Below are 122,827 nucleotides of genomic sequence, written 5' to 3'. Positions count from 1 at the left end.
ATATTCATATTTCCCATTCGATTTATTGAGACTCTTCCTTGTTGACAAAGTGAGGAATGATTTATATAGGTAAGGTGGTAATGCTTTAACATTCATAACTGTTGAAGTATGTGAAAATAATGAAGAAAAAATGACTTTATTAGGTGGTCTGTCATGAATATGACAGATCACCTATTATATTCGTCAGAATTTTCTTTATTTTTATTGCCAAAGCTAGTAACCACTTTATCTCAATATCGGGCATGTCAATTTCCTTGATTTTCATGTCATGTATGGCAATCATTATGGACATGCGAAACGAAACTTTTCAAGGTTATCAAATTATGATGACGTCATCTAGGCGCCATTTTGTGAAATTAAATGATTGATCATATCATCGCAACTAATCATCAAAAATCATCCATATTTGCATCATATCAAGTTCAGGTTAAGTCATCAGGACATGTCAACAGAGGTCATGCAAAGGTCACGACGCGCACGTACGCGCGCGTCAAAATTTGAAAATTCTCCAAATCAACCGTGGTCAAGTTTGGGTACGTTTCAGGCCATTTTGAGCATGTCAAGAATTTGCGCGCGCACAGGTATGCATGCGCGTTCTTGCTCCTACCATCGCTATGCCTCTTCGAGTCGTCATTTATTTTGTGTCTGTCCATCGTCCATGATCTTCTGATTAATTTGATACCTCATTAAGCCTCTTACGACCAATAATACCGGAATGCGCGTCCATTCAAATTTGCATTGCACGCGCGTGCAAACTCGCAAAATAAGTCATAAGTGGGCAAAAATATACCAATATAAAATTCACTGTAGCTCTTCAGGGAGTCCGTTGACCCCCAATTTTTCCTCACTCGTCGATATAGTCAATATCTCATCTGCATGGAAATTGCATAAATATCACAAAATTACGTAAAAAATAAAAATTGCACATTTTCGCAACATACGTCAACGTATTTATGCATATTTGACCTTATCTTCGTTATTAGTGGTCAGTATTAGTGGTCAGTTTTCTCTCAAATTTTGATATGATGTAGTCGAAAAAATTATCTACAAATAACGTGAGAATAATTTTCTCTTTTGACCACAGCATCAATGTGTTGTGACCTGTTCAAGTTTTTCCTAATTTTTTCTGGGCCTATTTTTTGAGAATTTTTTAAAGACAATATTTTATTAATCAATTTTACGGTCTTCCTATAAATTTCAAGCCAACTGGTTTTGCGGTTTTTCACGTAGGATATTTTTCGTAGTTTTTCCGGAACTTTTCAAGAGGTAATTTTAACATTGTAAAACATCGTTTATGTATTTTCTTAGTAAACGCTACAATATTGAAACGCTATTGTGTTGAAAAATTTCATTCCGGACATTTTGTGGAAATTTTCTGATTTTTTTTATTCGCTTTTCACTAAATATAACATATAACAAATTTTCAGTTACCTTCTGTGAAATTAAAAATTATGCAATTTACTTAAATACACATTTTCTGAAAATTTGCGGGAAAATTGCCTGTATTTGAATCTTTCACCTGACTTTTTTTGTAAAGTCATCAAGTAAGAATTTTCAAGTTAATGCTAAAGTCATATACAATTAATAAATGGATATTGAAAATGCTTGACGGAAAAAATACTGTGAAATGTTTAGGAATTTCAGAGATTTTGCAAACATTTCCCCCCCCCAAAAAAAAAAATCTACTTAATTCTTTCATCAGATACATCACTAATGAGTTTTTAAGTGAATGATGTTAAATTGTAGCATTGTGAAATTTCTCATTAAAAATAATTCAAATTTACCAGAAGTTTTGAACAATGTGAAAATTCTTTTTTGAAAGCTTAAAAGAAAAATTGTTGACAGAATAAAGAATTTTTAAAAAGATTTTGCATACAAAACATGAAACTGTAGATTAAAAATTAGCTGCTCTGAAATAGAAGGCTCCTTTCATAGCGCAATTTTGGAAAGCCAATTTTGGTAAATCGTATCAAATTTTTGAGGAGTTTTTAAGGAATTTTACGTGCTCCAAACTTCATGTCGTATTTACCGTATTGCATTATCATTGTAATCATGACGGTTGTCATCACCACATTAATAATCACATTTAGCAATGGTAAAAATTTATTCCTATAATGTCTATGATCAAGATTATCAATCATAGCTAAAAAAAAATCATTTCATACAACCAAGGGCGCCGGAAGCGGGGGGGGGGCAGGGGGGGCACTTGCCCCCCCAACGAAAATTTGGGGGGGCAAAACGAGATTTTGCCCCCCCCCCCAATGTGCCCCCCTAAAAGTAAAAAAATCATATTATTTAAGGACAAAAGTAAACGATGAAGGCACTTTCCTGCCTAAGAATTGTCATTTCCATTGTCAAAAATGAAAAATTTCGCCCCTGACGGGGCAATTACACATCATAGTAAGCCTATTATGTCTTTTGACGAATATGTCCCTCTGTGAAACATACCTTTGATAAGCGCCTTTTCCATCTTATTACAGTGTGATAACGTGTAACCTTTTAATGAATACATTTCAGACTAAAACCGAATGGCAAATTGAAAGTGGTTCACCAATGCTGTGTCGGCTAACAAACGCGCGGTCGCCCAGAAACGCTCAGACCGGGGTGGTGTTTCATCAATATTTTCGTCTGACAAATTGTCAGATCTGACAACTTTCGTCTCCTATATTCTAATTGGTTGAGAAGCATTGTTACCATAGCAACTGTCGGATAAAACAGGACTTGGCGGATAAAACGTCCGACAAGTCCTTTCATGAAATACTCCCGGACCCGATATCACCAACGCGCGTGAACGCTATAGTTACTCGAGCAACATTATATATATGGAATCGGAAAATAGCTGTAAAACCGAAAAGTTTAAAGAGTTATATGAGGCTTGAGTAGTTGCTTATTGGATAAATGAGAAGATGCTAGCTTGAGTCGGCGAATGGAGTACTCATCTATCTGATCCAATACAAAGGACTCTGGTGGAGACTTTGGTATGAACGTATATACAGGTTTATTATACAGGCCAGCTAGGCAGGTCAATCAACAGGCATGGTATCCATGTTGCGGGAGGTGTATGAAGTGCTTAGATATCCATACTGATATCGTAACATCCCCCTTCTTCTGATAAGATTGAGAATTTCAAATTTCAATGATATTGTTTTCAAACAATACTTTTGGTAGTCTGCAAATTTTGGTAATTTGGCTTGGTTATGATTTATCAGATATAATATAGAAATTGTTTGGTTTGTGAGAATAATACCAATTTGTGATAAACTGTATGCATCTTCAATTTTACATAACTTCAATCTTGTGCAAAACTGAAAATAATTTGGATAACCAGATTGATCCTGAAATCAATATTTCCAAACAATAAGTTTTGGTTATAGTGTCTTTTTGATAATTTCGTAAACACTATCTTGACATACCAAAAATAATGTACAATGTTTATACATGCATATAATAAACTTAAAACTACACTAATGTCTTCAGTGTTCTTCTTTCTTCTCTTTCTCTTCTTTGTTTGAGAGTTTAGAGTGTTCATAATGTTCAATCTTCAAACATGAATCTCTCTGGTTTGCGAATAGTGCGTCCAGACCTCGTGGTTTGTGAGTATGTCTGTTGAGATTGATTAGTATTAGAGTTGGACATTGGTGTTCGTTGGACGTTGTCTTCCTCCGGTTGAGTTTCTGTGGAGTGGTTTTCTTCGTCGAACCTCACACGCTTCGGAGTTGGGTTGGTGGATGGAATTTCCCTCAAGTGAGATCTATTTCTCCTCAAGATTCCTCCATTCGGCGTTGAAACTTCGTAGGATCGAGGTTCTTCACAGATTTTGGATACTTTGGCTGGTATCCAAGTGATGTCTCTTGGATGCAGAACTCTCACAGGCTGTCCTACATGCAGTGGTGGCAGATCAGAACTTGCATGTCGATCATGCACTTCCTTCATTTTGTCTTGCCTATTCAAGAGAAACTCGGTAGCAGCAGAATCTCTCGAAAGATAGTGACTTGGCAATGTGGTTCGGATGGGTCTTCCAAACAACATCTCTGCTGGTGATCTCAAGTTATTGTCAACTGGTGTTGCTCTCAGGTGCATCATGGCTAGTTGGCTGTCTTGGCTAGTTTGAGAACACTTTGTCAACAGATTCTTGATTGTACGAACCATTCTCTCAGCTAATCCGTTGGATCTTGGATAGTGCGGTGAAGAAGTGATGTGCTTGATATTCCACTTCTTGCACATGTCTTGGAATGGTTTCCCGACAAATTGTGGACCGTTGTCGGACACAATCTCTTCTGGTGGACCAAACAGACTGAAGATTCCCGTCATCTGTCTTGCTATAGCTGCACTGGATGTATCGGTTAGCTTAGCAATGATCGGATACTTGGAATAGTAATCAGTAACGAGTAGATACTCTTGTCTATTGAGCATGAACAAGTCACTTCCTAGTCTGGTCCATGGTGCTGGTGGTACATCATGGGGATGCAGTGGCTCTTTCTGCTGTCTTGCTTGGTGTTTCTGGCATGTTTCACACTGCTTTATCAACTGATCAATGTCCTTGTTGATGTTTGGCCAGAACACTGTCTCACGAGCAAGTCGTCTCGTGCTTTCGATTCCCATGTGTCCTAGATGAAGCTGTCTAAGGATGTCATTCCTTAGTGTCTTCGGTATGATGACTTGACTTCCCTTGAAGAGTACTCCGTGTGATACTCCAATTTCATCTCTGTAAGACCAAAATTGACGAAGGGATGTCGGCAATTCTTGGATGGTCTCAGGCCATCCCTGAGTGACTATTTGCCATAGTGATCTGAGAACAGGATCATTAGCTGTTTCTCTCTGAAGCTCTGTTCTCTTGTGTTGTCCGAAGTATATCAAGTCAATCTGGTGCGAATCTTCGGCTTCAGTGCAGATGGATTCCACTCTGACATCTAGCGGAACATCGCGTGCTTCCTTGGGATTAGGAAGTCGGCTCAAGGTATCGGAAAGAATCATGTCTTTTCCTGGTCGATACTTGACTTGAAATCGGTATCCTTGGACTTTGATAAGCAATCTCTGTAGACGTGGTGGTGCACTTCTAAGAGGTTTCTTCCATATCATTTCCAATGGTCTGTGATCTGTTATGACGGTGAATTCCTTCCCGAACAGATATGTATGGAAGCGGTTGATACCAAACACTAGGGCTAAGGTTTCCCTCTCTATGTTGGAATAGTTGGACTGTGCAGTGGAAAGACTTTTGGATGCAAATGCAACTGGTTTGCCTTGCTGGAGCAGGCATGCTCCTAGCCCTTTCATCGATGCATCTACCTCAAGAGTTGTCTCTTTCTTTGGGTCATAGAATTGTAGACATGCACCTGACGATACTGCACTTTTCAGGCTGTTCAAGGAATGTTCATGATCATCGTCCCAGATGAATGGTACTTCCTTGTGTAGAAGTTCTCGAAGTGGCGCTGACTTCTCTGAGAAGTTAGGAATGTATGCTGCTAGGTATGTGAATAATCCTAGGCATCTCTGAACATCTTCTTTGTCCTTGGGTGATGGCATTGAGGTGATAGCTTCTACCTTGCTCGGATCTGGGTAGATACCTGATCTAGTGTACTTGGAACCGAAGAAGTTGATGGCTTCCTTCTTGATAGTACATTTGGAGCTGTTGAAAACTAAGCCTTCTTGCTTTGCTGTCTCCATGAGTAGGTAGAGATTCCTATCGTGTTCCTCCTCCGTTCTTCCTACGATCGCTATGTCATCTGCGATGCATATGCAGCCTGGCACATTTTGGACAATCCTATCCATATGCTGCTGGAAGATATCCTGACTAGTACATAACCCAAATGGTAGTCTTTGGAAGCAGTACCTTCCAAATGGTGTACGGAATGTGGTGAGATCCTGGCACTCCTCTGCTAGGTGAACCGACCAGTAACCAGCCTTCGCGTCTAACTTAGAGAAGTACTGAGCTCCTGCAAAGACAGGTTGAACCTCTTCCAAGGTTGGTACCTTGTGCGGGCATCTCTTCAAGGCATCATTTAACCTCCTGGGGTCAAGACAAATCCTGATGGATCCATCTTTCTTCACAACAGTGGTCATGGAGCTGCACCAATCGGTGTGGTACTCAATTTTTCTGATGACTCCTTGCTGCTCCATTTTGTCCAGTTCCGCCTTGATTTTGTCTTTCAAGTGTACGCTGCACTTGCGGGGTGCGTCTATGGTAGGTTTAGCATCATCCTTGACATGAAGCATTGCCTTCCCTCGGAAACTACCAATAGCGTCAAACTGATTCGGATATGCTTGTTTGAGATCCCTTACACTTGTGATAGGTGTTTGTTTAGGTTTAGGATTGTTTGTAGGTGTTTCGTTGTGCATTGTGTGAATTGTGATAATTCCAAGGTCAGTGCAACCTAACAACCCTAGGATCGCTGGACCCTTGACATCTGCTACATAGAATGTATGTGTTGACCATTTTGTACTCTTGTATCTACACTTTATGTCTAGTGTACCCTTACATGGAATTTGTGTCTCTCCGTAAGCTATAAGTTTTATCGTTGTTTGTTTCACTACTGATTCCCACTTTGGACCGTATATTGCTTTGGCGGTACGTACTGTGATAGTGTTAGCACTTGCCCCCGAGTCCACTTTTAGGTAAAGCTTATGTTGACCTACTCTCTGTGGGCATATTATGTCAATATTAGCAAATGATACAGTACCTTCTGGATTTACAACTGTGTGTGGTCCATTAGTGTGTATGGTGTCGAATTGTGCTACGTTCAATGGACTATCTGTAGATTGATAATGATCATGATCTGTGGTAGTATCATGTGTTATGTCCACTTCGCTTATCGGTTTACTCTTTCGACTTTTCGACTTTGATCGTGATTTGTTTTGTCTTGTTTTCTGATCATCAGATACCGTGTCTGATCTTTGGTCATCTGATCTACGATTCTGTTTACGACTACGATCATTTTTCGATTTACGACAGAATTTGGCCCAATGGCCCTTGGTGCCACAGGCACGGCACTCATCGTCATACGCAGGGCACTGACGAGGTTTGTGGAAACGTCCGCAGTTACCACATGCTTTTCGTCCCTGGTTACGCTTGAACGAATCGATATTCTGTTTAGGGTCTAGTGTCTCAAGACATTGTCGGCTCGCAGCAACTGCCTCGTATTTACGACCTTCTACCAAAATTTGTTCGACCTTGTAACCTTTCGGTTGATCTAGCAATGACTTTTGGAATTCGAGACTTGGAGTTGACGCAATCACTAGCTCCATGATTCGCTCATTTAACTCAGCTTCCTCGAAATCGCAATTTTTGGCTTTGTCCCTACACCTGGTTACGAATTCATCGATCGTTTCATCCGGTTTCTGCCTGTACCGCATTAGCTCTAAGCGGTGTATGCGAAAATTGATATTGACCTTTAACTGTGCCTCTAATAGTCTCCATAGCTCTTGCGGTTTTTCTTTATCGGTCTCTGATAGCCCCGATGCATTGATTCGACGCAAGCCTTCATTGCCTACAGCAATCTTGATTTTTATAGCCATTTTTCTCTGATCAGTTATGTCTTGGTCTGCTAGAATCAGCTCCATTCTTTGTCTGAAAAGCTGGAACTCTTCGGGTAGGTCTGTTGCCTCCCAGTTCATTTCTGGATATTTTCCACTACTCATTGTGTATGTTCGCTGTACGTATTAGGTATTTAAATGAATGAGTGTAGATATTAATGTCTGATTATATCCACGTGTGAACGCTCCTTACAGTCACAGGTCGACTGGTGATGATACCTGTAACGCACTCACAGCCCTGTGTGAATGTCATTAGGTGTTTCATGCAGTGAAAATGCTGGTCACTCCCACTCACTTCTCACACTCCAGATTTACAATTAATATTAGGAAAATATTAATTCATTGTTCACACTCTAGTCCAGAAAATTAAGTAATTTAGGTTTTATCAACTTTTAGTGTATGTTGATCTTATGATGCAGACCTCTGTGCCAGTGATTGAACACAGTTATAACTTATTCAGGCTATATTTGATTGTTTACAGTTACCGTTAGCATCTCGCTCCTTCTCACAACACTGTGATTTGCTGTGACAGTGCATTGGGTATGCACAGTACGGTACATGAGCGATGCGATAGCCGGGGCTAGCGGGCACCCGTTGGGTTAGTAAGTAGGTTATGAAGCATGCGAATTTCGGTAAAAAGACATGCAGTTTACTTCCCAACAATACAGTATCTGGTTACTTGATCCTTGTCATTTCAAAAGCGATCACTGGTTTCAGCTGCCACCATGATCCAATACAAAGGACTCTGGTGGAGACTTTGGTATGAACGTATATACAGGTTTATTATACAGGCCAGCTAGGCAGGTCAATCAACAGGCATGGTATCCATGTTGCGGGAGGTGTATGGAGTGCTTACATATCCATACTGATATCGTAACACTATCAACTAATCAAGCCTCTTCAAGTCTTCGACCTTTTCTGGTTTACTGTCTTTATCAGGACTACGCTCATTTGAACAAAAATTACTCGACTATCAACTGTCCACTTCGTCCTATCAATTTCATTTCTTCCTCTATCCACTTTTTCGAAAATTCCACTTGGTGTTCCGACAACCATATTCGCTATTGGAATGTAATTGTTTTCTTCTAAATAATGTACATTATTAACTGCCGTAGTTTGTTAATTCATGATTATTTACTAATGAATATTTCCTGGAATTTGATATTCATCATTTCCTAGTTATGGTCACATTTTCCCCAGAAAATATGTAAAGAAAAAAGAAGATTTTGAAGGGGTCGTCCAAAAGTGCTTCCCAGCCATACAAAACATGCCAAAGGAAACACATAAATCGAGTAATGTTATAAATTTTCAGAAAAGTTTAAAATTGTTAGACAATAATTAAGCAGGTCATATTTATTTTTTCCTCCAGTTACAGAATATGAAACGTTTTGCCTATGCATGGATAATCAGGGACTGACTATCTCCAATGCTGAGTTCAGAAATGATTTGCATAAAGTGGGGATATAAGTGCTTATCGACGTCTGCCACGTCAGAACAGTATGACATTTTGAATTTGAAAAGACATTCATTAGAATGTATGTTGTTTCTGTTGTTACGCTTCTTCTGCTTACTACACTCCTTGAAACTTATGATAATTGTGCTCTCTCGCGTCGTCCGTGTATGTAAATGTACATAAATAATATTTCTGAAAGGATAATGCTGAAAAATTTCTGGTATTTTGAGTCAATATTAGCGTATTACGTAATTTAATTGATCAGACACAAAAACCACATTTTGCGCGTAGATTTTATAGGTTCTCATAAACTTTGAGTATAGTCTTTCGTAGTGAATTCTATGCCTAATTCTTAAGAAATTTATTTTTGAATTCTCTTAGAAACGCAACTTTTATACTCCATTTTTACACAAAGTACTTACAACCCCCTCTCCTGCACGATCGCTTCGGTATTGTGCCCCCTTCGGGATTTTGCCCCCCCAAAACTGAAAGTGTTCCGGCGCGCCTGCATACAACATCAGCCGACACTGAATGAAAAATCATGACAGACCACCTAATTCGTCCTCATGACGAATTAAAATCTAGTTTAGATTTAATTTGTATATCGTGAATTGAGGAAGTATGAAATCAGATCAGATTTTGGGGACTTTTGGTGGCGAAAAGAAGACTTCCTGGTATAACGCGTTTTCTAGGTTTCTCTTTCCTCTTAGCTATTCTTGGAGGAGGGAGCGCAGGGCCTTTTTCTTTTCCTCGTATTTTTCCCCCTCCCCTTTTCCATTTCAAAAAAAAAAATTCCAAGCCACTCCATTTCCTTTTTTGCAGGGAAGGGAGGGGGGTGGGTCGGATTAGTGCCTGCTGATCAAGCAAGATTCTTTGAACAGTGCCGTCACCAGCATTTTCCAAGGGGGAGAGGTTCTTGGGGGGGAAGAGACAAAAACTACAAATGAATATATCAGGCAGGGGTGGTGGTTTAAATTTGACAAGCCCCCCCCCCAAAAAAAAAAAAAAGAGGTTTCACCATCAAAACGATCATTTTGGTCAAGAGAAATTTGGCAAGCAAAAAAAAAAAAGAACTTGATGAAGAGGGGGGGGGGGTGCGCACCCACCGCACCCTCCCCCCCCCCCTCCTGTGACGGCCATGTTTTGCACCTGTACAATGTTTCTTCTTCCTTTTATATTCTCCATTCCTTTGTGATAAAAAGAGGAAATAAAGCTCGGCGATCATTCTTTATATCAAACTTATTAGATATTAAGAGGCGGTGCTTTTTAAATCTCCCCTTTCCTCCCAGCCCCCCCCCCTTCCTTTACTTTCTTTTGCTCTCTGGCTATCTGTATCTGTCCGTTGACGTACAATCACCAGCATCTGGGGGTCAAGCGCTAAACACAGTTAATTTTGGTAGTGTACGTGCTTTGGAGACAAGGGTGTTAATGTCCAAGCTTTCAAGTTTGAATACTCCTACGTCTTTAGAATTTCGGCTCCCCTCTTGCTCTCTCCTTCTCTCTCTCTCCATTTCTCTTTCCCTCTCTCCCTCCACTCTTCTTTATAAAGTTTAAGATTTAATGATGATTCATCGGATAAAGCAACGCCCCTCTGCCCCAGCAGTGCCAATACTGACCGGTAAGGGGCGATTCCACACTAGAACTTCAAAAATATCATAAATTTCAACATGCTTTCAATAAGTCATAAGTAGTGTAATATGTTACTATGATACCTAAATTTTATGAAAATTATGAGTTTTAACCAAAAGTGAAGACAGATATAGTTTTAATTGGGGGGAACAATGGAATTTTAAATTTTCAATAATTTTGCTAATTGAATAGTCAAGTACAAACACCGCCTGAAACAATTATTTGCAAAGCACGAGAAGATTAAAAATATTGCAGGTCAATAGAATAATATATCATTGAATATTCCAAATAATATCTACAACATTTTCATGATCCATAATAGGGGCAGCCCTGATTTTTCAGACCCTATTTTTGGCAATGTCCCGTACGACACATGACAATGCAAAAGTTTTTCCTACAATTTTATTTTTGATGATGCAATTTCATAAAATCAGTTTCTCTTTCTTTGACTCATGGGTGATCGATTTATCCCATAAGGATCTAATTACTGCCCTTCATTTTTCAATTATTGTCCTATTAAAAGTTGTCCCGTACGACACAGCGTGTGTCGTACGGGACATGTCCCGTACGACACACAATATAATAATGCATTTAATTGCAGGATTTGGATTCAGAAACCATAAATAGTAGGCATATTTAATTTCATTTAATTGATTTAACATAAAGTGAACTGAAAAAGTACTTTGTTTATCTCCATAGAACATGAAATAGGTGATTCTAAACATTTTAATTGATTTCATGTAGGCTTACAATTCGTTTGTGAATCCCTTTAGCTAAACTGGTGATTTTCACTGATCAGAGCAGGTTAATTTCTTTTCATTGAGCATGAAAAGAAAACCTTTATAATTATTTCAACCTAGCCTGGAAAATGACTTCCTCTTGCATGCTAATGTGGAATTATTATAAGATGTAAAAAAATACATATCAATCATCATGATCATCTATTTAGACTTCCCTTGATGATCACTATTTTTTATATACAGTATTGAAACTCTTTACTTTTTTCAAGTTGTAAAAAAAAATGTGGAAAATAAGACAAACCATATGGTTTCATGAAATGCAGATGGGTTTGAAAAAGTAGAACCGCATTTCTTTAGAAAAAAATATTTTGTGGAATTACAAGTGACAGTTGTGACATATATCATGTAGATATACATTTTATATAAAAAAATTATAACATTTTAGCCCCGTAATTTACACAAAGTTTCATTCATTCATTGTTTAAATAGTGTTTGGAAATCATTTGATTAATTCACTAAAATATAACTTCACACAAAACCTCAAGTTTTTCAGCTCGTACAAAATGCTGTGAACACTTGTACATTTCCCATCATGAAAAAATTATAACATATTGCTCCCGATTGTATATATTGAGGTTACTTAATTATATTGTCCTGAATGACTACTTATTAAAAGATTTTTCATAAAAAAGGAAGAATTTAGGGGCAATGCTCCTTCTGATTGATAAAAAGTTCATTTTTTTTTATTCAGGCTGCCCAGCACAACACGCAAGTGCCTGTACAACACACAAGTGTCCCGTACGACACAGAAGTGTCCTGTACGACACACAAGTGTCCCGTACGACACATTATTTTGTTTATGATATATTGACAGAAATATTCAGCTAATAGCGGTTTCTAACGTAATGAATGTCTTAGTTTGATAGGATTATCATTATCATCAGCCAAATAATGTGATTGAAGAAGTCAAAGAGACATAAAGTAAGAAAGTTTGGCTTCAATTTAGAGATGTCCCGTACGACACATTTTGAATGTCCCGTACGCCACAATGTTCTCGAAAATTATAATCTGCTTTATGTATTCATGAATGTTTATTTTGCTTTCTTTTATAGATGTGTTTGTTCTTGGGTAATTGAATGTCAATTTGAGTTCAGTTTCTATGAAATTTATCTGCTCAACTCACAGGCTTTTGAGTACAAACTTGAGGTTTCTAAAAAAGCCACTTTTTCTGCGTCCGTACGACACATTAATTTTTTTAAATCTGTATTATACAGGATGTGAATTCAAGTCATGTTAAGTATTGGTTTTTCTAACACTCTGGTAGTACTTGATGATCATCTATAGTTACTGGAATATTTTTATTTTTTTCTTGTAAAAAAACTGTCAAATGTTCTCTAAATGTCCCGTACGACACGTATGGAATCACCCTAAGCAATGCGATTGAAATAAATTGCGACCACGGACTAATCCAAAATTATATTGAAGTTTTCAATCTAATAGTTTTAGGATTCATTCACTGGCGGTTCCAGAAAGGTCGTGTCCCCCTTTTGAGCGGTACAATTTAAATTTGTAATCTAAAACTGTTATCAAAAGTGATAAGTGCTTCCTCCCCTTTAAAAGTAAAGACTTTTTTTTGCTTTTCAAATTTTTCCTCGGGAAAATGTGCCCCCCCCCCTTTTTGGAAAATCCTGGATCCGCACCTTGATTTATTCATATTCGATTGAAACTTTTGATATAATTTGGATTGGCTCCTGATCAATATCTAGTAGATCAATTTTAAATCTACGGAATTTAGAGAGTGGTGTAATGAGATGAGTTATGTTTACATATACTGCGCGTATGTACACCTCTTTGCATGCGGGGTAAGGCGCGGCACTGTCCGAAGAAGTTATCAAATAAAGGATTAGTCAACTTGTGTTATGGAACCTTAACATTTTGTCTTCATGTCATTATTTGTATGGGAATACAAATCACAACAAGTGGTACAAGAGAAAATGAATGAGGTTGGGGATCAAAGTCGGGCATCCAAAATTTCAATTCAGTTCAATAAAGACAACAAAGAAAGCGATTAGTAACCATTAATGACCCCACTGAATTTGCAGAGCTGAAAATGTGGAAATAAAATGCTTTTGTGATGTCCAGCTAGTCCATTTGAACCATTTCACGTTTTTACTATAATGTTTCATCTTCACATCACACTTGCAGTCACAAATGCAACGTAACCAATTGACACATTTGACAATAATTTAGTTTCGAAATTTACTTTGTATCAGTTTTTTTTATCAAATTTTGCAAAACTCCAAAGAATCAAACAAACAATTCATAAACATTGTATTTCAATGATGGGGGGGGGTGAAATATAGACTCTGGCCCATTTTTAATAGCTTTTCTTTCCTTTTCCTCGTTTTCCCCTCCTTTTTTCTACTCGAATAAGGCATTGAGAACGGTAGCCCCTTGTGTAGCATCGTACCTGTATATATTCTTATGTCTCTTGGTTTGAGTTGCAAGTACCAATAAATTTAAATCATTTGAATTCAATAATACCATTACTAATAAATAATTCATCAACAGACATTTATCTCACTGTACAATATTCATTCATCTCTTTTAATTTACAATTTATCACAATAATATGATGCATATAATACTCAAACATTCAAACATGTCAAATAAAAGGCAACTATACAATACTGAGATTGAACGTAAAATACTGTGTGCGTCAAAAGTACTGATTTGTATTCAAGAAGAGGCCAACACAACGAGTGTGGTGCCATGAGTTCTAACTAGAGTATAATAATAGAATCAGAAAATCAAGCATAATGATATGATTCGACTCAGTTATATTTGAAGGGGTTTTCTTCAATAAAAAAATGTGAGATTCATTATGCCATGATTGAATAAGTATGAAGATGATGAGCATTTTCAAGCAAAACAAAATAACATTGACCACAGAATGTGGTTTTTATGTTATGACCATCAATACTGTTCGGTGATCATTAGATAGTGCCTAGGGTAGGGGTAGGGGCTCATCACATTACTGTGTAATGCATGCGCGTCCACAAAAGCATCGAAAGTGGTCTATTTAAGCCTTTCAGCGTCGTCGATGTTTTTCTTCATTAAACTATATTTTTTCTCAACTTCAAGTGCCGTTTTTCAATGATTAGGATTAAGCATGCTATAATGACAAATTAGCTGTCTTTGATCTCTGGGGGTTTTCGGTGTAAGAATTTCTAAATGATACTTTGTGCAAAACGCCTTTTTGCATGATGGTTCCTTATTTTAAGTGTGTGCATGGTAGCACGACAGATGTGGTGAGTGACACCCTGGCCCCACCCAATAACCCATAGAAATGAGAGGGGGGGGGGGTGAGGAGACAAAAAACAGCTTTCATTATAGAGAAATTACTTTACCTAGTTAAAAAGTACATATACCGATAAGAGTAGACAAAAGTATAACAAACAATGAAGGAATAATTGCAGTCGCATCGCCTTCCGTTTCGGAGGTTGGACCGACAAGCTCATTCGGATTACATCCCAGCCATTGGACAGCGGTGTTAAGCGGATACCCGGTATCCACCTGGACGGTACCATCATTAAACCGGTAATAATTGGATCCTTTGAAGAAGTAGGTATATCCGTTGCTATATTGGAATGCCGCATCGACGCCATCACTGGGCAGGCCCCTCCAATGACTTAAAGGTTGAGGGTAGTAAGAACTAACTCCGTAACCCGGGTAGTACGCATAATATTGATCTCCTGTTCGAATAAAAGGTTATAAAAAAAATAATAAAAAACATGAATAGCTATTGTCACATCTTTTCACGCATTGATAGAAATCGATCCACATAGCTCATCCTTTTCAGAGGTCTCTGCACTTTAGGGCCTACATTAGATGCTTTATATCAGAAGCAGATGAGATACGCGCTTCAAGGAATAATGATTTTCTGCAAAATCAAAATTTACCACCAATGGCGAGTGCAGCAATATTTAGATTGATAATTGAATTTAAAAGACGTATGACTCATCGCTTGATATATTGTGTGAAAAAGGGAAACAAATCATTTTAATATAGGCCTATTCATGGTTGAAATATTATGATACCATTCATATTAATGCTTGCTATAAAGTGAACATGATCTCTTACCTTTAGTAAAGTATATTCTTCCATTGCGGCTCCATACAAAAGCAGCATCAACATCGTTGGGCAGACCTCCCCAGTCGGACATTGGTCTCGGATAAGTACCTGCCATTTGCCGGTCTCTAAACCGCCAATATTCACTTCCCTGTCAATTATAATGTGCAAAGAGAGCATTATGAGAAAGTGAAAAAGTGCCAGTGGTCGACGAAATGTGTGGTGGTGAGGTACCCGTTGCAGGGGCAAGAAATCAGGAAGAGGTGAAGGGTTTGGCCAGGGGATGGGGACAGCCTATACGAACGTTCGAAACATACCATGCATTTATTCACAGAATATTACTGATTTATTATTGATTTATACGGTCTTCTTTAAGGAAGGGTCGCCCTTTAAGTATTGTTCTGCCAATGGCCCCTGGAATGTACAGACAAAAACGTTGTAACACGTCCACAATTATTAAGTAAAGCCAACATGATATACAAAACGTGCAATATATAGATAGCAAAAAGAATAATGCAACTATAGTTTGTCCCGACTCACCTTGAAAAAATACGTGTATGGAGAATAAAATAATGCAGCATCAAGGTTACTTGGAAGACCCGGGAATTCATCTACGATCCTCATCGGATAACCGGCAGGAATTGTGTTACCGGTTCGGCGGAATACGTGTGTTTCTGATTGAAGAGAATATTGTCAAGAGTCAGGTAAGGGGAAAATATATTAAATATAAGGGCGGCGCTAAAGGTGGGAAAGGGGCGACTAACCCCAATTATTTTTCAGGAAGCGAAAAGGGAGAGAGAAGAGAAAAGAGAAGAGATAGAAAGAGAGACGAAAGATCAGAGAATCAAATAAGAAAGGTATAGGCCTATGGGTTGTGTTACTGTTACTCTATATAGGGGAAGGCGGGGTAAGTTGTGACAGTTTTTGCTTTTTGCATGTTAGAATTGATATGATTAATAATCTTGTCGAAATAAGTACCTTGCCTTGAAATTTAATTCTTCTGAAATATTTTCCACCTATATATAACTTTCTATCCCCACACTGAAAGTCATCGTGACCTTTGAAAAAAACGATGTCAAATGGCTCAACTTGCCCCATATATGGGGTAAGTTTGAGCCACCTTCTGGGGTAAGTTGAGCCACAAAAACTATGTACAAAATGTATGGGGAGAACCAGCATGTCAATTTTTTGTTTTAAGTCTTTTCACTTGCTAATTCTCTATAAATACTAACATCCTGTAAAAGGAAAAGAGCAGTCATGTTAATTTGCTCCTTTCAGCCTGCATTTAAATCGATTTTCATGGTTTGTTTGTTTTTTAAGATACATTACCATAGGAATTACCATGGCTCAACTTGCCCCATGCTGTTTGGCTCAACTTACCCCAGTCCGAACTTAGTGCGATAATTTTGTATCCACACATTTATTATGCATCCATCATATAAAAGACTATGACAACTTGAGAATGAAGATCCATACCTGGACTAATAATGTTGTTATCATGTCTTTATTATATTTAAAGAGGTGTGTGTTTATAAAGCACTTATCTATTTCACACTCTTTTTTACTTTTTTGGCTGAAATTCATATTTTTCCCTCTAAAAAACTACTTTTAATTTCAAAGTTGGAAACAATGTGGTGGGGTTAGGGGTTATGCTATGGGTCATCAATACATGACACCACCACAATGTGACTCATTCATTATTGGCCTGGGGCTGGTGGCTCAACTTGCCCCTATGCTCAACTTACCCCGCCTTCCCCTACCAATCTAATATCGTTGAGATCAAAAGTTAGACCCCCTTTAAACTACACTGGTGCCGCCCCTGCAAAAATGTCCCCATGACAAGAAAAAGTTTCTTCGCTCCCTAGCTCTTGAGTTTCTTCGAAATTTTTTAGCCTGCTATGTCCGGCCCTTCCCCCCTTCGCCCCTCTTCGAATAGGATAGTAAATATGCTGTGTGCGGTCATGGACTATATACCGAGAGAATGTAATCTGATGGACTGCCGCGCGCCCATCAACCTTTAGAGACCGGGCCTGTTAATTATTTTCTCACCATTTGCAAAGTAGGCACTGCCATCAGCTGTTTGCGTGGACAAAGTAACTCGAGGCATGCAGTTATCCAAGGGCGTAGAGGGCGTGTCTCTCTCCTCTGGTTTCCCGTTTCCTTCCCCTGAAAAAAATGGGGAAAGAGTATGAAAGATATGTTCTCTTGATGGAAACTTGTCATAATTAATAGTGGTAAATGTACACCTGTCTTCATTTCAATAAAGCCAGAGGGTCCCTTTTTGTTTCATTGAATAGTTACGAATACACTCAAATTTGTTCTTTAATTGCAACTGTCCGCGGTGATTCTGTATCCTCATCTTGTACTGCTCCCGGTCATGGAGTGGAGAAAGGGCTTACATTTGCGTTCAAGCTAGCCATGAACCAATGACAGCTATTGGTACTAATCTGTAAAGCAAACATCACGACGAGTCGTTCAAATGTATCATGGATCCTATTAGAAGGATCCATGGATGCATTGAGCGCTAATTATATCAAAGGCGGAATAAGTTCTGATCATAATTCTAAACTACTGATCATGAAAAATGATATAAGAGTATAGCAAATGTATACAGATATCTAATTTTCCAGAGGCTGCTTCCGCGTTTCATAGAAATTGAAAATTGATATAAATCGGCAGTTACTTAAGCACGATGGGCCTATACAGGCAAAACCGCTTAATTGAGGACCCCTAATATTGATTGGCCTATAATCTCTATCGCACTCGAGTCTAATTAAGACATTAGTCTTACCGTAGTGAGCTTGAATACCATTAATGTCATCGGAATGAAGCTGAAAGTTTGGTTGATATCCCCTATAGTATGGATACATAAGGGCATCCTCGACATCAGAGTGTCTGAGACCAAGACTATGACCAAACTCGTGAGCTGCCACTTGGAATAGATTGGTACCTGTCAGAGAGGACGAGAGGAGACAATGATATAAATTATAAATGAAGAAAATAAACAATGACAATGGTAGTTTCAATGACCCATGCAGTTTAGCTTACGAAATAAGTATGAAAAAATGATTACTTTCACTTTCATTGAATTTTCAATAATAAATCCCGGGGGCCACTTCCATTGACGAGTGCATGGATACCATGCGCGACCATCGGGTCTCGAAAAGCAACATAAGTATTTTCCATATTCTGAAAATGCACCCCTTAACAAGTATTGGCGTGTGAAACCCTACCCTTAACAAGTATTGGAAACATAGCTGTACCCTTGACAAATATTCCCTGAAATGAACCCCTAAACAAGTACAACGGTCTGTCACGGGTCCGTCGGTCATCGGTTTCACTTTTACACATAATTTAGTACGGCCCCACCTTCCACACGTTTCTCAAATCGGACTCTAAACACGTAGTGTTGGGGCCAAAAGGACATCCTTTATAAAACATTTAATTTTTTTATCATCCCCGCAAATTTGACCCTAAACACGTAACTTTCCTAGCGAAATAAATGCCATTTTTTCATTATTTTTGTGTCTTTGACACCCTATCACGTTAAGTACGCAACGTGCCCTATCTTGAAAAAATACATCCCTTTTACGTGTTTTTTTTTAATTTGTTTGGTCGCGCATGGTATCCACTCGTCAATATAAGTGCCCCGGGTGTTGAATAAAGATGTAGAATGAATTTAATCAATCAATACATGAACAATAATGAATTTGTGTCGCACAATATCCCAGTTAAATGGTAATAAATATACGGACTCAGAGCGTTAAGTCTTGGCTGGGTTCTTTCCGGGCTTCTTTTTCATTAAATTTTGCTTTGGTTAAGTTTGTTCGAGTTTGTGCATTATCAAATTGGATGACATGGGGCAAAGACTATAAATTGATAATCCGTTGGTCGGTCAATCAGTTAATCTACCAACCAACCAACCAACCAACCAACCAATATAGGAATAAATAGTCTAGGAGCCAGGGGGCTTTATTCAGAATTTTGGTGGGGAAGGTTTGACAAGCTTTTCCGGGGTAAAATTGTGCGCTGATTCCAAAAATGCCACTCTTATTGACCGTACTCACGCCATTTTGGTCATTTTGGCCAAATTTTGGCCAAAACTGACCATTTTGACCACTCTTTGGAAAATGGTCCCTTAACAGACTGCTTTTGTCGCCACATGCAATCAAAAGGGTCTATCTTAAGTAAAAATGCACACAGATTCTATATAAAGTGCTTTCATTTGCCAAATCACAATAGCAGTGGTCATTTTGGCCATAATTTGGCCAAAAATGAAAATTTTCATGATTTTTTGGCCGAAATGTGTTACAAATATTGATCAGAGCTGCGACTGGATGTTTTTAGAAATCCACATTTATTTTCAAAATGTGCGCTGGATCATAACCATCAACCTCATGTAATTTATTCCGTCAGTTTTGACCTATGAGGGTCATTTTGGGTACTTTAGACATAACTGACCATTCGCGCAATTTGCATTATTAACTGTTCAAATAGGCAGGAAATTGAGGTCTTCAGCATGTTTTTTCTTCTTCCCTTATAAAATGAGAATGCATTTAAATGTCCTTCATGTGTAAAATTTGATGCTGATTCCAAATATATCAGTCTAAATGACCCTATTTAACAGTTTAAGGTCATTTTGGCCACTTATGACCCTTAAAATGACCAATGACATCAGTTCAATTTATCCAAAAAATACTTTGAATGTTACTAGAATCGTTACAAGGGCATACTGTGACACCTAACATTGGTGTATTAATCCTTGAAATTGAACATCTCAAAAGTATTTTGACCTCATGCAATTTATTCCATCAGTTTTGACCCATGAGGGTTACTTGGCGTACTTTAGCCACAACTGACCATTCACGCAGTTTTGCATATAATAAACTGCACATAGACAGGAATTTCAGGTCTTCAGTGTGTTTTATCTTCTTCCCAATATAAAATGCAAATGCGTTCAAAAATCCATCTTGTGTAGAATTTTATGCAGATTCCAAATATATCAGTCTTATTGACCCTATTCAATAGCTTATGGTTATTTTGGCCTCTTTATGGCCCTTAAAATGACCAATGACATCAGATCATTTTACCCCCAAATACTTCGAACGTTACCAGAATCGTTACAAGGGTGTGTTGCGACACCTAACATTGGGGTGTGTTAATCCTTTAAATTGAACATCTCAAAATTATTTTGACCTCATTCCATCAGTTTTGACCTATGAGGGTCATTTTGGGTACTTTAGACATAACTGACCATTCGCACATAGGCAGGAATTTGAGGACTTCAGTGTGTTTTATCTTCTTCCCTTATAAAATGGGAATACATTTAAATGTCCATCTTGTATAGAATATTATGCTGATTCTAAATATATCAGTCTTAATGACCCTATTGAACACCTAATGGTCATTTTGGCCACTTATGGCCATAAAAATGACCAATAACATCAGTTCAATTTATCCAAAATACCTCAATGTTACCAGAATCGTTACCAGGATGTGCTGTGACATCGAACATTGGTGTAATAATCCTTTAAAATGAATATTTCAAAAGTATTTTGACCTCATGTAATTTATATCATTAGTTTTGACTTTTGACCATTTTGGGTAACTGACCATTCGTGCAATTTTGCATAATAACTGTGCAAATCGGCAGGAATTTGAGGTCTTCAGTGTGCTTTATCTTCCTCCTTTATAAAATGGGAATGATGCATATGTCGTTCTTGTGTAGAATTTCATGCTGATTCCCAATATGTCAGTCTTAATGACCCCATTTAACAGATTATGGTCATTTGGCCACTGTTTGGCCTCAAATGACCAATACCATCTGTTCAATACTTCAATTTATCCAAAAATACTTTGAATGTTATTATAATCGTTACAAGGGTGTGCTGTGACACCTAACACTGGTGTATTAATCTTTTAAATTGAGTGTCCCAAAAATATTGTTGACAACCTTGGTCATTTTGGCCAGATTGTCCCCTGCCCAATGTTATTAGCCTATAGTGAACATAGTGAGGAGACAATTCAGGATTGTGTTAATATTAGCATCAATTAGTGTTAAATTGGAAAAGTTTGAAAGCTTTGGGGTGAAAATCAATGCAATGATTCCATATAAATCAGTATTATTGGCCGAACTATTGGACTTTGTGGTAATTTTGATCACCTTTCGTCGATAATTTCTCGTGACCACACATTATTTGATTTAAAAAGAGCTCAAATGTTGCTTAATATCATTTTCAGCTTGAGCTACTACACCAATAATCAAGAGTTTAATGAATGTGATAAAAACCTTTACATCAAATACACATAAGGTTGTTTGACCATGCACTTTGGTCATTTTCATGACACATTAACCATTTTGTAATTCATGGAAACCAATTCAAGAATGATGTTAGATAAGACATATTACAAAAACTTTCTGCACCAGATTAATACAATGATTTAGAATATATCAGTCTTAATGACTACTTAGTGGTCATTTTGGTCCCTACAATTAGCAATGACAATTACATGTATCAAAAGTATTCCAATGTTCTTGCTCTATATTTTTGTAAGATTTGTTGTATCAATCATAATCAGTGACAAATTATTTAATTCAATATGATATTACTAATAGTACATAATCAAAATGTGACCACTTTGGCCACTTTGACCGTTTATCCAATGTGTGAATTTTGAAATAAACATGACTTAGCAGCAATTGTAGGTCTATGAACATGATGAAATGCGTAATCCCTTTTCATGGGAAATATTAAAGGCTCACCTTGAGTAAAAATTGTGCCAAATATCATGTGACTGTCTACTCTGGCCCCTTTGATCACTGTATGTTCCTAAATAGCCAGAATTATTTTCCTTCTTTAAAGTCAAATTGTACTGAGAATCATTACAAAGCAAAATAGGTCACAGTGAAGTTCACAAAGAGTTTTGACTATCATTCATTTTTACAATCTTTGTTTTTTTCTTGTACAGTGATTCACAAAGCTCACATTGGCATGATTGGTGAGCAGTAAACTTACCCTTAATTCTTTTTGAAGACGTACTGGGTAATAAAATACATTCTCTATATGAAATTATTTTCTGTGTCGAATTTTGGTCACTCTAACAATTTAGGGCGAGTTTTCCACTTTCAACTTTACCAATCATGCCAATGTGAGGTTTGTGAAACATTACACAAAATGGCAAAGGTAATAAAAATGCACCATGGTTAAATCTATTCGTGAAATCCACTTTGACCAATAGCTTTGTAATGACGCACCTTTGAGTTCAGGATTAGTGCCTTTCTCTAGAATATAGTTATCTGTATAATTTAAATAAAAAAGGAGGGAATGATGTTTTGGCTACTCAATGACCACACGATGACCAAATGGTGAGGTATTTGGCACAATTTTTTTTACTCAAGGTGAGCTTTTAATATTTCCAATCGAAAGGGATTGAACACATTTCCACAATTGCTCCTGTCATGTTTATTTACAAAAGTCATACATGCAATAGATAGTCAAAATGGCCAAATTGGTTTCAAAATTTTGATAATGTGCTGTTAGTCATATCATATTAAAATCAATAATTGATATAATACATCTTATTAACAATACTGAGCGACAACAACATTTGAATCCTCTTTGATACATGCAAATGTGATTGGTCATTGTCGGGACCAAAAGCGACCAAAATGACCACTAGCTCATAAATGGTCATTAAGACTAATATATTTGGAATCATTAATCTACATTAATCTAGAAAAGTGTCTTAGAATAACATGTAAATGATGGTGAAGTGTCTCATTCCTGAATTTACTGCCCCATATATGTGAGGTTTCCATAAACATTTACTGTGTGGTCATGGTGGCTAAAATCATGTAAATGACCACAGTGCCATGGTCAAACAACCTTATGTATGCACGATGTAAAGGATTTTATCACAATTATCGACACTCTTCACCGATTATTGGTAGCTCATGCTGATAATGATACTGACCAGCATTTGAGCCCTTTTTGACTCATCAAAGCATGCAAGGTCTCTCTCTTAGCTGATCTCTCCACTAATTGGAGATTCCTAGGGTCCATGGTCACTGGTCAATATTGAGGGAAACGTGGTCAAAATGACCACAGGGTCCAATAGTTATGGTCTGTTTGGAATAATTCCATTGACTTCCACCAAGAAGCTTTCAAACTTCCCCATTTAACAATAATTGATGCTAATATTAATGCAATCCAAAATTTCTCCTCACCATGTTCGATATCACCTGAATTAACATACACAATGAGCAGGGCTGGCCGGGGGGTCAAGGTGGCCAAAATGACCAAGGTAGTCAACTTTGGGGATGCTCAATTTTAAGGATTCATTCACCAGTGTTGGGTATTACAGCACACCCTTGTTAAGATTCTGGTAACATTCGAAGTATTTCTGGATAAATTGAACTGATGTTATTGGCCATTTTAAGGGCAATAACTGGCCAAAATAACCTAAAGCTGTTAAATAGGGTCATTAAGACTGATATATTTGGAATCAGCATCACATTTTACATAAGATGAACTTTTGAATGCATTTCCATTTTATATGGGAAGAAGATAAAACACGCTGAAGACCTAAAATTCCTGTCTATGAGCAGTTTATTATATGCAAAACTGCGTGAATGGTCAGTTTTGGCTAAAGTACGCCAAGTAACCCTCATAGGTCAAAACTAATGGAACAAATTGCATGGGGTCAAAATACTTTTGAGATGTTTAATTTCAAGGATTAATACACCAATGTTAGGTGTCACAGTATGCCCTTGTAACGATTCTGGTAACATTCAAAGTATTTTTGGATAAATTGAACTGATGTCATTGGTCATTTTAAGGGTCATAAGTGACCAAAATGACCTTAAACTGTTAAATAGGGTCATTTAGACTGATATATTTGGAATCAGCATCAAATTTTACACATGAAGGACATTTAAATGCATTCTCATTTTATAAGGGAAGAAGAAAAAACATGCTGAAGACCTCAATTTCCTGCCTATTTGAACAGTTAATAATGCAAATTGCGCGAATGGTCAGTTATGTCTAAAGTACCCAAAATGACCCTCATAGGTCAAAACTGATGGAATAAATTACATGAGGTTGATGGTTATGATCCAGCGCACATTTTGAAAATAAATGTGGATTTCTAAAAACATCCAGTCGTAGCTCTGATCAATATTTGTAACACATTTCGGCCAAAAAATCATGAAAATTTTCATTTTTGGCCAAATTATGGCCAAAATGACCACTGCTATTGTGATTTGGCAAATGAAAGCACTTTATCTGGAATCTGTGTGCATTTTTACTTAAGATAGACCCTTTTAATTGCATGTGGCTACAAAAGCAGTCTGTTCAGGGACCATTTTCCAAAGAGTGGTCAAAATGGTCAGTTTTGGCCAAAATTTGGCCAAAATGACCAAAATGGCGTGAGTACGGTCAATAAGAGTGGCATTTTTGGAATCAGCGCACAATTTTACCCCGGATAAGCTTGTCAAACCTTCCCCACCAAAAATTCTGAATAAAGCCCCCTGGCTCCTAGACTAAAATGAGTGCGTGGTTTATAGAGAACTTCTGGATATCTGTAGCGTCAATCAATCGATAACAAAACAATCAATCAATCAATCAATCAACCCATCAATCTATCAACCACTCAATCAATCAATCAATCAATCAATCAATCAATCAATCAATCAACCAATTAATATATTAAAGTAGCGCCTTGTTTTTCTGGATATTTGGAGCATGCAATGCAAGCAAACCAACGATTTTAACATAAGTAGGTATAACTTAATATATTCGAGTTACCAGAAAATGTGCCATCTGTGTAGGTCTCGTCTTCATCAAAATGAGCATCGCCTCCAATTGGGTTTAAAGATGGAAAGTAGGCGTGTGCGAGGACACCACTCGGCCCATCGAACCTACCATCAAACCCATCACCATGCTCACCAGCAGCAAAGAGGATCTTGATATCAGGTTCGCTCGAAGACACTTTCCGAAACGTAAGAGATGAGACATCACTCCAAGCCTATATAAAGACAGACAAATAATTCAACTCCGGATGATCTTGACTATACAACTACAGGTAGTTCTTGCTCCACTACGTAAGGATTTTTCAAGAACATGTACTGCAAATGTATTGAGAGAAAATCCCCATCACTAATGGACCAAGCTGTTCAGCTTAATTGGAGGTCGAAGGGGCCACAGAACGATTTTGAAAGTGGGGGGGGGGGGGGGAGGGGAGGGGCGGGGGGCTGACCATGAAAAAAATCACGATTGGTTTTGGAGAAAGTGGAGGGGGGGGGGCTGAAGCCCACCCAGCCCCCTGTTTCCACAGCCCCTGAGGTCTTTGTCGAAATTTGGTAAACTATATTTATTACTACTATTATTATTATTATTACAATATCTCACCGTGAAGGCTCGTTCCATGATGCTTTCGACCTGTGCTCGAGGTAAATCCTGGCTATCTCTGATGATGTTCCAAGTTAAATCAGTCCTATCCCATCTCGGCCCCAAGGCATATCGTTTTCTTCGCATCATGTCGGCGAACGATTCCATGTCTTTCATTCCACAGCGTGGGGTGTTCATAAGGTTCATCGAATCCTCGTCAAGGACACCTACAAACACGAGGTGGTAGCTCAGAGGTCAGTCTTACAGTCTTCCACAATGGAAGGTCATAGGTCCGAACCACGTACGGCTATGTCATACCACATATTTAATTCATTTACAAAACAAGACAAGTCATCTTGTATATAACATCGAGCATGTTGGATTAGAGGATAATAGGCGATAAAATTTCAATAAAATTGAAAGTATAATAAAAAAGTAATGATATTCTATTTCTTCTTACTTGATTTGATTTGATTTTATTGATTTCCGTTTTACAACATAAGAATGATAAATATAACATTACAAGGTCGAAAATACTGCAAAACATAAAAAAATATATACAACATAATCTTAGACTTAAGGAACACAATTTAACAAAAATTAAAAAAACCTAATATGACTTTCACATACGCAAAACACAATATTATGTAAACAAACATATGGCACCACGTAACACATTGTTTAATCCGCCTCATTACTTTAGTAGATGTAGAAGTAGTAGTAGTGGTGGTGGTGGTAGAAGTAATAGTAGTAGTAGTGGTAGTAGAAGTGGTAGTAGTAGTAGTAGAAGTAGAAGTAGTAGTAGTAGGAGTAGTAGTAGTAGTAGTAGTAGTGGTAGTAGTGGTGGTAGTGGTAGTAGTAATAGTAGCAGCAGTAGTAGTAGTAGTAGTAGAAGTAGTAGTAGTAGTAGTAGAAGTAGTAGAAGTAGTAGTAGTATAGTAGTAGTAGTAGTAGTAGTAGTAGTATAGTAGTTGTATAGGTGTGGTAGTAGTATTGGTGGTAGTAGTAGTAATGGTGGTAGAAGTGGTGGTACAGCAGTTGAAATATATAGTAGAGGTAGTAGCAGCAGTAGTCGTAAAGGTAGTAGTTGTAGTAGTAGTAGTAGTAGTAGTAGTAGTAGTAGTAGTAGTAGTAGTAGTAGTAGTAGTAGTAGTAGTAGTAGTACACTGTTAAAAAACCCGTGATTTTACAGAAAATAAACAGAAGATTTTGCAGAAAGCAATAACAGAATCATTCTGTAAATTCATAAAACAGGAATTTTTCTGCAATTTAACATAACAGGTCTGTTAAAAAAAGGGGAAAAGGGTGTTTTATTCAAGGAAATTTGTAAGATTCCATACACCAAATACCAAATTCCTGTGAGATTACGCAATTCAATAAGATTACAGATGATCTCGAGACTCTGCTGCAGGAACTTCTTTTATTTTAAGGATAAATTTTCTAACAGTGTAGTAGTACTACTACTACTACTACTATACTGGTAGTAGTAATAGTAGTAGTAGTAGTAGTAGTAGAAGTACTACAGTAGTACTAATAGCAGCAGCAGCAGAAGCAGTTGTAGTAGAATTATGAGTAGTAGTATATGTAGTAATAGTAGTCGTATAAGCAGCAGTACTACTACTACTTTTACTACTACTACTACTACTACTACTACTACTAGTACTACTACTATTATACTATAGTAGTAGTAGTTGTGGTAAACTTATATGTACTATTTATAACCTGTGAGTAATAACATTTCTTATGAATTTTCAAATTGAAACATTCTACAAATCCTACCTGTCATCGTCATATTTCCCATCTTCTGGAAATATATAATAGACTTAGTCTTGGTTTCTTCGTCTTTTGGCATTCCATTTACCATATCATCTCGCGTGATATAACCATACTTCTCCATGAATTCCTGTATAAAGAAAAAAAAACAGTGACGTATAGCGATGAGGAACTTTATAGGGAAAGTTGTTCCCGGTCCACCACTCCCTTCACAAAATTGAATTGTTTTATATACTTCCTCACGTCAATATTGGTCTTGTAGATAAATGATTTTTTTTCTGGTTTTTGATACTTTGGTAAATAATTACAACTTGAACGGCTCTGCTCATTTCGTTTGCTCGCACTATTTTTTTTTTCATTTCATTCCATTTATTTCCATACTCAACCTGACACAAATATAATTCAAGCAACATACTTTTAAATCTCCTATATCCATGGATATATTCAAATATGATTTCAGAGGAGAGAAATAAGGTCGGAGTGCATAAAATCACTATAAGCACTTAAAAAACACTTTAAACCAGGATATATCCAATCATAATTTTTTTTATGAATGCGTGTGTTCCAAATATAAGCACACTTATGAGATAACCTGTTTCCCATTAACATGCCATCTCGTTTTGATTGACTCTACTTCAGACAGACCAAGAATGATTGAAGAGAAACTACTTAAGGCTTTCCATAATAGTTAAAGGGGAATCCGGCCTTGGTCACAAAATTTTGTGTTGGAAAAGAAAAAAAAAACAGAATGGTGAAAGTTTGAAAGAAATCGGACAAGCAATAAGAAAGTTATAATCTCTTTACAATTAAGATCACTTTAAGACTATATGTAGATTTCAAATTGGCAACTGGGTAAGTAAATTTTGACAAGGAGCAAGGACAACTTTGCCGCAAAATTGCTTTCTAAAGGCGCCTTTCGGTTTAACAAATAACTCAACATCATATCAATTCAATGTAACATATTATAAAGTAAAGCAGAATACGTTAGACAATTATAGAGTGAATCAACAAGTTAAACTTAAGTTAAACCACGGTATAGCATATCCCCTCCTTCCCCCTTCTCATCATTTTATTATGAATTGAATTGACGCGTTTGATATGTTAATAATAATATCTCTTGTTTTATGTTTGCTTATGCATATCTATTCTGTATTCAATTTATGTTACCCTGTATTACGTTCGTTTAGAACTGATAACCTTGGCCCATTATTGTAATTGATTCCCTTTATTAATGAATAAAATGTGGTTTATAAAAAAAATCATGGAATCATATCAAATCATATTAAATTAAGTTATTCAGTGTAAAATAAATAGAATCAATAACGAACAAACAAAACAAAAACAATTGAGTTAGGATTTTTTGGGGAGAAAACATCAATCATGCGGCTTTTGCGATCGAAGAAATGGGAGCTCTCTGGCATATGTTGGCCCTTTTTTCTCCGGTTTGCTTTCAAAGAAGCTAGAGCCAGAGGCCCATCTGCATGCCCCGGTTCAGTCACACGGGCGAATCCGACGCTGGACCGATCATTCATTGTAACCTCGGGGGCCACTTCCATTCAGCGAGTGGATACCATGCGCGACCATGGGGTCTCGAAAAGCACCCTAAACACGTAATTTCCATATTCTGAAAATGTACCCCTTAACAAGTATTGGCGTGTGAAACCCTACCCTTAACAAGTATTGGAAACAAAACGATACTCCTGGCAAATATTGAACCCCTAAACAAGTACAGAAATGTTTTATTGTTACGGGTCCTTCGGTCGTTGGCTCTACCTTATTTGGTTTAGTACGACCCCACTTTCTACACCTCGCGCAAATCGGACTCTAAACATTTGTTTTGGGGCAAAAAGGACATCCTTTATAAAACATTTTAATTTTGTTTTATCATCCCCGCAAATTCGACCCTAAAGACGTAATCTTCCTCGCGAAATAGATACCCCTTTTTCATTATTTTTGTGTTTTTGACACTCTTATCACGTTACGTACGTAACGTGCCCTATCCTGAAAAAGTGTTTTTTTTTGGTCGCGCATGGTATCCACTCGTCAATGTAAGTGGCCCCCCGGGGTTGTAACCAATGACATGCCATCGGTCGGTTTGATCATAGGTGTGACTGTATGATAACACATCGTGCTTTGAGTGCGTTATGTCTGTAATCACGGACACAATTTTGTCAGTAATTTTCCTTGACGCACTTTCTTCCCTAACTTTCTTCCCTTTTTAATTGTCAAATTAGGTCAGTAGCTCACTGTTCCTGCGTCTGTATTACGTAACTTTGTGGGTTCCTCTGCCACAATCCGATCGGAACCGAAACCCCAGATTGTGACGATGACAATGCGTGTTCACATCCGGGGTACCTGTGACAATCAAATAAAGATATCTGAGTCCATCGAAAATGTTCCGAATGGACTATTTTCCAGGGCTGTTATAATTTTCAAGCTTTGCTTTTGTGACGACCCTTGCAACCATCCTATTTATTGTGTACCCGGAAAATGCAATTTAAATTGTTTATTCTTATAAGATATATTTGATGATTTGTATAAGAAATTATTGTTCAGTATCTTGATGTCAAATTTTAGATATGTATAAATTATGTTATTGTCCAGATTTTTGTTATGAAAAAAAATGAAATGAAATGAAATTGACATGATGGGTTCCATGGGTTGCTCTACCAATGACTTTATTCACACACTGAACTAAACGGCGGCTTGGCTTTTCTCACCAATAAATGCAGACTATTCAGGAAGGACAAGATCCAACCCATTAACTGAGCTGATTTGAATAACAGGAATAAATCTAACAATCATTATTATTGCGAAAAGTTTCATCCAATTTGAATGCTGAATTAGAAACGTTTCACTAATATTATATTCACATTATAGGATATGCGTAGTTATAATGCACGATTAATGTACGGAATGAGTACACTCTCATTATTAGGATACTTCAATTATTGAAGATTTGGCAAGAAAGACGATGTTGATTGAATTAGAATTGGTTATTAATGATATATCCCAAAGGTATCAAACCACATTTTTCATAAAGATAAAGGAGAAAACATGATTGTTTTGATATGAAATTACTATAATGAAAAGAGTGAGTGGGTAACATCACTAGTCCCTTATACTGTACTCCACATAGCAAGGACTCGATCAAACTTCAATGACACAGTAAAAACGATGTTTAAGAATTCATAAATAGGGATGCCACTTGGAATTGATCAGAGGGCCTGAAAATCACCTATTATACAATATTTTGTGCAAAAAAGTACTAAAACTACGGCCTGAAAATAAATGGCCAAAGCCTGAATTCAGGCTTTTGCCTGAAAACTGGCATCCCAGCATAATTCATACAACGCTATTTGCTATGTGAACTATACAAAAGTTGTTTGAGAGTTTGAAATATTATAGATTAAACTTTGTTTTTTAAGATTTGAAACACTTGTTAAACAACTTCATAGCGAGTATACAATTTAGAAAAAGCGTTTTTAATGTGCATATAGCTTAAATAATCACAAATACAAATTTCATACAATATTAATATTTTTGTTAAAGTAAATACTGGATCTACTGGATTTATTTTAGTGGTATGGAAGTGTCAATATCTTAAGCATTGGTTTTTACTAAAGTAAATGATTGCAAGTAATTGTTATTTCTATGCATTTTGCCCATTGACGGATAGGGTGTACTTTCCTAATTACTTACGAGATGCGCGAAGCGCTTTGAAACATAATCACAAGGGAGAAAATATAGCTGTCTGGAAGTTAAAAAAAGATGTACATTTCATAACCTAAGCGTCAATATATGCTACATGTATATCAGTATATAGCTTTATAGTATCTTGGACTAGATTACGTTAACATTTACGACGAACATGACAGACGAAATAGATTTATCATAACGAGCCAATAAAATCGACAAATTATTTAAATTTTTAAAGCCTTAAATTCCAGATTAATGCTCATAAGAATAACATTCGATCTTCAACTAAACTTGATTTGGCGTTGAAAAAAATTCTCAACATGAAAAAGAAACTAACTTCATGACGTTGTATTCAATTATATAAAACATCCTACTAATAAATACTTTGACTATATGATTTTGCATTTCAAAGTAATTTGGAAATCTGTGTTTTGTAATTGGAATTCAAAACCGATCATTGACATTAAGTTCTGAATCGACCGGCAGGTCAATATTCTATCGCAGACCACCTGCTGGGAAACAGAATAATTACAATACTTGTATCAAATACCATGCGACCAGATATTGACAAATTTGCACTTTAGTATCTCTACGAATATTCTGGTAAACCTATTTTCGTTTTCCTCATCTCTCAAATGAATAAAAAACAAACAAATAAATAATTAAGTTAACAAATAAATGAATAAAAAACATAAGTACACCCGTATTTAAAAAAATGTGACCAATTGGGTCCCTCTACACTTTAGTAACTGAATGAATTGGTTTTCTACAAATGTATATTTCCTTCTATTATGCCTACTGAAATGAAAATAAATGAATAAGTAAATCAACAAATACAATTTGCACGTGTGAATTTTCTAACTGCACGAATCGTGGGCAGAAACTGAATTTGCTAAACGAAAGACGGGCCGAGCAAAGGGATAGACCAACAAAAGCATTTATTATACAGACATATTTGATAAAATAAGAACACATTTTTTTTCAAAATTATTCAAATCGCGTGTGACATACCCAAATCTGTTGCTGCGTTTCAATTCTTGGTGCTGCCACAGAGAAGGTGGCTGCCAGATAGCAACCGAGTAATATAACACACAATCTCCGCATCTTTCCTTCTCCTTTTCTCCTATTCTGTACAATCAAACTCCTAACAATTAATAGCTTTTTATTAAACAGTCTTCGGTTTATATGGAATCCCTTGATACCTTTCCGACACGCTTTATTCCAGATAAACTTTGTTATTTGTTATATTATTGATTAAAGAATACCATTTATGGAGTATAGGATGCTGATTGGGGCGTTACTTATATTTTTTTGCACACAGCACCCTTTATTTTGTTTTGTTTTATCCACCATGGTACGTATTCATGTTAATCATATATTTTGCACGCAGCACCTTATCATTTTATTCGTCATGTCCGTGAAGTGACTGTCCAGTGCGGTCCAATGATGCACTGGCTACCCGGATGTAATATACCACATTCACGATGACATTGCATTAATCATTTCTATTACTGTAATCATCTTTTTCTTGAAACATTCACCGAAGTAGTGTACACGTATTTCAGTTTTCCTCAAGAACATGTAAACAAAATTAATAAAGCATTTGAGGAAATACATTTTGTATCGATTTTGTTTTGAAATTCAATATTATTTTCGTCTCCCGGTTTCGTCTAAACTCTCGATCATTCTCTGATGGTGATCATGATCGGCTAATGGGGCGTTACTTTGACGACAACGTTGTAGATTATTTTGAATGATTTCAATTTAATCTGTTTTGCTTTCAGTCTATCAGACTTTGACTCTAATAAATTGTCATTATCTGTATTACCATGCCCTGGTGTAGTATGAAAGGTCATTTCCTCCTTTCGTAGAATGATATGACCCGCACCCGGAAGGAGTATATGTGATCAAATGTGACACTCAGACCCGTCGGAATGAAATTGAGAGTTGAGTGGTATATGATTTGAAATTCTTTGAAATGAGTTATATCCCAGTACAAAAACGAATCGCGAGTTGAAATTTGTAATTACATACAGCTGAAAACGGGAAATCTTTACATTATCAATATTATATCCAAGGCATATCCCGTTTAAAAGAAAAGAATAATGCGAGCTCAAAGCGCGAGGCAAAGTATTTTTTGTGTACATATTGAAAAGGAAACAATTTAACTACTGTTTTATGAGCATGATACTTATCTCACCAATTTATTTATTGATGTGAACGAAAAAAGCAAGCTTTTTTTTTTGGGGGGGGGGGTGCTGACCTTAAAAATTGTCAATGCAGATCGAAGGATACGTAGGCCTATATATCTCTCTAAATGAATAGAAATGGTGCGAAATGCGAGCTGAAGTTTGGAATATACACTCTAAAAAATAATTCAGCTCTTAAAGAGCGAGTATAGTGACTGCACTTCGGAGTGCTGATTTTTCTCGTTCAAATTTGAACTAGACAAATCAGCACTCCGAAGTGCAGTCACTATACACGCTCTTTAAGAGCTGAATTAGCACTTCATTTTTTAGAGTGTATTGATGGGATTTTTTTTAATCATGAACTTAGAAAACATATCTCCGGAACATGATTTATGTATACAAATAATGCAAGCGCTAAGCGCTTGCTGTAATATGTGATAATTTTATTGACCTGATAACGGTACAATTTTTTTCTTATAAGCACATCTTGTAATTGTGATGATGAAACATAATATCTCGGTAACATATTTGATAAATATTGAGATCGCATTGCATGCACGATACAGTTTGGTTAATTCACTGGAATAAAGCACTTTTATTGTAAGCATAAATTCAGCTAGGATACCATTTGGTATTGCAGAGAGGGCAGGGGTTACTGTTATTTCGATTTCCTTAAAATGAATTAATTCATCACATTCAACTGTCAACCTTGGTACCTTAACCGGGTACCTTAAACAAATAATACAGAATACAATTTGGTATATAAGTATAATGGAGGGGTGGATCAAATTTCGACCTCTTCAAACAAGTTGTAAACCGTTTTCATGCGAGGGAGTGTAGAGACCGAGCACGAAACTCTTCCACTTGAACCCGTGGGTATATCGCATTTCCAACCCGCCATTGGGTAGAGATGTGAATGGATATTGTGCAGTGGCCCTCAATACAGGATATTTCTGTTGTGTGCGAGCGAGTGTACCGATCAAGCAAGACAATTTTCAAATTTCAACGTTACGTCCCTTTTGTTAACCGTATCCATGAATATTAATGAGATACTCCGCGTGGATGACGTAATAAAAAGAACAAGAAGAGTGTATAGGACTATGCATAGATCAACACAGAGAGAGTATAAGTGGTGTCGGCCTTTAAAATAGACGAGGAGGGTGCATGTGATCGAAAAATATAGCAGATAAGATATAAAGAGGAAGAAGGAAATAAGAACAAATTAAAAACGAAGAAAATGAGAAGAGAGGGTGAAATGAGGAAACGGAAGGAGCGAGAAAAAAAGAAGTCGACCTGTTTTGGCTGATTTGATTGATTTTTTAGTTTGACTATTTTTCGAGAAGATTCTATATTTTCAGCAAATATGGATCAGCATACTATTCGGTATTTACCATAAAATGTCAGTTATATTACGAAGTACCTGCATGATCGAGAATTTGGGTCATTTTCTCCTTTTCCCAATCCTGAAATTTTATAAGTCATTATTTTACGTTAGAATGTACTTTCAATGGAAATCCATATCGGATTGATTTCTATAAGTGTAATTCCAATGGGGTTTGGATGGGGGGGGGGCAGGGTAGACCGAAAAAATCATTCGGTCAGGGATATGCTCAGCTGGGTTTTTTTTCGGTCAGGGGTATCTTTTATTTTTCTTCCTGTCGGGAATATTATTTTTTGAGACAGGGTTATGTTTTATTTTTTTTTCGGTCAGGGATTTTTTCATTTATTTGTTTTCGGTCAGGGATATGCTCCCCTCCGAGTTCGTCTGGCTTGAAAAAAAAAAACAGAAAATGTAAAAACAAAAACCTGCTCCGAAACAGCGATTTTTTTATTTTTTTTAGTATAGGGGCGGTGGAGTCAGCCCTCTAAAAGTGATTCGATAACCTTTTGCCTTTATTAGAAATACATGGTTTGTTGTAACTAAGTAACAGGGCTCAGCAAAACAAGGCTTCCATCATGTTTTTGATGGTTCAAAGTTCTAAGTATTATTGAAACGGGCACCTGAAAACTTTTGAAATTTAACATTGAATTCTCGATTGATTTTATGCAGGATATATATGTCGCAGATGTTAGGGGATCTTTGAACGCTTGACAATTATAATATGTTCATAGCCTTGCATTGTGTCTCGGCTAGATTCCATCGATAATTGCCGAGAAGATGAAGGAACGCACGGCGAACTACATGAAAACCTCACAGATACTCCACGAAGTATATACTACCGTGATACAACTTTCAGGGCCATTAAAAAAGAAGAGGAATTAAATCGGCTGGAAAGTTCACCTACATAAAGCAATATTATAACAGCTGTGCTGGTGTTGTGACATTGAAATATATTATAAGGACAATACTGCACCTTACCTCATAACTAAGTTATTAAACTGTAACATTACATGGTAAACTTTGCCATCATCATTTGACGATCGTCAGGGCCCTGGGTCAGGGGTACAGATCCACTATACGATCGTCAGGGGTAGATCCACTAGACGATCGCCAGGGGTAGATCCACCAGGCGATCGTCAGGGGTAGATCCACCAGGCGATCGTCAGGGGTAGATCCACCAGACGATCGTCAGGGGTAGATCGATCCATCAGACGATCATCATGGGTAGATCCATCAGACGATCGTCAGGGGTAGATCCACCAGACGATCGGCAGGGGTAGATCCACCAGACGATCGGCAGGGGTAGATCCACCAGACGATCGGCAGGGATAGATCCACCGGACGATCGTCAGGGGTAGATCCACCAGGCGATCGGCAGGGGTAGATCCACCAGACGATTGTCATGTATAGATCCACCAGACGATGGTCAGGGGTAGATCCACCAGACGATCGGCAGGGGTAGATCCACCAGACAATCGTCAGGGGTAGATCCACCAGACGATCGTCAGGGGTAGATCCACCAGGCGATTGTCAGGGGTAGATCCATCAGGCGATTTGTCCTGGGTAGATCCACTAGACGATCGGCAGGGGTAGATCCACCAGACGATCGTCAGCGGTATATCTCTACCAGACGATTGTCAGGGGATCCACCAGACGATCGTCAGCTCCGCTCATGGAGGCCGATCCTATGGAATTCACTTCCACAGAGTTTGAAGTCAAAATCAGTGACCAGTGAACTTGAAATTCCCTTTCCCAAAGCATGTCTCCCAATCAGAGGCGTCGATCCTGGGGGGGGGGGGCGATCGCCCCACCAATGAAAATATTGGGGGATACAAACATATCGTTTTGCCCCCCCCCCCCCATAATTCCGGATGTGCAAAAAAAAAATAAAATTGTAATGTTCATCAAGCGAGATTGAGATACACAAATCGTTATTTCAAATCGTGCTCAAAAAGTCTGCTTCTCAGATTGGAATATAAAAATTTTCAGCTCGCGCTTCGCGCTCGCATCATCTCTGTAGCAAAAACCCATACTTTTCATGATTAAATAGGTGAACAGAATGTCACGTTTTCAGTTCTAAACCTCAAAAGAACTCCCGCTTCGAATTACAATAATCTTTTGTTGGATATATAGTGCGTATAAAAAAAACGGGACAGTTTTGAAAAGTCTATAAAAAAATTGTTTCAAAATATTATATCTATATTTTGATGTTAATAGATGCTCTTAGATCTTATCTTTCAATTACCATTTAAAAAAATAATTTTTGTTCATGCTTGAGCGAACAGGGGACGTTTTTGTCGGGGGTTAAAAAAAAACAGACTTTCTCTTAATCTTTTCATTATCTTTGCCATAATTTTCGAATTATGCTGTCAAATTTCATTTAAAAATTGATTTATTTACCTGAATTATTTTGTTTTTCATTTAAACTTCTTTTACCTTTGAATTCCCTTCATAAGTAAGATAAGAAGACTTTTGTCAACCCAAGTAAGAAGATTTACATTTTTAATTGGGAGAATTGTAATTATTCAAATCTTTTTAATATGTGAAACACATTATGATATGGTAACTTTAAAAGACATGAATCCATTTTCAAGGGGTTATTGAATCCTTCACCAAGTTTAATTATGTTCTTGATAGGACAAACAGGAAAGAAATCATGTCTTTCAATGGCAACGGTGTATTGAGTCAATTTCGAAGGAGCAAGATATGGCAGATCGGGTAAAATGTATTAAACAGTTGTAAAGCGAGCAAGCAAAAATTTCCACTTTTTTATTAAAATATCAAATTTTGTGATTTTGACATAATATTCAGAAAAGGATATCATATTTCGTTTTCTATGTTTTCTGTTATTTTTATTTCCACTTTTTATTCTTGGTCATGATTTTGTTTTAATTGGTGGGGGGAGGGCACCTCGAGCCCCCACCAATCAGTATGCCACTGTTCTTGCCTAAAGAAGGAATATTCAAAGCTAAAAGAGAACATCTTAAAAAGGAACAAAAACAGAAATATTGAAACAAATAAGTAGATTTGGAAATGAATTTTGACCGGATAATTCGAAAATTAGGGCAAAGATAATGAAAAGGTTAAGAGGAAGACTGCTGATTAGCAAGAAGTCTGACCATCATATTTATCATTTTATGCCATTTTGGCGCAAGCGTCCTTTTTAACCCCAGACAAAAACATTCCATGTTCGCTCAAGCATGAACGAAATTAAATTATTTTAATGGCATTTGAAGGATAAGACTTTAGAGCACCTATTGATACCAAAATAGAGAGATCATAATTTGAAACCAAAATTTTATAGACTTTTCAAGTCTGTCCCGTTTTTTTTTGACACGCATGCACTGTATATCTTTTTTTTAAATAAAAAACGTCCATTAAACGCTTCGCCCTCGCATGTTTTGTTATATGGCATTTGAAGGATAAGACTTTAGAGCACCTACTGATACCAAAATATAGAGATCATAATTTGAAACCAAAATTTTATAGACTTTTCAAATCTGTCCCGTTTTTTTTGACACGCACTGTATATCTTTCTTTTTTTTAAATCAAAAACGTCCATTAAACGCTTCGCCCTCGCATGTTTTGTTTTATATATATATATATATGTATATATATATATATATATATATATATATATATATACATATACATATACGTGGGTGTTTTGTACGAAGCTTCGGAACCATGACATGATTTTGCCCCCCCCCCCCAATCTGAAAAATGCATCGACGCCCCTGCTCCCAATATCTAATTCGGGGCCGGGGGGGGTGGCACTTACAATGACGAGTGGATACCATGTGCGACCTCCCCCCAAAACACATAAAAAGGATTTTTTTTTCAAGATAGGGCACGTACTTACGTATCGTAATAAGGGTGTCAAAAATGCTAATATAATGGAAAAGTGGTATCTGTTTTCGCTAAGGAAGCTACGTGTTTAAGGTCAAATTTGCGAGGGTATAAAAATTAGACTAAAATGTTTTATAAAGGATGTACTTTTAACCCCAAGAGTCAACACTACGTGTTCAGAGTGGGAGGTGGGGCTGTACTTATCCGCAACGATGTAAACCGACGACCGTGACATTAGCAACTTAAATATCGCTGTACTTGTTTAGGGGTTAAATTTAGGGAATACTTTTCAAAAGTATCGTTTATGGTTTCACACGCCAATACTTGTTAAGGAGTGCATTTCAGAATCTGGAAAATACGTATTTATGGTTCTTTGGGAGATCCTATATGGTCGCGCATGGTATCCACTTGCTCCTCAATGGAAGTGGCCCCCGGCACTGGGAACTCATGCGCCGGGGGAAGATACATTGGCGCCTTATCTAATATGGGTGGCGCTGATTAGAGATTGGGAGATTATGTGCCCTCTATGTTAGCCTTAGTCCAATCTGGACTCGAATCGTGAATTAAATGCCAAAATCGGCTAATATGAGTATTATCGGAGAAAATTGCGTACCGAATACCTCATTTTTTTTTCGCTCATTACACCACAGGCAAAAAATGATAATAGGAAGGAAGATACTGCATTTATGCTGGCGCAGATCTGGCGACTAGGGGCTTGCCCCTCGAGCCCTCCTCCCCCCAGAAACGTATGGGTCAGGGAGGGGGAAAGAAAGGGGGAGGGGGAGATAAAGGAGAAATAATAGACAGACCAGCGCGCCCGAGCACAGGGGATCGATCTTGATGATCTTGACTCCCAACAGCCCAACAGGCAACAATAATGCGATCGCCTGCCGAATCAGTGCCCCAGATGACTCTGCGTGCTCTTATTTCTTTTAATCACATATCTGTGAATATAACATTTACAGACCATCGGTTTTAAATAAGCTTATTTTATCAAGGCCGCTGCCTACAGGTACAGCTCAGCGCCCCTAGTATAATAGCTGTATGTATGGGGCATGAAAAGTCTTTCAATTGAGGATTAGGCCTATATGATATAACTTACTTGAATGAACTTTGCTTGAGCGCCGGCAGACAACCAATCATCTTGCATGCAGTTTGCATTATAGTTGCTCCTTGATTTTTATCAACTCCTTTAACGCGTTGAACATTTCTACAACTCCATCGATCGCCACTGAGAGGAATATCATCTTAATCTGGACTCCTTTTTTGTATTTGAATGAAGTTGGAAAAGTAAGTTTGGAGAGGTAAGTAATAATACGAGGCTCATTCTCTTGTTGATCCCTCTGACTGCTTTGGAGCAGTGTTGTAGTGCCTTGATGCTCGGCCTTGGCCTTAAGGCGCCTTAAGGCCTATTTTTTCAAAGCCTTGGCCTTGAACATTCAAGCCTTGGCCTTGAGGATTTTGAGCCTTGAAATTTCAAGGCATTTTCAAGGCATTTTCAAGGCATTTTGTATTTTGTACTTTCATTATTTGTTTTATATAAGTAATTATAAATGTTTCAATAGTTCTGTATATCTAATGACACTAAATACTACACCAGTCAGCAGTAGCAGCAGCAGCAGCAGTACTTAGCAGTGCCATCAATTGCAATTATCATCACATAAATATGTAACAAAGAAAAGTAATGAAAATTAATATAATTTATTGGTAATATGATGTAATCATGACTAATAAGGATAATGACAATATCAATAATAATGATAATAATTATGATTAGGATTATAGTCAGTGGCGTAACTACAGGGGGGGGGGCATGTGCCTCCCCCCAATCGGCTGACTAAAAAAAAGAGAAAAAGAGGGAGAAAGGAAAAGAAACGTAGTGGGAAAGAAGACATTATTGTTCATTATAATGTTATAATTATGTTATGTAACATTACATAAGAAACATTTTTTTTCATATAAATGAAACATAATTTACTCAAGGCTTATGTCTTCATTGTTCCTGGTGCTCCCGTTGTCTGTTTACCGAGATATATAATCCTGTTATACTAAAACCTCCCGTTTTCAAGTCAATATACACCAAACTACCAAATACATTTCCTCGCACTTCGAGTTATTGTTTTACATGTACAATAGTATGCTTCTTTTTCATGAATACTTAAAGTGATTGTCCCATTTTAAGGTCTTAATATAAAACATTTCCTGTCCGTGCTTACGTTCGCAGTAGTGGATTGGTGAAATATGTCTGCTCTCCATCAATTCCTAGAATGAGTCCTTAAAATGTCCCTTTTTCTGTTTTCTGATCTGAATATCAAAAATTTTCAGCTCGCGCTTCGCGCTCGCATCATTTGGTTAGTGAACTACGTAAGGTCTTCTTCAATTCCTACAAACAAGCCTTAAAATGCCCCTCTTCAGGTCTGAATTTCCAAAATTTTCAGCTCGCGCTTCGCGCTCGCAAGATTTGATTAGTGAGATGGGTATGTTGATCATGATTACAAGTGCTTTATGTGCATGTTTAGATGTAATTCTAACAAAATCAGCAAGCGCTTATTGGCACTCGTATTAGATGACTATGGTGAGGTGTGTATAATCTTAATAGACTCCTAAAATAAAGTCCTTAAAATCTTCCTGTTTGGGGTCAATATTTACAAGAAATTCAGTTCGCGCTCGCATTATTTAGCGAGACAGGTACGTATCATGATTACAAAAGATAGATTGTAATGTCCCTTTTTAGTTTTGAATATCAAAAATTTTAAGCTCGCGCTTCGCGCTCGCATTATTTGAATAGTGAAATACATATCCGTTTATTGGCACTGTCCTTAAAATATCTCTATTAGGTCAGTATACCTGGCAACTGGGCACGCTCACTAGGCGATTCCAAATTTTTGCTGGTGCCCTTCAATGCCGTGACCCACGGTACGCCACTATAGGCCTATAGTGATTTTCATTTTTCAAATTTCATTTCTTATTATCTCGCAAGGATGCCCTTTTAACAGTGATTAGCACCATAATTGACCCAAAATCGAGTTTTACAACTTCAAAATGATTTTTTTTTCAAAACCGCTTGCTCGCTACGCTTTCTATAGCGGAAAATTAAAGCCTAAATCAAAATATCTGTCTTATCAATTAGAAATCACTTAAAAAAGCTTTGCTGAATTTCCACAAAACACACAACTTCTTCACACAGTTGATAATCTCATTTTGAAAATATATGTTTGCACCAAAATTCTCATTTGGACTTATACTGTAAGTGCATTTTTGGCTTTGACCCCCCCCCCAAAAAAAAAATAAATACATTCTGCCTCCCCTGTCCCAGGGAGAGGAGAAAGACATATGTTGAGAATGGGAATGCCAGGATCAGATCACCTTGGTAATAATAATTATTGCAATGTGAATCGCCTAGAAAAATAATTAAATGCACAAAGGTAACTATATATTTAATTTAATATTATGTCTAAATCTAAATGATCTATCATGAAATTTTCGTTTTCAATGTACAGGGGTAAAAAATTTTGCTCGCTCACACCTTTTATACATTTGGTCCTGTGTGTCATGTCTGCCGCCTAAGCATTGTTGTCTAATTGTTCCATATATTGTACAATTGAAATGCCTTGGCCTTGAGGTTTTCAGGCCTTGGCCTTGGGTTTCCATGCCTTGGCCTCAGCCTTGGGTATTGAAGCCTTGGCCTTGGTTATTAAAGCCTTAGCCTTGGCCTTGGCCTTGGAGGTTTGAGCCTTGACTACAACACTGGGACCACCCCTTTAATATCGTCTAAGCTGTACATGCAGGGTTAGGGTTGCAATAGAGTTTAGTATATTTTAGGTTTAGGGTAGGGTTTAAGAGGTAAAGTTATATTAATTTCGGGGTTTAAGTTTTTCATTCGATTAGCATGTGGAATTTAGAGCGGAGCAATTGTCGTCGGAGCAAATATCGAATAGAACCGGTATATAGACATGGCAGTCCTCTTATGTTTGAAACATATATGGCCTTAGTCAGTGGCGTAACTACTGGGGGGGGGCATGGGAGGCACGTCCCCCCCCCATCGGCTGGCAGCAAAACGGAGAAAAGGGAGAAAAGAGCATAAAAGGAAGAGAAACGTAGTGGTTCAAGAAGAAATTATTTTTCGTTATAATGTTATATTATTATGTTATATATAAGAAACATTATTTCGTCTTCATTGTTCCTGCACTGCTGTAAAAACTGTGGTGTTAAAACTGACACCAATTTGTGTTAATAGAGGACCACACCCTGATGTGTTAAAATTACACCCTTAAGATTGAACATAACACCAAATAGTGTAAATGTAACAACCAAACGTGTTGTAACAACACCTATAGGTGTAAAACTAACACCATCAATTTAACACCGGTGTAAAATATCTGGTGTGGTCCTCTATGTACAGCGGTTAACACCGCAGTTTTTGCTGTGTGGTGCTTGCATTGACTGTTCAACGAGATACATAATCCTGTTGTACTCAAACGTCCCAGTTTCCTCACACTTTGAGTTATTCTGTAAAGGACAAATCCACCCCAACATAATAAAAATAGATCCAACAAGCTTAACAATGAAAATTTCTCATCAAAGTCGGACTAAGAATAAGAAAATCATGACATTTCAAAGTTTTCTTTAATTTCAAAATACAGTTATATGTACATCGATCCTGGTGGGTGTGCAAATGAGGAGACTGATGACGTAAGTCATCCACTCACTATTTCTTTTGTATTTTATTGTATGAAATATGGAACATTCTATTTTTCTCCTCATTGTCAAGTGAAACAACGATTAATTACTCCCTGAACATATGGAATAAGCATTGTTTACTACTATATATGATCCAGTCAAGTTGGTCCTTATTGTCAAATCTACTATAAAATGAAATATTGTATGATTCAAATTAAAAAACAAAAGAAATAGTGAGCGAGGGACATCATCGAGTCTCTCATTGGGGTTGTGCATATCACTGTTTTGTGAAAAATAAGCAAAACTATAAAATACCGTAACTATCTTATATTACTTCCGTAGTAAAATAAGAAAGTTATGGCATTTTATATTTAATCGGATTTTGATGAAATTTTCTGTGTTTTGCTAATTGGATTTTCTCTATCTATTCAAGTCAACATTTTTTTTAAATGGGGCGATCACTTTAAAGGTCAAGTAAGGGCCTATAGCGAATATAGGCGGGTAAAGTTTTGACATTTTTATAACAGAAATCAGATTTCAGTGTGATTGATTCTGACATAGGCCTACTCAGAAAATGATATTACATCTTCTTTTTTGTCTTTCCTTTTCTCTTTTTTTTCTTAGTCATGATTTTTTTTTTGGGGGGGGCCCCCAAGCCCCCATCTGTACGCAACTGCTATTTACTACTCAACTTTTATCCAGGGGTGGGGAGAAAAATCATTTTGCCTCGCCCGTCAAAAAAAGCTCTGCGGGCTCTGTTGACCTGTGAAGACACACAATTACTTACAGCTCAGCTAGTGCCCCCGGTCTGAGAAATTATAGCTGCCAGGCATGCAACAGTCGTTCAAGGATTGGAGGCATTAATCCGGGGGGGCCACTTACATTGACGAGTGGATACCATGCGCGACCCAAAAAACACGTAAAAAGGATGTCTTTTTCACGATAGGGCACGTTACGTACGTAACGTGATAAGGGTGTCAAAAACACAAAAATAATGAAAAAAGGGTATCTATTTCGCTAGGAAAATTACGTTTTTAGGGTCGAATTTGCGGGGATGATAAAACAAAATTAAAATGTTTTATAAAGGATGTCCTTTTTGCCCCAACACTTCGTTTTTAGAGTCCGATTTGCGCGAGGTGTAGAAGGTGGAGTCGTACTAAACCAAATAAGGTAAAGCCGACGACCGAAGGACCCGTAACAATAAAACATTCCTGTACTTGTTTAGGGGTTCATTTCAGGGAATATTTGCCAAGAGTATCGTTTTGTTTCCAATACTTGTTAAGGGTAGCGTTTCACACGCCAATACTTGTTAAGGGGTGCATTTTCAGAATATGGAAATTACGTGTTTAGGGTGCTTTTCGAGACCCCATGGTCGCGCATGGTATCCACTCGTGAATGGAAGTGGCCCCCCCCGGGGCCTTAATTTGGCTTTAGGCCTTTTTAAATTTGAACGTCTTTTGTATCAAATTTGATATACGGTATGTAGCGTAGAGGGCAGCAACACACGCTAATTTGTACCGACTTACTTAATAGTAAGTCTAAGCCAAGGTTGATTCAATATCTAAAGCTCAGTCGCCATTTGAATCACTCATGTTGGACTCCTTTTTTATTTGAATGAAGTTGTAAAAGAGTAAATTTGTAGAGGTATGTAATTTCAAAACGATTCTCGAGAATACATGCGCCTCTCTCAGGACGTGTAGTCTGCTAGCTGCAATTCCGCTGCCCCTGCGCTATCTTGCGCTGCTGCAGTGCAGCTCCGTGCCGGTGGGCCCGGCGGGCAGCAACCGGTTGTTGAGAGAAGCAGCAGAGGCGGACTTTCGGCTTGTCCTTGGAAGTTGGGTTCCAACCATTGAGTTAAATAGCAACTTCCATGACGTATGCTCTGGCCACAATTGCTACGCTGTAATTCCACACTCTAATCCGTCGGTTGACCAACTTTGGCTTTAAGTTTAACCCAGGCCAGGGAGCTCTGGCCCCGGGCTCTGGCCAGAGCTGGGGGCCTGTCATGCCTGTTGGCTGTTGCACGACGAGATGAGCGATACCGTAGGAACGTCCTAGGACCATTCTTCCGAGATAGGAAGATTGGCGACAAATCAGCGAAAACCGTTTCACGAAGGGAATCTCGTCTTCCAAGTCCGCGACATCGTTTGATATCGATAGTATCGGAAGAATAATTAGTCTTCATCGTCACCTGAACCTTTTATTTCGGAATGACGACTTTTCATAAAATCATTTATTTCAATAAACATGATAAAAGGAGATCAAATGATGTTTTATTTATTACTGATTGTAGAATTGATGTATGGAGCTTACTTTATGAGGTAAAAAAGAGAAAAACTTTGAAGATTCACAAACATAACTGAATAAAATCGAAATTTTCATTATTTCCCTTATAAGTTTAGAACACGGTGTCCTTTTAGAGACACCTTTCAGTATTTCAACGAAAGAGACCCTTGTCCGATATAAAAATTGATTTAACTAAGTAATTTCGACATTTTATTAGTTCAATGTTCTGTATTTTTATAGAATACTTATACTTTTGATAATTTTGCAAATTATGCGTTAATATGTTATTTGTTGAGGTAAAAATAGGGTTTGAATGGAGTAAATAAAATCAACGTGTCTGATTGTATGAGACTAAAAAGGAAAATATGAGAGGCTGCGTGTGAAAAGTCTAATTTATTTATTTTATTAGTCAGATATAACGCAAGAAACACAAATGTGAGTGTTTAATAAACATACCTCAGTTGCATGACGAGTAACCGAAGACAAGGAAAATATGAACATTGCTGCAAACATGTCCAAGTGAATAAAGTAGTGCTTTGCAATAATAATTAAAACGTGAAAAACTTGTGCAATCCACAATGGAAAAATATATTATTTAAATAAATAATGCTAAAAATTACAACTATAAAATGTTGGTCATATTTAAAGTTGATCACTTAATTTAAAGAAGTTTATATAAGAATATAAGGTTTAAGAATATAAAAATATATATGTTCAACATTTCAAAGTAAAGAGACTACCGTGATTGCTTTAACATAACATAGGAGCCAAAAGGCGCCTACCCTGCGATTTAAAATACGCCTCTTGTTATGGACTTTCCATAATATTTTCTTTGATGAACTTATCTTCATTTGACATGTTTGTGATGGATTCATAAGATATAGGCCTAATTTGTATCTATTCAATTATATATTTTGTTACTGCAGATTTTTGTTTTGTTTCACTGTTTCACATCTCAAGTTTTACCAAATCCAAGAATTAATTTTCATTGATTAAAATTAACTCCTTTTTTGGGGGCGCTTGTCCAATTTTTTACCTGTGTCCATCCAAAATTTCAGGTGGACACCCCCTACATTTTTTGGCTTCCGCCGCCAATGTCTACGGGACATCGGTCTGGTAAGAAACCTTTATTTTTCAACTTATGTGCCTTTTTTTAAAACCTTCCTACGCATTAGGTGTAGGAAGGTGTAGAGAGAAATAAAATCATGACCAATTTATACATGATTTTAAAAAAAGATGGATTTCCTAGGGGAATCCATCTTTATTTACTTGGTTCTCTTATGGCTGTCTGGACAGGGATTCAAGACTCCAATGATGAAGAATTATATGTATATGTAGCATATAGTTTAATATAGTTTTATTCAATAAGTTCAGTACCAGATTAATACCATGTAATGATATATGTAAATATAATGTTTATTACAATGTAGCACAATACTTAGTTTAATTTAGAATGATATTTTATTTTTTAATAAAAACCATATTAATAATTTGATATCTTATGTAATAGATAATTCATTTCTTAAGTGCATAGAGATTACCAATATTATGCACTATATAAGTACAATATTATTATTATTATGTCAATTTTTTTTAAAAAGACATCATCATAGAGTCCTCAAGAGTAGGAGGCAGGACTCGCCCGTGTTATTAATATTAGGCAGAGGATAGCATACTGTCCAAAATGGGGTCGCAATAGCACCCCAAATCAAATGAAAGGGGAAAAACTAAATTATGCACTTACCTCGATTATGAATGGATGAAGGTCTATCGTGACACAGAATCCAGAGTGACATCGAGGCACAAACTGGACTGTCAATAAAGGAAAAGTTTTGTCCTGTTCCTCCTCCTTTCAAAATTGAAAACAAAGTGGCCGATTGATACCGAGAATGAATGCAAAATGGAGGTTTTCCCTTTTTTTAGGGTCCAGTTTATGCCTCGATGTCAGGATTCTGTGTCACAATTTGAAACTAGATTATAAATAATTATTATAATTAGCCCTGGAGAATCTTCATTCGTTGCAATGTTAAAGCTTATCTAATAATATCGCAATTCAGGTACTGTAATATCAAGTTGTGAAAAGTATCCGCTGAAAATCATAGATTATTTTTTTGCCTGTTTTTTGACCTGCAATTGATTGATATTCACTAGAAGAATAATATCGTGAATTAAAACTATTTTTTTTTTCATTCTTTACCACATCTTGAGTTCTGCAGCAGCTGAGTTTCTTGAGTTTCCTCCCTGATGCTCTTTGCAAATTTATATTAGTCTTGAGAATAAGTTTTTTTTAGTTTTAGTTTTCAGCAATAACTATGATAAAGAATAATGTGAATAATAAAGAGATTGATTGAAGAGGCCTTCTTTTTAAGGGCTTTTTATATTTAAGTGAATTTATATGTGGAATAAAATAATAAAGAGGTTTTTGTGATGCAATTTTCTTGCCAATTTTTGGGCTATATTGATTGTTTTCTTTAAAATTTTCAATACCTGATGCATTGAAAATGGGGTCACAATGGTACCAGGATATTGTGATTGGTGGGGGGGGGGGGGGGGGGGGGATACACAACCTTCATGTAAAGATGACATATCTGATTTATATGGGTATTGTAGAGCTAAATGGCCTAGGCATATTTTATTAATTTTCGTCATTTTCCTTCCTTTTTATGAATTTGTCCCCTTCTCCTTTTCTTTTTCTTTCTTCCACTTTGTGAAAAATCACAGGGGTATGTTCCCCCTACCCCTTATAAGCACCCCTTCTGTAACTAAAGCCGGGTAAAAATAATAATGACAGTGCCCACTCAAAGAATGTCTTTCGGAACTGAAGTGGCTACCCTAGATAACTGTTATTATTATTTGTAAGTAGTATTTATCCCCCCCCTTTCCTCACTGTATTTTCATGATAGGGAGGGGGAGGGGTAGGGAAAGGGTTCTGCCCCCAATTCTGAGGAGTCAAACCTCAATTTTTTTTAGACTGTCACTGTAATTTGTAAAGCATTATACAGGGGCTTCAGCCCCCCATCCACTTTTTCCAAAACCATGTACAAAAACGTAAAAAATTACCACAGAATTGTGTGATTTTTTGCATGGCCAGGCCCCCCCCCACTTAGAAAACCGTTCAGCGGCCCGTGTTATAATGATGTAATTATGACCTACTGCTAGTCATTTTAACAAAAACCATTGTTTTTATTTCTTTTTGCAGGATATTGGAGGAACACTATGACAAACAGGGAGATGAACAACAACCGCAAACTTTTAATAGTAGGCCTTGCCTGTGTTGATATTGTCAATGTTGCTGCCGGTTATCCAACAGAAGACACAGATCAAAGGTACTTCACCCACCCCCCCAAAAAAAAAAACATGTGCATACATTGGTATCAATAGTGCATGAAGCAATTTCATTTATTTGATGCAAGATAAAAGAGCTAACATGGAATCCTTGAGTGTGATTGGCTGTTGATTAGTGTTACCACTGTAGTTACCATGATATAGTAACTTTTATGCCCTGGCCGCTAGTCATTTTGCCTGTTAGCGAAAATAAATGCAGCCAGTCACGTGATTGATATCCATATTACTATTTTATAATTGTTATATTGTTTTTCATAGATTACTAGACCAGCAGGTGAATCGAGGAGGAAATGCTACCAACACATCTGTCGTTCTATCACAGCTTGGCTCTCACGTTGAATGGCTAGGCACGCTCGCTTCTGATAAACTGGCCGAGTAAGTCTCCTGACTAATTATGTATCATCCATTTGCAGAGCTGCCAACCATAATGGCAGGGCTTGATATTAGCAGTGGCCCGGGGCAACCAAAATGAGAGTCGGGCCACCAAAATTCTTTAAAAGCCTGCAATCTGTGGCCCAGTTACCAAAGTTTTGATAAATTGCAATGTTTTTTGTTTTAATGCCACCAAATTTGCTTTTCGGGCCATCAAGAATATGAAATTGATGATTTTGGTGGACCAATCAGGCCACCAAGATAAAAAGTTAGTGCAGAGCCTTGCATTATGTATTTGCTATCAAATGTTTTCTTTGTAAGATATTTTGTAACAAAAACTATGTCACTATTACATAACATTTACCAAAATTTAGGTGATGGGATGAATTTGACTTCAGGCAGCCAGACCAATTGTAAAGTTATTTGTGGGTCAATATTTCAAAATACAGTTTTGAGGATCGCTGAATACAATTTCTTATTGCTAGAGGTTGGCAGGTACCTTTTAAGGGGTCGTGTAGGGAAATTCCCTTTTTCATCAGAAATTCCTCTCTTTTTTTTGCCAATATGATTCCTTTTTTTTAAGGGGGGGGGGCGGGGTTGCACAAGGTTGGCAGCTTGATTTTCATTTGGTATCCTAAGGTAACAAAGGAAATCTGTCGCTTTCTTTAATTATTTTTTTAGGGCTGTAAATTGGTCTAAAACATGTGAAATTATTTGATGTAAGCTTTATTGATGCTCAAATGCCTGAGGATTGTCCGGATGCTTTTATATAAGCAGGCAATTTTTAAGATCAGAAAATTAATGGGGGAGCAAACTAACCAACAATGTGTGCTGTCTCTCATTGACTTTGTGTTATAAAAGGTTAATCTTTAAAAAAAAAATGAAAACTCGTTTTCAGAGACAAATTTGACAATCATTAATATGTGATTACTATAAAATTGATATTCATGGTAGAATCTCCTCTTTAATATGAGACCAACATCTATATAGTTCATGCATGACAGATTACAAACATTAAGTATTGTGGTATGTCAGAAATGATTTGTACCGAAACTCATGGGTGAATCTGAATCCACTCTCATTTCAGGGATCAGTGGGACAAACTTTACAAAGAATACAAAAGAAATGTTTGTGAGCCAATCTTATTTTACTTTTCTGCGCAACCTGATTTTGACATTAAAATTTCATACTCGCCATATTAGGTATCAAAATATAGAAATATGATGATGTAAAATAAATGATAAAATATAAATAATATAGTGACAAAGAAAGGCACTATGATCACAATTGTTGATTAAGTGCCTACTATTTATTATAGGAACATCATGATTTGACACTGCTGCCAAGAGGGTGATTGTTTACATTATCGTCAACACGTGAACCGCCACAAGCTGGCGCTATAACACTTCACATACAAGAGTCGTAAATACAAATACTGGCATGACCTCTTCTTTCCTTTCCTTCCCACCATTCTTGAAATATAAGAAGGAATGTACCAACATATGATTATCATCACAGCCATCAGAAATGAAATATAAATCTAATGCACAATAAACAGTATAGTAAAAACATAAAGTCACAAACCCTATAAAGATAAACAACCTATACAATATACAATAGGCATGAGTGCGATGGTGCAAGATTTCACACGAGGTGAAAGAAAGATGCTCTATTCAACGAGGCATTAGCCAAGTTGAATAGAGTGTTTCTTTCTTTCAACGAATGTGAAATCTTGCACCATTGCATGAATGAGAATATTTGCTTAACGTGTTGTACAACGCTTCGGAGTATAGCGAAAATATGAAGAAAAAAAAGAGTTTTTCCCTGCAGTAATCTATGAATAGAGAGCAAAAATATTGAAAGCAAAATCCCACAAGCGCACATGATCTTGGGCAGCATTGCGCATTTAGCCAGCAGACTAGTCTTATACGTGCATTGCACCTTCATTTTTACTGAATTAAATTGTATTGTGACGTCACCTACTAAAGCCGTTCAATGGTACATTTTAGACGGTACATTTTGGATGGTACGTCTTTTGTGCAACGGTGCGAATGTTTGACATTAAGCCTCCCATTTGCTCGCGTACAACAAGCTAAGTAGGCGTTGTACAGTAGGCACTTGTAAACAGCCTGTATTCAAACCAAAAATCAAACCAAAGTTTAAGTTAAACCCTAACACATTAACATGTAAAACTATGTGATCTTTCCTCTTCATTACATCTACGAATTGATGCTGTTTAAAAAAGCTTACAATGTACTCTAACGATACATAAAAATATATAAATAGCTCACAATTGTGTCATTTTCTAAAGCATACATGCTTACAAATATACTTGTCGTCAAAGGTGATTTGATGTGTACTTCTGATCTATTATCAAAACATAATTTGTTTAAATGCTTATTTGTCCTCATATTCTATTATTACATGTAGATGGAGAAGAAAAAAAAATTCTTTAAAAATCCTTATAAAACATAAGGTACATAAAAGTACTATCTCTGAACTCCAACTGACATACAAACACCACGAATCAACATCATAAGGTGTGTCGTAAAAAGGACTAAAAAACAAATAATTTCCAGTACTTACAAACAAAAAAATATCCACCCATAACGCACTAAATGCAAATCTGCAAACACACAAACAAAACACTTCAGAAGGCATTAAGAGCCATACAACATCTGTACCATAAAAAAATGTGAAAAGATAAATGAAATATCCTTATGTAGATACATGTGTGGTAAGCTTTAGAATACCTACTGTAAACAAAAGCAATGAGTCTATTAAGCATAACATAAAATAATTGTGTGAGCCAAACATACAAGATAATCGTTTAGCAATAATAAAAATAAATCACCCACATACATCTATTATTAAATGAGAGCAACCCTGAAAAATGAGGAGTCAACCATGAAATATAAATGAAACACACATGTATAGCAGGCTGAAGTTGCAATTAAGGAATAAAAGGAATGCATATTACCTATAAACTAACAATACAACAGCTGAGCTGCCAACCTCCATTGACCTAAACCCGGGGGGGGGGGGGGGGGGGGGCACTCGACCAAAAAAGTGGTAGGGGTGTGCTGCGGGCGAGGCAAAAAAATGGGGGCCTTGGTGCGGGCTTACTGTAAAAAGGAGGGTCCTCGGAACGGGCTTCGGAACTACAAATGTTAGTTTGTGAAAACGGGGGTCCTTGGAACGGATCTCCAGCGTGTGAGTGCGTATATGCATCCCTATGGAACGGGCAATAGTGCATGACGCAGCTAGCGCGGCCTCCGCCGGGTGCGCTCGCGCTGAGGCGATGGTCGAAAAGTGCTCTACGGCCGCTGTTCACCAAAATTGCAGCTCATTATATAGCAGATCATTGCGATCGGAACGGCGTAACGAAAAATGCGAAGCTTTGGAGTGGATTTCTTTCTTGTTTTTTTCTCGATAAGAAGAAAATGCCATGCCTTGGAGCGGCTTTCTTTGTTCTTTTTCTCAACAAAAATGCTATGCCTTGGAACGGAAATTTGAGTGTGAATGTGGGGGTCCCCTCCGCAGCAAATACCCACTATGCATTAGATACTGAGTGCCCCCCCCCCCCCGGACCTAAAGCATACTTGATCCATAATTGAAATCATATTGTAAAGGAAGAAATTTATTCCAAGTACGAAAATGGATAAAGTACACATATGAATCACACCAATCAAATTTAACAAAAATATATTGCGCAATAAAAATTATATGTTGTCACTTTTGATGATGAAAAACATAGCAAATATCGTTAAAACAGATCAGTTGGCAGCTTTGTAACAGTAACATACACAAATAATAGTTTCAGGATTGCTCTGTTAACCTGCAACAAAAGTTAAAGTAATGTGTAATCACCTAAATCAACACTACATCTGTAAACTCACTGGAAACTTGAAATGCACTAACAAAAAAACATAAACATACCCAATTAAAGACCATACAAGCATGGACAACATACAGTGCGTCCCAGAATAAACGAAACCGAGATTTAGCGATCATTTATCATAACTTAATCATAAATAGAATAGACAAATGACCTACCAATTTAAAGCTTAGAATCTCCTCTTTCATCTGATATTACTTAGGTTATTTCTTATTCACGCATGAGTGAGCAAAAACAATTTGAAGAAAGGATACCAAAAACTTATTTGGCGGGGGTTATCTGGGTTTCAAAAAGAAAACCACATTTATGAAAAGTTCAATATCTGCTCTTTAATTTGGTACCAAAATTACAAAAAATGGTCAAGAAATAAAAAAGTTCTGTTCATTTGAAATAAGGCTTGTATTTCCATAATTTCATGAGATAAACGTGTTTTCACCGGTTTCCCACAGAAGCTTTCGCATGGTGAACAAAAGATTTAATGCATGGCTGATCGTCAACAAAACAGAGTGTCGAGAGAGTTTGAAAGCCATCCTGGAGAACCTCTTCATTTTATGAAATTATTGAAATTCAAGCCTTATTTCAAATGACCAGAACTTTGTTATTTCGTGACCATTTTCTGAAATTTAGGTATCAAATTAAAGAGGAGATATTGAACTTTTCAAAAATGTGGTTTTCTTTTTGAAACCCAGATACCCCCCGCCAAATGAGTTTTTGATATCCTTTCTTCAAATTGCATTTGCTCACTCATGCGTGAATGAGAAATATTCTAAGTAATATCAGATGAAAGAGGAGATTCTAAGCTTTAAATTGGTAGGTCATTTGCCTATTTTATTTATGATTAAGTAATGATAAATGATCGCTAAATCTCGGTTTCGTTTTTTCTGGGACGCACTGTATAATAAGCAACATCATGTAATCTGCAAAAACAGGAAATGAAATATAGGGATTGCAAAATATCATTTCTAGGTGAACACACAAGCTTAGTAAAATATAATAAACACCAAATATAAAGTAAAAACACCCCCAGCAAGGGCCAAAACTATCCATCCACAGAAAAAAATCAAATAAGATAGTATACAATATGCACACCTGCAAACCTAAGTTGCATGTCACCAAGGAAATAGTAGAGGAAACTAACCATACAAAAATATAAAATTCAAGAAAAAAAAATCAGTACTACTGTCCATCATACAGCCGCTACAAATAAACAAATGCATGGAAACAACCCTGTAGAGGAAACTGAACTAGCCATGACCTCCTTTTGAGAAACAAAGATGTACATTAAAAAGAACGCTATTCTGTATAAATTAAGGGAGTAAAAAGTGTCTGAGCAAGGCCAAAAGTAATAGGTAGAGGCGAACCGAGTTAACACTTGAAAAGGTATTGTTGAGAACTTGAGAGAGCAAGCAGGGTATCCATCATCATTAGGGCTATCAACAAGAGGTGTAGTCATGTCTGAATGGCGCCATAGGTGATACCACATCATCGTGATGGAGGGGCGGCACAGGCGAATCCAAGTAACGTAAGAAATGACGTTGAAGGCAAAATACATACCGTACCTATCCGATGAGAGGCTACTGTGCAGGGACTGGGCTCTCTCGTCACCATGGTGAAAAGTGCGCTTCTTGGTGGTGGTAGAGACACCAGTGGGAGCCAACAGAACATCTGGAGGGCGGCCAGGAGGGATGTCGATCTCTTCGAAGCAGGGATGTGAACAAGGGGCCACACTAGTCCTCTAGACAAATGGGGGAGACGTTCCGCCCATCTGGGCCCGTCTGGAGATGTATCTAACCGTGGCTGGATATCTACCAAGAGCTTCTCGGGAGGAATCCTTTTGGGAAGTGTGGATGGGACCCACGGGAACAGCAGGATCAGAGACGCCACTTATGACATTAAGGGTTAGGTCAGCAATAGATGAAAGGAAAGATGGCTCTACCACCAAAAGAGGGGGTCCAGGGCCGTTATCACATACAGGACTGTGTGGACTGTATCAGACCCAGCGATCACATCGGAGTCGGACAGGGTCATGACTTGGTATCCACAAAAAATGCCAGTTGTCGGGGTAGATGTCTGGGTTGGTGGCAAGTCCTCAGGTGGGTTATCTTCACTATTACAGATGTCAACTTGCCGCGGATGGATGGAGAGTTCAGCATTAGACTCAAGTAGGGGCTGCGGTACGAAATCACCAGAAAGCTGAGGACTCATTGTGGAGTTACCGCTGTCCGTGAGATGAGGGACGCTTCCCAAGTCTTTGGAAGCAGAAGACTGTTCCAGTCCATGTGTGGAAGGACTTGGCGTAGATGGTACAACCTGATGTTTCACTTCTGCGGCAATATTGAGCGATACAACGTCGCACTCCTGTAGCGGAGGAGTCTCGCCAGCGGCATGCGAAGCCAAACTCTGAACAGACATTGTTGGACCATAGTCGATAGGTGGTCCATCACTGAAACAAATTTGATGCCGGGCAGGTCATACAATTGCATCATGCATATCTATAAAAGGGGTGCCGGCCTGCACTTCAACTTCAAGAGACTCTCTACAACGTACCCTACAAACAGAAACTGCTGATCAAAATGTGTAAGTGCAAGGGAAACTTCTCCTACAAATCCTACACCAGAATTGTCAGCTAGTGTGTGGGAACCTGTAAAACTAGCACCTAGTGCCATTATTAAAGGTCAAGTCCAGCTCAGAAAAATGTTGATTTGAATCAATAGAGAAAAATCAGACAAGCACAATGCCGAAGATTTCATCAAAATCGGATGTAAAATAAGAAAGTTATGACATTTCAAAGTTTCGCTTATTATTAACAAAATAGTTATATGAACGAGCCAGTTACATCCAAATGAGAGAGTGGATGATGTAACTCACTCACTATTTCTTTTGTTTTTTATTGTTTGAATTATACAATATTTCAATTTTTTACGAATTTGATGATTAGGACCTCCATGCCTGAAGCACAAAATGTTAAAATAATGGAATTCCACGTGTTCAGGGAGGAATGAAACTTCATTTCACATGACAATGACGAGAAAATCAAAATATTTCATATTTCAAACAATAAAAAACAAAAGAAATAGTGAGTGAGTGAGTGACATCATCGACTCTCTAAGTTGGATGTAACTGGCTCGTTCATATAAACTGTTCTGTGAAATGAAGCGAAACTTTAAAATGTCATAACTTTCTTATTTTACATCCGATTTTGATGAAATTTTCAGTGTTATGCTTGTTGAATTTTTCTCTTTTTATTCAAATCAAGTTTTTGTTGGGGTGGACTTATCCTTTAAGAAAGTACTACAAAGATGGACAACCGGTCACAATGGAATAATGTCTAAGCATTTACTGAACCATACTCACGCAATGCAAGCTGCCGGCTGGAAGGGGCATATGCATCGACTTCAATAACAGCAAACTATAAAACCTAGGCCGCAAGTGGGCAGCATACAATATAACGCCATCGGGCAACCACTTTTTCTTTTTCCTTCTTTTGTTTGTACAGTGCGTCCCAGAAAAAACAAAACTGAGATTTATCGATGATTTTTCAAAACTTAATCACAAATACAATAGACAAGTGACCTACCATTGTAAATCTTAGAATCCCCTCTTTCATCTCAAATTACTTAAATTATTTTTCATTCATGCATGAGTAAGCAAAAACAATTTAAAGAGGGGATAAAGTCACTTGGTGGGCTGTATCTGGGTTTCAAAAAGAAAACAAAATTTTTGAAAAGTTCAATATCTGCTCTTTAATTTGATACCTAAATTACAGAAAATGGCGAAGAAATAACAATGTTCTGGTTATTTGAAATAAAGCTTGAATTTCAATAATTTCATAAAATGAAGAGGTTTTACAGGCTAGCGTTCCGAGTCACTCGACACTCCTTTTTGTTGATGATCAGCCGTGCATTAAGTCTTTTGTTAACCGTGCGATAGTTTCTGTGGGAAACTGGTGAAAACACATTTATTTAATGAAATTATGGAAATAAAAGCATGGTTTCGAGGGAACAGAACTTTTTTACTTCTTGACCATTTTCTGTGATTAAGATATTAAATAAAAGCAGATATTGAACTTTTTAGGTATGTGATTTTCTTTTTGAAATTCAGATACCCCCCGCCAAATGAGTTTTTGGTATCCTTTCTTTAAATTGTTTTTGTTCACTCATGCATGAATGAGGAATAATCTAAGTAATTTCAGATGAAAGATGAGATTCTAAGCTCTACAATGGTAGGTCATTTATCTATTGTATTTGTGATTAAGTTATGATAAATCCCCAAGAACAAAAAATTCAGAACAAGTTGATAAAAAGGTGTAAAAGAGTACAACCTGCTAGTAGGCCTACTACATAATTATCCTACACTAGGTAACCACACTGGTTCGTGAAGGTTGTAAGTGACAGGAAAAAATATGATAGTCAACTACAAGTGTAATCAATAAAAGTTTTTTAAGAAAGGGGGAGCACCCAAGTACTTTGTGACAAAACTTTATTTCATAGTAAGCTAGGATATGATCTAGGCCTATACAAGTAAGTTACCAGAAAAATCTAATTCACAAAAACAATGTATAACTAGGAATAGCCATAAAATTCCATACTACAAAATCATCTAAGTCAGTCTGTCTTGCTTGCATATGTTCCCATATATTAAGACCAAAATAACGTTGTGGGGAAACATGAAGGTGAAGGACATAATGCATTAAAATGAATACGGCATTCTCACAGCACAGATAAGTCTGTGTGACAACAAATAGGCAGTTTGATGTGACTGATAATCATCCTAAACAAAACAATGTAAAGAGCAATGTAATACACCCATCAAAATTAATCAATACACATTCCACAAATCTAGCCAAGTGGAAATCAGTGTAAGGCATTTAGCTGGTATGTGCAATAATGCAAACAACAGTCTGTGATGAAGAATTACCATACAATGGACAAACATGTAATTATGTGAGAGGGAAATCAACAATTAAAACAACACAATATCCTTAATCAAAATGTTGCATGAATTAGCACTAAAAATTATTGGTTCTAATTCTTTGACCAAAAGAATCACATCCTATGAACATAAATATAGAATACATGGACATGCCATTATATCACAAAAGCAGCGACTTTTTAAACATCTCTCTCCTATCCCTTAAAAGCCTCTATCATAATTATCAGGCAACAATTTTTATAACACTCATCTGCCATTCTCTGAAAGCCTTGAGCATAAATAATTAGAAACCTGATAATATAACAATACATGTATGAATAGACACTTAAAATTTGATTCATTTATGCGTATATTGATCTCTAAATCCTTGCGTCATCATATAAAATATATATTTAGGGACACAATCACCCATACACAAAATTCAATCACACATAACGCTCATCAGTCCAGTAAAAAAAAATACAAATGCATGCGGAGCACTTGGCACCTTGGGTATACGAGGGTCCATCACCGAGTACGATACAGTGCTTTGCAGGACGGATAGTGATATCATGACGCGCAATGAACGGAATGCCAGCGTGTATTGTTACATCTGAGGAGTCTACAACAAAGCCTTCAAAGAGAAAGACATGGTCGTCTCTCGTAAAAGTGAGGGATGTGGTCCCAACAATATAACCAGGAAAGGATGGTTTCTGTGTAACAGAACAAGATGTGTCTATAACACCTCCAAGATTTCTGACAAGTGAGGAACAGATTAGGTTCACTGAGGAACCACTAACTAGGTATACTCAAACACACTTAGGGCCTTACTAGGTAACTCAGAGACTCTGGCCACTGGAGACTGTGGCGGAAGATCATGAACCCTGTTGTGGACATCATCTGACTCTGATGAGCCACCAACATCACTGCAGTAATCTTCTCTCTGGATCTGTGGTGACCTGCAAAACTCATGTAGGTCCTCGAAGCCACCAAAAATACCATGCAAGGGTTCCAGAGGAACCCCCAAGCAGTCAAGTTCACACTTGTGCCTAAAGTACTACCAAGATTGTAACAATCTTCATCAATGTCATCATCCGATGAGTCTCTGTCAGACTCAAGATACATAAGATCATGATCAAGACAATCATGATGAGTACTGGAGCTACGTGATTGGTCCAAGGAATAGCGATTGCCTGGCGAGCACATGCAATAATTCTCTGTTCATGCTCTGGTAGAAATGGACAATCTCTAATATGGTGTTTTAGGTCAGAACGACTAGCTGCAAGGCATAAGGGGCAACACATATGGCTAATTCTATCATCACATTCACAATCCGGTTTACTAGAGCCAAAACTTGCGCTACTAGAAGATCTATGTGAAGTGACATGACTAGTTATGGTAGCATGCATTGCCCTTATTGTCTGGGGATGGGGTTGGTATGGATCATAGGAATGTCATGATTTGGATAGGTGCTGCAGAGAGGGCGATTGTTTACATTATTGTCGACACCTGAACTGCCACAAGCCGGCACTCCAACACTTCACATACAAGAGTCGTAAATACAAATACTGGTGTAGGATTTGTATAGCGCACATATCCACCTTGCTAGGTGGCTAAGCTAGTCTACCGATTCGGGTGTGCACAGCTTTATGAGGAAGTACTTCCTGCCGGTACCCTTTTATCTCACCTGGGTCGAGTGCAACAATGTTGATAAATTTTGTGCTGCAGGAAAACACACCATAGCTAGGATTAGAACCCATGACCCTCTGTTTGAAAGGCGAGAGTCAGAACCACTATACCAAATTTAAGTGAAATATCATAATTCATTTTCCTTTAGGAATCCCAGTTTCCCTTTTTTGGGACACACTTGTACAGCTTTTGCTAGAACTATAGTACTACAGAAAATGAATTAGCCTATAAATATTTCATTTGTGGAGAGAAAAAAAACACGTTTTTGAGAGGATTGGATCTGTTTTGCTATTTAGTAACATAATAATTGCAATATGAATGTATTCAAGGTGTGAATCAGTATGTTGTAATTCATGTAGGCCTATTTTACAAGACTCCACTGCTGAGAAAGATGCATTATGGATAGTGAACCTGGCCAGATAGGGGTAGTTGAGGACTTGGGGAGGGGCTATTAAGGCTGTTAGTTCATACACTCTTTAAGAGCTAGACTTTAATTAAACTATCACTGTGTGATATGAATTATTTATCTGTAATTTGAATATTTTGCTTCCATCATTCCTTCAACTTAAGCTAGATGAGATGTTAGAAAGGCCCTGTCTTACAAAGAGTTGCGATTGATCCGATCAATCACAACTATGGAAAGCCAGCAATGTCAACATCTGAAATGCATCTTCATTCAAAATATTTACTACATAATTTGTATATTTATACAGTCATTGTTTTCTTGAAAATTCTGTATGCTTCTCCTTTCTTTACAAAAGACATCGTGCATATTTCCTAGAGAAAAAATTTGACATTAATGGATTTCCATACAGTTAGGTAGATCCGATCAATTGTTACCCTAATGTAAGACGGGGTACATGGGTCCGTTGCAGAAAGAATTGTGTTTAAACGCAAGTCAAAAAATCAATCGCAAGTCCCAAATGCACGCTTTTGATTGGTTGAAAATCAAGTTGCGCATGATTTTTAGAGTTGCGATGGATTGCACTCTTTCTGCAACGGGCCCCAGAATAGTCATCAGGGAAGCGTTTCATGAAATAATGATTTTTTTTTAAACTGACGAATCTGGTAAGCAACTGAATTCCTTTGCCTCTGATTGGCTCTGTACAAATAAGTCTGTAAATATCACTGATTACATGCTTTATAAAACACTCTCTTATATTCTCACATTCTTTCACTTGGTTTTCTAGTGTCATCACTGACGATCTTGAAAACTATGGAGTGCTATATGATAAAGCACGGCAATATGAGAATTGTGTGACACCTCTTTCTTGTGTCATAGTCAATGCCTCAACAGGATCAAGAACAATTCTTCATAAAAACAAGTGAGTTGTGAATGAAAGTGTCCCTCTCTTTCATATACCAGTATTCAGGGTTTGGTGTATCTAACATCTTGTTTTCTGTACTTGTCACACAACTTAGCCTAGTATGTGACCATTCATGGAAAACCCACAAAAAGTTGCCAGAAGCGATTTTCAGTTAAATATAACAATGATGATAATGATGATGATAATTAGACTTTTATCGTGCCAAATCCACTCTGTAGAGTGCTCAAGTCGCTTTTTAGGAAATTATAAAAGAAATTAAGAAGAATTGAAGAGAAATATTTTAGGGTAATGTTTGAAAAATTCAGAGGTCAAGCACTGTTTGATGTTTTCAGGGAGGATATTCCATAACTTAGAGAATGAGTAAACACATGATCTTTCACCCCAGGTTTTGGAAACTTTGGGGGTAACAAGAGAATTGGAAAAGGAGGAATGTAAGGATCTTGAAGGGGTATAACTTTTGATATCCCTGCTGAAAGAGGAGATTCTCAGCTTAGAATTATATATGTCACTACTGTTGGATGTTCCTAACCCTCATTACAAAGAGGAGAACATTCCCTACCGCAGAATATTACTTTTGGAAAAAAAATCAGGGATTAAAGTTAACTGGAAGTCTATTGAAGCTCACTTGCCCAAATACTATTCTGCAAAGGTTAAAAAGGGGATTAGATGTCCTTGAAATTTTCTTCAAAAGGGGAGGCACACTTGCCAATTCCACAAAGATGAAAAAGAGGATTAGATATCCTTGAAATTTTCTTAAAATTTGTTAAATTTCTGTTATGCAGAAAATATTGAAAAACAACCATTTTTCTGTTTAAAATCTCTAAATCAGAATAAGTTTTTACTCAATATCTCCTTATTGCCTTTTCTTTTTCCAAATCAGAGAAGTAAATTATATAATAGTACCTGGATTTTTATTGACCCCTTTGTTTTTTTCAGGGCATTACCAGAAGTGGATCCAAAGGATTTTGAAAAGCTGGATTTAGATGACTATTCCTGGATTCACTTTGAGGTATGCATGAGATTCTTTTCTTGCTTTAGTTGATTCATTAATTGTAGTTATCTTCAATTTATTCATATGCACATGCTAAAGTCGTAAAATTCTGTAAATTTTTGTGTTTAGATAACTAAGCAGGAGGATCGATCTGAAATATTTTCTCTCTAAAAAAGGACTGTATGCATAATTTGCATCTTACTTGATATAGTATCTTCTTCTGCTTCGTCTTCTTCTTCCCTTTCTTCTTTTTCTTCTTCTTCTCCTATATACAATCACTGCATCCTTATCTAGTTCTAAAAAGTAATCCCTGAATTTTAATTGTGTAAACAATAAGATTTTACCCTTGAGTCTTTACTTCTTAACATGTCAATGGTTCCTCTGGAAATGAGCTTTCAAGTTTTTGTTAGTTATCCTGTTCCAACTTACTGATTTTACTACTACTTATGCTGTTTGTTTAGATTACTTGGTAAAATCAATAAATTAGTCTGTCTATCAATCAATTAATCAAACAATCAGTCAGTCAGTCAGTCAGTCAATCGATCAATCAATCAATCAATCAGTCAGTCAGTCAGTCTATCAATCCGTCAATCAATCAATCAATCAATCAATCTTTTTTCTTGCAGGGTAGAAATGAAGTCAACATAGAGAAGATGATAGCAATGATTGAGATGTACAACAAGAGTAGAACAGATTCAAAACCTATCACTATATCTTTAGAGGCTGAGAAATCACGAAACGTTACTCACAGTTTACTTCAAAAAGGAGATTTTGTAAGTACATAAGTTGCATGAATTATGCTAACAAGCCAGATACAAAAAAACATTTTTCATTTCTCGTAACTGGGAAGACATTAGATTGCATGGGGGTGGGCATATCTCTTTATATCCCCTATTTTTTTATCAATTTGGGAAATTCACAATATGGAGCGCCATCTATCAGTTGACAGCGAACAGGCCAATTTCGAACTTTTGGGTTGACATCATGCGCAGGCTAGGCGCAGCCAGCGCATAGTGCACGTGTGAAGATGCTTCGAAAATGAAAACTGTATGATAAGTGGAGGAAGAATTCACTGAAGACAGTCTAAATTGCCCAAAGAGATCTGCAGCAAATTTCCCTCCCGCCTCCTAGACCCTGGTAAACAGCACAATTTTATTTACCGTAAACCGGCAGACCATACTGCATAATGCACTAGTGCGCTCAGCAGATGTCAACTTTTTCCCATCCCATGGGGCATTGCAAATTTCAGCCTGTATGCTGAAACCGATAGGTGGCGCCCCGTATTGTAAATCCACCGAAATGGCTGGGATGCCACGCTCAAAGACCAACTATGCATGAGACTTTTGGCTTGAGATCACACCATGTACATGGGGATAGGCTGTGATACATGTGTGAGCCAGATATTTAAGAGGGGATTAGTACATGTAAGAGTCTGTAATGCTGGAGTCTCACGCAGAATGGCATTACTTGATCATTATTGGCATTTAGAAAATTGGGGGGGGGCGGGCAAATCGCTTTTTGTAATGATAAAGAAATGTCTCTTCATGGAACCCGTCATATTCATAGCTCTTTAGATTGAATTTTAATTTTGCAAACACATGTGTAAAATATTGCTTGGTTTCCAAAATACTACCGGTATTCATCATTCTTATTTGCAACTCTGGTGTGAATGTTTTTCTTTGCAGGTATTCATTAGCAAAGATTATTCTATGTATATGGGCTTCAACAGTGCAGACGAGTGCTTGAATGGAGTCAAGGAAAGGAATCTGTTAAAGATAGGGTAAGGAAAGTCAAGACGAGTTCACTCTTTTGTTTTCTTAATTTTTTATGTTGCAGACACGTTTACAAAGCTTACAAAGTCAACTTCAGTCTGATAAAAGCATTACGTTGTACGAGTGACGTACGATGGGTCGTTCGAGAGTTGGTTGTGTTGTCGCAGCTGCAACATAAAGTCCTGTCTGAATTAATAGAGAACTTGATAGAGAACTTCAAACACTAACAATTTCATGAAAAGCTGATGTAAAGATATTTTATTCTTACAGAATGTTTAACAAAGCAGTACTTTGTTTAATACTGGCAGTTTTTCCCTGTGCACCTTGGAATAGTTTAGTAGGTAGATGGCACATGAATAAATGAAGTGTTTATTATTATTACTTTTATTATTATTATTGTTATCATTGTTACTATTGTTATTATTATTGTTATCATTGTTATTATTGTTATTATTGTTGATATTATTATTATTATTGTTATTATTATTATTATTATCATCATCATGCATGTGTCCTCTTCAAGTTTGTAGCAATAATAATCTTTTCCCCTTTGAGCAGTGTTTGAGTTTAGTCATGGCTATTGTTATGTAGCTGTAATATGATATACTTCCATTATTTCTATCGATAATTGTTTTCAGGCCTCAGCATAATGATATTTACATTACTTGCCATATTTTGTAGAGGCTTGCCAGCAATGATCACTAATAGAATTACTAGGAAGATGAATTTGTTCTGCAAGGGAGAATCCATTTATCATACCCTGGAATGCACTGTAATCCACTGTCACAATGCATTTATAAAAATTAGTGTTCAGTTCTATGATGTTTGTTATTTTTAGATTTCATCTGGTGAGCTTTGGAAAAGCTTCCCAAAATAATTGCATAGCCTTATGCTATTGAGACCTTTATTTTGAAGACAAACCTTTTTGAATTAATGTTGTGGAGCGTTGTGGCCCAGTGGATTAGTCTCCGGACTCTGAAACAGAGGGTCGTGGGTTCAAATCCCAACCATGGCGTAATTTCCTTCAGCAAGAAATGGATCCACAATGTGCTTCACTCAACCCAGGTGAGGTAAATGGATACCTGGCAGGAATTTATTCCTTGAAACGCAGCGCGCGTAACAGCTGCACTGCTAAAGCCAGGGTAATTATGCTGTATATACTGTAGAGCGCTTAGAGACTTCCGACAAAGTAAGTATTAAGCGCTATATAAGCAAGTATAATTATTATTATTAATGACTGACAATACTGAAAGTATGATTGTCCGGTAAAAACTAAAAGTAGCTTTGCCAAGGAGTATTTCTTCTCGCTGTGCTCTCTTTTTTGGTTAAATTTTGTTCAAAGCAATTGCAATTTGATTTTATAATTATAGATTGTGGCGTGCACTATGCATGCCAAGTTTATTATCATTATTGTTTCATTCTCTAATACAGAGCCAAAGCCATCTGTGCCTGGGGTGAGAAAGGAGCCTGGGGATTGGAGGAGAGTGACAGGATAGTGCACAGCCCTGCTTTTCCACCAATCAAAGTTGTCGATACACTGGGTGCTGGGGATACTTTCAATGCAGGGGTTCTTCATGCTCTAAATCAAGGGAGAACAGTGGAAGAAGCTGTAAGGCTCGGATGTCAAGTAGCTGGCCAGAAGGTCGGACAGATAGGCTTCAACATAGATACAACGTCATTGGATCTATTATAACCCTCATTTAGCCTTGTTCCAAAGGTAGCTAATGAGAATATGATTTGTTGTGAAATTGTATGCAACTCGCATCCTATTTAATGTTTTGAAATACCCCTAAAAAATGCAGTGTTCTAATATGCCACATGAAATACTCTGCAACTGTTGTTTGGCATTTAACCCCAAGTAGCCCGGGCTATTTTGAAATTGCATAGCCTGTGGAAGGGGGGGGGTTGACAATTTTTTTCCCTCCCAGCACATGTGGCATTAGTTACCATTGTATTAACATTTTTTCGTTCAGTCAAGTTGGTCCTTATTGTCAAATCTATAAAATCGAACATTAGCCCAGAGAAAACGCACAAAAATACCTATTTTTGAAGCATGATGATTGGAGCTATCCCTAAGCAGAATAGCTGGGTAGCAGTATGCATTTCTGTGTTAAGTAGTTTATAAGCTTTTAACTGATATATTACCTTATTAATGGATGTACTGGAAAAAGCAGAAAGCTGCAGCCAAGTTTCCAGGTCTTGCTTTTGTCAATGTCACTTTTAGGTCTGATCCGTGTCTTTAAATCAATTCATAAAGGGTCTTGGACTTTGGACCTATGGGAAAAATGCAGTAAAAATTCAATCAATTGTAGAAATTAATTTGATAATCAGTAAGCCTTTATGCAGTTGTAACTGCATGAGCAGTAATTAGAGATAAACCGTCAAGGTGATTTTCAAATCTATTAACGTAAGCATTTGTAATTTGATGATTATTCCTGTGTTCCTTTTGAAATATTCTTTTCATCATATCCATAATTGTTGGTATATGACAATATTCCAAATACTACTCAACGAAATAAAAGTGGACAAAACAAACATACCTAACAGTCACCTGGGGCCCGTCTTACAAAGAGTTGTGATTGATCTGATCAATAGCAACTATGGACGGCCAGCAACATCAACATCTATTATGCATGTTTGTTCAAAATATTTTCTAAATATGATTTATATTCATGCATTAATTGTTTTTTTGAAAATTCACTGTATTTCTCTTTGTTTACCAAGTACATTGTGCAAATTTCCTGTAAAAAAAATTATGACACTGATGGATTTCCATAGAGATATGATTGATAGGATCAATCATAACTCTTTGTAAGACGGAGCCCTGGTCTGTGCCAGGTCTTTCTTGAAATTAGGATACCTCAGGATGCTATGTCAGGGAAAGCTTACACAACATCTTCATTTGAAATTGTTAGTGCTCATCCTAATAAAACATGAGTGAGGTTATTCAAGAAAAGTTGATGGAGCTAAATGCCGATTGACTTTATATAGCTTGGATTTTTGTCATGATAGGCCCAGATGAACTTAGCTTACTGAAGGTTTACTTTCTTAGGGCAATGTTATTGTTATATACTTTGTTTTTGCTTATCCTAGCCCATAATCTGAAGTCGGGTTTAACATAAACTCTGGTTCAAAATTGTGGTTTAACTTTGGATAACCAATAGCGTCATAAATCTCTTAACAGTACAATTTCAGTATATCAGTTTATTTTTTTTCTCAAATCATTCTTAACTGTTCCGGAAGGATGAATGAGATAGCTTTCTTAAACATTCACGAGTTTAGGAAAGAGCACAGTAACAATTTGGACATTATGTTGGCTTTCCATAGTTTTAGCACAGAGTTAGACCATGGTCTATGTTAAACCTGACTTCAGAATACTGGCCTACGTGTATGTATCTGATATTAATGTACACTCCAATTCAGGTTTTCACTAAGAATCATAAAACTGGTATACCTTGTCAGGTCCGCTCTGTCTCAGTTTTTATTAACCCATCGGAGACCGAGCCTGCATTATGCAGGCCATGATGTATGGAAAATGTGTGTGATGTCATAATCGGCAAGATTCCAGCGGGTTAATTGTTGGAATAGTATGAAATTTTGCATGTCTGTTTCTCCTTGTCAGTATTACAAGATAATTGATGTAAGAACTTTTGTATATTTTTCTTTCCAAGTTCGGTGATAACTAACTGTTTATTACACCAAGTATGGTGTAATTAAATCAAATAATGCATGATTATTTGATTGGATTTCAGTACCTAATTTTGTAATGAAATATTGATATGTTTAAACTTATAACCATGGAGGGAGAACTTAAATGTATGTATTACTAATATTGATAACTAATATTCTTAAACCAGTTGATATTCCATTCAAGAATTTCTTGCGAGCATGCAGCTTAGCTGTCTAAACAAAGCGTTGTTTTTCACTTTGTCATGAAATCATTAAAGTTTTAAAGTGTCATTGGCTCCTAATAGACTTGCGTCGAGTTTGAAGATGCATCTAACGTCGGCTTTGGAGCCACCTTCACTCCTGCAATTGGGTTGCTGTTACAAATGCACTGACTCTACCTTGAGATCACTATCCCCCTGGTACGCATGGTCTTAAACCTGCATTTGTGTGTCTACATGTACGCATAATCCAGAGCTGCCAAGTAGTATGGATTTTCTGTATTTAGTACTGAAAAATGAGAAGAATACTGATGGTTTCATGCAAAATACTGATTTCTAAAGTTTCTGTTTTATGTGTTGTCCTATGGTATTTCTTTGAAAATACTGATTTCCTCGCCAAAATACTGATTTTCAGCTTTAAAAATACTGAAATGTTCTTGTCCAGGTTGGCAGCTCTGATAATCCTGCTTCATGTCACCTATTCACGTGAAACAAGTGGCCTGGAAACATTCTTGTTGTTGTTCTTCCGCAATGGACTATTGGTCACTTTTTCTAGTTCAGTGGTCGAGCCAGCTTGAATCCAGTTGGGGATGACAGACATGCCAATTGTAGGACTGATACCGGCTTCAAACGACATCTAAAGGTGTAAATAATTAAGGTGTTATTATCATATCAACATGGCGATATAGTGTATCATGCCAAGTTGACATGACAATGTTATATATCAACATATACTGGTACATTAATACATTATCTCACCAAGACAAGTTATGAAAAGCTGTATGTCGACATCGCGACCTTCGTTATCTCAACATCTCAACAATTCCTCATACAAACAGTTGTATTTCAAATTTTTGAGATAATGTATGTCCCCATGTTGATTTGGTGAGATACATTGTCTTGCCATCTAAACAAGTTGATGGCTCTGACTCCGTACTTTGTGGAGGAGGTTTTTTTTCTATAGTGTTTTTCAGGTCAATGTGGGTACCACCACAAGATCTCATTGGCAAGCCGTGGTTCAGCAAGGAAATGGGCAGTATGGCCGAAATTATTTTAAAATGTTTTTGCTGTCAGTTTTTTGCCTTTTCTGATAGGATTATTGAAAGCCCTTTAGTAATGATGATGATAAATATATGCATAGTGCTTGAAATGTTTCTATTAAAGCACTGCATACTATTAACCCAGTTTAACATGGCTAGCCTGAACAGGTGCTTGAGCATTCAAGGAATTCCTTTCTACTGGGTAGCTATTTACTACACCCGGGTATAGAGTGGCAAATGTAGATGCCAAAGCCTGAAGGAAATGAGTGCTGTGATAGAATTTGAACACTGGACCTTGTGTTTCAAAGGTTGGAGACTTAACCAGACTGATCTTCAAAATGACCAAATTCACAGTGTTTTTTTTTTATAGAATTTTGAGAGTAAAGGAAAGGCAAATTGCCCCCAAATGCTAATTCAGGATAGAGGAAGGGCACCATCGAGCGTGTCCTTGAATATTGATAATTTGAATTAAAGCTGGTATGATATTTATGCAGTCAATAGTGCCAAACTGCCCTTTTACTTGGCAAACAATGAAGTGTGTCAGTGCAGAAAATGAAATAGCATATTTTTAAACTAATTTTATTGGAAATTGTGTTTTTGATAAAAACTTGTCCATGTCAAATCATAGATGATGAGTTATTACCTTAATTTACAAAATCATGAACTCAATTTAGTAATTGAATGAGATGGAATGCCCAGTAAATTGAGAGAATATGATCTCTTATTGTTTATAATGATTAAATGTATTACCATGTTTTATCACTTTGACCAAAGACGTGATGCTGCCATCTGCAATATGTAATAGTAAACTTGATGAGATATCTTAAAATCAGAATTATTCAATAAGATAACAATTACAGTGGTGTCTTTATTGAAGCTGATGAATTTAGATGTGTAATGTTGTGGTCTCTTTCTGAAATGAAAATTGATTTATTTTGCCATATTTTATTAGAGGGTTGTCTTGTTTAATATACTTACATTATATAATAAATATCATTAACATAGGTGAAAAGTGTGTGTTTCTTTTATAGCATTAACTGGATGAGTATACTTAATTTGTGACTTAGCCAAGGACTACGCAACTCTTTTGAAGAGTGATAACCATGCGAAAAATATCACCCTCATAATAAGATGGTGATTTTAACACTTTTGTACTTGTCTTAATACTGAAAAAGGTGTGGTTGAAGGCCCTCCCCTTTCTGCTGCCCTTGTTAGATCAGTCTGCTAGTATTCGTGAGAAGATTTCGTTTGCTATGGATGTAGTTGAAAGTGCCGTAGAGCAGTATGTGTTTGAATATTATTCTTGTGCAGAGTTGATATTTGAAATTATTTTGTGATATCAGACCAACTTGAAAAGGAGGTTGGAAGATGGCTAACGAGTTTCATAACCTTTTTGAGGATTTACAGACATATACCGGGGGAAATATAGCCTGGCTGAAATTTTTTCACTGTATTATTTTTTCTTTCACCTCAAGCTTAGTTTGGTTGATGATGATATGAAAACTTCACTTTTCCTCTGGATAGAAAGTTTAATTACGTGAAAGTTCAAATATCTTTTCTGCACACGATTTTGAGGCATAATTGGGGTCATGAATATCGCCATTTTTGTAACTCATCTTAGAAAGAGGACATTCTTTACACGCACCCATAATATGTAGAAAATTCAAAAGGAAAAGTGGGTTTTCACTGCCCGAAATATACTTTGAAATGCTGTAAATTTTGTAGATTAGATTTGAGGTGAATATTCCCCCGATCCCTTGTCAAATTAACATAAAAGTTTGGACGGGACTTTGGAAAGCATATTTGCAAAGGAGAGGGTAGAGAGTGACAGAAGGGAGAATAGGACTGGAGAGAGGGAGGAGTAATTAGAGAGAGGATGAAGAATAATAGGGAGTGGGGGAGAATTATAAGATTTTAGTAAAGTTGGGGAAGGAGACAGATAGGTAAGGGAGAGAGGAAGGAAAATTGTAAGATTCCAATGGGAGAGAGGGAGGAGAATTGTAAGATTCCAGTGGGAGAGAGGGAGGAGAATTGTAAGATTCCAGTGGGAGAGAGGGAGGAGAATTGTAAGATTCCAGTGGGAGAGAGGGAGGAGAATTGTAAGATTCCAGTGGGAGAGAGGGAGGAGAATTGTAAGATTCCAATGGGAGAGAGGGAGGAGAATTGTAAGATTCCAGTGGGAGAGAGGGAGGAGATTTGTAAGATTCCAATGGGAGAGAGGGAGGAGAATTATTGTAAGATTCCAAAGGGAGAGAGGGAGGAGAATTGTAAGATTTTAAATTGGGAGAGAGGGAGGAGAATTAGAGGGGAAGGGAATTATAAGACTAAAATATGGGGTATTTGAGAGAGGGCGGAGAATGATAGAGGGGGAGAATTATAAGACTGGAGTAAATTAGAGATGGGCCCGGGGGGCACTTCCATTTACGAGTGGATACCATGCGCGACCATGGGGTCTCGAAAAGCACCCTAAACACGTATTTTCCTATTCTGAAAATGCACCCCTTAACAAGTATTGGCGTGTGAAACCCCATACCCTTAGCAAGTATTGGGAACAAAACGATACTCTTGCCAAGTATGAACCCCTAAAGCCCCAGTCACATATAGACACGGATCCTCACGGATCAACACGGCAATGCCGGCATGATCCGGGGAGGTCCGGGATAGTTTTGCCCCGGATGACTGTAAACACGGCATCAACACGGCAGCTTCACATGGATCTACACGGACCATGCCGGCGGAGCACGTCGTCAACACGGACCGACACGTCAGCAACACGGACCTACACGTCAGCTACACGGACCAACACGTCAGCTACAAGGACCAACACGTCAGCTACACGGACCAACACGTCAGCTACACGGACCAACACGTCAGCAGCACGGACCAACACGTCAGCTACAAGGACCAACACGTCAGCTACAAGGACCAACACGTCAGCTACACGGACCAACACGTCAGCTCAAGGACCAACACGGCAGCTATATTGACCAGTACGGCAAATGAAAATCTGTTCATAACAATGAGCTGATATTTATTTAATTATTTATATATTTATCTATTTATACATTTTTTTCTCATCCTTGTCGCAACAATATCATGTTGTGTTTAAAAAAGATATCAAAACTTCCTTAACCAGTAAAAACGCTGTTTTGTATACAACAAAGTTTACTGTTTTAACAGTAGTTGTTAAGTACTTTAAATCTTGAACGACAAATGTAATTTCGATTTGATTTGATATCACTTCATTGAAATCACAAAAAGGAAATAATTTTACAAAGTCAATAGAAAACATAATAACAATTAAGATAGGCCCAGGTCATAACGCATAGTGTCGATACAGGGCAGTAGTATATAACTTAATGTAAAATTTCGATGTAACAGGTACATAACATATACATATAAAATATATTTTTTTTAATGAAATGTGAAATAATAATAACAAACAAAGTTGGGGTAAATATTAGAAAAAAAGAGAAAAAAAATATTCATACATGCACTAAGTTTACAAATATTAGGTTGGGGCCAATCTCCAAAGCGTAAGAAAATATCCTGAATCATTTAATCATCCATTTAAATAAATTAAGCATGTTTGTGTCAACTGTTTAACAACTACTGAAAAGTTCATAAAGTAAATAGCGTTGTAATGATTTGATGGGGAAAAAAGAACACGGACTGCCAAGGATACTCCAGGCAGCCACACGGACCTACACGGCAGCTACACGGACCTACACGGCAGCCACACGGACCTATACACGGACCATCTCGGATGGCTTTGCCAACCCGGCAGTCCACGGATGACGCCGGATGTTTTTAACAGTCAAAAACTGCCGTGTTGGCCTCCCGGACGTTCAAGGACCAACACGGACCACCCCGGACCTCCAAGGATGCCCAAGGCGCCAACACGGATCTCTCCCCGGACCACCCCGGATCAGATCCGGGATGGTCCGGGGTGGTCCGGGCTCTATATGTGACTGGGGCTTAAACAAGTACAGGAATATGTTATTGTTGTTTCACGGGTCCTTCGGTCGTTGGTTTTACCTTATTTACACGTAATTTGGTTTAGTACGACCCCATCTTCCACACCTCGTGCAAATCGGATTCTTAACACGTCATCCTTTATAAAATAATTTTATTTTATCATCCCCGCAAACTTAACCCTAGACACGTAACTTTCCTAGCGAAAAAGATACCCCAAGTTTTTCATTATTTTTGTGTTTTGACACCCTTAACACATTACGTACGTAACGTGCCCTAGTCGTGAAAAAGACATCCTTTTACATGTTTTTTTTTGGTCGCGGCATATGGTATCCACTCGTCAATGTAAGTGCCCCCCCCCCCCGGCGAGATGGGGTAATGGGAGAGAGAGGAGGAGGAGGAGAAAACAGGGAAAGAGGGTCATGGGAGAGAGGGACTTAGAATGATAGAGGGTGGTAAATTCTATAAGACTGAGATATGGGCTAATGGGAGAGAGGGAGGGAATTATAAGCCTGGAGTCACAAGAGATGGGTAATGGAGGAGAGAGAGTGGCAAATGATAGAGGGGAGGAGAGTCATAAGACTGGAGTAAGATGGGGTAATGGGAGAGAGAGGAGGAGGAGGAGAAAACAGGGAAAGAGGGTCATGGGAGAGAGGGACTTAGAATGATAGAGGGTGGTAAATTCTATAAGACTGAGATATGGGCTAATGGGAGAGAGGGAGGGGAATTATAAGCCTGGAGTCACAAGAAATGGATAATGGGAGAGAGAGAGTGGCAAATGACAGAGGGGCCGGAGTAAGACTGGAGTAAGATGGGGTAATGGGAGAGAGGCGAGGAGGAGAAGATCTGAAGCGAGAGTCATATGGGAGAGAGGCCCAGAGAGTGACTCAGAATGATAGAGGGGTGGAAAATTACAAGACTATAAGAGATATGGGGTCATATGGTTGAGAGGGATGAGGAGAATTCAATGGGGTAATATGCATGGGAGAGAAATGATTGATGGAAAGAAAATATAGAGAGAGATGGGGCAAGAGCGAGATAGGTAAGAAAGAGATCGAGGCCGGGAGGAGAATGATTGAGGGGAAGGGAATAATAAGACTTGAGTAAGAGTAAGGTAGTGGGATAAGTGAAAGAGAAGAATTATAGACTGGATTAAGCCAAGGTAATGATCGAGAGAGAGCTAAGGAGAGAGGGGGGGGGTATACAGCTAGCGACGGGAGGAGAACTGCGGCATGGATGGGGTACTGCACGGAAAGAGAGAGAAGAAAAGGATTGAGAGAAAGAAAATGTAGAGAGAGATGGGGTAGGAGAAAGATAGATTAGGGAGAGATCGAGAGGAGGAATGATTGAGGGGAAGCAAGACTGGAGTATGAGATAGTGAGGGAAGAAAATGATAGAGGGACCGAATCACCGGGGAATTAGTTGGTAGAGATGGCGAGGGTAGAAGAGAGAAGGAGAAAAGGGAGAGGGAGTCCGACACTGAGTATAGTGGGTGTAGGAGAGAGGGGGTAATGGAAGAGAGGGAGGAGAGGACTTGTTAATAAGTCTGGAGAGATCGAGATGGGGGTATAGCTCGGGGTAAATGATGAAGAGAATCAGCTAATATAGGGACATACAGCTAAAGGAGAAGAATAAGGGGAGAAGAAAGGCTGGAGTAACAGATGTGGGTATGCTAGAGAGTTAGGTAATGGAGTGATTTAGGAGAATGATATATAGGGAGGAGATTCAGGATCAGAATTAGGCCTATATGGGTATAGGAGATAGGGCGAAGTATAACCATAGAACCTTTAATCCGGGCTTTTAATATGGGTTACAGGGGAGGTTCACCCTGAAGAAGACTGTTGTAAAAATAGCAGAAAAAATAGTAAAAAATATTGGTGAAGGTTTGAGGAAAATCCGTGAGTAAGAAAGTTATTAGAGTTCAAAGTTTTGGATTTGTGACGTCATAAACGAGCAGCTGCCCCATGTGTTATGTAAATTTTATATGGTTTCTGATGACTTGATTTTGTTTTCTATTCATGATCGGGTGTGAAATGATTTGTCTATTGATTGATAGGTGTAACAGTAAAAACCATTTTCAATTTTCCGAGAAAATGACATTTCATTGATTTTTTTACCATTCGCTATGTAGGAATGCTGCTCGCATATGACGTCACAAATCAAATAATTGAAATTCTAATAACTTTTTAATTATTAGATGAATTTTTCTCAAACCTTTATAGGCAATAATAGGCATTATTAATTTTTCTGCTATTTTTACAATAAACTTTTTGTCAGGGTGAACTTCCCCTTTAAGGGACTGATAGGGGAAAAGCTGGACTCAGGAACTATAGGTCCATGACTGGAGTAAGAGATGTAGCAATAGATAGATGTAACAAACGAATAATAGAACAAAAAGTACAGAATATAGTAAAAAAAAAAAAAATGAACACAAATCCGCCTCGGATCAGGGGAAATATCCTTAGCGGCAATAAACTGCCTGCTGCAGCTCGAGTGCTTGAGATTGGTACCCATTCTTAGTCGGCTGTTGCCTGAACTTTCCATAATAATGTACGTAGATAGATAGGCAACCTTAGCTCTTTTGCTACCAGTCTGATTACCCGACGTTGTGCAATCCGCCGGGTTGCTATTTCGGGAACATTACCTTCGAAAACAAGCACAATTACACCATAATACAATCCTTTCTGAGTAAGTTTGCTTATATTTGTGAAAGGTTACCCTTTAATTGTACAAATTTTGTTTTTGGAGTGGAATAGAGAGGTGAGGAAGCGTGTTATAGCCGTGAATTTATCACCAGAACGTAAGTGTGGTTGTTACCGACTGCATTATTATTACAAATTTGCGGTAGTGTACCGTAAGTGTTAAGTGTTACCTCGTTCGAGGTTTCGTATTGATTAACCCAGCCCCAGGGAGCTCCGGCCCGCGAAGCGGGTACGGTCAGAGGCCAGGAGTCGACCGTGCAAAACGAGGGAGACACACTGGGGTAGATTGGGGTGTTAATAGTAATCTTAATAAAATGTGGAAACAGGAATTATGCACTTATCACGATTAAATGGATGAAGGTCTAAAAGTATTGACTATTGTGACACACAAATCCTGACATCGAGGCACACAGCTCACTGCAGCTGCACAGCAGTGCACAGACTAACCTAAAAAACCTGAAAGTTCTGTAAGCTAGCTAAGCCTAAGGTAGGCGTTGTTATAGTTTTAGCAACTGTTACCTTTTTCGGCTTTCCTTTTTTCAAATTAAAATTGAAAACAAAATGGCTGATCAAGACTGAGTGAGGCTATATAGGCCTATATATATATATATATATATATTTTTTAAGGTTCCAGCCTGTGCCTAGAATCTAGATGTCGGGATTTGTGAATTGTGTGTCACGATGGACCTAATATCTAGCCTAGAGGACTCGTTGATCATATTTTTATGATTTTGATATTGTCATTTGATCACTGAGCCTAGAGTCTACAAGGCAGGCTATGCCAGTGTGGAGATAAATATATAAAAATGTATATATTGATTGTAAATATTTATTATTTTAATAATATTATTACAATCAATATTAAACTTATATTATTTAATAAAAAAACATTTTTAATCTATGAATTTTGCTTCAAAATAGCACTTGGTAATACAGCTCATTGGAGCTACGTACGTGTACGTCATATCGGAGCGGGTTCAAGGGTCAAGCCTATTGACTCGCAGTGTTTACAGTATGGATACATAACATCGGTCTGGTAAGAAATCTCTATTTTTTGTCTCACCTGCGAAGCAAAGTGAGACTATAGGCGCCGCTTTTCCGACGGCGGCGGCGGCGGCGGCGGCGGCGGCGGCGGCGTCAACATCAAATCTTAACCTGAGGTTAAGTTTTTGAAATGACATCATAACTTAGAAAGTATATGGACCTAGTTCATGAAACTTGGCCATAAGGTTAATCAAGTATTACTGAACATCCTATTAGAGTTTCATGTCACATGACCAAGGTCAAAGGTCATTTAGGGTCAATGAACTTAGACCATGTTGGAGGAATCAACATCGAAATCTTAACCTGTGGTTAAGTTTTTGAAATGTCATCATAACTTAGAAAATATATGGACCTAGTTCATGAAACTTGGACATAAGGTTAATCAAGTATCACTGAACATCCTGCATGAGTTTCACGTCACATGACCAAGGTCAAAGGTCATTTAGGGTCAATGAACTTTGGCCGAATTGGAGATATCTGTTGAATTCCCATCATAACTTTGAAAATTTATGGATCTGATTCATGAAACTTGGACATAATAGTAATCAAGCATCACTGAAAATTTTGTGCAAGTTTCAGGTCTCATGATTAAGGTCAAAGGTCATTAGGGTCAATGAACTTTGGCCGAATCGGGGGTATCTGTTGAATTACCATCATAACTTTGGAAGTTTATTGGGCTAGTTCATTAAACTTGGACATTAGAGTAATCAAGTATCACTGAACATCCTGTGCACATTTCAGGTCACATGACCAAGGTCAAAGGTCAATGAACTTTGGCCGAATTGGGTGTATCTGTTGAATTACCATCATAACTTTGAAAGTTTATGGATCTGATTCATGAAACTTGTACATAAGAGTAATCAAGTATCACTGAATATCCTGTTTGAGTTTCACGTCACATGATCATGGTCAAAGGTCATGTAAGGTCAATGAACTTTGGCCATGTTGGGGTTTTTTGGTGAATAACCATCATATCTCTGTAAGTTTATTGGTCTAGTTCATAAAAAGTGGACATAAGAGTAACCATGTATCACTGAACATCTTGTGCGAGTTAGAGTAGTATTCAAAGTCAGCACTGCTGCTATATTGAACCGCGTGATGCAGGTGAGACGGCCAGAGGCATTCCACTTGTTCTTATTTTGGGGGGGAAACCATCATACCTTTATACGCATTAGGTGTATAAAGGTATGCAATTTAATAAAATTTTGGTCTATGTATGGACCACTAGTTCGAATGATAAATATGAAGGGAATTCCATTCTGGACTACGATCTTCTCCACACTGGTATAGCCTGCCTTGTCTAGGCTCAGTGATCGAATGACAATATCAAAATCATAAAAAATATGATCACTGAGTCCTCTAGGCTAGACCTTATCCATATATTTTATAATCGTGGTAAGTGCGTAATTTCTGTCTCCACAAATTATTAAGTCTTAAGACCCACTTCTACCCCCAGTCCCGTGTCTCCCTCGTTTTGCACACATGTTTAAGCATGACTAAAACTTACAATGACAAAACTTACCAATATCGTGATGGTAATCGGATGCGGACTTACTAGACAGACTCTCTCCTTGCCCTTCTTTTTTTTTTCATGTTTTTTTTTTGTTTCTCGTTGTAAAGTCTAAAAAGAATCAGTAATTTGAAGCCGGTTCGCAGTTCCCCACAAGTATTAATTCACTGCCAAATCCAAAATGGCGAACATGAATTCGTGTTGAAAGGTATTCAAAGTAGGTGCAGTGATCACTGACTCTGGAAGATTATTCCCATATTTGACAACTGTTTGGCTGAATTGAGAGTGCCCTCTGGTCTGTGCCTGTGTTGTTGCTTAGTTCAAGATTTTCAATGAGTGACCAGGCCCTAGGTTATACAGTTTCCCGTGATTGTTGCATTGCGAGAAACTTCTCAACTTGATGTAAAAGTCTATAGAAGACGGGGATGCTGCGAAGCCTCAGCACAGCAGAATCTATTCTGACCAAAATGACTGATTTTTTTTGTGTGAACTCAGCATCAAGACACTTGTAATGCGACAGTTAAGTAGGCATATTTTCATGTTGGGTAAATATTCAAGTCTAATTTGATTCCTGAAATGAAATCAACATGTGGGCTGCATACAATATTATTTATTTCTTTTTCTTTCTCTGTTCCAGGTATCAAGGATTTCCCAGACAATCAATCTCCCCCAAAGCTCCATATAAGGGGGAAGGACTGTCAACCATTTAGAATACAAGAATCACTGGAGCAAGACTACATGTAAGCAAGAATTAAAAAAAAAAGATAAGAATATATCTCACATTTATCTCCTTTTGGAACATCACCTTGACAACCAGCTATAATTCAATTTCTACAAGAATTTCTGAAATACGACTGAAATCATGAGTACTGGAGGAAAAGTGGCCTGGCCTGCTGCCAACCCGTGGGGAAAGAGCCCGCCTGTTGCTGTTTCATCACTGAGTAGCGTTATGGATGAGGAGTATGCCTTGCAACTGCAGAAGGAGGAGGAGAGAGTTGATGTGCCCATAGCTCAAGCAAGGTGAGTGCTTGATATGCATAGGACCATGTCACGTGATACTGCCAGGGATTGCAGTTGAGGCAAACGTTTTGCCCGCCTTGGCCTCTGCCCGATTCACATGTAAAAAGTCTATGGGAGAAGGTTTTCTCCAGCGGCCTTGTGATTTGGAAGTACTGGCCTTGACTACTTCTCTGAATACTGCCATTACAGATTAATGCCAGTTGTGGTTACGATTTAAAAATGAGTTTGTAGAGAAGCCAATAAAATAATCATAAAAGTGTCAGTATGTATGCTGAAGGATTCTCAGAGATACTGTTTAACTACTGAGAAATGAGCAAAATAAGCATGATATTCCATGAAATGTTGGGCCTTTTTCCAAGCAATAAAAAAGAAACAGTCTGCTTAAATCTCTGTTGGTGATCTTCAGTGCAATTGTTTTTCATCTTAAGATGTCACAAACTTCAGTTATCTGACTGTACCATATTTTCATCAGGGTGATATTTTCACTATTGAGTTGACCTTAGTTTTATAGACTTTCTCCTGAGCTGTAACTGTAACAGCCCCTCCAGAACTTTACACATGGTGTACCTCAAACCACTTCTGCAACTGCTTTCATTCATCTTTAAAGCTTCTCTCATCGGTCATCAGTAGTTAACGTAAACATCTGTACAATGAATTTAAAAATCCTTTCAAAGATACTTAATCTTTTCTCATATGGTGTTATACCTTCATTCAAATACATCATGTGATATAGCCTAAATTAAAAAAAAGGAGGGGGGTGCACACTGACTGAATTTTCATGCCTCCCTCAAATTCTAGTAATCTAAAGTGAAAAATATGACCAAATATCCATTCAATGTTCATGTAATTTATATTGGCTGCAAAGCAAAAAAAAAACGAACAAAAAAAACCCCCAGTGTATTAATTAAAACACAATGATGATGTTCATAAACATTTGAAATGCTTTCTGATTGATTTCATTGTAGTCCCACATATGACATCGCATGTGATGTGCAGACTGAAGATGGCAAGGAAACCAGCAGTGATCTGCTACTGGCTCAGATGCTTCAGCTTCAGTATGACCGAGAGTACGATGCTGAACTCACAAGAGAGGAACAGAAATACAACAAAGATAGCAAAGGTGAGTCCTTATAAAGTCGGGGATTGTTTCATAAAGATTTAAGTATGCCTAATAGAATTGCACTTAAATGTCTAGTTGCGTGCGGTATTAAAGGCATCACAGCATTGTTCAGATCATGCCAAGAGGACGCGTACTACTGCAAATTGATCAATAAGATTGCGCCCTGCATATCATGTACGTGTCTGCATTCAAGTGCCACTCTCAGTCATAGGTACTTAAATCTTTGTGAAACTCCCCCCTGTTATCATACCAGATTTTCCATGTACCAGATTTTCCATGTACCAGAGATTTTTTCTGTGAAAGAAAAGCTAATAAAATATGGATCAATGTTCATTGAATACATGTTTTTTTATAGTTGAAGAATCACAGCTAGGAGAGTCTGGTTTATTCCTATTTAGAAGAATTCTATCAAAAGTGGGAGTTTCAAAGCAATGTTGGAGTTGAAAAAAAAGTAAAATGTAAAGTTAGCTGATAAAGATAAAAGTGAAGTTGACCAATGTTGCTTACTTTTATTTGCTCCTGTGTGTTATATTAAGGCAAATGCACTTGACCAATAATCATAGCTATGTCTTTTCATGCAGGAATCTTGCAAGTAGTGCTGGGTGATATTTTTATATCATTGAAATTATACGATATTGAAAAATATTGAATATACGATAATGGTTTAATGACTTTGGTGACATATCGTGGCAACACCATATTCCCAGAATATTGTTGATTGTGAAAAGTTGATCACTCTTTATTGACCACAAATGCTGCTGCATATTGCTTTAAATCAACTCAGTATTTGGTATCTGTAAGTTGGTAACCATTTCCCTCTTCCCTGCTCTCACGAAATTGCAGCGTATAATGAACTTATAGTTTTCAGATTCAGTGATATTTTCTGGTGGTACTAGACCTAACATTGAAATAAAATATCAACCAGCTCTACTTGCGAGCATCTAGTCATCTCTAATCATGATGTTTCACCTCTTATTCAAAATAAAAAGAAAATTGGGAATGCAAAAAAGTCTTTTTAAAAGATACATAGCCTCTTTTAATGCCAATATAAGGACTGTATTTGTCTTTCACAGGAGCTGTCCCGTATTTTTTTATTTGTTCATTTTAATTCTGTGTGTGTTTAGTTCAATTCTGTGAACAATTTATTTTTTGTGCCAGAGTTTGCCTCAAATGAATTATAAAGATTTAGTACTTAATGCTGCAATCAAAACATCTTCACCCCCTTCCATTCAACAGTGAGCATTTCCTTCTCAAACTACCGTTCTGTCCACCCTGCATATGATGACGAGGACGACGATGATGACGATGATGATTTTCAAGAAGAATGGATTCTTGGTGATGAAGGTAAATAAGATAAAACTTGGCTTTACCTGCTTTCTCTTCATTCTGTTTGGTTTCGCCCCACATGGTGTAACTATACGAGTTCATCTGCAACCAGTTCGTCTCTTAGCCATTTGATCAAATTGCAATTAAAGGGGAATCCAACCCAAATAAAAACTTGTTCTTAGGGGAATAAGAAAAATCAGACAAGTTGATAGGTGAAAGTTTGAATACTATCTGACAAATAATAAGAAAGTTATGATTTTTTAAAGTTGTGAATATTGGTAATCCCTAGATCCATGGAGACTGCAAATTGGCCACATATGTGATGTCACAGTGATGTAAGGCAAGGACTACTCTTCCATGTACTCCAATACATAAAATGGCTAATATGTCATTTTTTCAAATGTTTTACTTCAAATTTTATTTTTCTTTCACGAGGACATAAAAAAATATACTACCAGGGTTATATTTAGATTACTGCCCCAGGGGATTGGGCAGTTAGGAGAAAACCACAAATCCCTGATAATTAAGTACATGGCCTATGGGAAAGTTGTCCTTGCCTCTTGTCATAATTTACTTACCCAGTTGCCAATTTGAAATCTACATAATCATAGGGATTTCAATTTTAAAGCAGCCATAACTTTCTTATTGCTGGTCCGATTTCTTTCAAACTTTCACCATTCTGTTTTATCTATTTTTCTCCTTTCCAACACTACATTTTATGACCAAGGCTGGATTCCCCTTTAAGCCCATTTACCCTTTTGTTTAATTTCCAGTTAGGCCATACTCATTTTGTCTAATATCCATTTGGTTTAATGCAACTTAGCATATATTATTGGATTAATGTCTATGAATCATATTTCAAATGACAAAGTGCAGTGATGATAAGTAAACAAAATGGAAATTTGACTGTGTGGGCATTCGACCAATAAAAAAGAAGGATAATTAGCCCTTTTACCCTTTTGTCTAATTTCCATTTAGGTTATCATTGTGTGACAATTAGTCTGAATTGGTATTAGACTATACGTAATTTTTTCTTCAGTTTTTAGTGCTGTCTTATTTTTTTCTTTTTTTTGTATAACTTGAAAGAGAGTCAAATAAAAAACGACTGTTCATTGTTTTGCAAAAGAAGTGATGATTTTTTTATGGTAGCCAATCTAAAACATTGCCTTGAACATCTGAAATAAAGATAATTTTTCAGATAATGTTTCAGAAATGCATTAAGTGTACTTATTGTGCAAGTTTTTGGTGGTATCACATAAGTTTTAAGTAACAATGCTGTAAAGGGATTCTCTAAACATTTCCCAAATTTTCAGGAAGAGAAGCAGAATTACTTGGAGCTGGAAGCACTCCCGCGGGACAAAAGAAGTCTATCATTACCAAACATGATGCACAAGTATGTGGAAGGAAGAATGCCAGTCGAGTTATGGATCAGGTAGGCAAGCCACATCTGACTTTTTATCATTTTTTTCTAATAGAAAGAGACATTTGAGCTCCTGGCCATAGGCGATGTCATTTGGTTTGTTTTTTTACAGCATTTTTTAATTGATGTAATTTGGATCTAGATTTTTGAAAAGGAATCTGTTTGTGCCTGTCATTGGTTTGTGTGCAATTTTCCAGAGCTACAATTAATGTATAGATGAGTATCGCTTTGTATGAATTGTATAAATTGATCTGAGTTGAGTTTATATGGATTTAATCACTATTCAATATTATCTGATGTAAAAGAGAGAGAGAGAGCAAGAGGAAATTGAAAGAAGAGATCTCTATTGAAGCATCTTTCCTTGATCTTAGTTTTTATGTCTTTTCAAGTTTCCCTTCACCTTGTAAATGATATCAATTACTTTTTCTTTCAGTTCCCTCCTGATTTTCCGAGCGGTAATAGCTTTGGGATGGATATGAAGCTATCAAACAGCGTCTACAACGTCCTTAAGATTCACTCACAGAAAGAAGAGAGTAAAGCACAGAGATTACACGAGAAGAAAGAACATTCAACTGCCGTAAGTCTTGCGTATGAAAAGTTACTGTATCAGCAAATTCCTGATTTTAGGCTTTGATTATTTACCTATGGATTTAAGTGGTAATACTGGCTCCAGATGAACTTCAATAACAATATTTAAAGTCATTGTTTTATCCATTGAGCGCTTAAGATTTCACAAATTACCCTAGACATGGGATCTTTTATCCCTTAACACAATCAGCCCAATCAGAGGTGATACTTTATGGGGAAACCTTGTATCTAACCTCTCTCCACTTTCAACGCCCACTTCAATTCTTTGCTATAAATGTCATCTGTTTAGCGATCATGTTCAAATTGTACCAAAGTATTGTATTGAAATGGATCAATTTAGGATGTTGTGTTAAGTGATCGTATGACAGAGCAAGAAATATATTCCTGATAAATTGATAGGAAATGTTACTTTTTTCATTGTGCACAATGAAATCCATTTTACATGTCCATCATTGTCAAATTTCCACTTCTGAATATATGTCAATTTCTACTCATGTCATAAAAATTGTGAATATTATAATATTCACAATTGTCTATAATATGATAATATAACATTTTCTTACAATTATAAATATATTAAACAAAACAAAATCACATTTGCCTATAGAGTAAATGATGAAAATGAAATGAAAAGAAATGAAAATGAAAGTGAAAATGAAAATGAAGTGAAAATGAAGTGAAAATGAAGTGAAAATGAAATGAAATTAGAAAATTCCGTCTATACTTTATTATATCCCTAACTCTTTATGTCCCAACTCTTTCTATTTCATTTATTTAGGAAATGGCTGTAGATTCTCGTACCAGGATTATGTTGTATAAGCTAGTCAATAATGGTCTTCTAGATTCCATCACTGGTACCATCAGTACCGGTAAAGAAGCAGTCGTCATCCATGCGTACGGAGGACAGTAAGTAACATGCCCGATTAGAAGGCCTTCTCGGTTGCATCACATTTGCTCCGGCAACGATTGCTCCGATGAAAATTCTGCGCGTTAAGCCAAACCTAAAGCTTAACCTCCAAAACTGAATAAACCCTAATCCTTATCTTTACACTACTCTGAACAGAAAACTTTTACATACTAACTCTAACCCTATGCCCTCTTAAAGATAAATGAAAGTAGTTGCAGTAAACACTGATTTTACAAGAAAGTGTATGAAACCAAGCTCAATTGTCACTATATCATCGAGGATCTAGATCTGGTACAGTTACATAAATTGTGTGAAATCTTGAAATCTACGCTGAAAAATGTTCACCCTGAAGATCACCAACACAGATAAGCGCACATGGGACAGTGTATTATTATTGCTTTGAATGTCGGCCCGACGCTTGACCCGAATCCCGTGCTTATTTGCTAATTTCTCAGCAATTACACAATTTCTTCCAGAATCCTTTGGCACGTATTTTTAATTTATACAAACAGACACTTTGTTGGTCATTTCATTGGATTCTGTATGAACTCATTTTGAAATCGTTACCACAACTGGAATTTATCTTTAAGATGGAAGCAAATGTTGCAGGAGCATATGTCGTGTCACTGTTTTTTTCAGAGGGTAGGGTAACCATGCTGATCTGTAATAAGTAAGATAAACCAATTTAATTCATGGCCCTTCAAAAGGTTTGATTCATGTAAGTAGTAAATACTATGGACTAGCCTTGAGAGAAATAAAAAATTCATTAATCTGAGTAGAATTGTAATGCGCCCAGTCGAAGACGAGGACAGTATGATTTGACTTGGGGCAATAAATGTTGCATGTCCCCAAAGTATATAGTCCATATTAATTTTGAGACTTAATTAAGAATAACTGAACATGCTCTTTTGAAGTTGAAAAACATACTTGCCCTTTGGCCCCTCCCCCATTTTAAATATTAAAAAATGTAATAAATCTTTAAAAATAGATGTGATTTATTCTATGATTTTGACACTAAAAAGTGGCTCCAATAAATCTTCTCTTAAAAGAAAAGAGTTGATAAGAAGGTAAGCAAAACAAAAGAATTCAATTTCAAATTTTTCTGGAAAAAAATTATGAGAATTCAGATTTCACTGGTTTTAGTCCATTTACGAATAACATTACACAAAGTAAATTTACCCTAATTTACCATATAAGGATATGAGCAAGAGTATAGACAGAGCCCATGGTTTAACTCACCAAGCTAAAGTGAACAGTTGCCATTAATAAAGAGAATACATTAACACAAATAGCTCCACAATATCTAACCAATGGGATTAATAATGCTGAATTAGTAATGAAATGCTTTTGTAGCAGAGCTGTTACAATTTAATTGATCATATAGGCAGGTAAAAGTTAGAGTCAGGCAAGTGTTTTGAAGTAAAAGACCAAAAATACTTGGGCAAGCAAAATTCTCACCGTAGAATGACCAAAATTAGGCTTGATATGATATTGACACTAATTTTGGTCATGGCAGGTAGATCAGTTCATGTCAAAATAGAGAAAAAGGTCAATGGTTTATAAAACCACAAGACTTTCTTTTGAAAAGGTAAAATTGTTTTTTTCAAGGATTTTTCAGGCAAAGTGAAATAGATTTTGGGGCAAGTATATTCCAACTGTTTGAAAATTTACTTGCCTGACTGGGCAAGTGCTTCTAAAAAAGTTGTGTAGCACCCTGCATATAGGTTTTATGCAGGGACCATCTGGCTATAGTAGACAACTTGTTGAAGAATGAATTAGAAACAAAACAAGTTCTAATATTATTTGATTTGTCTTCTACCTAGGATGGACGACCACATTATACCAGCAGAGTGTGCGTTGAAGGTCTTTAAGACGACACTAAACGAGTTCAAGACAAGGGATCAGTATATCCGCAACGATTATCGGTTTAGAGCTAGGTTCAAGAAGCAGAACCCTCGAAAGTTCATCCACATGTGGGCTGAGAAAGAAATGCATAATCTCAATAGGTAAATAATGTACGAATACCCTATTTGCCATTCGATTGTTCGCCAGGGTAAACAAACAAATAGTTCTTACAATCAAGTTTCCTGGATTGTCAGAAATCACGAAAAGGTTGACCTACATATATTTACAAGACATTGGTCACACGTACAGTAATGGGCAAGCTGATTTAGTCAAGTGTCCAAGTATAATGCTTGTGACATGCACATCAACACAGCCGAATAATGTGGCAGCGATGCCTTAAGTTGCAACAATGCATTACGTACACATTGATATGAATGTTTTGAATGTGACCGGGCTTTCTGTTGGCGCTCTGTTAGGCTAACAACGTTTTTGTGCGGCCGGTACTGCTTGTTGGCTAATAATCTTCTTGTTTATCATTTAACTTGCCTTTCTCAAATGCTCTACTTTCTAACCTTCTTTCTCACCTATCCATTTCACTTCTACGAAGTTTTACCTCTATCCACTTATCTTAGTCCATTCAAGACTCACCGTATGGTGCACCGGTAGACCACTTCTGCGATTGTCCATACCACTATGCAAATAATATCTTGTACACCTTCTCTTATCCAGGATGCGAGAAGCTGGGATCAGGTGCCCGGAGGTGGTGTTGCTACGGAAACACATCCTGGTGATGTCATTCATTGGTAAAGACCAGAAGGCAGCTCTCAAACTGAAGCATGTCAAGTTCTCAGTCAGCGAGGCTCAGTGTGTCTATGAAGAATGCCTTGAGGTAGGGTTCATCCATATCTTTAATGATTATGATAAGAATCAGTCTTGTAGCTATGCTAGCAGCACCAGGCTTTCCTGCCCAGTGCTCTGAATTTGAGCCCAGCACCCCCCTACCCAAAATTGCCGGAGAAATGTTCACAAAAATTATCTCAATCAGGTTATTTGATTCTATTACAAAATTTACCCTAAAACCCCGGACCACCTGCCATTCAGAAAAATCACAAAACTGATAGAATATGCTAATAAATGCATGAAATCCAATTTTTTCTCTAATAAGCCCCAAATTGCTAATTATTTATTCACAGAGTCTTTGTTAGATTTTGAACGAATGTTCTTTAAAGAAGTTTGATATCACAATAAAAAAAAATGTATTTTATTTATTTCTGTTTTAATTTCTTGTCTTCATGTGAATTAATGCAATTAAAACAGTTTAACTCTCATAGTCCTTGGGTATTTTTATTCTTTTTACCGGGGGGGGGGGGTGTATAATGACCATGATGAAGTCGGCCAGTCTTCATTTAGTTAGGATTACTTTTCAATCATTAGTCCTTAATTCCCATTTGATGGATAAAAAAAATTTATTTAATTTTCTTTTTGATTTTTCTATTTGGTCTCTCCGTAGATGATAGAGAAGTTATACCACCAATGCAATCTGATCCATGCTGATTTGAGTGAATATAACATCCTATGGCATGAAGGTCATCTATGGTTCATTGACGTCAGTCAGTCAGTAGAGCCAACGCACCCACATGGTTTGGAGTTCCTCCTCAGGGATTGTACAAACATTAGCAATGTAAGTTATAGGGGGCGGTTTCACAAAGCTACTTAGACCTTGTTCACATCTACTTCCTTTAACCAGTTTAATGGAAACCAGTTTCTGGCTAAGATTTCACAAAGTTCAATTAATGTAACTGTACCTGGGGGCTGTTTCACAAAGATTTAAGTATGACTGAGAGTCGCACTTAAATGCCGATGCGTACATGATATGCAAAGCGCAATTTAATTGATCATTACGCAGTGTTGCACGTCCTTTTGGCATGATCTGACCAATACGGCCATGCCTTTTATAAGGCGTGCAACTAGACATTTAAGTGCGACTCTAAGTCATACTTAATCTTTGTGGAACAACCCCCAGATCACTACATGTAGATCCACAATGAAAGAGTAACAATTAATCTTGGTTATACAAACTTTTTCATGAAATCAGTGTTAAATGAAACTACTTAGATTTAACTTTAAAGCAGATACGACCAATAGTGCTATCTCGAGTCCTCAACTATTCATACCTGGCCAGTTTATGCTAGTGTAGTCTAGTAATATAGACCCACTTGAATGATAACATGCTTATTAGCTACTCAATACATTTTTACCGCAATAATTATGTTACCTAGTAGCAAAACAATTACTTTTCCTCTCATAACATTTTAGTTTCTCTATACAAATACAATAATAGGCCAATTTATTCTCTGTAGTATTAGCAGATATCTGAAAACGTATATAAATCGTATATAAATATATATATATATATATATATATATATATATTTATATATATATATAGACTATATATTAATAACACACTGTCAATGAGAGACCATACACAGTTCGCTCCCCTTTAAAATGAAATCATGAAGGTGTTGTCCTTTCTGGAGTCTTTTTCTTTGTAATTATAATATTTATGGTAAAAATTGATTTAAGCCTTTGTGAAATGGAGCCCGATATTCTTTGATTAGAGATGGACCTACCATGATTAGAGTGATGGGTAATTGACAGCAAGCAATAGGTAATTGACAAAATAAAAATCCAGACATGTAAACTCTTTCAACCTATGACCCTGTGCTATGTCTGATCTTCCTATGTAGTTCTTCCGTAAGCTTGGTGTCCACGATGTTCTGAAGCCGCATGAACTGTTCAACAGAGTCACTGGATTGGATCTACAGTACGGCAATGAGCAGGAGTTTCTAGGCCAGGTATGTTTGAATACGGAGTATCGATGAACTGGATCAGTGACTCACACTTTTGAGGGGATTTACCATAACTGAAAAGGGACCTTAACCAGAATAGGCTACAGCTACACAACATTGCAACATCTGTGGCTGCTGTTCCAAAGTTATGCAGCATTTTAAGTGCATGTCAGACCCAAAATTGCTCCAAAAGGTTTTTTTAATATTCAAGTCCATTTATCTTTCAAGCTAAAATTCATGAATTCATCATTATTGTCTTTTGTCTTGCATGAGATCTTGTTGCAGGGGGGGGGGGCATTTTGAGGGCTAAGCTTTTGTATAACTTGTAGATATTTTTGAGATGTTCTTTCATTTTTGTGTGTTTTGATTTTAGATTGAAGCCTTACAGCAGAGTGAGAAGTTCAAACCATCTAGTCCGAAAGAGAACAACTTTGCTTTTGATTACTTCTTTGACAAGATCAAGGGGGAAGATGCCTCAACACAAGAAGAAGAAGAAGAAGAGAAGATGGAAGGAGGAGAGAATCAAGCTGATAATGGGAGCAGTGTTCAAGCTACGGTGTCCTCAAAGAAGGATTAATTCTCACGATTATGTCGCGCGTGAGGAGATGGAGGGGTTTGGGGTTAGTTTGTGTTGAAATATCCAGAAGTAGATTTAGGCGTAGATGACAGTGGCTTTCACTAGAGGTTTTTTTATTACAAAGCTATTTTTATTTTGTATTTTAGTATATTCTTGTGTTCCCTTTAAATCTTATCGTTTTGTTCTTTCCTATCTCCCACTCTTTCTTTCTTTTTTTCTCCCTTCCTCTTTTTTCCACTTCTCTAACCCCCCTCTCTTCCTTGTTTCTCTGTGTCTCTCCCATCCCTTTCCCCCTCTCTCCCTTTCTCTCTTTCTTTGTCTCTCTTCACACCTTGTTCTTTCCTGCTGTCTCTGTATTTTTCGTCCCCCTGTTTTCCCCCTCCTTTTCTCCCTCTTCCCCTTCCTGTATCCACCCCACCCTCAATCTCTCTCTTTCCTCATATCTCTATCTTCATCTTGCCTTTGAATCTATTTTTGGATACTATTTCACTCATTATGTTAGACCGAGTATGTAATTCGAATTGAATTCCAGGGTCCCGTCTTACAAAGAGTTGCGATTGATTCAACCAATCTCAACTATATGGATATCCATCAATGTGATAATTTCCCACCAAAATTTTGCATGAAGCTCTTTTGTAAGCAAAGCAAAGAGCACAGCAATTTGTCAAGGCAACAGTGAATGTATTAGTATATGTTTATCGTGATAACATTTTAAACAAACATGCATTGTAGATGTTGGGGTAGCTGGCTTTCCATAGTTGTGGTTGATGGGGTCAATCGCAGTGGATATGTTAAAAACTGACCTGTTTAAACTTCTAGTCGGGCTGTACGATGTGGTAAATGATACAAAATATTGATACGTTAAAACTTCAATGAAAAGATGATATTGGGTCCATATTATAGGATATATCTCGTGATACTGCATTGTAGAATAGAATAAGGTTTGGTATGTTTGATGTCTGCCTTGAAATGTTACGGTAAAGCAAGGTCATGAAACCCAGTAATTACCACCATTACACTGTCAAATTTGCCAAGAATTGAGGCATAAAAGGCTGTGAAAAGTTCAACCCGAATCATTCCTGCCTCATCTGTTGCACCTGGGCTCTGTTGCATAAAAGTTACTGTTATGGTAATTTTGCAACCCAATGGTAACGCTGATCATCAGACAATCGAAATTCCACGTAAGTTACAGTTGCAGGCCAAGTTTAAACCATAATGGTAACTTTTATGAAAAAGAGATGGTTTCTGAACATCATTTGACAATGGTTGACGATTATTTAATCAGGGGATGATTTATCACCTTGGTTTTTCAGCTGGTGAGAATACTCAGATATGTTCCACGAATATCAGAAATATTCATTCTTCGTAGTTTTTCTTCTGTCCTTTCATGCTGCTGGTTACCTTAAAAGAATCCAAAATAGTTTTATTTACATGTGCATTGCAAATAATACTATTTTGATTCTTTTAGGTAACCTCCAGTATAAAAAAAATCAAAATAGTATTATTTACATGTGCATTGCAAATAACCTTGAAATCTTTTTTCATCCACAATGCCCTCAAAATACTGTGATTTTGTATTATGTCAATCATGCAGCCCTGATTGCAAGTAATGTTATACATTTTGCCACAACGTGATGAAATTGAAAGAACAGTTTGCAATGTTTTTCAGAAATTAATTGCCAGATGTGCATGTTTTAATAGACTATACATGTATTTAGAGGGTCTGTCTTGTTATTTGATTTTGAATACCTCACCCCAGTATAATGCACTTATATATTGATTTTCTAATAAATGGAAAGAAAATATTGAACATTTCATACATGTACACCTGAATGACTGTTAAAAAAAAAATTGAATACTTACTCGACACTTAAATAAATTATCTTAGGCTTTTTTTTTAAAAATAAATACCTGACTTAGATTTATGAATGTTTTATTCATATTTCTCCCTTGTATTCTTGCTTGTTTAATTGTAGAATTACAGTTTTTTATTCTATGTCAGCTTTAAATTGTTCTGAAGCATTATCAAACAACTCTTTGAGAGAATTTAAAATTGGCATATTAATTTGCAGGTACAATCTACATTGTATATGGGCAGAGAAGACTAATAAACAGATGAAAAAAGTGATGCATTGAGATGCATTGTAACTTAGGCCCTGTCACACGTTGCTGTTTAATGATGTCATCCAAACTATGAGTGTGTATGTTTATGACTCTCGCTCAGTCCTCATAAAGAGATGTTAACAGGATGTGCTTCTAGTTTTTCTGTTCTGTGATTGTAACTCCATAGGAACTCGGTAGAACAGTTTACTGCAGGTATAATGCCAAGCTGGTATATAACCAATTACATAGGAAACATTTTATGTCTGAAGTTAATCAGGCATAGTGGTATGTTTGTTAAAATTTTTCTATTTTTTATTGAAATCAACTTATTTGTTAAGGGGAATTTGTCTTTTAACCCTAAATAGACTGGGCTATTTCGACGCCTAAAAAGACTGGGGGGGGGGCTGATTCAGCCCCCCCTTATGATCTCGGCCGTTGATCGCGCGATCGCGACGAAAATTGGCACACGCATTACCCATGGCATTATCTACAAAACTATGACATCAAATTCGGCAAAAAATCTCATGTCTCATTAATTATGCTAATTTATGCGTAAAATCATAAGTTGCTCTAATTAATAAAATAATGCCCCTGAAATGCTCATTTTTGTTTCACTTACTCTAGATAGGCATCTGATCAAATAGATTTTAAAAAAATTTCAAAATCAAATTTATTTTCTTATGTATTCTATTGTTTTCTAAATTTCTTATGTATTTCTTTGTTTTTCGACTTTTTGTTTTTTATTGTTTTTTCAATGGAAATTGTCGGGGACTTTATTTTGACCATAAACAAGATAAAATTAATTGATTTTAAGCAGTAAAAGGAAAAATAATGAAACATTTATGAATTTTGGCTAAGAACACTATTTGCATTGGATTTGTACACAAATTCACGTTTTTGAGTAATTTTGGGTCTGCATGCACTTACGAAATGTTGCGTAATTTTTGAACCGCGTACCCGGGGGTCACAATTTTGGTCTCAAAAGTTGCGTGAGACTTGAAAGTAAAAAGTCAGTGAGCGACGCGGTCAAAAAAATTTGCGCAGCGGATTTATCGCGAAAAATGTCGAGGGGGGGCTGAATCAGCCCCCCCCACGTCTTTTTAGGGTTAAGGTTTGCTCATACATTATGCCCGAGAGTAACAATCAGGTAGACCACTTGGATAGCCCTTACACTATACTGTACCTCATGTAATTCATTATTTAATTTGTTATACAGAACAATTTCTAATCGATCCACCTTGCATTAGTTCTTGTATTTCACTTTATGATACCATCAATGCTTGCATTGAAATTTTGAATTCCCTTATCTTGCTATGGTGATAAAATCTTAGACAACTTACAACTTTTTAGGAGAGTTTGAAAACAAATTGGGGGATATTTCAGAGATTTTAGTATGACTTTAATAGTCACACCTAAATTCTGACGTGTACATGATATATTACGCGCAATCTTATTTATTTACTCTTTGTGCGCTGGGTCATGAATTCATCTGTACTTGATTATTTTCAGGGAGGGAAACGGTGGATTGTTTAAGCATGAAATGCAAAGTTCACACGGCACCATGTGTGCATTGGTGTGAGGTACATGTGGAAAAGGTTATTATGCAGTAGTGCATGTCCTCTTTGCATTTAATGCATGCAAGTACGACTTGAATCTGTGTGAAACACCTCCCTTGGTATAGTATTGTTCTCTTCATTACCAGAGTAATATAATTGTTTTGCTCTTTGAAGTGTAGACTTAAGGAGCATGATATAGCTCAGAGAATGATAAATGATTTTTCAAAAAGATTCAAATACTAGGTTCCATATCATTGTGGTGAGTGATTGATATTTTATTGATTTTCAATCTATTTATTGTAATTCCATCAATTTGTTATTATGATAATTCCACTAATCTCATAACCGATTGTTGTGTATTTTTCATTGTTAATGAAATTGAATTCCTGTCATAATATTTTGTATTCTAAGTGTGGGAATTTGTATATTTCAAGGGCGAATCAATTCTATGAACATTGTTCTCCGTCTTTGACAGGATTAATTCAAATAAAATTCTATGAGGACAGCTTCAAAGGAAAATCAGTTGTATATATTTCTTTTCACTCATATTCTCATTTTTTAGGTCAGTTCTTCTCAGCTTTTTTATTACTTGAGGTCCTATTGGTTTTATTGACGTTTCCAGGTATTAATATTTTCACATGCCCGTCCTAGACGAGAGGTATTATGGTATCACTCTCAGTGTCCGTCGGTCTGTTCACTTTTCCTTGTATAAGCGATAACCTCAGTTTGACTTAACCTAGGCTCATAGAATATGGTGTGTGTGTGGATCCCAGGAAGCCTATTGAGTTTGAGGATCGATCAAGGCATGCCAGCACACAATGTACATGTATGCCCTTTCTCCACTCCCTCGGGAGCATTCCAACAAGAATTCCAAGACTCAATTGATAGGCATACATACTACAGGGGCTTTCATATCCTACGGGGTACCCATGGTAATATGCTGGAGGGGGGCAGTTGCCCCCCCTGCTGTGTACAACCGTGGTTGCTTCCCCCCCCAAAAAAAAACCAACAACAAAGTGTGCACAAAATCCATCAATTTCACTTTAAAATGCAATAACATCCCCAAGACAAGCTTGGTCCCTTTGCTCCCTGGCTTCCAAGTTTTTTTTCTGAAAGATTAATGGGTCCTTGCCCCCCCCTGCAAAAAAATTCAAGTGTACAGCCATGCATTTAACACCTGGGTGGAGTGTGCAAAAGTGGGATTTATGCCTTGCCAAAGGATGCTAGCCTGCAGTGGGATTCAAACACACAACCGTATTGATATTTCCACTTTTTTTTGAAACTGTAAATAATGATTTTTTAGTGGAATTTAGCTCTGAAAGCTTAACTCCTCCAAAATTACTCATCTACTCAAAACCACACATAATCACCACTCTAGCATTCATACATGAGCCAAGCTCTAAGTTGTGAGAAAAGAAGTGCCAAGAACGGACAGCTCGAAAAGAATCATTTTCAGGTGACCTTTGGAGGACAGAACACATTAATACAGAAATAAAAAAGAAAATACCATTCAAACAATTGGAAACTTCAAATTTTTTATTCAACAATCACAGGAGAATATATATATCGTTCAACAAATTTGTCGAAAAGTCCAGAGATTGGCATATAACAAATAATGAAATTTTCAAACAAAGTGAATGGCAAAAACACATTCACTCATTGACTTTCATTATTTATCGTGACTTGACAAAATACAGATAGGCATGTTAAGTCTATATCATTTGTTATTGTTATCAAACCAATTTTAAGACCATGCATAATGCAGGTATGGCTTGATAGATTATTCACTGTCAGCCTATCGGAGAGTGAGATTAAAAGAAAAACGAATACAGATGGATTAATGATGTGCAGACAACACCCGCATCCATAATATAGTTATATCGAGAATAAGATGAACTTCAAAACAATTGCCAAAAAGCCGTGATTTTTCTGAATTAGAAAGTAGAGGAGCACAACAAATTCTTGTAATCAACATAGGCATGACAGCCATATACATGTACTCAAAACTTTTAATTGGTGTCTGCCATAACCAAGAAGTGAAAAGCATACTAAATCATTACTACCCACAGGTCTCTCCTCCCAGTATAACTGATTCGCCTATCTTGCAACCTGAATACATGTATCTAAGGTATTGTGTTTTTTGTCATAATTCTAAGAATTATGGAGAGATGGAGACTATCATGTAGTCCATACCTGCGGATAATGATGGTCAAGAAATAGGAACAAAACACTAATAAACTACCAGAAATTCTTAAATTTCTTATTCAATGCTACAGATGCTTTTTCAGAGAAAAAGGAAAACATGGAGTGAAATGACAATTTTCTTTTTCCCCAAATAGGGATGTTCCCTTTTCCCCCAACAAGGATGTACCTATTTAACAGGAACACGGGGCAAGTTTGGTTATCTATTAAACCTGTAGGTCTTTCCAATTTCACGTTATAAATAAATACTTGAATGGAGGGGACACAAAATGAACTTATTGAACATGGTAAAGTAGTCCAAAATCATATTTTAATTTCAATCACATTCTCCAATATACATATTTAATCACACCGACTTTGCTATAAGAGTGGTAGGAAGTAAAGCAAGGGTCTTACTGGTGTCCACAGCAGAATCTATAACCTTAATCACAGCTCTTTCTAAGCAAAGTATTCATTCAGAAAGCATAAAAAGACTAGGTACTCATGTTTTTGTTGATCTCTGGTACACTGAATTCATCTCCAATGAAGGTGGCTTCGGAGAATGGTTCACCTAAGTCTGGTCTACCCCTAATGTATCCTCCAGAAACTGGTATGACCAATCAAATAGTACAATGAGAGAAGATACTCATGAAATTGGTACTTTGTCAACCTCAAGTATCTTTGAGTTCATCTTTTGATTGAGGCAGCTTTTAGAGTCTGCAATATCCCCTGTAGGTCCTAATGAAACTGTTACTTTATCAACCTCGGGTATATTGAATTCAGTAGAGGCAGCTTTTAGAGTCTGCAATATCCCCAGTATGTCCTCGTGAAACTGGTGCAAACGAGTAAGTAGACACTTGTGAAGCTGGTACTTTATCAACATCACAAAGCTTTTGGAGTCTACAATCTCCCGAGTAGGTCCTCAATGAAAATTGGTGTGACCAAGCAATGAATCAAATATTACAATCAGAGAGTACGGTAGACTCTCATGAAACTGGCACTTTGTCCACCTCAGGGATGTTGAGTTCATCTTCAATGGAGGCAGCTTTCGGGAGCGGTTCATCAGAGTCTGGTATCCCACCAGTGTAAGGTTGCCATTTGATCCGACCAACCTGGAGAAGTTTACTGCTGTCCAGACTGTCAAGGTATTGGACCTGTCAGGAGTGGAAACCAAGACAATGTAACATTGTAAAAGTTAACCGAGTCACAAGTGAAACATAAAATGGCATGTTTGGATGCGATACATAGAAAAAACAAGTAAAATGCCCCTGGTAGTCTCACCAGCATTTATGCAATTCGATATAGCAGCAGCAGTGTTCACTTGTGACAGTGGAATATAAAATATCTTTACCCATTGAATAACTTAATAGTCCAAGGCCAAAAAATGACCAAGGCTATGGATGCCCAGTTGACTTATCTCTATCCAGATCTACATTTAATTGGTTTTGGAAATTTTGGTGGCAATTTAATTTTCCTAATTTTTGTTAAATTAGATAATTCTAAATTAAGCATCATTTGTAATAGCAATGAATTATGTATGCATGGGGAAGGGGGGGAATAAGGATGGTAGAGGTTATTCTTGAAGAGAATGGTTAGATGTTGTCTGACAAACTGACTGTGTGTGTGGGTGAGTTAGGGTGGTAGAGGGTATTCCTAATGAGGATAATAAATAGATTGGTACCAGTTGTCTGACATAGTATGTGGGTGTGTGTGTGTGTGTGTGTGTGTGTGTGTGTGTGTGTGTGTGTGTGTGGTAGAGGGTATTCCTGATGAGGATAATGGTTAGATTGGTAGCTGTTGCCTGACATATTCACTGTGTGTGAGTGTGAATGAGGGTGGTAGAGGGTATTCTTGGTGAGAGTGATTAGATTTTAGCTGACATAGTGACTTTGTGTGTGTGTGTGTGTTTGTGGGTGGTAGAGGGTATTTTTGATGAAGGAATGGTTAGATTGGTACCTGTAACCTGACATATTGACTGTGTGTAGGGGTGAGTGAGAGAGGGTGGAAGAGGGTATTCTTGATAAGGAGAGTGATAAGATTATTAGCTGTTAGCTGAAAAAGTGACTGTGTGAGTTTGTATGTGCAGTAGAGGGTATTCCTGATGAGAAGAATGATTAAATTGGTATCTATTGCCTGACATATTGACTGTGTGTGAGTGGTAGAAGGTATTCTTGATGAGGATTGTTGCACTAATACCTGTTGCATGACATAGTGACTGTGTGCGGGTGGGTGGTAGAGGGTATTCTTGATGGTGAGAAAGGTTAGATTGGTACCTGTTGCATGACAAAATGACTGTGTGTGAGTGGGTAGAAGAGGGTATTCTTGATGAGGAGAATGATTAAATTGGTATGTATTGTCTGACATATTGACTGTGTGTGTGTGAGTGGTAAAAGGTATTCTTGATGAGGATTGTTGCATTGATACCTGTTGCCTGACATAGTGACGGTGTAAGGGTGTGTTTGGGGGGGGGTGTAGGTGGGTGGCATCGTTGATGAGGAGTATAGTTACCTGTTGCCTGACATATTCAACCATATTAGCCAATCGCTCTGGATCATCACAGTTTCGAAGGAAAAGGTTCCTCCACAATGCAGCTGCTAATACCTTGTCATTTGACAGTAATCCCTATAAGAGAGAGAGAATTAGAATCCATCAAAGTACATCTAGGAGGATCAAGGAAAGTACGACCAAAGAAGACATAGAGGGAGCAAGTGAAGGACAAGAGTAGGAGGGTTCTTGGGCTGAGGATGGGAATAAGCCTGAGTCATATCGATTATTTTGAAAACCGGTGTTCGACAGCTTTAATTCGATCGAACATCGATGCATCGAATATTGAAGGCGGGAAAAAATTTGCTCCGGCCATCGCGTCGATGCGCTATGCATGCACTACGCACTGACGGTATGCGCTGGCGTTAGCCGGGTGAGCGTTGCACAAGCAGCGCAGATGACAGAGCAAAGTTCGTTTATTTTCCATGACCACAAAACACACAAAAAAAGGCCGGGGACCAATGCAGAATTCTTCCCAAAATATCTTCAACAATGATATTTGCAGATGACAACATATAAGTTTACAGTGAAACAATAATAAAGACATGAATCACGCAGAGTCGATCCGAATGATTTTCGGTCAACTAGCATTCGCAGTCCAGACTCGCATTCACCAGCCCCGTCCGCAGCCCCGTACACTCACTCTCCCGAAACGACTGGCGTGCTTGTCAGCGCCAGCAAAAAAGTGCAACCAACGGAGAGCGCTATAACTTGCCTGAGATTGTGTAGTTGGCTCCAAAATGAGTTCCAAATAAATTTATGCGAATAAATACGTAATTTTCTCTGGATGGTCATTTGAATTGCTATTCAATGCTGATATAACGATTGTGAGGAAAGATTGTGGAATATGAGTTATGACGATGTTCGAGAATTAATCCTGATGATGACAATCCATTTTTTTTTGACACAATAATATTGAGCATGCGATCGAAATAAATACGAATGTTTCGAATCGAGCCCTAAATTCATATAAATTATTACGATTTGACAAGATTTTATGGTCATACTAAGAATATTGACGATGTCAGCAAAGTATGTTATGTTCATATGGAACTAATGGAAGAATTAATACTGGCATTATTTCTTTTGTTATTCCATCTCTGGACGTCTTCTCCGAGCTCCGAGAAAAGAAGCACAATGCGCATGCGTGTTCGATGACGTATGACATATTTTCCATTCATGAAATCAGAGCCCAAAGTTGGGCACAAACTAGCTTCAAATTGATGGGAAAAAAATATCAAACGCAATTTTCTCTGTTTTGTCATGTAAAATGTTATTATATGGTTATATTACGATCTTGAAAAGAGTTTTTGAATGTAGGCAATGTTCGAGAATCAATCCTGATGTGATAATTATTTTTTTTTAGACAAGTGCACTCTCTCGACTCAAGTCGATCGTCATGAGATGTCCGCCATTGAAAATTGAAACGAAATACAAACGTTTCACATCAAGCTCTAAATTCATATTAATGATTATCATATGCAAATTATTGTTAAATATTACGATTAAATAATGTTCTGTGGTCATGATATTAATATTGTTCATGAAAGCAAGATTTATTTTACGTTGATCGCGTCAATCTCCGGCCATTTTCTGGTTTGATTAAAGAACAGTACTGCGCATGCACGATCGATGGCCATGACTTCCATTCATGAATTCATCGTGCATAAATTATCTCAGCACGAGCAGACGAGTAAGACTCGAAGTATGATCGAAATAAACTTCAAGTTGGACATTACTGATATTTTGATGATTGATTGTGTGATCCAAACGAATCGGCCGGCCGACGTATTTTTTTTTTTTTTCGATGCACCGATTTTGCAAAATCTGCACCGGTGTTCGATGACATCGATCGAACACCGATTTTAAAATCGATTCGACTCAGGCTTAGATGGGAATGCATCGAAATGGGCAGAGGAGATAAGAGATTGCTGCTAGTGGAAGATAAATCCAGCCATCTCTTTTCACAGGATACAACCAGATTCAAAGTTGATTTTTTACTTGATAAATTCAGTATGTAAATATATGGTCCAAACACAAATTGATAAACGATGCGAGACCTAGGACTGCAAACTAACAAGTTCTTTTCAAATTGATCTTGGTCCCATTGCATAAAAGCTACCATTATGGTAACTTTGCCATACAATGGTAACTTGCACGGAATCCTTGATTTTGATTGGCAGTTGATCAGTGTTACCATGGTAGTTACCATACCAGTAACTTTTATGCAACAAAGTTCTGGGGGATTTTACAATGAGAAAAGTGTAACTTAAGTCTTGCTTCAATGCAACAAAAAAACGGTATCTAACATGCGATTTCATTGGTGACTGCAAGGTAATTAATGTTATCTCCGCATGATATGACCAATGTGGTGATACGTTACACACCATAGGCAACTGGAAATTCACGTGCCATTTCTAGTCATGCTTATACCTCTATGAAACATCCCTATGGACAGAAATAATTTCATGCTTTTAATTCAAGTAACTGGTGTTATTTTATCAACATGATTCTTTGTTCAGGGCCCTGTATTACAAAGAGTTGCGATTGATCCAATCAACCACAACTATGGACGGCCAGCAAAATCAAAATCTAAAATGCTAGTTAGTTCAAAATACTTTCTAGATTGGATGTTTATTCATACATTCATCATTCTCTTGAAAATTCAGTGTGATTCTCTTTTTTTTAGTTAGAAGATTGTGCAAATTTCCTGGAGAAGAAATTATGGTATGGATGGATTGCCATTCAGTTAAGATTGATTGGATCAATCGTAACCCATCGTAAGACGGGGCCTAGATAAGATATAGTTTTATTCTTACCTCATCATAGGCAAAGAGGGCGCCATTGAACTGCTCCACCATCTTAGACAAACTCTCCTTCATCTTAACTGATGGAATCTAAGAAGAAAAAAAAAGATTCTCAATTTTAGAACCTTTGATACCTTATCCATGGAATTGGAAATAATTTCAATTTCTATTTCATTTCAGCAATTTATATATTTTCTGTGGTTGGGGGAGTGGTTTTTAAGTATATGGGCTGCATCCATTTGCACTGACCTACATGTATATATCTCATCTACCCTGAAAAGAGAAAATTGCCACTAATAATAATAATAACCTGCAATAATTACATAGAACTTAATACAATGTTTTTAAGTGCTGCTTACTATAACCCGGCTTTAGCATGTCTACCCTGCTCAACACTTAAGCATTAAAGGAATTCCTTCCTCCCAGGTACCCATTTATTCACCTATATAGAGAGTGGCAAATGTACATAAGCAAAGGATGAGTGCTGTGGTGAGAATTGAACCCTGGACCTTGTGGTCCAAGGTCCAGAGACTTATCCACTCGGCCACAGCACCCCTCTAAGTGAGCAAGAAGAGATGAGTATACTAACCCCCATGAGCTTCCCTCGAGCTTGAATATCATGCCACATTGACAGGATAAGATAGTGAGTCATGTACTTCCCTTCACGGCCTTCTTGCTTTAATCTCACCATGCACATCCTATAAACAGAACAAAAATGAAAAAAAAAAACACATCCAATATATCATGCCATTAGACCAAGCAGTACCAAATAGTTATTGTTGGAGAATTTATGGGAAATACATTTGTTTCCCTGTATATTTGATGTAGCTATTAGTCCAAAGTGAGGCCGAGTGTGTCCATTCATTTTACTGAGGAAGTAACAAAAGATTGCACCATTACACAAACATATTCTCCAGCTCTTTAATTTGACAAATTGGTAGGTGATTTGGAGAAAGAGAATAAAAGATTGAATGAAATTTCATTTTTTAACTGGTTAACTTACCATACATGAAGCTCCATGATTAAGAACCATGAAAAAAGAGTATCAGGCATGTTGCATGCTGTGGGTTGAACAAAAAACATAGACAAAATGGTCAAGAATCAATTATCAACCGTACTCACTTAAACGTAAGTGCAAGTTGTGGTAACAATCGATATATTCCCCCAAACTTATCAATAATTTTTGTAATGTGGAAATGTGTGAAATATTTAAGTGTTAATTTGGAAATAGTCAAATTCAGATTTTCGCCCAATCCCAGGGCTCAATAAGGTTTGGAGATATATGTCATCATGCGTTTAAAATTCACAATTCGTATTCAAATAAAAAAGGAAATTCCCAATTACCAAATTTCAACACAAATCACACTTTTTCAATATTTTCCATGAAACTGGCAACAATACAGGTTGCCACGAAGGGCTACAGTGCACCTGTGTATTCATTTGTACTTCTTTAGAAATTGAAAGCTACATGAATTAATTTGCAATTCGTTACCACTCCATCCTTTTTTACCTCCATGTGTAAGTGAATCCGATCTAGATCTACAGTGACATGGTGACAATTAACCTGGCTTTTAAAGACTTCCTCATGAAATTGCTTTTTTTATGAAACTACAGCTGCTTATCTTTAGTACTATTTGATACTTTCTTTAAATCATTAAATATATCTAATAAGATACATTTTTATTTCATACCCTCTACATTATTAACTGTCATAGGGCAGGCACATTCATGTAATCTATATATTATCCAGAATAGAGACATGTACTTGGGGGATTTACCAAAACTGAAGAAAAGCCTTAACTTTACTCACCTCTCACGAATATTATAGGGCATAGACATTCAAGAGAGCTATAAATTGAAATGGTCAATGGAGACAAATTCTTAGGGGGATTTACTGAAACTTCAAATAAGCTTTACTCACCTCTAAAGAATGTTTCAAAATTATAGCCATCAGCACAAGCTTGATACATATTAAGTCCAGCAACTCTCATTTTCTGTGAAAATAATGAAAATAAAACTGACATTAGAACAGCTCTCGCAGCATGACTTTTTTTTTTACACATTTTCAATGGGTACAGTATTGCAAAATAGAGCTCATTTTGTTGTAGGTCAAGTCAACCTCAGAAAAATGTTGCTTTGAATAAAAAGAGAAAAATCAAACAAACATAATGCTGAAAAATTTGGATGTGAAAAAAGAAATTATAACATTTACAAATTTTGCTTAATTTTTACAAAACAGTTATATGCACAAGTACAACACAGTGATATGCAAATGAGAGAGTTGATAATGTCAGTCACTCACAATTTTTCTGTCAATATTTTCAGCTTCCCATCATTTTAGCTAGCAAGTTAATCAGGACATCAATATACAGGTTTACAATGTATGTCTTTTTAATACAAGAAATTGAGTCAGGAGCAATCGTCATAAGAACAAAAATCAAGTCATCCATTTAAACAATAAAACTGTCAACATTACATAAAATTGACAGCTGGAGAGAAAGGAACTCACAAATCTGTTGAATCTGAAATTCCCACTTATCCCAACTGAATCTAACATTCGAGTCATTATTCCTGGTTTCTCCTCCGGTAGTAGAGTAGACTTCTTGGTCAATGCCTGGAGAGAAAAAAAAGAGAAGAGTAGATTGTAAAAACAGCTTTAGCCTTATTCTTTATATTACAGAACAAGCTAACTCAGGGACTCGTCTGTGTAATACTAGGCAGACATGGGTACCCTCCAAAGTGGGGTAGAATAACGTCGCAATAGCACTCCAAATAAAAGGGGAAAATAAATTATGCACTTACCTCAACTATATGGACGAAGGTCTATCGTGACACATAATCCTGACATCGAGGGACAAACTGGACCATCAAAAAAAAAGACAAGTAAGACCTCTATGTCGTGTTCTTTCTTGGTATTTTGTTTTCAATTTTTAAAGAAGGAGAACGAAAAAGACAGAACTTTTCCTCTTTTTGAGGGTCCAGTTTGTGCCTTATTCGACCATATTCTACCCCATTTTGGAGAGTACACATGTCTACCTAGTATTACACGCAAAGCGGGCCAGAGTTCCTTGGGTGAAGAACAAGCAGGACATTCCCAGAGTATTCGTAGAGTTTGTGAGTAATCTTTCATGCATTCTACTTCTTTTGTAATAAGTAATCTTCAAAGTGCTCTACAGCCTAACTGCATTGATTTTGAATACCTTCTACATGTATTTTTAAGATTTTTTTTTCTATTGGGCATTATATTCAAAATGCATACTGAGAATCGTAATGTAGGATTGGTCAAAAGTCAATCACATGATAAAATGTAGTTTCCCCCATCAACCATCACTCACAGAGATGGAACTTTAGTGTTTCTCTGATCGCTGCCATCCATAGAGTGTTATAATCGCTAATTCAATTAATAATTATCAAATGGTAGATAGTTTTCTCGTCTTTGCTTATTATCTGTGATGTGATATGAATTCCATATTAAAAGACAATTTTCACAAAATATCGAAAATGGTTTAACTTTGCATTCTTAATATCATCAGATATTAAGATAATACATATTCTATAATTCAAATATTTTCAGACATTATGAACCATTAATGGGAATTTTTTGAATTTATAATAAAGCACTATGGAGCAGCTGATTCCAAGTTCAGGGGTGTGAGAGAGCTCAAATGAAAATGTTGAATTTCAGCCAAAAAAAAAAATCCTAAGTATTTGTACAATTATTAAAATTAGGCCTACACAAAAAGCTTAAGTCACACCCCCTTGCATATGACACCACAATATTCAAATTTCAAAAATTCAAAACTATCCTATAATAATTCTCTGAAGGATTTTGGTTAAACCTTGACTGATATTATTCTTAAACGTCTATGCTTTTATCACTAGGCCTTTGTCAGGGTGAATTTCCCCCTGAGTGAATATTTACATTGTAAGGGCTTGATGTTCCTAAGAATCTTTGATGACATGATTGAGATGCACAGTGGTCCAAGGACAGACACGGCACTCGGCAGAAGTTGAGAAGTGACGATGATGCTTCTACTCTGCTTATCAGGGGTCTCTCAGTACAATGCTGTTGAAACATTAAAAAAAATCACATTTTAATTTTTATTCATATTTTCAAACATGTTTTTTTTTTAGTACAATTACAATTAAACTACAATTAACCAAATATAATACTTGCTTATCTACAAAATAATCATTTAAGACTGACAAATTAATTTATAATAACAGTCATGTCTTGTGAAGCTCAGACATATTTTTTAACATTTAGCCTAATTTCTATAAACTTCCAAAGGGACTTTATGATTATGTAAAACCAAGATAAGGTACCAATTCTTTCACAAACAAATTACTACAGTTTGACTTATTTGATTTTAATGTGCATGTCATCTGGCCAACCTTAAGAGGAGAAAGAATTTGGAAGTGAATACAGAGTCATGAGATATTGTTGCATTGTACTCTAATCAGCTCGAATTCATTAAAGATAGCTATATTTAGGATATTAGAAAAAATGTTGTCTTGCTCTGAACTAATTTCTGCATTCCCACAGAATCTAGAAGCACTTTCAATGTATTTCTCAATAGTTTCACAGACTGCTGCAACAGCAGTTCTCAATTCACTGAAATTTATGAAAGTAAGAAAAAATAGGGGAAAGAAAGAGGAAATGAAGAGAAAAGAAAAAGAGAAAAAGTGAGAACAAATAGGAGAGTTGAGTGTTTGTGTCAAAAGCTTTGACATTTCAACTTCATTCTTGCAAGACATTGCTCAACTTCCTCTTCTTCATAAATAAGAACATACCACATGTGGTGTATTGTCGATTTGTTGTAAAGGCGCATGACAAATTTACTTGCAATTTGAACTGTAGAAAGTTGATAAATGCATGCAAAATCGGGAGAAAAATTGCGCTACTTTGAAAATTATTGGTTGCCCGATTCGGGCCACCAAAACTTAACATATTTTCAATAATGGTTGCCCGAGATGAATTTTTGGTGGCCCCGGGCCACCGCTAATGTCGAGCCTTGCTGTATGGATTGGATGCCAAGTGCTGAGTATCCAGCATCCATCGTTTGGTGACTTCCCCATAGGCAACTGTATGTATATATGGTACATGTACATAAATAAATATTTACAAGAGTGAGGTATAGTGTGGGCCTACTCATTTAAACTAACAAAAACACCTTTCTTTTAATTACGAATTAGTTATAAAATCACAATTATCAATATCATCTTTTTCTTTTTTCGATACATATTAGGCAATATTTTATAACTATTCTATAACTATAGTCCAGGTCTAGTAAGTATTAATTTACATATTAAACAGTGAGATATGGTCCAATAAAAAAACGACTTTCTTAACTTTACATCTACAAAGATGTAAATTTTCTTACCAAGTAACGAGAGCATGAAAACCAAAGACCACGGACAGGGCTGGAAGCTTGGGCGAACGGTCCCTGGATAGGGATGAACGGGGAAGCGCTGGCTGAGACTGAACTGCTGAATGTGCTTGAGCGGCTGACAAGTCTTCCCAAACTCGGAGCAAATCGGCCCGGTTGTCCCGCAAAATTAAGCATTATTGAAGTAAAAATTCGCTTCAAGATGGACTGAAATCACATCTAACCTCCTGTGCTTAAATCTTCACTTTACTAGGATCAATCAACTGTTGTTTTGGCGTGATAAATATACAATTTTTGACCGGTTTCACGGCACGGACATCGGCATTTTCAGACATCAAAAGTTGCATAAGATCAATGCGCAAGTGTTACGTAATCATATCAGCTGGTGGTAAGCTGTGATTTGGCCTCTCAACAACCTTTTTCCTTGGCCTTGCTGTCGATTTGTCACCACTGCCACGGTGAACAGAAATAGAGACGATACAGTATGTTAGTTCGCCATTACATATTAAACATTTTCAAGGGAAGAGGTTTTTTGGTTGGAATGACTGGTGATGATATTTATTAACTGGAACAGAGCTTCTTATTCATTGCGTACCACCTATTGATAATTGTGTCATGTTTTGTATTAGTAAAATTAAATCTATAACTTTGAAGAAGTCATGATAGTGTTACTTGGCGGGGACTTTTAGGGCTTGGGATTTGAATTTAATATCTATTTTGAACAATGTTAAATGATTTATATAGTAGGATGGGGGGGGGGGGTTGGGTGTCCGGACACTTTATATTTCTGAAGCCTTTTTTTTCTTTTGATTAGATTTACACTAAAAATACGAATTCAATAGTTATAATCATCTTCTATTTTGTTCTCTATAATATTTCCTGACATTTTGTACCAAAAATTGATAAAACTTCCCTTGTAGATTTTTCCAAATGACTTTCTAAAATTGATCGTCCGGACACACAACAACTGGGTACAGTAAGTGTTGATATTGTCTGATCGTTGCTATACTTTATTTAGAATAGCTCCTCACTTTTTTTTTACTATTTTAGTGAACACTTGATTGAATGAAGAATAATCAAGATGGCAACAACATCTTCCATTTCATCATCTGGGGTTTCATGCGAAGAAGATCCTCCTGTCATGATAGAAGACATCCTTATAGATGAGATGCCAACCAGACTAATTAAGGTTGGAGGAGAGTTCTCAGAAACCAGCAATGGTGTTTTTCCCAAAGTTCTCTTCCTAGTCATTCCAGGTAACTTCATTTGATTATTATAAAAAGTAATAAAGAACTTCAACAGATACTTGCATGACTGTCACTTAGAATTTGTGATTGACTATGACTTTGATGTTATTTTCTTATTTTACTTTCTATTTTTGTTGGTGTTTAATATCATAAAATTATAAATCTTATCTTCATATTCTTTAAGTTCATTCTGAAATTTTCTTTGATTTTTAGGGCAATTCTATTTCAACAAAAACTTGATTTAAATCAGAATGGAAAGAGTAAGAGCAAAATCGAATGTGAATTTTTCAGAAAGTTATGCTTGATTTCACTAAAAAATAGTTCTATGTAAATTATTTTCAATATGAGGTTGGGAATGGTGACATCAAACACATCCATAGCCACTAACTGATTTTTTTTTTATTTTATGTAAAAAAAGATCAAAAAATGCTTTCTCCTCATTCAGGGTTGGCGGATTTAAATCACGTTGATTTAAATCGTGATTTAAATCGCGATTTAAATCACCATGATTTTTTTAAAAAAATCATTGATTTAAATCACTTCCATTGAAAAATGTACAAATCATGGACAAAGTATTTGTTCAATGCAGTTTTAATTCTTCAAGTCAACTGAAAAACTTTGAATTAACTTTATATCAATAAAAGATCAACAAAGTCTTCATATCTACTTAAAACAAATTAAAATCAAATCAATAAAATCAGGTAATTCCTTAAAAACTACAGATGTATGTTGTCAATAGGTACTCATTTTTTGTAAATTATGTCGAGTTTTTCTTCTGAAATTTTACATTCTTTGTCAGTTATTATTAGTCAATTTCTTTCTTAACATAAAGTTTTCACATAATCCAACTTTTCAGAGAGCAGTTTGTAAAAAAAATATATAATATATAAAAGTCAATGAGAAAAGGTTTGTTGGCAGTTTTCCAGTTTTGATCCTTCGCCTACACATAACGACTTCTGTCATGTAAAATAAAAAAAATGATACCTGCATGTAATCAACATATTTAACATGCCTCTTATTTCGTATTGTTACATTTATCATACATTTGATGTTTTAAATAACATAATTATAAAAATCACATTAACATAAATAATATAGTACAGTCATAAGCTTTCTCTTATAAACCTTTTAAATTAAGTCACTGCAGCCCATTTTATGTTCAGTGCTACAAATAATGGAAGTTTTGTATCTGCATGTAATAATGGAAAGAGCTCTATAACAACAATTTGCAAAACTCAGAATAAACATTTAACACTGCATTTTAATGTTAAGATGCAGGTACTTCAGTTATAATCATTGGCAGTTGTAAGCTGTGCCTCATTTAAAATAAAATACTTCTTTTTGTAATACATATGTTGTAATTTAAGCAGTTTTGCAGTTTTTATCCTTTAAGTTAAAAGTAAGTATATTCTTTTTCATACTTCATGGATCAAACAGATTTTTTTTGTAGAGAATATGGGAATGAAAATTGTAGATTAATGTAAAAAAATCACAGTAACAAAATGTAGTATAGTCACCCTTTGACTAAGCTATCTCCTATATTGTTCTCCAAAACTGAGAGTTTTGCATCTATATCTGTAGCATGAGAAGAGCTTTTTATCAAAAAGATCCTAAACATATACAGTTGTAGTCTCTCTTTGACTATTGTAAAGCTGTGACTAATTGAAAAAAAATCATTGATTTGAATTATTTCTCTTACAATATACATGAATACTAGTAATTGGCAAAGGGTTTGTTGGCAGTTTTGATAAGGGATTTTTTTCTCTTGGATTTTTTAAATATTTGAATGAAAAATCCCAGAGGGGAATTTTCTCTACTCACTGGGAATTCCCTATGGAATATTCCTTCATAGGCCTATGTATGATAGAATTAAGTTCAGATACATGATTCCTCAAATTTATTTTTAATTGTCCATTTTTACTGGATTTTAATTACAAAATATGTGGTTAAGAACAATATTAGGGGTGAAATGTATAACATCAATATTGATGTCATTGTAAGAGTAAGGGGGGGGGGGGGATAATTACCCTTTTTTTCGAAGGAACTTTTAAAAAATCAAAAAAATCTGATTTAAATAAAAAAAATCTGATTTAAATCAAATAAATCCGATTTTTTTTATTTTTTTTTAAAAATCAAAAAAATCGCCAACCCTGCCCTCATTATAATGTGAAAATATTATTGTGTTTCAATGAAAATAGCTCCTTATTGTCAATTCTGCAAGAATTACGAATTAAATATGTACATATTGACTCTCTCATTTACACACAACCCATGGTATGGATGTCCTGTGAAATAAGCAAAACGTATATAGTTATGACATTATTTTACATCTAATTTTTATGAATTTTTCAGCATTAAGCTTCCTTGATTTTTCTTTATTCAAATCCACTTTTTTTGGGTGGACTTACCTAAATTAAATCACATTTGATATAAATATATATAAATATATTTTTTTTTTTTGGGGGGGTCAGAATTTATTGTAGCATCATTATATTTAAGTCTCACATCATAGGTGTCATCTTCATTTATCTATTTATTTATTTATTCATACATTTATTTATTCATTCACTATTTTGTTATTTTCTTATGTATTTTATTTGTTTATTCATTTATTTGTTTACTTATTTATGTACTTATTTATTTATCATAATTTATTTTTTCATTCATGTATTTGTTAAATATTTATATATTCTTGATATGTTCATTTATTCATTTTATTATATCTGTTTTTTTTTTTTGGGGGGGAGCATTTTTGGGCAATTCCGTAAAATAAGTAACCTTTTTTGTACATCCGAACCCCATTTTTCCCCAGTCTTTCTTCACTTCATAAACTGACCAAGTCATGGTCCTTTGAGAGCATTACAGACTGTCAAAAGAACCAGAAATCAGAGACAGAAAATTGTATGAAGGTCTCACCTACATGGGGTGGGATGTACATATTTTATGGAACTGCCCTTTGGTAGAGTTATGATTTAGGTCGATGTTACCTTCATAGATGATAATAAGATCTTTGTGTCCAATGTATTGTCCAGTATGTCATGCTTAGACAGTTTATGAGTCATGACTATTCATATCATTATGTATGTGAATGTGTATTTCTTTCATATTCATACCTTGTTCCTTTCTGCCACGAAGATTTATTTGGCCATCGAAATACAGAATCTAAATAACCAACTCCCCATTCTATTCAAGATTAAACTTTGTGGTGTTAATCATATAAAAGAGAATTAAGCCATATCTGTTTCTGCATATTGAAATGAAACGCAGAGTGATACATGTACATACTTGTATAAATGATAATTTCTTTGCCATATTTACACAGGCAATCCTGGTGTAGCAGAGTTTTATGAGGTATTCTGTCAGACGCTATACAAGGCAAGCAGCTACACCATCCCTGCATGGGCAATATCTCATGCGGGGCATAGTGAGGTTCCATGTAGCTTACAGGAAAAACTAAAAGGTACAGTACAAGGAATGGGGGGGGTAGGCTGAAGGGTAATGCAAAATGATATTAGATGGTGATTGCTCATATTAATCATGATGGTAGATAATGGATCGGTAAAGGCATGACGAAAAACTTCCATTTGAGATCACTATACCCTGGTTTCCCTTCTCATCAATTCTCTTCTCCAAATACGACAAACCCTAACATGCCCCAAGCAAGCAATTTAAGTTTCAAAACACCTGTTTCTTTACGTCGGTCCGAAGATAACGCAAGAGCCCGGCATATACAGTCACAGTAGGGGGCCACACACGACGGGATGCATGCACAGCACTGAGCTCGGTTTCTGCAAAACATGCCGTCATTTTTATTCGCTTACTTTCCTCTCCTCATTTCGAGGTCGATTTTCTTCGTTCGAAATTGAAAATGGACTAGTATTGGATGTCTGAATGTAATATGCCTTTGAAAACGTGATTAATATCGAATACAATAATTTAATTCCGAAGATCCTTCTACAGGCAGACAAGTCTTACGTAATAGCACAGCTGTTGTTTATCATTTCGTCCTTGGCTCAACGCTCGTTTGGCTGGCCCGTGGTGGTGAAATTGAGACAAGGGGATTACCTGGCCAAGATGGGTTTATCGGGGTTGGAAATGTTGTTTGAGAGTTTCCAAACGAAAAACGGGTTATCCGACCGCAGTTTGCAGTCCGAAGTGAGGTCGAGAATCAAACGGGAAATTTTCGTAATGAGAGCATTTGCTAATGAATTATTTCATTTTATTTCTTGATATCTTCTGTAATTACAATTTTTTTTTAGGTCACCTTATTAATATTTTCCATCATTCCCATTATTTATGTATGCTATTATTACTACAAATGTCAAATGCAAAAACCTGGCAGATAGTTTATTTAGAACGGGCACGCGAACAACATTTATTTTCATGTAAAATTGCTAAAGTTCATAAATATGCTTTTCATATGCTCCACATCCTAACTGTTTTGGGTATATATATGTATTTATATCGTCTAGTAGAAGAAGTAATGAATTGGAATCGTCACAGTCACATTTAGATGGTGTAGTAGGTTTCATGGTACACCATGTATCTTTCTCGGGCAAGTGCTGGTCCTGTAAAGGACACCCAATCTCAACGTTTCGACAAGTGCGTTCTTGTCGTCCCCAGGAGAAGTATGTTCTTACCTTCAGGAGAATGAAATCTCCTGAAGACGTCAAGAACACACTTGTGCAAATGTGGTCCTTTTCAGACCCAACACTTACCTACGAAAAAAACATGGTGTACTGTAAAACCTACTACTACACGTTTTTTCTTCACCATGGAAACCTTCAGAAGTTGCACATTTTGATGGATTTACCAAATCTAGAGACAGGCTATATGAATTAATTGTAAGTAGGAAGATTCCTCATTGTCTCTCTCTCTGTTTCATTCCCTCAAGCAACAGACCGTGATGACGAAGTTTATAATCTCCAGCAACAGATAGAACATAAAATGGCTTTCATCGAAGATTACATTCCTCCAGGGGTCAAGCTTATTCTGATAGGTCACTCAGTAGGTCAGTACATGGTCGAAATCCAGCCTTGCATTTTATGTGCTTGATTTTCCTTTTCAGCCAAATGGCTGTTGTTCTGAGGGTTCCTTTTCACAAGAAAGTATGATATATTTGTCAAAAAGAGGAAGAAAAATGATTATCTTTTGGGCCTTTTCAAATTTCTGTGTCAATATAACTGCTTAGATTTCCTTTTCATATGATAATGAATTCAGGCCTGCTTAAACATAAAGGAAAGTAAAGTGATTTTTTAAGAATCCTCTAATCAATTTACAAATGTATTTCAAAATAATTCCATGTTAATATTTCAAAATAATTCCATGTTAATAATAATAAAAAAAAACCCCAAGAGAATGCATGTGGTAATCAAACGTCAATTTTCATTGTAATTGTTAGGGATCTATAGGAATTATTTTGCATTTAGGTTATTTTCACACAATGCCTGCATTCTCTTTTTCTGTTTATTTCATTGTATATCTTTTTGTTTCTTAATATTTTGTCTCTTTGTGCATGATAAAAAGTTCCTTGAATACTTTTGTGAAAAGAAAGATTAACTTTGAAAATATCAATATGCATGTCTCTCTCTCTCTCTCTTTCTCTCACACTCCCACCTTCTTTCGCACTCTCTCCATTTCTTTCTTAATTGATATTTCTCTGAAAACTCAGGATGCTACATCATTGTGGACCTCATCCGTCGCATGCCCAAACTCAACCTGTTGAGGGCGGTGTTGCTGTTCCCTACTGTGGAGCATATATGGGACACCCCAAACGGGCGGACGATAGGGAGTATGGTGGTTTACCTGAGGTGGGCTGCCATAGCACTGTCATATATCAACTACTACCTCTCTGACTGGGTCAAATGGAGACTCGTACAATGGTGGTTTCGAGGCAGAAAAGTGAGTTAATTTAGCTTATGAGATGGGTCGAAATTAAGACTCAGCTCTTTTGGAATTAAAGGCATAATTTCAATGTGTGAGCAGCAGATTTTAGATAAAAATTCTCAATCTCAAACTAACATGAAACATGTGTGTGAGTTGTTTGTGTCCTAAAAAAAACACACCATGTATGTATAGGATGAGAAACTACAATTTAAAAAAAAATTGATTGTTTTAGCCTGATTATCTCTACTTTGGGTTAGGACGAGTAACCTCAATTTAAAATTTTTTAGCCTGATTTTCTTCATCGTTGGGTATAGGCCTACTGCCCAATGCCCCACAGTAGGAGCCAACCAGGCCGTAAGTGCGCAGATGTTGATGGCGCGGAGAGAGAAGATTTTGATAACTGTCTCTGACACGCATTTAGCTCGTAGCCAGTTTTCTCAAATTCGAAAAGTCTGTTGACTGCCCTCTGTTGGGCTAAATCCTACACACAGAGTTTTGTTAAGCACTATACATTGTACATACACACTATGTATAGTGATGCTGGGTACATCTGGATCCAGAGTTCATGCATTGTAGTACAAATTCGCTGTAAACACATGGTCATTGAAATCATTTGTTTTACATCTCCAAGTTTTAGAATAGTTCATATGATACGTTGGAAAATTTTGAATTGGTGTTTTGCCCATTTCCAAGAACGAAAATGAAAATCTTTAAAATGAAAAAAGTGAAAAGATCACTTTAAAATAAGGTACCGTAGTCAGTAATTGTAACAGTAAACACCAACCACAACACTGGGCTTTAAAGCAAGGTTTAATTAGTGTTTGGATTAACATCACCTGACATCAAACTATCAATAATACTATTTAAATGATTCACACCTCTGCACTTAGGCAATTCAGCAAAGGCCTGCTTTGACTTTATGGCCTGTATTCTGAAGTCATGTTCAACTTAAACTCAGCTTTGGAGTTGTGGTATGGATAGCCAGTTGTTACATAAATCACTAACAGAGATATCATATTTCAGCTCATTTGGCTCTCAAACCATTCATAATTTTATAGGAAGTATAAATAGATGATTGTCTTCACCATCGATGAATCAGGAAAGAGTACAGTAAACATAAGAAACATACAACTTAATAAAAAATTGTGATACTTTTGGCTTCCCATAATTTGAACACAGAGTTAGACAATGGCCTTAGTTAAACCTGACTTCAGAATACGGGCCTACTACTCCCAGAATTACCCTTTGACCTTCTCATATTAACACACAGATCCCGGATTGTGCGTTCCATGCGATACACCAGCTAACCGACCCAGCCCGCATCCACAATTGCATGTACATGGCTGCCACGGAAATGGAAGAAATTCTAGACGCCGACTACTCGACCATCCAGGAACACCTCGACAAGTTTATTATGTACTACGGATCAAAGGACAATTGGGCACCGAGAAGCCACTATGAGAACATGCGCAGGCGATTCCCAGAGGGCGATGTTCGGTTATGTCGGCGTGGTCTGCAGCATGCCTTCTGCTTGGAGTCAAGTGAGCTTATGGCCGATATGGTTTGGAATTGGACGTGTCCATCCATTCAGGAAATTCAATGATGTATATCTTTTTAATAGAATAGTGAATATCTTGATATATTTAACCGTAAGGTAACTGGGGGAGGGGTCCAATTTACCCCCTATATGAATTTTGAAACTACGCTTCTGTGTGAAATTTTTTGACCGCGCTGCTCACTGAGTCTTGTGTATCTTGTAGCAATTGCCCTTACCCCGTCCCTTAATTTTGCCCAATTCAGTGCATTTCCATCCTTGACCCAATCCTCCTGCTCAACTTGCCTCTTCCATAATCTTCTTTGACCGTCCCTTCCTCCTCCTCAAACCACCCACCTCGAACTTAAACTCATCAAAACCAAGTCATCAGCGTACAACATCTCTCCCATCAAACCTTCTCTTACACTCTCCAAAACCACATCAATCCCAGTTGCAAAGATCACCAGCAATAATGCAAAACCTTGATGCGCAACCACCTCGAACTACTAAAGACTGGCACGGACACAACTTTGATAAACTTATTGGACTCTTTCAAATCTAAAATCACTCAAAAACCTAGTAAGTGACCTGCTTACTCGATGATCTCACACTCAACAATAAAGTTGGCGGAGTACAACAAGTCTGCATATGCCAACTTAACCCAAGACAAGACCTCTACCCTCGTCCCAAACTGCTCATTGAGCTTCACACACCGTCATAAAGCAAGCAACGCTTGTGCGCTCCAAGGTGATTGTAGGGTGATCTTTTATTTTTTTGAAAAGTGAGCATGTACATTGATGTGATAATATGAAGCATCTACAACTACCTCTGATGCCTATGAATTTCAATTATGACTGTAAACCTGATGAATGTGAATACTGTGCTGATATATGTATACAATGTTTTTATACGCCCGTCCTAGATGAGACGTATTATGGTATCACGCTCGGTGTCCGTCCGTCTGTTCTTCCGTTAACTTTTCCTTGTTAACGTGATAAATGTAGTAAAACTTATTAAACCTAGGCTCATTTAACTTGGTGTGTATGATAGTTAGCATAGATCCCAGCAATTGATTTTGAGGTCAGAAGGTCAAAGGTGAAGTCACCACCTACAACTTTTCTTGCTTGACCAATAACTCCATTTTCCATGTTACAGGAGGGCGTATTATGTGCTTGCCTTAGCGACACTCTTGTTTTTTGTATAACGATCAAAGTATGATGCTGCTGTATTTGCCATAATGCCAGGGTTCTTATTAGCTGTGTTGGATTATCAAATGCTGTACTTGCCAAACTGTGAAAGAAGATTCTAGCTTTCATGTAACCACTATGGGAGAAAAGTTTTAAAAAATAGTGTTCATTATTCAGTTATGGTAGTATGTAAAGTAGTACTTTTACATTGTGATTATTTGTAAGAAAAAAATGACCCTACCAGAAATGAAAAGTTACATTTTGTATCATTCTAAAAAAGGAATTTGGAGTGTGTCCATTGCCCCATATTCCCGGCCCATATCAACCCAGCAAACAGAGTTTTGATTGTATTGGGTTTTAATTCTGTTTTATACATTTGATTTTTAATAATATTTCTCAGCAAAGTTATACAAATGTTCCTTCGGATATGTGTTTGAGTGAACTTGCCTAGAAAGGCAAGTAAGTGGAAACCTGCTCTCACGTGGACTGCTTTGTTAAAAGGGGAAGTTCACCCTGACAAAGTAGTTTGATGTAAAAATACTAGAAAAAAATGATAAAAAATATTGGTGAAGGTTTGAGGATTGGGAAAGTTATTAGAATTTTAAGTTTTTGATTTGTGTTAAAGCTGCCCCATATGTTATGTAATTAAAAATGCATATATTTCAATTTTCGATGGTTCATGATTACTATCAATTCTTTTTTTTGGGGGGGAGGGGGAAATGAAATGTCTTTGATATACTTAAGGCATGATAAAATAACATTTTCCATTCTTTGAGATAAGGACAATAATTTTAATACACAATATATGGGGAAGCTGCTTTGCATATGACTAACAAGTTAAAAAAAAAAAATCGCCCTTAATAACCAAGCCATATTTTTTTATTTCTGCATGTGGGTTATTCCACGGTTACTCACGTTACATTTGGAGGCACCTTGACTCATACTTGGAGCTGTAACTCCATTATTATTGATAGGAACTAAACATCTCCTTATCACAACAAAGTACACAGTCTGACTATCCTTTGTATAAAAACAAAACTTGGGAAATTCTATTATGCTCCTGGCAAATCTTTGGAATGTGTCGGTTACTCACGTTACATGATTTGGACCAACCTGTGGAATTGCCCATGTGTGTTATCTGATTCTTCAAGGAAACAGGTATATTTTGGGGTGCCGGGGGGGGGGGGGGTCCAGAAAAGTCAGTGAAATAGGCCAGGGTGTCTTTTAGCATTTTGCTAGAAATATTTCTTATAAGGGATAGTAATCCCTCACCACTTGTTCTGATGCAGAGATGTTATACACAAGTAAGGATTTGAACAGGGGGTTTTGAAATGGGTGACAGGGTAGCCATTCTGAAATACATAGGATGATGTTTTTGGTGGGGTATAATTCAAACAAGAGAAAGTTCACACACCTACCAACCTGGCATTGATTTTCCCAACGACAAAGAAAGTTACATGATTTTTTTTCTTTTCAATGTTTAAGGCCAGAAAACCAACTCAGTTTTTGTCTCCCTGAAGCCCCCCCCCCCATAGCAATATGTTGGGTATATAAATTTCCATCATCAAAAATTTTCTATTAACCATTTTAATGGGACAAAGAATAAGCAGCTGAAGAATGAAATATAAATGGTTCAATTTGCTGATTGCATAGCTGTAGTAAATATGAGATTTTTGTACGCGTAAGCCATTATTACACTCTGAAATTGTATACTTATAATGCATTTGAATTTGATTATATATTTATCACAGTATTTTATATTGATGTGAAATGCATTTGTATTCTTTACGTCAAAATCATGAAATACAAATTCTATTTTAAATTTAGAAAGATAAGTGAAATTCTATTATTTACATTGATTTTAGAAATGACACGCATGGCATTTCATTTTAATTGTACAAATCTTTTATGGATGAAAATTTAATTTTAGTGTAAAAACATTAACACCTAATGTAAAGAATCTTTTTTAATGGTATAGTTTCTTACTTGAATGAGAGCTTACCTAAGTTTTAGTAGTAAAATTACTATTTTTGTCTCACCTGCATAGCAGAGTGAGACTATAGGCGCTGCTTTTCCGACGCCGGCGGCGTTGTCAACACCAAATCTTAACCGAAATGACAGCATAACTTAGAAAGTATATGGACCTAGTTCATGAAACTTGGCCATAAGGTTAATCTAGTATTACTGAACATCCTGCCTGAGTTTCATGTCACATGACCAAGGTCAAAGGTCATTTAAGGTCAATAAACTTAGACCATGTTGGGGAATCAACATCAAAATTTTAACCTAAGGTTAAGTTTTTGAAATGTCATCATAACTTAGAAAATATATGGACCTAGTTCATGAAACTTGGATATAAGGTTAATCAGGTATCACTAAACATCCTGCATGAGTTTCACATCACATGACCAAGGTCAAAGGTTATTTAGGGTCAATGACCTTTGGCCGAATTGGAGGTATCTGTGAATTACCATCATAACGTTGAAAGTTTATGGATCTGATTTATGAAACTTGGACATAATAGTAATCAAGTATCACTGAACATCCTGTGCGAGTTTCAGGTCACATGATCAAGGTCAAAGGTCATGTGCGGTCAATGAACCTCGGCCACGTTGGGGGGTATTTGTTGAATTACCATCAAATCTCTGTATGTGTATTGGTCTAGTTCATAAAACGTGGAAATAAGAGTAACCAAGTATCACTGAACATCTTTTGCGAGTTATAGTAGTTTTCAAAGACAGCACTGCTGCTATATTGAATCACGTGATGCAGGTGACACCGCCAGAGGCATTCCACTTGTTAATTGATTTTAACAATAAAAGCCAGACAATTCTAATAGGATACAGAGTATAAGTAACAAATATATGATATGGTGACACCCTTTTAGTCAAGGCATGTGTAATGTGTTAAAGACCAGCATACTGGTCTTGAAATACATTTAATAGAATATGATTTTGAATTGTCGCCAATAAAGCTTTGTGAGTGGTCACATGATTTGGTTTACTCCAAAAACTTTATATGAATGGTAATCTATCCTTTCTTTAATGCACTGTATTTATGCAGGAATCATACTGTTTGCAGAGATCTAATATACATGTACATTCATACAGGTGTAATTTATATTTTCGAATGAACATTGCATGTATTCTGATATAACATCAGATAATTAAATCACATTGTCAAAATAGAGTTTTATGAAATATATTCTTTTTAAACTATGTGAGTGTAAGAGAGGAGTGACTTTAACATTGGGACGTCGTGGCCCAGTGGATTAGTCTCCGGACATTGAAACAGAGGGTCGTGGGTTTAAATCCCAGCCATGGCGTAATTTCCTTCAGCAAGGAATTCATCCACAGTGTGCTGCACTCGACCAAGGTGAGGTAAATGGGTACTGGCAGGAAGTTATTCCTCAAAAAGCTGTGTGCACCTGAATAGGTAGCCTAGCTTTTAGCTGTGTAATATTAATAATAGCAGGGTCCACTTCAAAAACAGTTTTCGGAACTGAAGTGGCTACCCTGGGTAAATATAATATTATAATTATCATTTCATGAAACATCACACCATATATTCAAAAGAAAACAAAATATCAATTTGCTGCAAGTTTTATTCCATAAATCAAGACATTCAATCAGTTACACCAATGAATAAATAATTAATATGATGAAAAAAAATCCACACACTTCAATTTAAATGTGCAATAGATTTTTAGTATACTTGTAAATGGCAAATATTCTGTTGTCTTGTATACATAGTAATAGCATGCACTTCTTTATTTCCATACAATATGAATAAATGAAAAGAAATCCAACATATCTCTTCTCTGACATATATTATACACTTTAGGCGAGTACTTGATGTGCGTCACAAACAGAAGTTAATTACATTTGGATATGATTGACAAGTGCATGAAGCAAGAAATTTCCCTTTAAATGGAATTCTTCACATACATGATACATGTATGATTATCTTAAATTGTATGTTCTGTTTCTGTTTGTGGTAACTCCCGTAGGAACTCGGCAGGACAGCATTTTTTGCTGGTAAACGTCAAGCTGGTATATAACCAATTACCTTGGAAACATTTTACGTCTAGGTTAATCAGTCATAGTGGCTGACGTAATAGACGACAGATATCACTCTTGGGCCTTTTTATCAAAGTGGAGACAATGGCAGAGTTGGGATTCGAACTCACAACCTTCAATTATGAGTCCAATGCTCTAACCACTGGACCACACGACCCGACATAAGACCAATTAAGACTGTAAGACCAATTAAAAATAAATGCTCTATGTACATACAGATGCCTATTATCAAAAGATTACAAAGAGAAATAATACATATTTCCAGTGATGGGGAGTGGATGGTAGCTGAATCTGCTTTGCATTTCATGTGAGGGTGATTTTCCCTTGAAGGGATACTCCAGACTGAAAATAATTTGGTTTGAACAGATAGAGAAAAAAAATCAAACAAAACACTGAAAATCAGACAGTAACAAAGCAATGATATTGAAACATTTCTATTATTTCAGTGAAACAATTCAATGTTTGTCTTCATGAATATTCAATATGCAAGTCGATGTCATGTCTCCATTATTATATCAAATTTTGTTTATTAAAAAATTGATTATATTGGATTGACAACTGATTTAATGCATTATATACTCATTGCTGCAACTTCAATTTCATTATAAGGGAAACATGAAAATATGAATTATGATTTCATGTAATAAGAAAAGGAAATTGGGGATATGACATCAGCCAATTTGATGAATATTCATTGAAGTTAAAACGCAGACACAGGCAACAAGTGAAACCTTGCAGCTCAGATATTTTTTTAAAAGTCAAATCAATGTTAACCTTTGCATTTAAATGATAATTTCAACCACTAATAATCAAATTCTTATTCAAACGCAAATGTAAGTACATTACTTCAGCACGCTTATACCTGATTATTACCCTTTACTTAATAAAAACAACTTGAATAGAGAAATATTTTAACTGTTGAATTGTTTCTTCTGATACTTGGTGATACAACGACGAATGGCTTATGTAAAATTTCACACATTTTATCATTCATATGAATTTCAATACATATATAAACCATTAAGATGAAGAAAAAAAGGAAAATATATTAAACAGTTTCAGAATGCACATCCCCATTTTTTATGAATCAAATTTCTTATGACGCATTTCAGCTTTTCAAGCACATTTCAAATACATTTGATGTGGATAAAGTAAATATTACTTTTTATCACATTAATAATTAATATTGACATTTTTTTTTTCAAATTCCAACAAAAATGAAAACAGCACATGAAAAATAAACTTCATGTCCACTACGCTGATATTCAAATGCAAACAAAAACATGAGGAAAGAAAAGGATAACTGAAACATTTTGAGGACAGAAAATTGAAGTTAAAACACAGTACACTTTAGATCTCTGTGAAGATGAAAAAGAAAAGCTACAAATATTTTAACATACAAGCAAGGCAAGCATTGATTTCAAGTTTAATAAGAAATAATTGTTTTTGAAGCACCTACAAAATACTATAATGAATCTACAGCAATGAAATTGAGTCACACCAATTAATGTTGCATGTAATTTATCAAAATTGTAAAATGCTTGAATATTCCACAACTTAATCATTATTTAGATATTCTGTTTTATCAATATTCTTTTTGGGGGTGCAGTATTCATTCATCTGTACCTCATTTCAGGGGCCGAACACAAAACTTAGCAATCATCGTAAAATATTTCATTACGATTGATTGCGATGACTACAATGATAATTAACCAAACGTACAAGTAATCGCTAACTTTTGTATTACGGGACCCTGATCGCATTTCACAAACCAAATCGTTAAAAAACACACAGAACTTTATTCAAAGAACAAGAGAAACCATTTTGGGAAGACATTTCTTTCATAGGCACTCTAAAATAACACTTCACCATTTTGAATTTTCAGCTTATTTTAAGATATTCTAGACATCATAATCCAGTCAATATAGTGTCTGCACTACATGGAATTTCATCTTCTAATAATTATTGGTTATTCACTACTTATATTGATCACTTAGCTGCTATACATATCATGCAGGCATTTTTTTTTCAGTTCATAAAAAGTTTTAAGGCTCAAAATGATCAAGTAAATACAATAATTTATAAGAGGCATCATATTCATCTCATTATCAATGTCACAATAAATAGTGTTGTTCACTACTTATATTGATCATTTAGCTGTCATACATATCATGCAGACACTTAGGTATACATTAAGTCCATCAAAATTAAAGGTTTGAGACAAAAAAAAAATATATAGTAAATACAAGAAGTGGGTGGGTGTTTCATAAAGCTGTTCGTAAAGCTACGAACGACTTTACTTGGAATATGTTCTTAGGTAGTATCTCAATTATACAGGGAAATCACATAGCACAAGAAAGGATCACCAGTCGTGCGTAAGGTCATTCGTATCTTACAAACAGCTTTATGAAACACCTGCCAGATCAATATATGATGTAAAATGGGAGCACATCACTCTCCTTTTAAC

At 36.7% G+C, this 122,827-nt stretch overlaps 5 protein-coding genes across 9 annotated transcripts; 3 read left to right on the top strand and 2 right to left on the bottom strand.

The window, feature by feature from the left end:
- Positions 1 to 13,934: 13,934 nt before the first annotated feature.
- On the bottom strand, positions 13,935 to 32,583 carry LOC121417336 (matrilysin-like). Its single transcript, XM_041611013.1, has 9 exons — positions 32,355 to 32,583; positions 27,651 to 27,774; positions 25,893 to 26,098; positions 25,290 to 25,509; positions 18,275 to 18,433; positions 17,533 to 17,649; positions 16,024 to 16,157; positions 15,496 to 15,634; positions 13,935 to 15,107 (listed from the first exon to the last, which is right to left on the bottom strand). The coding sequence occupies exons 1-9, from the start codon at positions 32,445 to 32,447 to the stop codon at positions 14,767 to 14,769; spliced, it is 1,533 nt and encodes a 510-aa protein (XP_041466947.1). The 5' UTR covers positions 32,448 to 32,583; the 3' UTR covers positions 13,935 to 14,766.
- A 7,293-nt stretch (positions 32,584 to 39,876) lies between these two features.
- LOC121417320 (ketohexokinase-like) lies at positions 39,877 to 66,545 on the top strand. Of its 3 annotated transcripts, XM_041610983.1 has the most exons (9): positions 39,877 to 40,066; positions 46,787 to 46,844; positions 48,928 to 49,054; positions 49,332 to 49,448; positions 61,134 to 61,268; positions 62,208 to 62,280; positions 62,889 to 63,035; positions 63,948 to 64,042; positions 65,466 to 66,545. In XM_041610983.1, the coding sequence occupies exons 2-9, from the start codon at positions 46,823 to 46,825 to the stop codon at positions 65,725 to 65,727; spliced, it is 978 nt and encodes a 325-aa protein (XP_041466917.1). In that variant the 5' UTR covers positions 39,877 to 40,066; positions 46,787 to 46,822; the 3' UTR covers positions 65,728 to 66,545. The 3 variants fall into 3 exon arrangements, with proteins under 3 accessions (XP_041466917.1, XP_041466935.1, XP_041466928.1); XM_041611001.1 differs by lacking the exon at positions 46,787 to 46,844 and having other exon boundaries at positions 39,878 to 40,052; XM_041610994.1 differs by lacking the exon at positions 46,787 to 46,844 and having other exon boundaries at positions 39,878 to 40,066.
- A 12,394-nt stretch (positions 66,546 to 78,939) lies between these two features.
- On the top strand, positions 78,940 to 89,969 carry LOC121417311 (serine/threonine-protein kinase RIO3-like). The gene is given in 12 exon segments (XM_041610971.1): positions 78,940 to 79,212; positions 80,178 to 80,332; positions 81,569 to 81,676; positions 82,972 to 83,090; positions 83,512 to 83,655; positions 84,445 to 84,572; positions 86,397 to 86,579; positions 87,148 to 87,307; positions 87,929 to 88,099; positions 89,168 to 89,275; positions 89,643 to 89,740; positions 89,742 to 89,969. Coding segments are annotated over 12 exon segments (1,695 nt in total). The 5' UTR covers positions 78,940 to 79,054; the 3' UTR covers positions 89,905 to 89,969.
- Positions 89,970 to 96,561: 6,592 nt separating this feature from the next.
- LOC121417284 (ubiquinol-cytochrome-c reductase complex assembly factor 1-like) lies at positions 96,562 to 106,770 on the bottom strand. The gene is made up of 9 exons (XM_041610932.1): positions 106,422 to 106,770; positions 104,960 to 105,103; positions 103,547 to 103,651; positions 102,959 to 103,031; positions 102,041 to 102,098; positions 101,627 to 101,735; positions 101,050 to 101,127; positions 98,195 to 98,308; positions 96,562 to 96,840 (listed from the first exon to the last, which is right to left on the bottom strand). Exons 1-9 carry the CDS (start codon positions 106,602 to 106,604, stop codon positions 96,673 to 96,675), a joined length of 1,032 nt encoding a protein of 343 aa, XP_041466866.1. The 5' UTR covers positions 106,605 to 106,770; the 3' UTR covers positions 96,562 to 96,672.
- Positions 106,771 to 106,808: 38 nt separating this feature from the next.
- On the top strand, positions 106,809 to 115,164 carry LOC121417292 (lipid droplet-associated hydrolase-like). Of its 3 annotated transcripts, none has more exons than XM_041610961.1 (6): positions 106,809 to 106,909; positions 107,478 to 107,683; positions 110,997 to 111,134; positions 112,575 to 112,685; positions 113,346 to 113,575; positions 114,831 to 115,164. In XM_041610961.1, exons 2-6 carry the CDS (start codon positions 107,509 to 107,511, stop codon positions 115,161 to 115,163), a joined length of 987 nt encoding a protein of 328 aa, XP_041466895.1. In that variant the 5' UTR covers positions 106,809 to 106,909; positions 107,478 to 107,508; the 3' UTR covers position 115,164. The 3 variants fall into 3 exon arrangements, with proteins under 3 accessions (XP_041466895.1, XP_041466880.1, XP_041466888.1); XM_041610946.1 differs by having other exon boundaries at positions 112,569 to 112,685; XM_041610954.1 differs by having other exon boundaries at positions 106,829 to 106,913; positions 112,569 to 112,685.
- The last annotated feature ends 7,663 nt before the right edge of the window (positions 115,165 to 122,827 follow it).

The sequence above is a fragment of the Lytechinus variegatus genome, chromosome 1, assembly GCF_018143015.1.
Source record: "Lytechinus variegatus isolate NC3 chromosome 1, Lvar_3.0, whole genome shotgun sequence".
NCBI classification, from domain to species: domain Eukaryota; kingdom Metazoa; phylum Echinodermata; class Echinoidea; order Temnopleuroida; family Toxopneustidae; genus Lytechinus; species Lytechinus variegatus.
The sequence above is the reverse complement of the archived record's forward strand: the minus strand, read 5'-3'. Positions and strand labels throughout refer to the sequence as shown.

What these genes read in the sequence shown, in the direction of transcription:
- LOC121417336 (XM_041611013.1), bottom strand. Translation starts at nt 32,447, where the DNA reads ATGCGGAGATTGTGTGTTATATTACTCGGTTGCTATCTGGCAGCCACC. An exon ending in TGGTATTCAAGCTCACTACG is followed by an intron (nt 17,650 to 18,274) that starts GTAAGACTAATG and finishes CATTTTTTTCAG; the next exon opens with GGGAAGGAAACGGGAAACCA. An exon ending in CATACACGTATTTTTTCAAG is followed by an intron (nt 15,635 to 16,023) that starts GTGAGTCGGGAC and finishes TATAATTGACAG; the next exon opens with GGAAGTGAATATTGGCGGTT.
- LOC121417320 (XM_041610983.1), top strand. Translation starts at nt 46,823, where the DNA reads ATGTCTACGGGACATCGGTCTG. An exon ending in GTCTACGGGACATCGGTCTG is followed by an intron (nt 46,845 to 48,927) that starts GTAAGAAACCTT and finishes TTCTTTTTGCAG; the next exon opens with GATATTGGAGGAACACTATG. An exon ending in ACAGAAGACACAGATCAAAG is followed by an intron (nt 49,055 to 49,331) that starts GTACTTCACCCA and finishes TGTTTTTCATAG; the next exon opens with ATTACTAGACCAGCAGGTGA.
- LOC121417284 (XM_041610932.1), bottom strand. Translation starts at nt 106,604, where the DNA reads ATGCTTAATTTTGCGGGACAACCGGGCCGATTTGCTCCGAGTTTGGGA. An exon ending in TTTCATGCTCTCGTTACTTG is followed by an intron (nt 105,104 to 106,421) that starts GTAAGAAAATTT and finishes ATGTTTCAACAG; the next exon opens with CATTGTACTGAGAGACCCCT. An exon ending in TTTTGAAACATTCTTTAGAG is followed by an intron (nt 102,099 to 102,958) that starts GTGAGTAAAGCT and finishes TTCAACCCACAG; the next exon opens with CATGCAACATGCCTGATACT.
- LOC121417292 (XM_041610946.1), top strand. Translation starts at nt 107,509, where the DNA reads ATGGCAACAACATCTTCCATTTCATCATCTGGGGTTTCATGCGAAGAA. An exon ending in CTTACAGGAAAAACTAAAAG is followed by an intron (nt 111,135 to 112,568) that starts GTACAGTACAAG and finishes CATTCCCTCAAG; the next exon opens with CAACAGACCGTGATGACGAA. An exon ending in GGTGGTTTCGAGGCAGAAAA is followed by an intron (nt 113,576 to 114,830) that starts GTGAGTTAATTT and finishes ATTAACACACAG; the next exon opens with ATCCCGGATTGTGCGTTCCA.